General features: G+C 40.2%; 2 protein-coding genes across 2 annotated transcripts in view; one reads left to right on the top strand and one right to left on the bottom strand.

Moving 5' to 3' along the window:
• Nucleotides 1-2843, bottom strand: part of lipib (lipase, member Ib) — a gene marked incomplete at both ends in the record, with an annotated part of 10629 nt that extends 7786 nt beyond the window's left edge. The window contains one exon of the mRNA XM_079259901.1: nt 2792-2843. Within this exon, the coding sequence (XP_079116027.1) occupies nt 2792-2843 (52 nt within the window). The remainder of the gene's footprint in view (nt 1-2791) is intronic.
• Nucleotides 2844-45186: 42343 nt separating this feature from the next.
• cip2a (cellular inhibitor of PP2A) lies at nt 45187-99957 on the top strand (the record flags this gene model as incomplete). The annotated part of the gene is made up of 21 exons (XM_079259992.1): nt 45187-45288; nt 48367-48514; nt 49674-49786; nt 50984-51078; nt 51165-51261; nt 51698-51820; nt 53702-53847; nt 53928-54003; nt 91726-91965; nt 93631-93816; nt 93857-94020; nt 94176-94275; nt 95145-95263; nt 95387-95564; nt 96214-96288; nt 96519-96629; nt 98285-98481; nt 98766-98879; nt 98982-99064; nt 99317-99456; nt 99811-99957. 21 exons carry the CDS (start codon nt 45187-45189, stop codon nt 99955-99957), a joined length of 2754 nt encoding a protein of 917 aa, XP_079116118.1.
• Nucleotides 99958-144179: the final 44222 nt, after the last annotated feature.

The raw sequence follows: 144179 nt of genomic DNA, 5'->3' as shown, positions 1-144179 counted from the left end.
GCCTTTTTAGCCGACTAATAGATTAAGCTGAGAGTCTATTCAGCCTATTTAAAGTGTCCACACTGGCATACGCAGACTGGAAACAAGTTGGATTCTGGTAGCTTTAGGAACATCATCCTGATGTATCACAGTAATTCAGACAATATTCCCACCGTCCTCACGCTGAACCAAAGAGGAATGTCTTGAATCAGATCAAGAAGAAATATCAAAATGTGCTCATAGTAATGCTGTTGGGTTAATCTAGTTAGTGTGTTATGTCTTAGTTTTCAGGACTCTGGCTCGGATCTTAACCCAGATATAAAAACCAAAGTGTCTCGTTTGTTGACAACAAGTCATTTCTAGTTATTTAAGGACCTGCTGTCAACGAACAATATGAAAAATCCTCAATTCCTCTCATAATTTCTGACAGAAAGGATTAAATTAACTACTGATTCATAATGAGATTAGACGGTGCATAAATACTGTACAGTATGGCCTCATTTGTCTTCCTGTTATTATTTTTATGAAAGTTTGTAGATTAGAAACGGCTTATTAGTCAGTGGACTGCTCCTGTCTTACCAAAGGCCTGATCTAATCTATAAGACTACTATAAATGGAGTCAAAGTCTTCAGCAAAGTAGAAAATAGCAGTAAAGACTGAATTTCTTCACAGTCAGGCAAAGCAACTGAAGTCATGATTCATTGTCCTGGAACCACGCTGGGCATGAACTGGAATTAGTTCCTGTTTGTGAGGGAGGGAGGAGGAAGGATGCAAGGGAATAAAAGCAAACAAAACAAATAAACTGCCACTGCACTAACAGCATCAACCGGACTCACAATAATCTGAATATGACTTAAATATGACGCCCCTCCTGTCTGATTTCACTCTAAGTTGCCTCAGAGAAAATCCTCTGCTAAATGACTGCAGAATAAAATAAAAGAGATTCAAGTAGTTTTGAAGAAAGGAAATTGGATAAATAAATGTGCAAACAGATATTACAAGTTAAAAACATATTTAAGCCCAATCAGGGTTTAAATATGTCTTTGAAGCTACATTTTATCCACATTTGGTCACTTCTGGCTCCAAAAGGAACATGATGGACAAATGTCAATGGATGCATGAAACAGCTGCATAGAAACTAGTAAAAAATGTTTTTATTAGTTATAAAAATTATTGTTTAACCTTAAAAGTTCATCTCCTGTATGTTTTGTTTATTCTGTATATTTTAAACAGCTTTATTTGTTGTTTTTATTTCCTTCGTTCGTTCGTACGTTAAGCTTTAGTCTCCCTTTGTATACAGTGGTTCTTTTTTTCTTTCACCTATAAGACTTTCCTTTTTTATCAAATAACCACTAACACAAGCAAACATCCTGCTTTTAAATGGGAATAAGTTCAGTCAAAAGTCAGATTAATGGGAACACAACACCTGGAAGCTGTATGCACCTCTGTAACGTCTCACACCGATGAGACTGATCGGTTTTACTGATCAGTGGTCTATAAGCTGACAGTGAGTCAGCCTACAGACCACATTTAGCCCTGATGTGAAGGTTTGATGTCCACAGTCGATTAAAAAACAAAGAATTATTTTAATTATCTCTGATAAAACACAACCTGCAGAACTCGCTGTAACTTCCAGCTGGTGTCTGAACTGGTCCTGGATGCAACATATAACCCTCAGAGCACTGAAAATAAACATGCTACTACTGGCAATATTAAAAACTTGTTTTATCCTGTAAAACAGGGTTTAATCAAATGTTTTAAAATGTTGCTTAACCATTTAAAGTCCCATTAGAGGCCAAAGTTTGGTCCAGTTGGCTGGATTTTGGACTGATGCATCTTATAAAAGCAAACAAAGAAGCTTTTTTGGCTGAGAATAAACATGAAGAAACACAACTAGTGGAGGACAGGGACAACAACACATGAACAAGCAACAAAACATCCATGCAAACAAAAGATGATCTAGTCATAAACAAAATGAAACAACAACAAGGATAAATATTGTTAAATGAAGACGACAGTAACAAAGAGAGGAAGTTAAATTTATCCCAATAAGCCGTCCCCCCCAGGAAGTAACACTACCTTGAAATGTGGCAATAGCATAAAAAAAGAAACTTCTAAAAAACAAACAAGAAATTAAAAACCAACTTAACTAAACCAGAAGATCTAAACAAAATCTAACCCTGAAGCAGAAGGAATCCCAAAAGCTCTGCTCAGCACTCAAAGCAATAAAGAACATAACAAAACCTGTAGACTGTTACTAAATCAGTTCCTCTCAAAGCTCAGATTGTTGTGTTTTCATGTCTGTTCATCTACAGTCTAAACAAAAGTGGCACACAGTAACATTCAGCTTCAGCGCTGGCCGCCTGTGGCTCTACATGCACGCACACGAGTGCGACACTGCCCTCAATAGGATCAGACTACTATAAAAAAAACACCTCATCCCATCACCACCTGGCCAACCTTTAACATAAGAGGTGATTACAGCTGCCAGTCAGACAGGGAGGCCATGCTGAGCGGTGGGAAATGGGCTAAAACCCACCACAGATACTACAGATGAAAGATGAACAGACTGTGACCTGCAACCACCAGACACAAACACACCACAGCAGACTTAAAATAACCTGATCTGTCCACTCCTGGCTAAGCTGGTTCTGTTTCCACCCTGCCGTCATGTCAGGGTTGATTCATAGACCTCTACTTGTCTTTTAGTTTCTCGTCCCACATCAAAGACAAAAACTGAAGAGGAAGCAGACTTTGTCTCTCACACTGACCACAAACTGTTTTATGTTTTATGTGGTGGCAGTTTTCTTACCTTTGCAGAGCAGAAAAAGTGCAAGCAGAGCCAGGAGTCTGCGGGGCAGCATCCTTCCCACGGACACGGAGATCCAGAGGCAGCGATCAGCTTAAAGAGACTGGAGATCTGAATGCAGGGTGAAATAGGGACTGAGAGAACCAAAGAGGGATTTATGTGAAGGCGAGGAGAAGAAGGAGGAGGAGGATGAGGAGAGACGGGAGGTGGCGCCTTCACTGAAGGATCAGTTTCTAGAAGGGAAGAGATGGACGGAGAGGGAGGGAGGAAAACTGATTGTTGTAACAGCAATTAGCCAATGAGATAAAGTGAGAGTGTGTGAGGAAGTAGGACTGGGTTGTTAAACAAAGGTAGTTTATAATGTGAAAACTTGCATGTTTAAGAAGGTGATGGCACTCACCTGCAAACCCCAAGTCCCATGATATACTCTGATAGCCAAGGGAATAATAAAGGGCATAAATAGAGCATTAAATCTACTGTGATCTACTTTAAGTGACTGAAACTCAAATTAAGGCAACAAAAATTGTAAGTTTTATTGTCTAAAAATGAAAACATGAGCCAGAAAAAAGAATAAAATTTTCAATAAATGTCACATTTGTTAAACTTTCTGAGCTGGATTTGGTTTTTCTGACGAGAAGAATGAAACTTTATTCATTAAAACATGTGTTACAGTCTGTCCCAAAGAAAATCAAACACCAAAATTAGCTTGAACACAGGTTTGATTTGCTGTTCCTCCTCTTTACCCAGCTGGGTCCAAGATTTAGTGACATCTGGTGGTGAAATGTAAGATTGAAACTAAACAGAAACTCCCCCACTTCACCTCTCTTTAGAAAACAATATGGCCTTTCCCATACAAATGTATTTATTATTATTATTATTATTATTATTATTATTATTATTATTATTATTACTACTATTAGTGGTATTTTTATTATTATTATTATTATTATTATTATTATTATTATCCTCATTATTATTGTTCTTTTTTTATTATTAATAATGATAAATTAATGACTTAAGAATTAATTAAATTTATTTATTAATTTTAATTCTATTTTCACTAATTTCTTTTTTTATTTATTGAATTTTTTAAGTGCGTGCTACTTTTATCATCTCAAAGGGATCAATAAAGTTAAGTCTAAGTCTAAGCACAGGTGTATTTAGCAATTATGATTCAGGTGTTTTAAAAAATAAATAACAATATGAAAGACTTAAAATTTTGGCTTTCCCTGTCGGACTGGGAAGGTGCTCTCCGTTGCCTTTTCCCCTTTACTTCCACACCATCAACAGATGCCAACACAGATGAGTCACTGGCTTTCTTTCGCACTAAAAGGATAACCCACAACACCCCAACAGTGTTTCCTAAACCTGCAGGGACACTTAGATATTTCTCCTGATCTAATCAAACAGGCTCCTCTTTATTTCAACAAGTGACCGTGGTAATAATGTGTCCTGGACGTCTGACTACAGGAAAACAGTGGGATCAGAGGAACCGCCTGTTACTATCGTCCAAAACAAAGTGGAAGTGAGTTGTTTTGTCACAATAAAGCTACCAGGACCAACTATGTCTCCAGGCTAACAGTAGATGATCAACTGAAGGTCCAGATGGACCTCGGAGGTTCTGTATCAGGTCTTTGCAGGATTTTTACCTTCAGGTTCTGCTGAACAGATATGGTCTTCTTTTTACGCCTTTTGACTTCCACTTGTTCAGTTCAAAGGCCGCGGGGTGGCTGGGATGGTACTGAACACCTCTGATTGGACGCCCCAGGTGCTACCTTTGGTGACCATCAGGTCATTGGAGGAGAAGGAGTGAAACATCTTTTAAGACAAGCATGGATGCACCAGTGCAGGTCAGTATGAAAGTAATTCCTCACCCTTCACAAATACTGACATTCAGAACCTCAGATGTTGCTTCATCTATCAGGCAGTGTTCATATCATGGTAGGTTCGTCTCAACCGTCTCAATGAGAATATCAGCTTGCCTTGCTGATATCTCGGCATGGATGAAGGCTCGCCACCTTCAGCTCAATCTGTCCAAGACAGAGCTCATTGTCTGCCCAGCCAATCCTTCCATACCTCCGCAATTAAGTGTGAAGCTTGACTCTGTCACACTTGTTCCTACGCCTGCTGCCCGGAATCTTGGGGTCATGGTGGATGACCAGTTGACCTTTAAGGTCCATGTTGCCTCGGTTGCCCGTACCTGTCGATATGCTCTCTACAACATCAAGAGAATCAGACCGTACCTGACAGACCACACGACTCAGCTTCTGGTTCAGGCTCTGGTCATCTCACGCATCAATTACAGCAAGTCCCTACTGGCAGGTCTGTCTGCATGCTCTGTTAAACCTCTGCAGATGATCCAGAATGCAGCAGCGTGTCTGATTTTCAACCAACCGAAACAAGCTCATGTCACTCCGCTGCTAATCGCTCTTCACTGGCTTCCGGTTGCAGCATACATCAAATTCAAAGCCTTGCTTCTGGCTTACAAAACAATAACTCAAATGGCTCCTGTCTACCTTCACTCCCTAATCCAGGCCTACACTCCCTCTCGACAGCTACGTTCCACCAGTGAAAGACGCCTCGTGTTACCACCACAACGTGGGACTAAATCACCAGCCAGACTCTTTTCCTCTGTTGTGCCACAATGGTGGAATGATCTCCCAAACTCTGTCCGCTCTGCAAAGTCCGTGTCTACTTTTAAGAGCAAGCTGCAACAAACTTTATGATATTAATTCTTTGTATTGTAACATAGGTGACATTATATAGTGGGAAGGGAGTAAAAAAAAAAAAAAAAAAAAAAAAAGCCTGTAGCACTTCATGCAAGGATCTGCATCCAAGTGGACAGTCCACTAGCATCTTCCTACGATGTCCTCTACTGTTTAATTTTGTGCTTGTGTTGTTCTCACTCATATGTAAGTCGCTTTGGATAAAAGCGTTGCTAAATGACTGTAGAATAGAATAGAATAGAATAGGCTCAGTCTGGTTAAAGGAAATAGGACACATGTTGTATCTTGTTTAGGTGCTAAAGCAGGGGTGTCCAAAGTCGGTCCTCGAGGGCCGCTGTCCTGCAGGTTTCCCATGTATTCCTGTTCCAACACATCTAGCTTCCACTAAATGGATCAAACAGCTAATGACGTGCACAACTGATTAAGCTGTACTACTAATTAATTTGAATCAGGTGTGTCTGAGCAGGGATACATAGAAAACCTGCAGGATTCTGGCCCTCGAGGACCGGAGCTGGACACCTCTGTGCTAAAGAACCTTCAATCCAGGGAAACCATCAGCGGTTGATGGCAGCATGACACATGAATGACAGCAAAAATCTAACTTTTCTTTTCTTTTCTTTTTTTTACTTATCAGATTTTCATTTTACAAGATGCTCACCGACGTCAGGGTGGATAACAGCAGGAATCCCAACACCCAAAATCACTCACCTGTTTGTCATGAAGCCTTTGTATAAATTACAGATTAAACCATTCTACTGAATCTTCTCACATTACAAATTACACATAAATTACTATTTAAAATTCCGCAGAAATGACCTAAAAATTACCTACATACAAGGCTGGATTATCCAACGGCCATTACGAGCAGAGGCCCATGCCCACTTGGGGCCTATGTAAGGCATACACCAGCAGTTAAAGAACACAAATATATTTTCTAAGTTTTTAAATAATACGTTTCAGATATGGGAGCCGATAACTAATAAAAAGGGAAATTGTACATAAAAGCCAGATAGTTACACCACAGTGTCTCGTGTATTGCTATTGGCACCACTGGCTGAAAGATGTTAGAAATGTTATTTCACAGTGTATCATTCATAATTTTAAATGTTGTGTTGAGGAAGGGGGGCCCCTGGGACACTCTGGGCCCAGGGGCCTGTGGACTTTTAATCCGGCCCTGCCTGAGAGGCACTTTTAAAATAAAATGCATTATTGTTAGTACTTTTGAATGAAAACTGCCACATTATATGTTATAAACTCTGCGTGGTTTGTAATGAAAAAATAAAAAATGCACTATATCTATCTGAACAAAACAAACTAGTCAAAATCCCCATCCACTCTCCTTCTCTGACTCCTTGGTTTCAGCCTAACCGGGTGATTATTAAGCAACTCCCAGCAGCTTCAGTCCTCAGGCTCGCCTCACATGTGTGATCCATGAATCCACACCCAGCAAGACCTCAGAGAGAAGAGATGTTACTGATCTGTATCCCAAAACAAAATCACAAAAACAAAACTTCATCAAAAATAATGAACAACGTCACAAGACATGAAACATGTTCACCTTAGTGAGGGGGCCGTTTTCATTTATCTGTAGTGTGAACCACTTTATTTATTCCAGGATTCTCACCTTTATGGATGTAATGATGACAGCAGATGCTTAGAAGAAAAACTTCAGACACTCACCAGTACATGAGAGCACAAAAGACACACCTGCACTTCTGGAAGTTATTATCAGAACCATCTTTACACAAATACGTTGAAACTGAATCCTCCTGCACTTTCTAACAGCAGCAAATTCAGCATTCCTAAAAAAATAATTTACATTTACAGCAAAACAATGTTATTAATATTTCACATGTTATTGTTTCTACCAATTTTTTTCAGTACCGAGCTGAAGAGAGTTTATAAATGAGATAAGTTTAGTCTTGTAGGTGGTCGTGAACTGGTCCTCCTCCTTGATGTGTGCCATCAAAAGTCAGAGCCACGCCAGTCATGGGTATTAATAGCTGCACACAGACTCTGACCACACTGCACCCAACCCAACCCGCCCTGTACTCACTGAATTCAACAGAAACACATATCATTCACCGTCTACAGAGAGCTGAAGCCCTGAGATGATCTGCAGGGCCGAACTGGGGTTACAGTAATCTTAGAGTGAACATTAAAACCTGACAATCAGTGGTGGAAAACACACAGTAGGAGCCTAAAAGTCCCCCAGAGAGCAGCAGGAAAGCTACTTTTAGCCAGGCTGAGGTTATCAATTAAAGATCTTGTAACTTCAGTCCAACACAATCATCAAATGAAAAAAAAAAAAAGAATGTTTGTGCTTCATACATGCTAGCATACCATGTTACATTGATTTAAAGCTGCTAGCTGTAGGCATCCCATGATGTAAGGAGTTATTTTTCTTTATTAGAAAACTACAGAGTTAGGACTTTCACCTATTAAACTGGGATTTTAGTTCCAGCCTCATTTGACAGTTATTGGCCCCCACTGAGCTCTGTTTGGCCCAAACGACAACCTCCGGCGGTTAAAAGTGAAGCCTACACAGAAGTGCATAAAAATGCAGTTCCTTCTTCATCCACTAGGGGCTGCAAAACAGATCGAATCCCCATAGACTCCCATGTTAAAAAGACCAACTTGACAGCAGAAATAAACATGTTTACAGCCTGGTTCAAGAGTCCATTTTAGGTTTAATAGGTCAGGTTTACCTTCATGACAACTGTGGGGGGAGTGAATTTTTTTTATAACTCATCCATTTAAAAGTAATTTAATCTCGAAATTTAGCATAATTAGAGGCGTGTCCTTGTGATTGACAGGGATCTGATATCCTGCTGCAAGTAAGCAGAGTGTACAACTACAATATTTATCTGGCTAACAGCATAACCAAGCAACAACCTGCGGTGGTTAAAAGTGAAGCTTAAGCAGAAGTGCATAAAAATGCAGTTCCTCCTTCATCCACTAGGGGCTGAAAAACAGAGCAAATCCCCATAGACTCCCATGTTAAAAAGATCAACTTCACAGCAGAAATAAACATGTTCACAGCCTGGTTCCAAAATCCATTTTAGGTTTAATAAGTCAGGTTTACCTTCATGACAACTGTGTGGGGAGTTAATTTTTTTCTAACTCGCCCGTTTAAAAATAATTTAATCTCGAAGTTTGGCATATTTAGTGGTGTGTCCTTTTGATTGACAGGTACCCGATCTCCCGCTTTAAGTAAGAAGAACAAAACCAGTTGACAACATGACTTAGCTTTAGCCGGTTTACATCTGTTAGCTGGTTAGCTCTGTTTAGCTCTGGGTTAGCTCGGTTAGCTCTTAGCTGCAGAGAGCTTGGAGTTCGCTCGATGTCAATCATCCACCATGACGCTCACAGCCCCCCTTTCAGCTCCACCTCTTTGCCCATATGTGGAGTCTCCGGGCAAGACGACACGTATGATGCTACCAAGATGGCGATGGTAGGAACCGCCCACCAAGCTTCAAAGCTCTTCAGAAACCTATGGGTGACATCACAGAGGCTCCGCCCATCTTTTTACATACATGTTTGACCCCAGTGTGAATTTATTTAATTCTGAGTTCATGGACACATTATGTGTGGAAGTCTTCCTGAGTCCATGCAAAGATTTCCAGGAGGGAATCATGTCTGTTTTTAATGCAGCACTGCTTCAGGACCACAAGATCACCGCCATCCATCTTGACCTTTAACCTTTTCCCATACACACACAGATTCCTCCTAATTCTCTGAATATTTACAGGTTATTATACATGGTCGATGGTGGGATACTCAAAGGTTTTGTTACATTAAGTTACATTCCCTAACATTTTTTCATTAGATGCATTTTGTCTTTGATTGGAGAACCTCTGTTCATCTTTACATCAGAGAGACTCTGCTTCTGTGAAATGCTCCTTTAAATTCAATTCAATTCAATTCAGCTTTATTATATATAGCGCTACTTCACAACAATGATGTCACAGGGCACTTTACATACACATCATTTCAAGCCAGTTCATACATATCCTATAATAGAAACCAACTGATTACATCGAGTCATGACTTCGATCCAATCCCCCATTTTATAGACATGTTGCCAATTAACCTGATTAGTTGTTAATTGCTCCTCTAGTTGTTTTGAATGGTACCAATTATGTTTCCAGCCATTTATTGTCATCATTCAATCTCTTCAGAGATGTGTTGCTGCCATCACATTAAAAATAACTCACATTTTCCCGAAAATATGAAAAAAAATCTCCTTTTTAACATTTGGATTGTTGTTATTGTTCTGTTAGGGACTAAATATGGCTTTATGAGATCTGCAAAACAATATCTATCTGTTTTCTACCATTTTCTTAACCACTTAGTCCAATTCAAGGTCACAGGAAGCTTCAGCCTATTCCAGCGATCACTGGAGAGGCAGGTATACCATGACAGATTACCAGTTCATCACAGGGCCGCTAAATGATATAGTTTTTACATACTTTTACGATGAGGGACTGATGAAATCTCTGTATAAATATTGAACTAAAAATGAAATGTGCCTGGACATTGTACATATTTTGAGCCCACTTTTTCTAAATTGTGATTTCTACATGCCCTCTAACTGGGAAATTCCGAGTATGCACCTCTCCCTGGAAAACATCAACATCTTCCCCCGTGTATCTCACCTTTAACACACTAAATCATGTCATACAGACTCCTTTTGTCTAACATATGCAAACAAACAGGGGTTTTCTGCTCTCTAGTGGTTAAATGTGTCCCAGCAGCTTTTATTTGAATGCATCTCCTTTTATAAATTGACTTGAAAACTTTATAGTTTGATAATTGTATTAAAAATTCTGCTTTCTCTCAACAATCAGAAGCTTCTCCAAAAATATTTTATTTTCTTAACTTTTTGTGATGCATTTGCTTTAACTTACATCTGCTAGTTTACACATTTCTGAACTAAAAACCATCTACTCAGACAGAAGACACACAGAAACACAGTTAGCTGACATCAGTGTGAGACTGTGTGTGCTGTGGGGGTCTCTGGGACTAAACAGACCCTGAAGCCTGGTGAGCAGCCAGGTATAAAGGTCAGCGAAGGGCCACAATGTTCTGACTGCTTAAAGAGCTTAACGCCAGAGGCCACACCCTGTCAGTCACCTGATTTAGCTCCTACCAGAGGTCAGAGTGAATCAGCCAATCAGATCATAACTGATCTGGCTGGATTTGAGATTTTCTTGGCCTTAAGGGTCAATATTATACTCTGAACAGTTACAACAAATATCAATAATTCCTAAGCAGCCAGTTCTCAATTTGTTTGTTATATTCAGACTCTATTTCATAAGTATTCATAGATGTAAAAGAGAAAGGAGTAAAGTGCATTTGCTGTCTCCTGAAGCTGCTTTTTCTCCACTTAAAATGTTGAAACAGAGTTATGTTAAATAGCAGATTCTCCCCGTAGCTGAGTGCATATGCTCCAACTGAATTGGTTTCCTCTCACACATAAACCAACAGCGAGTGTGAATGTCAGCCATACAGTGTAGAGATTCCATAATTACACATCTTTTAGTCAAAATTAAGCAATATTTATATTTACACAGCAAACTATAAAGAAGAGATAATATTGCTTTAATAAGTGTAGGATTTATTCTATAAGCTCAACTTTGACTAATATGTTTTGTGGGTTAATGACTCAGAGGTCGTAGTTGTGAATGCAGCTTTGTCACCCTGAAATAAACTCCAACATGACGGTACATGAAGAAAAACAAGTCTGGTGGTGAACACCTAAAAGTGATTAAAGCAGTCTAGATCAGGGGAAGGCAACTCCGGTCCTCGCGTGCCACAGTCCTGCGAATGTTAGGAGTTTCCCTGCTGCAACACACCTGATTTAATTCAATGGCTAATCAGCAGACTTGTGCAGAGCTTGACATCAAGCTCTGCACAAGTCTGCTGATTGGGTCTGATGTGTGCCAGGTCTGTTGCAGCAGAGAAACTCATGCAGGACTGTGGCACGTGAGGACCGGAGTTGCCTTCCCCTGGCTTAGATGAATCAGTAAAATAAATAAAAAAATGAAAAAATGTCTTAAAAAATCCAATGTTAAATATAGTAACACCAAGTCAGTGCGCATCAGTCGAAGGCCACAGTCCTGCAGGTTTTCCAGGTATTCCTGCTCCAGCACACCTGATTTAAATGAATGAGTGATTATGCAAAACTGGATCCATTTAATGTGAGTCAAGTGTGTTGAAGGAGAAAAACATCAAAAACAGGATGCAGGATGGTGGCCTTCAAGGACCGACTCTAGACACCCCTGCTTTATCACCCAGTGACAGGCTGGTATCATCCTGCATCCCCATCAAGCCAGCTGCAGGAGGAGCTTTAGTTGCAGACATGGAGGCCTCTGTTGATGCTGACTGCAGTTACATGAACAACTGAAGTGATCTACTATTATAGCTCTTCAGTTTGATCACAGTTCTCGCTCTAATACACACGTACACAAATGTGTTCTTCACCGAAGTATGTTTATGTCTGTTTGTGAGATATAATAAAGTATCCTGCTGCTTTCTCTGTAAAAGATTAACTTACATGAAAGAATAGCTGAATCTTCTGCAGCTCTGCTGATTCTTACTATGAGTTATTCGTATGGTGATGTTGTCAGATGACACGGTGGGTTCAAAATAAAGACTTCATGGGACGATGCTTTTCAGACTCATTTTCTGACATCTGACAGAATCATGAGAGCCGAGTTGTTGGTTATGCTTTGCTCATATTACATAAAGATGCAAAAATGTGCAATTTTGGAATTTGTACAGGACGCTTGGGTCTGTTTGAGTCTGGGTTAGCAAAAACATGCAGGAGATATTTGATCCCTAACGGTATTATCTGAGTGTGATTTTAATGCTCTCATTGCTGTTATTTTGGCAGGATGAACGCATTTACATTTTATAACTCACTGTTACCATAACAGGGGCAAAGAAGTTAGAAAAATATTTTTTTTGCTGAAATAATTAGCAAAACTTGTCACATTTAGATTCATTCAAAAGAAAAGCAGCAAATAATCCCTTAATGTCATGTTTCTTTAAAAGAAGGACTCAAGCTGCAGAAAGTTCAAATGATAAAGTTTTAATCACAATATTTCTTCAGGGAAGGAACCAAGTACAATAGCTTGCCGAAAGCCTAGTGACTGCTGTAGTGGAGTGATCTGGTTTTATAATGGCAGTGATGAGGGTCAGGTGTGCTTCTCATTAAGTGCAGCTGCAGGTGGGGAGGGAGGAGAGACTGAGCGACAAAAGCAGGAAGGAATCGTCACATGACAAAATGACTGTTGTTTTAAACTATATATATATATATATATATATATATATATATATATATATATATATATATATATATATATGTATATATATATATATATATATATATATATGTATATATATATATATATATATATATATATGTATGTATATATATATATATATATATATAGTTTAAAACAACAGTCCTCAGGATTACATTAAAACAATGTTGTTGTTGTTTTAATATATATATATATATATATATATATATATATATATATATATATATATATATATATATATATATATATATATATATATATATATATATATATTTATTTATTTATTTATATATGTATATATATGTATATATATATATATATATTAAAACAACAACAAAAGAACCAGTGTGATTACAGTGACTATATATATATATATATATATGTATATATATATATATATATATATATATATATATATATATATATATATATATATATATATATATATATATATATATATATATATATATATATATATATATATTTATATATATATATATATATATATATATATATATGTATGTATGTATATATATATATATATATATATATATATATATATATATATTTATTTATATATGTATAATTATGTATATATATATATGTATTTATATACATATATGTATATAAATATATATATATATATATATATATATATATATATATATATATATATATATGTATATATATATATATATATATATATATATATTTATTTATTTATATATGTATAATTATGTATATATATATATATATTTATATACATATATGTATATAAATATATATATATATATATATATATATATATATATATATATATATATATATATATATATATATATATATATATATATATATATATATATATATATATATATATATATATATATATATATTAAAACAACAACAAAAGAACCAGTGTGATTACAGTGGGAATATATATATATATATATATGTATGTATGTATATATATATATATATATATATATATATATATATATATATATATATATATATATATATATATATATATATATATATATATATATATATGTATGTATGTATATATACTGTAATCACACTGTACCATGGTTTTAGGTTGTATTTCACTGGTTCTTTTGTTGTTGTTTTAATGCCTGTTTTTTATTGTACAATGTCCTTGGATGACCTGAGAGCAAGACCGGATTATCCAATCGGCATTATGGGCCCAGGGGCCCACACCCATTGGGGGCCCATGTGGGGCTCATGTAGCGCAAACACCAGCAGTTTTGACATGAAACAAAATGTATATAAAAGCCAGATAGTTACACCACAGTGTCTAGTCTATTGCTACTGGTACCACTGGCTGAGAGATTTTTTTTACAATGTTATGGTGTGGATCGGGGCCCCTGGAATCCGGCCCTGCCTGAGAGGCACCTTTGAAATAAAATACATTATTATTAGTATTTTTTAATGAAAACTTCCACATTATATGTGATAAACTCTGCATGGTTTGTACTTTGTACTTTAATGTAAGTACAATAAAAGCATATAAACACAATAAAAACCCTCATGGTGACAACATTTGGTTTTTTAGCTCATTTGCAAAGTTGTCAGTCAGAGGTTTGAAATAATGAGAGGCAGGTTACAGGTCAGGATGCCACCGGAGGCTGCATGTACTATTAAAAGTGTCTTCAGGTTAAGCTCTTGAGATTATCGCAACTAAACCTTTGACTGGAGCATAATTATGTGTGTGCAGTATTAGGTAATGATAATAGGATGTTCCAACATGTATCCGTCCTCACGGCACCATGAACGGCACCATAGGATCTCCACCTGCCTAATCTGACACAGAGGGTTTGTCTGCAGACGGACTGTGTCAGAGCAGCGGATCCTTGAGAAAAGTGGTTTAATGCAGTATGATCTGATGTAGAAAATGTCTCAGAAAACTACAACTCACAGCGTCATACTTTTTAAGATAACTCAAACATGTCCTCCTGCCTCTCACCAAGTAGCAGCTGGAGACTCCGTGCAGGAAGAGGTGCAAATAGAAAAGGATTGTAGAAGTTCATAAGCTCCGTGCACTTGTGTGCAGAAGTATTAAGTCTAAACTAACCACAAACTAATCAATGCAGAAAAGTCAAACGAGTACATTTTTCCTCTGAAATACAGCAGAGAAGAAGAGTAAAGACTAATTTCCCCACTCATCACCATTCAGGAACTAATTTTTTCACCTAATTTTTTCAATCCTAGTTATAGATAAATGAAGATGAGGTGGGGAGGAGGAGGTCAGAGGCCAAAGTAAACCCTCTGATGCATCGTGTCCACTACAGTGGACACCCATTTAATGGCTATTTTCTCGTATATTAATGGGTGAGGATGGTATATTTGCAATTTGGTCACTTCAGGAGACATTAGAAAGTCATCCAACACACTGCCACTCACTGAAAAATAAACAAATATAGTATAAATTTCATATATAAATACAATTACTAAGTTTACCTAAGGGATAAACAGGACAAGAAAATGCTACAAGCTATTTATTATGATATTTCTACATTACTTTATAAATATTACTATAGTGTAGATACAATAAATAAACTAAAAAAAATTTAATAAGATTAAAGACTAGGAAAAGTGTCTGTATATGTTTGCATTACTTAAATATATGTGAGAAAATGTCTCTTTTAATAATTCATGCAACAGAGCGTTAAAGTAGGAACAGCAATGATGAGCTCCAGCAGACAACGCCTGGATTAGTCACACAAGACACACAATCTGGTCGGACCAGCAGACCACATGCACATTTTACTATGTTTTGAATAAGATGCTGGTTTATGAAACTTCTACACATTATCCTAACTTCTTAGTGGAGTTGTAAATGTACCTTGACATTTACGGGATGCCTTGTTTTCTCTTAAACTTAATTTTTAATTCTGACATGTCTGTTTAAACTTGTTCAGTTTCAATAAGAGTCAAACTGCAGTGTTGCGCTTTGGGCCCAGTGGTAACTGTAGTTTTACTGGTTCACATCTGGCCTGGAGCTCCACGTAAAATCACATGTTGCAGATCTAGGTGTGACATTGAAGACAAACATTGGGAGACAATTTGTTTCAGATTGATTTTTTAAGTTGGGGATTTTATTTTTAGGAGAAATCCTTCGTAACGTTTCAGGACTGATTCATGCTGTTGTTACGTCCCCACTGGATTACTGTAATGGTGTACATTAGGTCTGAATCTCATGGCTGGAGTTGCTCCTGAGCAGGGATCCCCAACCCTGGTCCATTGTGTAACATCTACATCCGACTGACGTCGGAATCGTCGCTACAATTCTAACGCATGCACGTTCTGGCACCTCACTTTCTGAAAAACAGGCATAGTAACAACGGTAGCCACCGTGTATCTAAAAGCCTTGGCAACACCGATGAAAGAATGTCATCTGACCATGAATGTAGCGTTCACTCAGGGGAAGAGGTTTGTGGTTTTATAAATATTGCAAACTACATCCTTTGTAATCATTAGTGTGAATTTGTACTGGCCAAAAATTAATAAAAAGAAGTTAAAAAAAAACCCAACAACAACACATGTAGCAGCTACAATGTTCAAAACAGGTGCTGGAACAGACCTGACTCAGACTCAGACGAGCTCTGCACATATCTGCTAAACACACATTGGTTTGAATCAGGTGTGTTGCAGCAGGGACACTTGGAAAACCTGCAGGACACCGGTCCTTGAGGACCAGGATTGAGGATTCCGGCTCCAGAACACTGCAGCTCAGGAAGCTCGAACATGTCTCCTCTGTCCCTGTTTCCTTCATCACCTCCCATTCAGGCAGCTGACCTCCTGCTGCCTCCAGATCAATCTGTTGCAGATCTGTTCTCAGATGTTTGGAGGATGAGGCTGGTAAAGAGAGGAGATCAAGCCTTTTTCAGTGGTAGCTTATAAACTGTGAAACCAGCTCTTGTCCACAGTTTCCATGTTAACCCGCCCACATGGCCTGTCTTAATGTGCCCTGTGTGAACCCATGCCCACGTAGCCCACCTACACTTCTTATGGGGCTCATCTGGTCCACATATGGGGCCCATGTAACTACAACACCTGCAAATTTTGCCAAGTCGTAAGCTGATACCCACTCATTAGCCACATACCTCAAATTTAACCCCAGTGGACCCACATATGGCCGCAGCCACCCACGTTTTGTTTTTCTTTAGTTTTTTATGTGTTTACTTCTGAAGTACATCACTATGGTAAACGACTGTTTTTAGATGTGCTGCTCTACCAATAGATTTGATTAATTCTTTGCTTCCCAGCGTGTCTGAAACTTATATAAAACAACGTTGCCGACATGTGTGTGTGTGTGTGTGTGTGTGTGTGTGTGTGTGTGTGTGTGTGGAAGCATTGTGAGAACCAGCAGAACAAGAAGACTAAACACAGTCTTTATCATTTCTATTAACTCCTGCATGATGGGAACCAAACAACAGACAGAGCTGCTAAACAGTCTCATTCATTCATTCATTCATTTTCCGAACCGCTTATTCCAATTCAGGGTCGCGGGGAAGCTGGAGCCTATCCCAGCTGGCTTTGGGCGACAGGCAGGGTACACCCTGGACAGCTCGCCAGTCCATCGCAGGGCGCTAAACAGTCTCACTTATTGTAAATAAAGTGTGAAGAAAACATCCTGCAGAAGCTCAAACTGCAGTTTTATTCAAGTTTATGATATACAGCTGAAATAAATTTTATATTTACAATAACAACAAACATCTGAACAAGCTAATGGAAGTGTTGTGAGATCAGGTAGGTTTGATCCTTAATTTCTTTTCCTTTTACCTGATCAATCTTAGCGTAGCTTCTTCCCTGCAGAGATCTCCAGACTGTGATGCTGCTGAGCAGTTAACGCTGCTGGAAAACCAGCCTGTCCAGGAGGTCAATGTGGAGGGGGAAGACCACGACGGATGCACTGGTGTGGACAGAGGACAGGGACTGCAGGTACCTGCAGGATTTTATTTTGATTGTTTTAATTTGATTGATTTAATTTGATTGTTTTTAGATGTCTGAATTTTTTTTTTAAGTTGTCCGAATGTATGTTATTTATTCTGTTTCTTTTTAACCCCCCACAATGTAGCACTTTGGTCAACATTGTTGTTTTTGAAAGTGCCTTATAAATAAAGTTGTATTGTCTCGAAGTTGTTCCTGAGATGAAAAGCCACAGAGGAAAGTCCAGATGCTGCCGTCTGTAAAGCACAAGATGCATCCACTTCCCCTTCAGCCATAATCATCTAAACACAAAGAGAAAGTGAATTTTATAGCAGCCGCAGGTACAGATAAAACTGTAGGAGAGCAGAGAACATGAAGTTTAAAGCCTTTTTAAAACATATGAGCGCTGAACGGTGAAAGAATAAAAAGCACTAAAAATCTTTTATTGTTTAAACTTTTGTCATTAATTAACATCTTTATGAAGGGAGACTTTAATATGATCCAGATAGGAAAAGCTGGACGGCAGTAAAAGCAATTTAGTTATTTTTACATAACTTATTTATCTATAAACGATTGTTTATTCTTCATAAAAAACAAGTGCTTTCAGGGTGGTTACAGTGTCAGGTATCAACAAGGATTCAGGCGTTCTGACTTCTGATCAGCAGAAACGTGTTTGGCTTGTTGCTCATCAGTAGAACCAGAGCAATGACCATCTGACCTACATTAGAAAACAATCAATTAGATAATTTCATCTGAAGATAAGCCCATAAAAATAACTAATATTTTCAGTTTTAATGTGGAATGACTAATGTAATTGTAAAATTATTTTCAGATGTGGTTAAAAACAGCTAAAACATACATAATCAGAAAGACATTTTAATATTAAATATTGTTCTATAATAAGGAAACAACTGTTTGTTGTTGCAGGAGATTATAACTCTGACTTTAATATATCAAATTTCAGTTTTATGCCTTTAATAGGGAAGTTACCTCTGCCTTCGCAGTAGTATTGACCTGTTTTCCACATGTAGTCCCAGTTTTGACAACTCACACTGGAATTTCTGTACAAAGCTTCCCAGCTCTCCTTGGTTTAAAGTCTTCTCTCTATTTTTTTTTTTTAAATTATATTTTGTCATAGTTTAAAAGCCCGTCACATAACTTTCTGACCTTAAAACTCTGCATTTCGGACTTGATCGATGACACAGTGACATCTATCACATGCGTTTCTACAGCTGCTGCTACTCAGCAGCGTCCAGAGGCTGAGAAACCGACGCTACACAACTTCCAGTATGATCACTGATGTTTTTTCTACAAGCTGATGACCAGAATGCTGTGAAATACATGTATTAAAAACAAAACAACAAAATGCTCAGAAATGAATGATAAAAAGGAATTTTATAAACATATTGGAAAAAAAAGGTCAGGATGTGGAACATTTGAAAATGTTTTATCAAACATGATGTACTGAAAGAGCAGGAGACAGATTATTAATAAAAATAGATCACATTGCCATCAACGGCCTGACTACCTGCTTTAACCCCTTACTGACTAAAGCCTCACACTCAACAGAGGAGACAGAACCAAGCGGACCCTTCCAACTCCACCACCGGACACACAGGACTCGGCTTAACGTGTGATTAAATGAAACAGATGGCAGGAGCTCAGACAGAGAAAAACACAAGACAGACGGGACCATCTGATGGACAGATCGTCTTCGTCAGACTCGAATGTCTCTTGTTGACAACTTGACTTCCTTTTGGATGCAGAATCGCCAGATATCATTACATGATAGGATGAAGAGTTTACAGTTCCATTAACTTGACATGAGATCACATTTAAGGCAGGTGAGAGCAGCTTTTTACTGTGTGAACTTAATGCTGAGCGACCTGAATCCTCTGATGGTGCTGAGATACTTTTAAAGCAAAAGTACTTAGTTCCGCTTTTGGCAGAACTTGTCATTGAATGACACTGACAGGGTAAAGTTATTTACAGACACATCTGTGTTAAGTTTTAATGACTCATTTCTCACTTTTTTCTGGGACACTGCATGTATGACCTTGCAGCTGAATTTCAAACCAAATCAAACTTTATTTGTTCAGCACTTTTCATACAAAAGCATATTAAAATGCTTAACAACGTAAAAATAAAAAACAGTTTCACACTTTTGTTGCACACTTGAACACAAACGACTCCTGAGCGTGCATGAGTGAAGAAACGTGACATCCACTTTATTTCTGTAACACAAAAACACGCATTTCAAACGATGGTTGTACGTAATGAACTCCGTAGCTTACAGAGCACTTCCTTGTTTCAGTCTCAAGGACCCCCTAAGCCACCCGTGATGCCTGTGTAAGTTGCTCATATTAACGTGACCTCCCAGAACATCTGTAGTAATTATAAGTGTATCTTCTGTATATCTGAAACTACTGAACAAATAGAGTTAAACACACATTAGAAAGAAAAATAACAATTAAGCATGTTTTCTGCAAAAAAAGGAATGGGGGGGGTTAAATGTTCTTAGCCCAGCTGTCTGTCCTGTATCCCTGTGGGTCTCCACACCTTACCCACGCACACACTACCCACACAGGCACACAACCCCACCCTTCCGCTGAACATTTACGCCAAAATAAAAACTAATAACTTCAGTGTTCTGTCTCTACATCTTTCTCTGTATCTGGCTTGACACCGCTGCCAGGAAACGACATCTGAGGAATCCGTCCATGTCAGGAGCCGCAGGAATGCCCTACAGAGACAAAGCCACAGGGAACGTTCAGGCTGGGGTCCACACCACAGCCATATGGCTGCAGTGCAGAACCCCTACCAACACCCCTGGCAGGGTGACCCCCGCCACAACGGCCCTGCCGGTCAAACGGAGGGTCCCCATGAGGAAGAAGAAACACATTAAACACGTAACAAGCGGATATAAGACAAGATTCAGCATCAGACTGATACTGGAGAGAGTTCTTTTTTTTATACTTTTTTGTACTGTTTCATATTTTATATTTTTACTTGTATTTTATTTTATTGCTGTCTTATTAGTAAGTTTTACTGTCTTAACCTAAGTTTTATTTATCTATTTTTTTTTATCATACTTGTAATCATTTTATCTGTATTTTCTGTTTTGTGAGGCACTTTGGTCAGCAGGGGCTGTTTTAAATATGCTATATAAATACATTTTGAGTTGAGCTGATAGCTCATAGTACAGGTAAGATGGATGCTGAATTAGCTGTTAGCGCAGCTCACTGAGACAATCTGCAAAGAAAATGCTCACATAGATCAGGAGAATATGACCATGTAAAGAAACCTGGAAACCATTATGTAATTGTGGGAATGTTACTGGAAGAAAAGTCTTCTGAGCAACAGTTTTAGACTACTACATACATTTCTTCTGTACAGAAATATTAAAACAAGTGCATTTTTAGTGATAATTAAAGTTTTATTTCTGCAGATAAAGTTCAAACCGTGGCATGATCATGCTCAAACAGTATTAATTTAACATTTTTACACTTTTATGTGCAGGCAACCTAAAGTGAAACTTCCAGGAGAAATTACTGTGGAACTCTCAATATTATTGATAAGGACTCTATGAATATACATTGGTTTGACTCTTTCTGAAGTGTTGGAACGTGGCTGTGAGTTGGTAACATGTGGGTACTTTTGCCCTGGCCGTGCTAACAGCCTCCGCCTCTGAGGCCATGCAGCGCTGCAGGCTGAACGGAAGCATCAGATCTCTGAGCTACACCTGAACTCCACACAGTCTGCATGCTGCGTACAGCTCATCCTGTAGAATATAACACATAAAACTGGTTCCATACAGCTTCTGCATCAGACATAACCAGGCAAGATGCACAACACCAACGTATAATCTTAATATCAACCATAAACCGGATAAGAAAGTTGAACGGAGCCTTCGGCGGTAAAAAGTGAAGCCTATGTGGAAGTGCATAAAACTGCAGTTCCCCCTTCATCCACTAGGGGCTGCAAAACAGAGCAAATCCCCATAGACTCCCATTTTAAAAAGACCAACTTCACAGCAGAAATAAACATGTTTACAGCCTGGTTCAAAAATCCATTTTAGGTTTAATAGGTCAGGTTTACCTTCATGACAACTGTGGCGGGAGTGAATTTTTTTTTTTAACTCACCCGTTTAAAAGTAATTTAATCTCAAAATTCAGCATATTTAGGGGCGTGTCCTTTCGATTGACAGGTACCCGATCTTCCGCTTCAAGTAAGAAGAACGTAGAACAACCGCGGTTTTTAACCGCTTACCTCTGTTAGCTGGTTAGCGCCCGTTATCTCTGTGTTTGCTCGGTTAGCTCTTACCTCGGAGTTCGCTCGATGTCAATCATCCACCATGACGGTCACAGCCCCCCTTTCAGCTCCACCTCTTTGCCCATATGTGGAGTCTCCGGGCAAGACGACACATATGATGCTACCAAGATGGCGATGGTAGGAACTGCCCACCAAGCTTCAAAGCTCTTCAGAAACCTATGGGTGACATCACAGAGGCTCCGCCCATCTTTTTACATACATGTTTGGCCCCCCTCTCAGCTCCACCTCTTTGCCCTTATATGTATCTTCCGGGTGAGACGACGCGCATGCCCCTAACAAGATGGCGATGGTAGGAACCGCCCCACCGAGCTTCAATTTAGCTCTTCAGAAACCTATGGGTGACGTCACGGAGGCTCCGCCCATCTCTTTATACAGTCTATGATATCAACCCGCTGATATGTGAATCTTTGTTTAAACAGCCAGCTGAACCCGGACACATCATGGAAACTTAAAATTGTTCCCAACAACCTTTTTATGCAGAAGGAACAGAAGATATGACATAAAACATCCAAATGTTAAACTTAAATGACTGACTCCACCCATATCTAGTGTGATTATGGGTAATTTAACTCATTAATAATAAAATATTTTATTTTTAACAATGTTGTATCCTTATGAAGCTTCAGTCTAAAAGATAAACAGCTTTCAGACCAACACAGTATCTTCTGATTTGAGTTGGTTTGTTTGGGTCTGAGTTGCTTCCAGCTGTTTCCTGATGTTTGTACAGTATATTACCACACTAACCTTATCCAGGTTTATCATGTAAATCTGTCACCAACTCAGCATCTTAAGCTCTGATGAAAACCGCGTCTCTTTGCCACCCTCCTCCATTCTCTTAGTGATGCTCGGCCTCTGAGTTACCACATCTGTTAGAGTGTGTGTGCCCAGCATGGCTCTCAGGGAAGTCTGGGCCAGTAAGTGGGTGGCTGGTAAAACACAACAGCACCAACCTTAAACGGGACCCTGTCTGCAGTCAGGACCTGAGGATTAGGAGGAAAAACAAGGAAATACACATTTAAAATGTAGATAATTAGCTTTGCCGAGTAAAAAACTGATGGAAAATACCGAAAAGCATTATTTACTGATGCAGCTTTCCTTCTTTAATCCCAGAAGGTTACAGTTTGTCACGTGATGCATGATGAGGCTTTGCTTTCCAGAAACAGAACATGATTATAACAAGAAAGTGTTGCATCCTCATGTTTTCCTCATCAGCTCATCAGAAAGGACATGAAGTTCTGATGGTTCAGTAGAGCAATGAAAAGTGTCAACAAGTTTCATTTTTGCGTCACTTACAGAAAAACAGATGACAATAGATTAAAAAAAAAAAAAAAAAAAAAATCTTTACTGCTTGGCATGTGAGAATTATTGTAGCGCATTATTGTATGAACCGGAAAAAAAGTATCAGATAGTGTGACGTTTTTACCATAAAGTGATGCAAACAGATTCAGAAACTATGCATCAAGCATGACACACAGCATCATTAAGTGTCATTATTATTGTCAGCTAATTGGTCAAACTATTTACTGAATGCTGATGATGGTGCATTGTTTTCTCAAGCTTGAAGTCAACAGTTATTTAATTATTTTCAAGCTAATACTTTGACTCTTTGTTCATGTTTTTGTTGATTTAGAAAAGAGTTTTTGTCGTAGTTAATCTGTTTGTTAATCAACAGTTAATGTTGGATTATATCTTTGGGTTTTTTGCTTATGAACAAATATGGAGTGTTAATATAACATCTAAAAGGGTTTCATCATAGATTCATTCATAGATCTTTTTTTTTTTACCTTAATATATTTATATTTATGTACAAAGTTTGAATGAATCTTTAAAATGTTCCTAGAAAATAAAACTCAGTTGCACAAAGTGAGATAAAAACTAATAACCAGAGAAAAGAACATGTTGAAACACATGCATGTTCTTTACTAACATTTAAATTACAAGTTCACTTGTACTATGTACAACTATGTACTAAAGTACATAGTTCTAGTATAAGTTATGATAAAACATTCAATGTAAGGACGTCATCTTGGTTCTTATGCTGCCTAAATCAATGTGACACGACTGTAAACTTTTAAAGCAATCTTGTATAAAAATGTTCCGGTCTACATGTGATCTCTTTTTGCGCGGTTGTACAAAAGAAGCTGAAATTCTGAGGCGAGTTGTTCAGGACGGAGCAGACGCTGGCCTCTTGTGGCTGGATGTTGAAGGAGACGGTCCTCATGTCAACCTTCTTGACAACGTCCAACCAGGGGATGAACCAGAGCAGACCTGCAAAGAAACACCTGAAACATCCCGAGGCTATTTAATTTACAAGTTTTTTTCCTTCTTTTTTCTTTTTTTTTTTGGGTGATCAGACAGAGTTTTTTTGCTTATTAGCAGTACTGAAACTCAGCTTTAAAGCTGACTATACCTGCAAAATAAAGCTGGTTTAACATCATGTGTAATTGTCTACATTGTAAGTAAACTTATGCACTTTTCTCTTCGGCAGGCCTGTTTTTTACATAAATGTTTTAAAATGTGGATCACAGACCATATTTGTGATGTTTGTGATGTAGTAAATCCTCACAATAAGTTCATTTTCATTCTTCAATATGACCCAGTCTGAAGATGATGGCTCTTTTGTACTCCTGGACCACCTGCATGACATAAACCACAGCGTGTCAGGTAAAACAATAATCCTGAGAAAAGTTCCCATCCATCAGGTGATCCTTATGTTCTGATCAGCGAAAACTCTGGCCGTAAAATATTTTTCCTCACCTCAAACTTTCTGGAAACTTTCTTTTGCTACGTTTCACCACCATGTTACTGTGTTAGTGAAGGGAGAAGATTTCAGGTGTTCAGCATAAAGAGAGGGAGGAAGGAGATTAAACTCCTTATCTTAAAAAAACCTATATTCAGTTAAGAGACAGAAATGAGGGAGTCATGTTTGTGCAGAATGTGTGCTTGAACTGTGTGTGTGATTGTGAGTGTGTGTGTGATTGTGAGTGAAAGAAGCTAGGAGTGTGTTTTTAAATTGGTGTTTTATATCTTGTGGTGTGTGAAAGCTTGTTTTGTTAATATGCATGCATGGATTTTATTGTAGAAAGCTGTTAGCTCTGAAAAGTTGCATGAAAAGTGCTTCACAAATAAAGTATGATTTGATTTAACCCTTTAAAGTTCCCATTAAGAAAAAGCCCAGAGAAGTTTCTTTGCATTTTTCTATTTGTTTTAGACAAAAATGATCAGAATAAGTTTTATTTAATTTTTTGAATTTTTATTTTTATTTTTATAGCAAATGGAGAGATAATAACAACATTTGAAACAGTAGTGTTATAACACTTAGTTTAGCTTTTACATACCCAAATTAATGGTAGCCCAAGACCTTAAAGGGTTGAACTGGCTGTAATGTGCAAGTTGCTACAGGTCACTGACTCCTAGGTTATGCAGTAGCAGTTTGGGGAACTAAAATCTCCAGTTTCCTTGGAGATGCCCTGGACACTTTGCTCTGAAGCTGAGGAAATGTAAATACAGAAGTATTCCAACACAACCTCTTGACATCTATAAGTCATTTACAAGGTGAAGTTGTTGCTGCCAAATTAGAGAAAACAAGCAACGTCTCAAAAAGCTTTTTCCACTGTTGATGAAGTGCTTTCTCAGTCAGCAAACTCCTGTTCAGGACACAAGTTAGATGAGTAAATTTTCTCCCATTATAAACTTTGGTTCATTTTAAGCGTTCTTCTCATTTACATCACCTTTATTGATACCACTTCTAAGCTATGGTCATTTGAATGGCTTAAATAAAAATTTAACATTTTCTTTGAACAATTCTGACATCTAAAGGAATAAAACAAAACATCTGAAATCATCCAAATATTGTCCTCCTTATCAATCTTAAAAGATTAACTAATTATCAAACCTCTTCTTGTGTTTTTTAATTAAATAAAATTACTGCTCTAAAAACAAGAGTTTAGTGAGACTCTTAAAAGCATCTTTGCTTGTGGTAAATATATATTGCAGGTAATGATACATGTTTTATGGTGTGTATGAAGTCTTACGGGTGGAAAGAATAGAGTGTTGCATCGTGTTGACGTCACCTCTGCACACATCCAGGCTGTGAAGGGGAAGGTGAGGAGGATGAAGGCTACAGACAATAGAGTCAGAACAGTCCCTAAAACATACAGCACTCCACCGTGTCTCCGTCCTCCATCTGCCCAAAGAAGCGGTCGGAAGAGGGCGAATTAAACAGAATTTAATTCAATTCAACTTTATTTATATAGCGTCAAATCACAGCAATGCCATCTCAAGACGCTTTACAGACAGAGGGGAAAACATAATGAAAGCCAATTCATAACAGCCTATATAAGGAAACCAACAGATTGAGTTGAGTCCAACTCAATCTCCCATCCTGAGCAAGCACACTGGAGACAGTGGGAAGGAAAAAACTCCCCTTTAACAGGAAGGAAACCTCCGGCAGAACCTGGCTCAAGGACAGGCAGCCATCTGCCTCTGCTGTGTGGGGGGAAGAGGATAGAAAGACAACAGACAACAGGAACTGCTACTCCCAGCCAGGGAGACCTGCTGAGACAGGAGACATACATGTTGTTGATGCAATAAGAGGGAATAAGAGAGAGAGATAAAGGGTGAGAGAGAGAAGCTCAGTGTATCAGGAAATGTCCCTCAACAGTCTAAACCTAAAGCAGCATAATTAAGGGATGCTCACGATCCCTAACAGGACTTATCAAAAAGAAATAGAGACAAAAGTGTGAGTGAGTGTGTGTGACGCGATCCTACTGCTAAGTCATCACAGAAATACCACTAGCTTACTTAACCGACCTGTTTCAACATAGATAGCATTTTCAGCATAAAATCTATCCGCACGTAAAACTCCAACTTTATTATTGCCGAGCATTATCCAAGCAAAACGTATGTCTTTCCAATAATAGTTTTACTTAACAATGACAGAACACATTTTCTAATCACAAGACTGGCAACAAGGACACGCCCATCAAAAAATAAAGCCCGCTGCAAAAAGTAAAGTGCTATAAATCTTTAAATCTCTTCGATTATTGAGAATTTCTTTGCCTATATATAAAAAAATTTCATGTACCGCAACAATTATTAAAAGAATGATCACATTTGAATAAAGAGTTGACACCTCCAATCAAGGCCAGATTATCCAATGGACATTATAGGTGCGGGCCGAGGGGCCCACACCTACTTGGGGCCCATGTAGGGCAAACACCAGCATTTTGGACGTGAAATAAAATGTACATAAAAGTCAGATAGTTACACCACAGTGTCTAGTGTATTACTACTGGTACCATTAGCTTTCACAGTGTATCATTCCCACTTTTCATAATGTTGCGGGGGGAAGGGGGGGCCCCTGGAACATTCTTGGCCCAGGGGCCTGTGCACTTTTAATCCGGCCCTGCCTCCAATGTAAAATACTGAGCTGTGCATAATGTTGTAAACCTCAATAACTAAAGCAGGTTTTCTAGTAACAGTGGAGCAGAATGCTTCTTCAGCAGTGTGAGAGACCACATCATGTAGAAAACAGTCTCTTCGCTGATAAATGTGGTTCTTCAACCTTCCAGCCATGTAGGAATCTGCGACTCTACTATCTCAGTTATATTCATTTCAAAAAGTATGTAAAATATACATAAATATATCATTATGTATGAAAATCAGACTTAACACCACTGTCATTATCAACTCTCTGCATTATCTTGTCGTGATTAGCAGTTGATCCGGCCTTGGAGGCTTTGCTGGCTCATGGATCAAGCTCTTGCCTTACATACCCGTTGGCCAGCATCATATGCATGGGAGAATGACGTGAAGGGACATGTGCATCCCATGTGAAACGTAAATGTAAGCACCATTACATCAATTGCCAAGCACTTTAGACAGCATTAGTTGTAGGAAATGTGTTATATGAATAAATCTGACATTGATCTTGATCTGAAAGCTCCCAGAGATCATTGCCAAACAGGATGAGACCTGCTGAAATAACTTGTATTTCCTACACTGCGTAGTATTTCAAATCATGCAGGTCAGCAGATTAAAGTAGTTAAATAAGGAAAAATAAATACACAGTACTATTAATGTGGGTGGACACAGCTGCGAGGGGTTACTTTCAGTTATTATATTAATAAACTTTCCCGACGTTAAGTACACAATCTGTAACAGACATTGTCTGTATTATTAAGTCTCACATACTTTGGTAAAGTTAGATTAAACTGATAGATTCCTACATGACTGCATCTAGCATGATGGGGAGAAAATCAAAGCTCAACTTGAAAGTTGCTGCAACAACGAGCAACGAGTTGCTGCAACAACGAGCTGTGGGACAGAGTTTCACAAAACATGACACATGACTGTGCTGAAGGAGACCATGAATGCAGCATTGTAGACTGGATTTTAGACAAGTAAACCAGCTCTTACAATGCAAACACTGACGGGTTGTTTCATACCTGGATTCTTGCTGGTATGAAGAAGGAACAAACTGAAAATGAAACAAGGCCACGAAAGCAAAACAAAGAACCAAGACAAACAAAAGCTAGTACAGATACTGAACTAGTAAGAGGCAGAAGTGTCACAAACTCCTTGTTGTGTTCAATGACAGCATCAAGGTTAAATCAGCAGCACATATTTTATAACTTATGTTGTGACCTTGCATGGAAATACAGAGAAGCAACGCTTCAAGTGACAGAAAAAGTCAAGGCATAATGTAGCTGGACTGCAGTGCATCAGCCTCTGAACAGACAGAAAGTTATGCATTTAACCTCAGAGATGCAAAAACCATAATCTGCATTTAACTGAGATGTAAAGATAAGAAGTATAAAAATGTTCCATGCATGAATGTGAGTCATCTACCTATAGCACAGGCTCAAATCCTCGACTTCTACGGCCCTGAGAACAGGTTCTGTTGTGCTGTGAGATGTATTTTGCAAGCATATTAAGTAGGACTGATAACAAACAACCCTTATATTGAGAGAAGTGGTCTCTTCCAGGATGCCTCCATCTGCAGACCACAGGGTCACAGAAAAATGTGCAGAGGCAATGTGAATCACACGCTGCAGCTTTCACAGTCACCGCATCCCAGCCAGTTCGTGATAAACTGTGGACCAGTAGGTCAGAGAGCATCGGCTCCCTTTAAGTGAAGTTTAACTATTAGTTTTGATCCTTTCACACTTCTACAACAAATAATACAAGATAACACATCCAGTAGGCAAAGAGGATCTTTCAGTTTGAACTGTATCTCTCTCTCTCTCTGTGTTTTTAAAATCTTCTTTCTCACATCAGCACACACACTTCCTGTGAAACTGTCAAAGACAACGTAGTGGTTTTTTTTATCTGCCGCGTCAACGTCGAACACCTTCACGCTGCGTGCGCTGACCTCTCTGTCATTTTATGCACCACTATTATCTCTGAGTGGAAACTGAGCTAGAAACAGAAAGCAGAAGTCGGTATACGCTGAGGTAGATGCCTGTCTGCTGGCCAGCAGTCACAGCTCAACATGGCAGGACCTCTGCTGGAGTGCTACCATGGTCCCATCACCAAGACGGAGTGTGAGGAACTGCTGGGGAAGAAGAACAAGGATGGAGCTTATCTGCTCCGAGACAGTGAGACCATCCAGGGAGCCATGTGCCTTTGTGTTTAGTGAGTACTGCCCTCAAACGTCAGCTTTTCTCTGCTAAAATCTGTCTTTTCCTAGAATAACTCAGAAAATATATGAATGGATCTTAATGAATGGAATCAGGAAGAAGTGATTAGATTTTGGGGAGGATTACGGATCACCGTCTGGATCTAAAAATTAGCTTCTAACTCAAAAATAAAGCCCACAATCACTGGGAAGGAAAATAAAATACAATGTTTTGGTGGATGTCGGCACTCTCACAGTCCTTCCAGTTATCAAAAGTTTCTAGAACCTTTTTTGGTAATTTAGCAGCAAATGACTTTTGTCTTTATAAAAAAACTCTTGCTGTAAAAATGAGTTTAATTTAGTTTCTGTTTGTGAGACAGAACTGAAACAAAGTGATGCTTCCAGTCGTGAAGAATGAAGTCAAATTCAGTGTTCAATCTTAAAAACATTTCAGGGGTTATTATCGGTATAAGTCCTGTTTTGGCTCATAGTTCTAAGAGATTAGGAACATTTCTGTGCATTAGACTGAGCAGGGTTTGTGGTATGTGGTTTCCTTACAGGCTGATGTATTGTTGTATGTAAAGTTGTAAAATGTAAAGTTTTCCACCACACCAAAACATGTTGTGGAATAAAAAAAGAAAGCAAATTAATATAATAGTTCAAGTACCAATAATGAAATGTTGAGAGTGATGATTTTATATTTCTGTGTTGTAGATGTATAAATAGAAGTATTATGATAAAAAACGAGAAATTTCTTTGTTCAAGTTGAGGGAAGACATAAGTAAACAGAATTAAAGAAGCACGTCTTCACTTACAGTTTCTCTGCTGTTTCATGTCTAATTCGTCACATATGTTGTGTCATAAAACACTAAATGTGTTTTTAAAGTGACAAGTCTGGACTGCATGCAGGTTAGTTCAGCAGCTGCACTATTTTACTACAGCAGCATGTTGCTGTTGTTGTGGAATATTTTATGCTACTTTGATGCTACAGAGAGGACGATGGAAAAGGGGATACATTTACTGCACAGACTAACACAGCTTCAGTTTGGGACAAGGGAGGCCTCTCTTCAGAAGAAGCCCTCTGCTTATATTGGCTCATCTCTGCAGTAATACTTCTTTCCATGGGAAGACATGTCACAAGTTGCTAATTATACACTGTCCAAGCTGACTGCTGGTGTTGTTGTAGTTGTTGATAGAGTTATGTTACTTCAACAGATATTATTGTTTACTAGGTGCAGAAGTTGACCTTGGATCAAATCTAACTTTCACACTGTCATATGAGCAGAAAGGGATTTTTCTCTGTAACCAACCTGTACAAGTTGCCCATGTTATATCTAACATGCTTCCTTATCATGAAACACGCTTCCCTCTGAATCAGCCGTTTTCTTTTAGCAAAGAGAAACTGAATAAAAATGTTTCTATGATCAGATCTCAGGAGACTTTATAATTCTTATCAATTTATATTAAAGGAGCTTAAAGAAAGAGAAGGTAGCTGTATTTGTATTGTAGAGTTTTGATTAACTTTATGCACTGTGTGTGTTTTTTTTAAGTGTTCCTGAGCCGAAATGTACGGTGGCACCGTGTGCACGTTCTGTATAGAGCGATTTCAAACACAGAATCGTGTCTGTTTTTAATGCAGGCAGACTTTAGATCAGTGAGATTCAACACAGGTTTTCATCATGTGTGTCTGTATTTTTAGTAATTTATGTAGTCTGGATTATTAAACCCATCATCGCTTCAGTTCACGTTCAAGACATGTTCATTTTTATTACAGTCTTCTATCACAGTGATGAAACGCTCCACATCTGATATAATCAGCAACTGGTCAAATTATGCCCAAAAAATCCATTTTTATTTAATTTACTTCATGTATCCGGCCGTGCATTTATTTATTTATGTATTCATTTGTGATCCATTCATGACATTCTCATTATGCGTGTAAAATCAAATGAAGACAGAATAACCTCTTGCTGTAAATAGTTATGTCAGTGATTATTTTTATGTGTTTTAATTTAATTTAATTTAATTTAATTTAATTTAATTTAATTTAATTTAATTTAATTTAATTTCTAATTTAATGAAACAACAGAGTAGTGTTCTCAGGTGCACATTATTACCACAAAGCTGTGAAGAGTTACAAATGTGAAAATGTTGACCTCTCGCATATGTAGGACTGTCCCATCATGAAGAACAGAATGATGTATAATTCTGTTTTTTTTTTTATCAATCATGAGAAGTTACAAGCATGTCCTGCATGTATTTGGCACCAAACTACTGCTAACAGCTAATTTCATCATGTGAAATTTTGTGACTGGAGGGAGGACATCAACCTCCACCCCTGTTGACAGATACAGCTGAAAGAAACCTGCTCTGCCCTCACCAAGGGAAGAGCGCTATCATCATCCAGTTTGGGATGAGAACTGTCGGGCAAAAGTCATAAAAAAAAAATCAAAGGAAGCACGTGTGTGTAGCGAGTTGCATACACACTTCTTAAAAAAAGACCAGAAGGCTTGGTTAAAGCTGCCACTGATTCAGGAGGCCAGGAGGGGAAAGGGAGTGTTCCTGAAGGAAGGCTAGGCTTTGATCCACAACCGACGTGACTTTATTCTGATACTGGTTCACAACAGGTACCCTGGTTTAGTTTTACAGTTTTATGAATGTTAAAATATCTTAAGACTTGTTGCAACAAATTATAATGTTGAATTTTGTTTTGGACATCAGCTACTCATTCCTGTGCTTCATTTTCCTTGCAGACGCTTCTCAGCATTATCTTTCTTTTCTTTGAATACCAGGGGATCAAAGAACAATGTAAATAAGACAACATTTTCTAGAAGGAGCAGAGGAGAAATATTTTTCTGCAGGAGACTCAGTGCAGGCAGAAACAAAAGCAGTCAATCAATCAATCAATCAATCAATCAATCAATCAATCAATCAATCAATCAATCAAACAATCAAAAGGTTATTGATATAGCACTTTTCATACAAAGAGTAGTGCAAAATGCTTTGTGTAACAGAAATAAAAACTAAATATCAACATAAAACAGAAGTAAAAACAACCAAAACAATTTACGCACTTCAAATCATGGCCATAAAACACACATCCAGTCATTTTCTCTTGCGCACATACATAGAAAAACCATAAAACACTCCCATCTATCCAGTCCCAAGTCTTAAACCCCGCAGACAAACTCCAGTTCCCAATATCTGGCTTCATGTGACGATGAGGAAGCGGTCTTGGGGACATGTCTACACTGGGACACCAATCATGTCTACAGAGATCACCACTGCAAGACGCACCTACCACAACCCTTAGCTCAGTGGAGGACGCCACCAACTTCCCCAGGCTAGGGTGATCTCTGCAGTGGGGAACCAACAGACCGAGCAGGCCAAGGTCCTGGTACGGAGGATCCCAGTAAAAAAAAGCACTGGAAAACACTGAGAGATTCCATTTAAAAAGAGAACAAAAGAACCCTGCGATGGACTGGCGAGCTGTCCAGGATGTACCCTGCCTTTCACCCAAAGACTGCTGGGATGAATGAATTTATTCATTCATTAGGAAAATGAATGAATGACCACTGATCATTCATTCATGATGATCATTTGATCATGAATGAATGAAGAAAAAGTAAGATAAGATAAGATAAGATAAGATAAGATAAGATAAGGTAAGGTAAGGTAAGGTAAGGTAAGGTAAGGTAAGGTAAGGTAAGATAAGATAAGATAAGATAAGATAAGATAAGATAAGATAAGATTAGATAAGAACTTCATTTATCCCACAGGAAATTGTTGTGCCAGGGTTGCAATACAATAAAAACAATAAAATATACAAATATAGAAGAAGAAGTAATCAGAAAACTAAAAACAAAAAAAGATAAAAATAAAGTATAAAAAAATGTACATGAAATATGGATACAAGGTCAAGAAGAAGCAGGTAAGAAAACCAAATAGCAGCAAAACAGCAACTGTTAAGAAAAACAAAGAAAAACATTTCATTCACAGAATAAATTTACATGTATGTCATAGAAGTTATGTGTTTTCCCCGTATAAGATGCTTTGCAGAAGCGCACAAACGCTTAACTTCCTTAACTTGACATCCGTTCCTCTTTGCTGTGGCTTAGCATTTAAACAACCTTTATCAGATTTCATGGTTTAGTCACAGACTTTCACAAAAACATGTTTGTTTTTCTTTCACAAATCTGGAGATGAAATTATGTTAAAATGTCCAAACCACTGATAACGGTCTTACCCCGGCTCAGCGCCCCAAACCTCTCATCCTGGCCCCTGTAAACTTCTCCCGATACTCTAAATTCTTCTTTACTTTTACTTTGCTATTTTTTTGCTCCTCTTCATGTCAAACTTAACGAACTGATGTCTTTCACTCCTCATCTCATCTGTTATAATGTGGCGTGTTTTTCTGTCTTATTTCTTATTTATCATTTTAAACCCCCAATGTTAAATTTCTGCACTTTGTTTATCATTATCCTCTTTGAGAGTTTGTAAAAGAAAAAGAAAAAGAAAAAGAAAAAGAAAAAGAAAAAGAAAAAGAAAAAGAAAAAGAAAAAGAAAAAGAATAGTTTATCATTTATAGATAGTTTTTTTTTCTGCACAGCAATCACTGAATCAAAACAGGTTCAGTGCAATATTTTAGAGCAATTTTGAGCCATTTTTGTGAAAAGAAATTAAACCTTTAAATTTTTGTTGTCATCATTTTTGTTTTTTGTTTTTTTTTATTATGTTAAAAACAATGCCAAATAATCAAATATAAGAAGGTCTAAAGAAAATGATGCAAAGAGAGAAGCGACAGCTGTGTGTTACAGTGAGGGTCCAGATTTGACTGGAAGATGCCGGCGCTATCAGGTCGGGTTCTGGTGGGTTCTGGTGGGTGAAACTGGACCTGATGAAGGCGTTACAGACAAGATGAGTTTCAAGGACGACTTGAATAATGGAGACAAGCAAAACAGGACTGTGGAGAATACAACATTATTTTGGGTTTCGATGGTAAAAGGTTTAAATTGTGCTTCTGAACCTGAACCTCTACAAACTGGGTGTCAGAAGCGTTGTGGTCGTGTAAAATGTGACCGTCTGGACCAAGTTCTGCACAACCGTCTGAGCAACCCTGCAAATAATGTCTTCCAAAACATTGAACTCTGTTGCGTTGCCATGTCTCCTGGTTGCCTGTCTGATTTATGCTTTTAATTGTATTTTAGATATTAACGCTTGTTTAAACACGAGACATTGTGGATGACAGGAAACTTTGCAGCTTAGTCATAGTTACAACCTATAAGTATTAGTATGAGTCATGAGGACAAAACACACATTTTAGTCATCAGTCCTGAAGCACGCAGAGCAGAGCTGTTTTTAAAACCAAAATTATTTTCTTTTAATCCATGTAAACACATTAAAGAAGCTCAGAGTTGGTTTTTTATTCTAATCTTTTTTTTTTTTTTTATATATATATATCTTGCTTTGATCTCAGGGGCATTTGCAGAGTGTGACAGCCTCTCCCAGCCCGTTGCAGAGACACTGTTTCTCTTCTGGTCTTCTCGAAAACATAATAAAACCACAATAGCTTCTGCAGAATTCAGCTGCTTGTTTATCGACAAAGGCCAGAAAAAAGTCAGATTAGACCAGTTGGAGAATCTGGCTTCTTGTGTGCTTTCATTTTGATTGATTTTTAAAACACTTTTATTGGCTTTTAAAGCTCTAGAAGGTTTTAGTCTTTGTCAGGTTTAAGTATTTATCAGGCTAGCTTTTAGCTCACGACCTTCCCACGGCTCTCAGGTCTCCTGTTTGTCCCATTTTAGGGGCCAAAACACGGAGAAGTGTCTTCAGCGTTGATGGTCCTCGCCTGTGGAGCCTTCCAGAAGACCTGAGAGCAGCTGTGGGAATGGATATTTTTTTTAAGAAACAGATGAAGACTTAACTTTTTAGTAAAGCTTTTCATTAATTACGGATTCATTTTCATTCATTTTGGACTATATTTGTATTTTTTAATCCTATTTACTATATCTTTTTTATGTGTTGTGTTTTTATTCCATTTCATTTCACAGTAACATCTTTTATTTTTCCAGTGCCTTAGTGAGGGTCAGGACAGCGCTGCTACAGACATAATGTCATGGAGGCTACATGTGTGTGTTGTATGTTGTGTGTGTGTGGGATTTGTGGATGCTTAATATTCATGGTTGTTCATGTTTTTCATGTAAAGCACTCTGAGTTGCATTTCAGTGTATGAAGAGGTGCTTTCTATAGAAAGTTTTATTGATTGAGTTGGAAGTTCTGATAATCAGGTAGAGAACTTCTGCACAACATTTTTGACCCAAACTTGAACTTCGAACCCCACATCAGTCACTTTGGAGGACTGCCATGTCCTCCTCACTGGGAAAAAATGTGTTTTTTTCAGAATAGATGTTGGCATCAGGTCAAATTCAGCTAACTTTAACTCATTTCGGGTTCATCCCTGCATGTTGATCCTTCTTGTCAAATTTGGGCCAAATTTACAGTTTTGCTTAAATATGTATGAAACTACTTACATATGCTTTTAATGGGAACTTTTTTTTTGTTTGTTGTTGTGACTCCAACTTTGGGCTAAATATCCAATATCTAAATATGTCAATTTGATTTATGGTCTTTTTTTTATCTTTTAATTATATGAGATGTTTTTTTCTATAAGTATTATAATAACATTTCTTATGTTTTTCAGCTGGGATGGGACAAGGGGATGTGGGGTGGGATGAAACTGGCTGCACCGTCTTTGATGCTTATTTTATTTTATTTTATTATTTTTTTTATTTCATTTAATTTTTTTAAAATTTCATTTCTTTTTATTTTTTAATTTCATCTCTTTTTATTTTATTTTATTTTATTCTTTTTGGTTATTGCATTTGGGCTGATACACACACATACACACACACATACACACACACACACACACACACACACACACACACACAGTGCACCCTTAACTGCAAATGACAAGCCTCAACACAAACTCGGATTACATGAACTTAATTAATTATAATTATGACCGAGTTATTCTTCCAGCAGTAACGCTACATGAAACTTTTGTGAATCAACAATTAAAGTCTGATCATTTATTCCTATAAAGTTGTTCTGTTTATGGTTATGTTTTTTTTAGCGTGTTGAAACATGTAAAAATATATTTTGTGATAAGAAGAAGAACATTTGTGTGTCTTTTGTTTCTTTTTAAAGATTATGTTGGTCTTTATCATCCAGTTACCAACAGAAACAGGGTTTTAAACTGCGCAGGCTGTGTTAAAGGAGCTGTAGAATCTGCACACGAGGTGGTGACCGCTGAACCCATAACTCTTGTACCAAATGCAACCAGCAGCTGTAATTACATGAGAGCTGCTGTGGTTGTTCTTCCTGTTAGTTTCATGACTTCTGTCGTTTTACTTGAGATGAAATTCTTAATTGTATTCAAAAACTTTCTGCAACACATTTTCTGCACCTTTCCCACTTCTTGTTTTATCTTTTGAGCTGCTAACCCTGAAAAACTAAAGTTATGCAGATGGTTATGTAACTTCACGGCCTAAATGCTTCTTCTTCTTCCTTTTCAGCAAACAGAAGGTGGTTTATACCTACAGAGTGCTTCAGACACACAATGGAAACTACACTCTTTTGGTAAACTTACAAACACACACGTTATTAGTCTCCATAAAAGCCATCACATGTCGATGTGCATCGTCTAAAATCAATTTTATCAGCCTGCAAAATCAACGTGTTTCTAGCTGTGTAGAGCAAAACATTAGAGCATCACTGCTCACAGAGACAGAAAAAAACACCAACAGGTGGTAATTCTGGTTTTGCAACAGACTGGAGAAATGTACACAAGTACAAAATAAATAAATACACAGATGAAAATGATAGAAACAGTAAAGTAGACTAAATTGTGCTATGGATTCATGACTCGCCTTGTTTAGTCACGGAAGCTACATGGATACAAATATTTAGCCGTAAACTTGTTCATTTTACGTCCCTGAACTCCAGTTTCACAGTTTCATCTCCACATCACGACTTTCTATCAGCTGATCTGGTGTTCAATATAAATATTAATAATTCAGCCCCAAATTAAATATATTTGCTTCTAAAATAAAGATTCTGATCTCAGGTTAGCTGGCACTTTGCTGTTTCTGATGGTTCATCGTGACACTAACCAGCTCAGACGTGGGAAGTCATTCAGCTCTCTGGAGGCTGAAGTTTAATGTGTTTTTGTGTCAGTGATGACATGTTTTGATGGAAGGATGGAAAAAGTCATCTTCCTTCTTAGTAAAAGGTCACTCCACCAGTCTGTGGCCTTGGTTTTAGACACCAGACAGAGGAGTTTCCAGTGGTATGGGGGTGAAATAAAAACTGAGTTTCCATTTTGAGGGTGTTATGTTTCTCCTGTGATGTCTGATGATGAAGAGTTTGGGGTTTATTAGAATATTGCAAACAGACAAAGAGAAAAACAGCAAAAGCTGGGAGATGAATGTATTAAAGCCTTTTTTAATAAAGTGGTGGGCTCCACTCTTCATCATGCAACGTCTTTTACTGTTTTCTTTTACCTTGTCAGCTTATATTTTGTAATTATTCATTTATAGCACACTGCAAAAACTCAGCCTTAAAAACAAGGAAAAAAATCTATAAAAATTAGGTAAATGTTGCTTAAAATAAGATAAATTATCTGCCAACAGAACAAGAATTTTTGACTTGTCAAGACTTCCCAAAACAAGTAAAAATACTCTGAAAACAAGAGGACACTAAGAATTATCTTACCTTTAAAAAAAAAGCAAATGTGCACTCAGTTTAAATTTTTAATCTTACTTAGATTTCGGTTTTTGCAGCGTAGTCATCATCAGAGGCGTCTTTTTTCTCCAACATTTTGTGTTTTTGTGCTTTTCTGATTACTGGAATGATTAGAAACAAAACATTTTAAGGTCTCATCTGAGAAGAGCTTTTACATTTGACGGAGAAAACACTCAGTTTGTCCAATAACGACTAGAAATGTCGGATTTGACTGAAATGTGTCTTAAATTAGTGAGGAAAAAAAAACACCATGACAACTAAATCAAGTGATTTCTGTCTTCCTTCTTCTTACTTAATGCCATTATTCCTTCAGACTGCAGGAGGCTTGGAGGAGACATATTTTAAAAGTCTGGAGGATTTGATTTGTAACTATAAGAGGAAGAACCAGGGTCTGGCCATTCATCTGCGCCGTGCCATCAAAAGGAAGACGGCAATGTTGATCCAGCCCCGAAGAGCATCTGGAAGCTCTCCCAGGAACCAGGCTGGAGGATCAGCTAGACCATCAGCGACGCTACCATCTGGAGGACCAGCTGGAGGATCAGCTAGACCATCAGCGACGCTACCATCTGGAGGACCAGCTGGAGGATCAGCTAGACCATCAGCGACGCTACCATCTGGAGGACCAGCTGGAGGATCAGCTAGACCATCAGCGACGCTACCATCTGGAAGACCAGCTGGAGGATCAGCTAGACCATCAGCGACGCTACCATCTGGAGGACCAGCTGCAGGATCAGCTAGACCATCAGCGACGCTACCATCTGGAGGACCAGCTGGAGGATCAGCTAGACCATCAGCGACGCTACCATCTGGAGGACCAGCTGGAGGATCAGCTAGACCATCAGCGACGCTACCATCTGGAGGACCAGCTGCAGGATCAGCTAGACCATCAGCGACGCTACCATCTGGAGGACCAGCTGGAGGATCAGCTAGACCATCAGCGACGCTACCATCTGGAGGACCAGCTGCAGGATCAGCTAGACCATCAGCGACGCTACCATCTGGAGGACCAGCTGGAGGATCAGCTAGACCATCAGCGACGCTACCATCTGGAGGACCAGCTGGAGGATCAGCTAGACCATCAGCGACGCTACCATCTGGAGGACCAGCTGGAGGATCAGCTAGACCATCAGCGACGCTACCAGCTGCAGGATCAGCTGCAGGACCAGCTGCAGGATCAGCCAGACTTTCAGCCGAAAGACCAGCTAGACATGTATCATGGAATGACAACTATCCCTTACCTGAAGAGGAACATGACTATGAGAGTATGTCATAATCAGCTTCTCAAAGTATCTTCCTAAATGAACGTTGTATTTGAGCTTTCCTGTTTTTTTTTTTTCCTTTAGATGATCCCTCTTCTGAATATGTTGAGGTTCTTCCTGATCAACTCTGAGAGCTGGAGTCCAACCCACGAAAAGCGGGCAAAGAGGATGAAAGGAAACGAACTAAATATGAATAATGATTAATACACTAACAGAGTGTATTCACATTTCTCCACACGCAAGTTTTTTTTAAAAGTTTTATCTAATTTCATTTGTTTGAAAGATTAATACATCTTTGATCCAGAATGATCAATGATCAGAACTTTTCTTTGTGGAGTCAGCATGAAGTTGTGTTTTCTGTTTATTCTCTTGGATACATGTGTTATGGTGGGTTGATGCTGTTCTCCTCAGCGATCAGATTCCCAGTTTGAGCCTTCCCCATGTGACTCTGCAGATATAGATGGATGTCTTACCTTCTTGCAGATAAATATTCAGATGTCATGAAAACTCACATTTAAGTCCACTCTTTGATCAGCTGATCAGATATTTAGCTTCATGGTCTGAGTTTGGGGCTGCACGTTTGCACAGTGGTTAGCCCTGCAGCCTCACAGCAAGATCACAGGTTCAAGCCTCGGCTGGGAGGAGGTTTGAACGGTGGCCTTTCTGTGTGGAGTTTGCATGTTCTCCCTGTGTGGGTTCTCTCCAGGTACTCTGGCTTCCTCCCACCATCCAAAAGCTGTTAGTTGGTTACTATAAATTGTCCCTAAGCGTGAATGGTCTGTCTGCGTTGGTCCTGTGATGAACTGGCCACCTGTCCAAGGTGCACCCTGCCTCTCACCCAGTGATCGCTGGGATAGGCTCCACCTTAATTGGACTAAGCAGTTAAGAAAATGGATGGTCTAAATAAGTCCAAAACACCAGCAAACACCCATCATGTAGTGAGCCTGTGATGGTCTACATCACTGTTTCTCAAATGAGGGTACGCGTACGCCTGTGGGTACTTCAAGGCATTCTGGGGGGTACGTGAAATTTTTTGAAAACATATATCATTTTATGTTTTCTCTAAAACATCCTTAAATAGAAAATATAAATGTAATATTGTATAGATATTTAATATATTTCAATAAATGTAAGTGTACAATTATAGATTTACACCATTTCATTCCTCACAAAATTCCACATTCTGACGCGAACATACATGTAACAAGCCAAATCATGTCCGCCAGTCCATGTCTCCTTGACAACGCAGACAACGGAGTCCTGGTTGAAGCGCAGTAGAGATGTGCAAAGTAATTGCCATTGTTTTGCATGGTTAAAGTTTAATAAAACAAATGGCAAAGCGCTGTATTTCATGTTTTTTCTGAACCAGAAATAGTTTGCAGTGGTTCAGGGGGTGCTTGGCTGAAAAAATATTACACAAGTGGTACTGTGTTGCAAAAAGGTTGAGAACTGCTGGTCTAAATAACAGTCTGTGGGTTTAACTGCTCGGCTGCTGGTTAGGGTCAGAGATTAGACTTCACTGTGTTTCCATGGATGCTGTTTCTGCCTCAGGGTTGCAGGAGGAGCATGGAGACTGTTCACTGAGATGATGACAGAGGATTTTATGTGAGCTAAACGCAGCCCAGAAGAGACTACAAATGAATATAAAAGTAGGCGCTATAAAAGTGTGTTGGCTCTATAAAATTTGCGGGTTTGCGGGTGTGAAATCGCCACACAGTGCAACAAGTTGTGCTCTCGCTGTGCAGCAGGAAACTTGTCACCCAACCACCAAGCTGAAAAGTATTTCTGCGAGCACGTTATTTACCATCGCTTACACTCATACGAAGCAATAAAGCATTTTAGCAATTTAAATTATTACTCCAAAAATTGTGACAGGAACAGAGTAACAACCGTTTTAATAAATCCAGGCATTAATCATGAATCATTGTCTTTGGCTTCTAGTTGCAAGCCTCACTCCCACAGCTCTGCAGTGTACTGGTCTGTACTGAGGAGTATTTCAGGCACCAGTATGCCAGTGTGTTTGTGATGTCATGCAAATGTTGCCATGCAGGAGAAGAAAAATGAGATAAAATCGAAGGTAAATGTTGAAAATCAGTTTGATAGTTAATTTTAATAATTTTAAAACAAACAAATTTGGTTGTTTGTTGTAACCATTATTTGTTTTTTTTTTTTTAAGTCTTTTTTTTTTTTTTTTTTTTAGTTTGAAATAAATTGTAAAATAGTTTAAAACCAATTTAAAAGATATCCCAGTCATTGTTTTCTGTTTGTTTCACTCCGTCTCCACACAGGGAAACATTTAAAAGATGATGTTTTGTCATTTTATTTCTACCATGTGGATCTTATGATGCTCATCTTACAGTGGGTGAAATGTAGACGGCGTGTTTATGTGTTTATGTGTGCAGGACAATTCAAAGTGCTTTACAAGCATTTAAAGCATTACAGCCGGAAGGCAGGAGAAGGGTTAAAAAGTGCTTCAGAAAAAACTTTTTAAAGAAGCCATTTTTAACAACTTACACCACCTGAGAGTTTCAGCAGACCTGCAGATTACTGGGACTTTGTTCCACATGTGAGGAGCATAAAAACTGAACGCTGCCTCCATGTTTAGTTCGGACTCTGGGAACAGAAAGACTTGACTCTGATGAGCTGACAGATCTGATAGTAACATTATTAATCTTAATATCCTGAATGTATTTTGGTGCTAAACCATTCAGTGCTTTACAAACTAGCAGCACGATTTTGGAGTCAGTTCTCTGAACAACAGGAAACCAGTGTAAAGACCCGAGGACTGGAGTTCTATGATCCACTTTCTTGGTCTTAGTGAGGACTCCAGCGTTGTGGACAAACTGCAGCTGTCTGATGGACTTAGGGAGACCTGTAAGGATGGTGTCTACTAAAGATAAATGAACAAGTTTCTCCATTTTTTTACATCATGCAAAACATTTTTAAGAAATACATTCACCTGATCTGCGATGTGGGAAAATGATGCTCTTGGCTTAGTTTTTAGTTGATTGGGATTTTTTTTGTTTGGTTTTCAGCATCACATTTATTCCGTTTAATTCAGCCTGGTTTGTACAGAAACAATTCAATGCAAAGTCATATAAAGGCATGATGGCTTCTTAAACTGTTTATTTCTCCCTGCTGTGTCCTGTTATTTGTAAATAAAGTGTTGTAATAACAAGAAATCTGAACATGTCATGAATTTTCTTTCCATTTCATAGTTTACAGTATTTAAATGAAATATTTCCTTTCAGACTTGGAAAGTCCTTCATTTTGACCACAATGACACTTGTTTAAGGTTAGTTTTCTTTTAATCAGCAAAAAAATTCAAATTAAAAAAAAAAATAAATAAATAAAAAAAATTAAAAACTGTCCAATACTTTGACATATTCATACCAAGACTTTTCTTTGTGTTGCCACTGGTACCGAAAAGGGTAAAGCTGCATATGCTAACGTGCTCAGCACAATGACACAGTGGCTCATAAAAGGTAAAGTAGCATGTTTTAATAAATGCACTTAATTCGCCCTCACCTGCAAGACTTGCAGAGAGGGCTTGGTTGTTCCGCTATGAACATGTTTACTTTTGACAATGATTTTATTTGGAAGAACAGAAGTATTTTATATTAAAGTGTATATTATTTCTATATATTTCCTTATATATTAAGGAAAAATCCTTTGCAAGCAAAATTATCTTATTTACGCAATTATCTAATGATAAGGGACTCTTTCTTGCTGTTAAAAAAAACAAAACAAGAAAAAATTACGAAAAAGTTACGAATGCAGACATCAGGTTATTTTCCAAAATGAGCCTTTCTGCACCATAATGTTCTGTATTTACACCCTGTGGACATTGGGGTGTGATATTTTGGTGGAATAAGGGTGGGAAATGATAATCTATCTATCTATCTATCTATCTATCTATCTATCTATCTATCTATCTATCTATCTATCTATCTATCTATCTATCTATCTATCTATCTATCTATCTATTTGTGCAGTGATGTCTGGAGTCCTGTGCTATTTAGATTTCTACAATATTTCTACAGCAGAGCGGGTTATGGATATATATCTATCTATCTATCTATATCTATATCTATATATCTATATCTATATATCTATATATCTATATATCTATATATATATATATATATATATATATATATATATATATATATATATATATATATATATATAATATACATATATTATTCTTGTTTTTTTTTTTTTTTTTAACATAGAGCATGTTATGAAAGCAGCTGGAGCAGCACAGTAAGATGGACTGGATGATGCTGCAGTACAGTGACAGAAGGAGACTCCTTATCCTGATGGCACTCCTTTGGGAAGAGTATGCATTGCATAAAGAATAATAATTATTATCATAATTATAAAATGATAATATTTTAAAAATCATATCAAAGAGATGTTTAGTTTGTTTTATGACACATCTTCAGACACTTCCACACTTTGTGATGCCTTGAACAATCTAAAAATGAACGTTAGTTTTACTTCACCTTGTACTTCAACAATGTCATTTGGTTTCAGCAAAAACTATAGGAATAATTGCAAAGAATATCTTATCATTAACCTAATAATTGTTTAAGCAGTCCAAACCATATTTTATAAGTTAAAAAAATGAAACTACACAACACATAAAATCTACTCCCATCCAAAACTGTTTTCAGCCGTCAGTGTAATAATATAAATGACTTGTTTGGCTTTTTATAAACATATTCCCCATTATGTTACTTTGAAACTCTTATATTTTGAGTTTCATTTTCACTTCACTTGAACAACATCGCTTGCCCTGGTGTTGTTATCCGGATTTTCAATAAAGATTAATTGAAAAAAAAAAATCCCAACGGCCAAGGGGGTCAGGGTATTTCAATTCACTGTATACATTAAAAAATTATGCATTTAAATAATTTTTTGAGGGAAGTTATTATTATTATTTGAGAATATATTTAAGAAGGTAAGGTTCTTTTTCAGAGTTAACTTAAAATCAATCACTGTACTTAAGATTTGATTTTTCGTCCCCCCCCCTTTTCGGACATGGTACGTTCCGCGTCGTTTGAAGCTCAAAGCGGGAGGAAGTTGTGTTTCTGCCGGTTGTTGTTCACGTCTGACACAACAAATAACTCAGGTACACTGTTATAAACAAGCACATGGCATTTATTTTACGCAATCATTTGAAATACAAAACTAAAAATCTATAGCTTGTCCATTCTAATTAGTTTAATTATGTTGTTATGAAACAGTAAGCTAAACGTGCTAACATTTGTTAGCAACTTGGATAATAATGTCCGTTTGCCCAAAGTTTAGTTTGTGAACTAATATAGTGTGTCATAAAAACAACAAGTCTTTATTTATCTACAGAATGGACACAACGACGTGTTTGAAGTCTTTGCTGTTGGCTATCCAGCAGTACAGAGACAGCAGGACAACACAACACGCCGCGCAGCTCCAGAAACATGTGGAGGTAAGAGATGTTAGCTCACAGTCTGCATGTTCATTCCTTTATTACAGTCTATGGTTCATCCCTTTATATACAGTCTACATGTTCATCCCTTTATGTACAGTGTATGTTCATCCCTTTATAGACAGTCTACATGTTCATCTCTTTATTTACAGTCTGCATGTTCATCCCTTTATGTACAGTCTATGGTTCATCAACATGGAAACTTTAACATTGTTGGCAGCTTACAAGCAGAGGGTTGCTTACAGAGTCAACAAATGTGTCAAAGTGGACAATCTAGAGGCTTGATGGTAAATGGTTAAAGTAGAAAACTGGGAAAATGATTATTGAACAGCAAGGATCGATGTAATAATAATGTTTAGATCGTTATTCAGCTAAAAAAAAAAACAAAACATGCACATGCCTAATTTTTCTTTACTTATAATATGAGTTATTAATTGATCAGGATTATACTGTGGGAAAGTTAAAATTCTTTGTCTTATGTCTTTCATTAGCATTGCAAAGAGCTGTATTGTATATGATGGCTGAGAAAAATGGCTGAGAAAGTGGAAGATAAATAATAGTAAAACAGGAGAAACTACAACAGGTTTGATGTAATAAAATGTAGCAGCAAGTTTAAAAAGATGTGAGAATTCCTGGAGACCACCTGAGATCCAAATTGGGGATAGACAATATTTAGAAAACTAACATTGGGATTTTTTTCAACCCTATATTGCAATTTGAAGCAATACTTCAAGTAATGCTGTACTCCTGCCATCTTGTTGTCAAAGATGCTGCACTGACCTTACTTCTTTTTGTGACTGTTGCTATCTTTTATTTCTTGCATTTATTCTGCGAGGTCCTGAGTCAATGTCTTGTCATATCATATTCTGTTTATGACTGCCTGCTTTGGAGTATTTAGTAATGAAATAGACAGGCTTCGCATCCATGTCTGCAGGTCATAGATGGACAGATGGACAGATGCAGAACCTGCAGTGTGACAAGCCCACTCACACACTTGATGTTTCCTGCCAGATACAGTTATGCTCATATGTATTCATCCCCTTTCATTAAAGAAAAAACAGAATTTACAACAGTCACTCAAATAGCTGGAGACTTAAAAAAGGAACAAGAACTAAAAATTTGCAAAAAATATACTTCAGTAACATGAGACACTGTTTTTTCATTTAATTGAGTTGAAAAAAAGAAAAAACAAACAAACAAACAAATTGGTCCTGGAAAGCACTTTTCTGTTGAACAGTGGGACAAAATACCTGTCAACAGGTGCAGAAGTCTGACTGAGAGCAACAGAAAACACCTGACTGTAGCGGAAACATTGAAGGATTGTTCAACTAAATATTAGTTTATGACTGATGTAATATGTAATAAATTATCTTATTTGTTTGCTTTTAAAAAAATTTCAATTCAATTCAATTCAACTTTATTTATATAGCGTCAAATCACGGTAATGCCATCTCAAGACGCTTTACAGACAGAGGGGAAAACATAATGAAGGCCAATTCATAACAGCCTATATAAGGAAACCAACAGATTGAGTTGAGTCCAACTCAATCTCCCATCCTGAGCAAGCACACTGGCAACAGTGGGAAGGAAAAAACTCCCTTTTAACAGGAAGGAAACCTCCGGCAGAACCCGGCTCAGGACAGGCAGCCATCTGCCTCTGCTGTGTGGGGGGAAGAGGACAGAAAGACAACAGACAACAGGAACTGCTACTCCCGGCCAGGGAGACCTGCTGAGACAGGAGACATACATGTTAATGATGCAACACTGTTATGGGGGGGGGTAAAAGAAAGAGATAAAGAGAAAAAGAAAGAAGCTCAGTGTATCAGGAAATGTCCCTCAGCAGTCTAAACCTATAGCAGCATAACTAAGGGATGCTAACCATCCCTAGCTATAGGACTTATCAAAAAGATAAGTCTTCAGCCTAGTCTTAAAGGTGGGGAGGGTGTCTGCTTCCCTAACACTAACTGGGAGCTTATTCCATAAGAGAGGGGCCTGATAACCAAAGGCTCTGCCTCCTGCTCGGCTCTTTGAGACTCTAGGAACCACAAGTAAGCCTGCAGTCTATGAACGAAGTACTCTACTTGGTATATAAGGAACAATGAGGTCTTTGATATATAGTGGTGCCTGGTTGTGGAGGGCTTTATATGTAAGGAGAAGGATTTTAAATTATATTCTAGATTCAACAGGCAGCCAATGAAGAGAGGCTAAAACTGGAGAAATATGATCTCTCATGCTGGTTCTGGTCAGGACTCTGGCGGCAGAATTCTGGATCAGCTGAAGGCTTTTCAGGGCATATTTAGGACAGCCCAGTAATAGAGAGTGACAGTAATCTAGTCTCGAAGTAACAAAAGCGTGAACCAGTTTTTCTGCATCACTCTGAGACAGAATGTCCCTAATTTTGGCTATATTACGTAAATGAAAGAAGGCTGTTTTAGTAACCTGCTTAATATGTGAGCCAAAGGACAGGTCAGGGTCAAATATTACTCCAAGGTTTCTCACTGTAGCAATGGAAGCTAAAGTAATGCCATCCAGGTTCATTAAAAAAATCTTTCTATTGAACCAGAATTAGAAAATAATGTAAGGATTTTCATAAAATTTTAATTTATTATTACTTTAGTCAATTTCATCTTATTTTACAGGCAGCTGTTTTTTCCTTCTTTAATGAAAGGGTATGAAAAAATATGAGCACAATAGATACACATTTGACATAAACCCTTGATTGGTACTGTGTTTGGCAATAACTTTTACATCTTTTACATTGCAGTCTGCAGTGAAAACAAAGTTTTGGCTTTATTATTTGTCATGCAGAAAGTAGCTCATGCACACTAAAATAGTCTAAATTGCAACAATACACGAACTTATTGACCCAGTAGGGTTTGCTTTTCATATAGGGGATCACTACATCAGTGCCACGCTGAGTTCTTCACCCATAAACAGACTTCTATAGAGAATAATTCTGTTTCAGGCTTGTGATTATGAGTCAGAATCTTTCTTTGGAGATGTGCATGATATTGCTTGAAGAATCTGTATTAAGGACCTGCAGTCCTTGCATCTTACATCCATGTTGTGTGTTTGTAGGAGGTTTCATGCATGAAATGTGAGAAGCTGCTGTCCTCGGGCCAGGTTTTGCCCAGCGAGTGTGTGAGTGGGCTAGTGGAGCTGGCTGGAAACCCAAACACCAGTCCTGGCCTGACTAGCTCCATCATCTCCCTGCTGGCTCAGTTAGGTAGAGTAAATGCTTTTTTCACACCACAGCTGCAATATAACCTCAAAACTCTGACTGTTTTTGTTGTGTTAGCATTGTGTGTCAGTGTTTTTATTTTTCTTGTCAGTTTACAGGTATTTATTTGGGATTGTCTTATTTACACAACAACTTCTCAGTTGATGATCACATAACTTTGCTTTATGTGTAAATTTGAGGATTAATGTTAAAATTATTGCACTGTAGCAGTTATGATGTGACAATATGCTTTTTGTCCTGATTTGACTCGATTCCGATTTTTTTGAGTGCCGATTCGATTTAAATTGCAATTCTCACAATCCTTTTGTCTTGCAAAATTTTGTAGAGTAAAAACAAAATAAATGTATAAAACTTTTGTTTTGCTCATCATTTTTCTTCATTTTAATTAGGAAAAAACAACACAATAAGCCAGACCATCATTCTGCTACTATAATGCCCAAGAAGAAAGTGCCCAAGAATTGATTATTTTTATTTATTTGAAAAGAAAATCTATTTTTTAATTAAAAAAAAAAAAAAAAAAATCAGTTTTAAAATTGTGAAGCAAAAAAATCCAGATTTTTTATTTTTCGATTCAATTTTCCCTCCCCTAATAGCAGTTCAGAAGGTCAAGCTATACTTAAAGGCAGAGTATGTAAGATTTCAATGCGATTCTTTCCATCAGGTGGCAAACACCAGGTCGTGAACAAAACCACAAAACTGCTACCTCCACAAACGACCACAGGTTGGCAGTAATGAGCAAAACTCACCCCTCCTCTTTGCCAGCTCCAATGAGGGCAGGAATGGCTTGTGAGCTGTAGCTCAGAGCCGCTCTGCAATAAATGGGCTTATACTCCCCCTACTGGTGGAAAAGAAGTACTTTTTTTTTTACTGGTCAGAAAACATTCAAGAAGGGTCTTTGTCATTAATTAAACTTTTAATTTAATAACGCATCAAATATGGACAGACTGAAACCTACATGTTTAAAAAACTATCTAATTATGTAGTATTATTGTCGTTCTTTTTTTAGTTCATTTATTTTGAAAATATTGAAAATCTTACATACTCTACCTTTAAGTCATAGTATTTGTGTAATTATTGAAGCAGAAAAAGGCACTTTCTGCACTTTTTGGGTCAGAATCTCTTCATTTTTAATTTTCCTCTACAGCATGCGACGACTCCAGTCGGGAGATTCTTCACAGCAGCTACAACGTCACCAGCACACTGGCTGCAGTCATCCACTGCCACAGCAACACACCAGGAGAGCCTCTGGTGCTGCAGGTTGAGTATTTTCTGCAATATATTTCTTCATTTCTGTCTCAGTTATCATCCAATAAGTATCAACAGTGGCTAGTAGAATATTTAAACATTAAGTTTTAACGCAACAATAGTTTTTACATTTGAAAACAATATTTAAACGCATTCATTTGCTGAGAAGACGCTAAAATACGTCTGAATACACTGTCTAACAACTTCAACTGGTTTGCAAACTTGCTGAGCTTCATTGTTGTTTTTCTTGAGGAAACCAAAGAGTGCAGGTGTGAACTGCGACACCCTGAGACCCTTGTAAAGTTGTGTAGTGGCGACATTTCCTGTACTACTGTGAGGTACAAGAGCTGCACAGTAGCAGACAAGCAGGTGCTGCAGTGGGTGGTATGCACACCTGAAAAATGAACTCTAGTTACCCACCATGACCACAGGCTGAGTTAAACTGCACTGAGCATATTTAATGGTTGTATCTTTCATCTTTTTATTTTTTTACTTCTATCTTTTATATGCATCAGTTTCCACCATGAATTCAATATTTTGTGTAAAATGTGATATTGATACAGGATCTCTGTGTTCTTGTAAGACAGCATCTACAGTTGTGCTCATATTTATTCATACTCTTTCATTAAAGAAGGAAAAAAAACACCTGCCTGTAAAATAAGATGAAATTGACTAAAGTAATAATAAATTAAAATTTTATGAAAATCATTATCTTATTTTCTAGTTCTGGTTTAATAGAAATATTCTTTTCAAAAAGCAAACAAATAAGATAATTTATTACATATTACATCAGTCATAAACTAATATTTAGTTGAACAATCCTTTCATGTTTCCGCTCCAGTCAGGTGTTTTCTGTTCCTCTCCGTCAGACTTCTGCACCTGTTGACAGGTATTTTGTCCCACTGTTCAACAGAAAAGTGCTCCAATTTGTCCAGGACACATTTGTTTGTTTGTTTGTTTTTTTCTTTCTTCAACTCAATTAAATGAAAAAACAGTGTTTGAAATGACTAAATTATATTTTTGCAAATTTTTAGTTCTTGTTCCTTTTTTTAAGTCTCCAGTTATTTGAGTGACTGTTGTAAATTCAGCCTTTTCTTTAATGAAAGGGGATGAATACATATGAGCACAACTGTAGTTTGGATGAATCCCAGACCTCTTTGCAGCAACTTGCTGATTGATCGTACATTCGCTGATTTATTTATATTTCAGTGCCTGCAAGTGCTGCAGAAGCTGACATACAACACTCGCATCTTCCAATCCACAAGCTACATCCATGAGCTCATAACGTTTCTCATGACCAACATGTGAGAACCCCGTCTCGCATTCAGATATAAACAACTTACATGTGTTTAACTTCCCTTTAACCATTCTGTCGTCTGTCTCTCACCAGTCAATCTCATCATGAAGACACGGTCATGTCCTGCCTCGGCCTCATGGCTAATCTTTGTCGGGACAACCCCTCAGTGCAGAGTCACATCAAGTCTCTGGTAGGCCGCTGATGCAGAAGATGTTTGTTCATGTTAGGTTTGTGTTGCACATTAGTGAAACAGTGAAGTGTGCAGCTGAAATATTTCTTTTATAAGGAAATTAACTATTAATAAATTAAAGGTTTTTGACTTTAAAAATGTCCATTTAGATTCATGTAAAAAAATGTTTGACCGATCATCAAATCCAGAATTTTAATGTATCTGGAAACTTTATTTTTTAAGTCCATCTGAGAGAGGAGAACTTGCATGTTTTTGCAAATGTTTTACCATATCGATCACATAGCAAAACCTCAAGTGTGCAACGTGTGTGTAGTTTATTTATCTATATGTGTTGGAATAATGTCACCACTTGTTAAAGATGTCAGATAAGCAGCAACAACGGCACAAAAACAAACAGCTTGAGGTTAGTTTTTGATGCTGATATTCGTGCGTGTAGGACAATGTGAAGCCGTTCTACCGAACACTGATCAACTTCCTGGCTCACAACAGTCTGACTGTGGTGGTCTTCACCCTGTCCATCCTGGCCAGCTTAACTCTGAATGAGAAGGTCGGTGAGAAGGTAGGTGCAAATTTCTTTATTGGGTTTTACATATAAGACCAAGTTACAAACAAAAACAGCACAAACTTTTTTTTTTTTTTTTTAATTCATTGTTTGAATTTATTTTAAAGCAACTCTCCTTAACTTTGTTCATTTGTCCCACATTGGCGCCTCTAAATTAAGGCTACTTGGCATCTGTTTTGCATCCTGTCTTTGAGCTCTTTCCAACCAGTAAAAGTCAGATGTTGACTCTATCTAGGATGGATTAGACATTTATCTCTTATTCTGTCACTTATTTCTCTTTCTTCCCTCGCTTCCTCTCATAATGTCACTTATTTCTCTTTCTTCCCTCGCTTCCTCTCATAATGTCACTTATTTCTCTTTCTTCCCTCGCTTCATCTCATAATGTCCTCTTTCTTTGCTGAATCTGTAACAGTGTGCTTTTAAAATGGTCATTGTGTTAATGTCCAGTTGGCCCATGTGATCCGGTGCTGTACAGTGAAATTCAGCTGTAAAATGATGCTCCAGGCTGGAAAAATCCTTTTTGAAGTCTGGTTTCTCAGCTTTGGGATTCTGCAGGACAAAAACAGCTCCAACTATGTACACATGTGGAAAAAATTGTTGATTGGTAAACATTAGTTCAAAATTGTGAGTATTTTTTTTTTTATATATATAATTCTGTTGCCGCATGGTTAAAAAGCAATTTCTGACTTTTATTGGTGAAATTTACTAGAATTTTATTTATTTATTTATTTATTATTACTTTTGTCAGATTTAAGTTATTTCTGTGAGTTTTTCTTTCATTGACTGAAGGGCACCAACAATTTTGTCCACATATGTAGATAATAAGAGACACTGTCCACCAAAACATGTCAATCAACAGTTTTAAAGTAGGAAAGTTACACAGTGTTGTTTTAACGTCTATATATTTATTTATTTTTGGCGTCATTTGCCTTTAAAATTTCAGAAAATATTGCTCGGGTTATGTTTTGGAGTCGGAGTCAAAAATACTAAAATTTAAATGTTGAGTTCCTGTACCTGTAAAGTAGCTTAAAATATAGATTACTCTTGCTGAGGTGCATCTTGGGATTAAACCTTTAAGGCAGACACACTTTTACGAGAATGACCTTTTATAAATGTTGCTGATTTTACCCTGCGATGTATAAGTAAGGAAGAATAAGACCATTTCTGCAGCCTTGGGGTGTTGGATCACTTATCCATTTATTGTTACTCCACAGCTGCCAAGTCCCTCCTGGGCGGACCAACCTGTCTGCTCGGCAGCACCTCCTAAATATACCAGGAGCCCCCCCCCCCCCCCCCCCCCCCCCTCAGTTCAAACCCATCACAACACATTTCTGAACAGAATTATTAACAAGATATTATCAGAATGAATCACATTCAATAATCCAGCACATTGATAATTCACACAGCTTCATGTTAACATTTGTCCTGTCCTCAGTGTTTATCGTTATACGCCTTCGTTAGACCCACCCATGCATACACTGCGGAAGAACTGATGGCTTCTCAGTGAGGAAGAATCATCCCAGATGAGACATTTTGGAGGGGAATAATTGACATTACTGAAAGTATAAATATACATAATCAGGATGATTGGTAAACATAAGTTGAAAAACAACTTCACAAAACTTCACAAAACTTGAGCTAGTGCTTCTTAAAATACCCTAAAAGTTCCCAGATGCTTTTTCAGTTTGTGGTGGTTTTACAGGTTTCCTTTTGTATAATTTAAGTTTTTTATATCATTATGCAAATGCATATAAATATATATATATAATATATATATAGCTGTAAGTTCCTCTTTTTAATTTAAAGTGTTATGGGAAAGTAAACGGTTTCTAGTTGTTGAACTTGAATCACTTAACTTCATGTTTGTGCTGTTTTCAGCTGTTTGATGCGAAGAACATCCATCAGACTTTTCAGCTTGTCTTCAACATCGTAGTGAACGGCGACGGCACTCTGACACGAAAGTACTCTGTTGACCTTCTGGTCGACCTGTTAAAAAACCCCAAAATAGCAGATTACCTCACCAGGTACACTCACCAACACACTTACTGGTTACTGTCTGTTGTTGCTTTTAGTCCAGCTCTGAAAACCAGTTTTCAATGTCCAGGTATCAGCACTTCTCAGCGTGTGTGTCTCAGGTTTTAGGACTGCTGCATTCAAAAGACCCAGACTCAGCATCTAAGGTGAGATGAACATTATTAGGCCCGAGCACCTTGGCGGTGCGAAGGCCTATTGTAATTGCAGTGTTTATTATTAGGCCCGAGCACCTTGGCGGTGCGAAGGCCTATTGTAATTGCAGCGTTTATTATTATTATTATTATTATTATTATTAGGCCCGAGCACCTTGGCGGTGCGAAGGCCTATTGTAATTGCAGTGTTTATTAGGCCCGAGCACCTTGGCAGTGCGAAGGCCTATTGTAATTGCAGTGTTTATTATTATTATTATTATTATTATTATTTTTATTCGGACACTTCGCGTGCTTTTTTGGAGGCCTGAACGTGCTCGAAAACTCACCAAATTTTGCGTACCCCCCCAAGGGAATACGAAAAATTTGATATTTTTAGGTGCTCCAGAATGTTTGGGCGAAACTGAATGAGAGCGCCACCTATTTTAGGTGCCCCGCCACTGCATGTCGTTAATCTTTATGAAAATTCATACACATGATCTACATGCAAAGGCGAACAAATAATCCTCTTAATGTCATGGTGAAATGTCGACAGGAAGGCGGCCATTTTAGGTCAAAGTCAATATTTTGGCGTTTTAGCACCTCGCATTTTAACGAACTCGTCCTAGAGCTTTTATCCCACTGAGCCACAAATTGCTCAGGATGTTCAGGAGACATGTGTGATTAAATGTTGTGTTATTTCTTCTAATAGGAGACTTAGTTTACGAGGGGCGGGGCCTCAAAGTTTGATGTCTCGCCATGAAAAATTAAACGGATATAACTCCCACATAAAGCAACATTTCTACACCAAATTTGCTAGATATGATGGCAGTCCTCTCCTACAGAGTTCTATTTGTCAATATTTTGAATATGAAATAGCCACGCCCCCTGGAGGTCAAAAGTGTTGTTTTTTGCTCACACACCCATAACTCCTGCTTGGTGGACACCACATGGCCCAAATTCACTCAGGCATCACAAAACATGTTGGTGAAGAGATCTGGTAAAGGACGTTGCTCTACGCTGCACGGCGTGCCCGTGACGCCATGGCGAAGTTCCATGCGGCGGCGTGACATTATAAATCACTATAAAATTCTCAATTTTGATCTGATCACCCTAAAACTTATAGGGATTAATAAGTGATCAGTCCTGAACAGATTAATGTGACCATTGCTGGTCTAGACCTAAGCTCCGCCCACTTACAACAGGAAGTGGTTTTTTCCACGTTTGAGGGTCATGCTTCTAAGCAAATGGTCCCAAACACTTGAGCCTCCTCCAAAACATGTCAAACCCATTCATGATGCCACAATAAAAACCTCAAGTCGCTACGCTAAACGGGACATGGCGAATGGCGGTCCAACGCCATGAAACAGGAAGTACCTGTGACCAAGCCATGGAACCTTGGACCGCCATCAAACTTGCCATGACTGATGACAGTCAGGTCCTGAACTAAGCCCCATTGAAACATTATGGAATAAATGCAGCATGTCTCGATAGCGCCCCCTACAAAATTTCAATCAATCAGCCCCGCCCACTACATTGACCCACATGGATAAAATTCAGCACAGTTGGAGAACCTTCCAGTACCTTCAAAAAAGTCTCTTGGACATATGGGCTAAATTCAACAGGAAGTCGGGCATTTTGAAAAAGGTGCCATTTTTGGGGTCATTTCTTTGCCATGCATTTTAAACAACTCCTCCTAGGGATATTGTCCAACTGACACCCAACTTGCACATGATGCTCAGGAGGCATGTGTGATTTAAAGTTGTGTTATTTCTTCTAATAGAAGATTTAGTTTAGGAGGGGCGGGCCCTCAAAGTTTTATGTCTCATTAACAAAGACTTATTGCTAATACTCCCACATAAAACAACATATCAGCACAGGAATCGGCACATTTGATGCCGGTTCCATGATGAACAAAATATCCAATGCAATAATATGACTATGAATTAGCCCCACCCCTTGGCAACAACAAGTGTCTGATATCGTGAACCAGGAAGTACCTGTAACAAAGCCATGAAATTGTTGATCTTCATCATACTTTTCATGAGTCATGACAGTTATGTCCTTAATAAAATAAAATTACCATATAATGGAAAAGATAGTAAATGGCTACATAGCGCCCCCTACAAAATTTCAATCAATCAGCCCCGCCCACTACATTGACTGACATGGATATGATTCGGGACACTTGTAGACCCTCCCAGTACCTTGAAAAACGTCTCTTGGACATATGGCCTAAATCCAACAGGAAGTCGGCCATTTTGAAAAGGGTGCCATTTTTGGGGTCATTTCTGTCATTTTCTTTGCCATGCATTTTGAGGAACTTCTCCTAAGAATTTTGTCCAACTTTAACCCAAATGAGTCAGGATGCTCAAGAGGCATGTGTGATTAAAAGTTGTGCTATTTTCTTTAATAGGGGATATCATTTAGGAGAGGCGGGGCAGCAAAGCAGATGTGATGCAATGAAAAGGAAAACTGACATAACTCCCACAAAAAACAACCAACCTGCACCAAATTCACTACAGATGATGCCAGTCATATTCTTCACATTTGTGCATGTCAATAATTAGATGATAAGTTAGCCCCGCCCCTTGGTGACAGGAAGTGACCCTTCATAAGGCCTAAATGGCCTGAAGTGCAGTCTGGATGCACTTTAGGTTGAGAGAGGCATGGGAAGGATGTTGCCAAGGGAGGCGGTGGCATGATGCCGAGCGGCGCCATGGTGCGAGGGCCTATATCACCGCCTGCGGTTTTAATTATTATTATTATTTTTATTCGGACACTTCGCGTGCTTTTTTGGAGGCCTGAACGTGCTCGAAAACTCACCAAATTTTGCGTACCCCCCCAAGGGAATACGAAAAATTTGATATTTTGAGGTGCTCCAGAATGTTTGGGCGAAACTGAACGAGAGCGCCACCTATTTTAGGTGCCCCGCCACTGCACGTCGTTAATCTTTATAAAAATTCATACACATGATCTACATGACAGGACAAACAAAAAATCCTCTTAATGTCATGGTGAAATGTCGACAGGAAGGCGGCCATTTTAGGTCAAAGTCAATATTTTGGCGTTTTAGCACCTCGCATTTTAACGAACTCGTCCTAGAGCTTTTATCCCACTGAGCCACAAATTGCTCAGGATGTTCAGGAGGCATGTGTGATTAAATGTTGTGTTATTTCTTCTAATAGGAGACTTAGTTTACGAGGGGTGGGGCCTCAAAGTTTGATGTCTCGCCAGGAAAAATTAAACGGATATAACTCCCACATAAAGCAACATTTCTGCACCAAATTTGCTAGATATGATGGCAGTCCCCTCCTACAGAGTTCTATATGTCAATATTTTGATTATGAAATAGCCACGCCCCCTGGAGGTCAAAAGTGTTGTTTTTTGCTCACACACCCATAACTCTGGCTTGGTGGACACCACATGGCCCAAATTCACTCAGGCATCACAAAACATGTTGGTGAAGAGATCTGGTAAAGGACGTTGCTCTACGCTGCACGGCGTGCCCGTGACTCCATGGCGAAGTTCCATGCGGCGGCGTGACATCATAAATCACTATAAAATTCTCAATTTTGATCTGATCACCCTAAAACTTATAGGGATTAATAAGGGATCAGTCCTGAACAGATTAATGTGACCATTGCTGGTGTAGACCTCAGCCCCGCCCACTTACAACAGGAAGTGGTTTTTTTCCACGTTTGAGGATCATGCTTCTAAGCAAATGATCCCAAACACTTGAGACTCCTCCAAAACATGTCAAACCCTTTCATGATGCCACAATAAAAACCTCAAGTCGCTACGCTAAACGGGACATGGCGAATGGCGGTCCAACGCCATGAAACAGGAAGTACCTGTGACCAAGCCATGGAACCTTGGACCGCCATCAAACTTGCCATGACTGATGACAGTAAGGCCCTGAACTAAGCCCCATTGAAACATTATGGAATAAATGGAGCATGTCTCCATAGCGCCCCCTACAAAATTTCAATCAATCAGCCCCGCCCACTACATGGACCGACATGGATAAAATTCAGCACAGTTGGAGAACCTGCCAGTACCTTCAAAAAAGTCTCTTGGACATGTGGGCTAAATTCAACAGGAAGTCGGCCATTTTGAAAAAGGTGTCATTTTTGGGGTCATTTCTTTGCCATGCATTTTAAACAACTCCTCCTAGGGATATTGTCCAACTGACACCCAACTTGCACAGGATGCTCAGGAGGCATGTGTGATTTAAAGTTGTGTTATTTCTTCTAATAGAAGATTTAGTTTAGGAGGGGCGGGCCCTCAAAGTTTGATGTCTCATTAACAAAGACTTATTGCTAAAACTCCCACATAAAACAACATATCAGCACAGGAATCGACACATTTGATGCCAGTCCCATGATGAACAAAATCTACAATGCAATAATATGACTCTGAACTAGCCCCACCCCTTGGCAACAACAAGTGTCTGACATCATGAACCAGGAAGTACCTGTAACAAAGCCATGAAATTGTTGATCTTCACCATACTTGCCATGAGTCATGACAGTTATGTCCTTAATAGAGTAAAATTACAATATAGTGGAGAAGATAGTAAATGGCTCCATAGCGCCCCCTACAATATTTCAATCAATCAGCCCCGCCCACTACATTAACTGACATGGATATGATTCGGCACAGTTTTAGAACCTTCCAGTACCTTCAAAAAAGTCTCTTGGACATATGGGCTAAATCAAACAGGAAGTCAGCCATTTTGAAAAAGGTGACATATTTGGGGTAATTTCTGTCATTTTCTTTGCCATGCATTTTGAGCAACTCCTCCGAAGAATTTTATCCAACTTTAACCCAAATGAGTCAGGATGCTCAAGAGACATGTGTGATTAAAAGTTGTGCTATTTCTTTTAATAGGGGATATCATTTAGGAGAGGCGGGGTAGCAAAGCAGATGTGATGCAACGAAAAGGAAAACAGACATAACTCCCACAAAAAACAACCAACCTGCACCAAATTTGCTACAGATGATGCCAGTCATATCCTTCACATTTGTGCATGTCAATAATTAGATGATAAGTTAGCCCCGCCCCTTGGTGACAGGAAGTGACTCTTCATAAGGTCTAAATGGCCTGAAGTGCAGTCTGGCTGCACTTTAGGTTGAAAAAGGCATGGGAAGGATGTTGGCAGGGGAGGCGGTGGCATTATGCCGAGCGGCGCCATGGTGCGAGGGCCTATATCACCGCTTGCGGTTTTAATTATTATTATTATTATTATTTTTATTCGGACACTTCGCGTGCTTTTTTGGAGGCCTGAACGTGCTTGAAAACTCACCAAATTTTGCGTACCCCCCCAAGGGAATACGAAAAATTTGATATTTTGAGGTGCTCCAGAATGTTTGGGCGAAACTGAAGGAGAGCGCCACCTATTTTAGGTGCCCCGCCACTGCATGTCGTTAGGCTTTATGAAAATTCATACACATGATCTACATGCTAGGGCGAACAAAAAATCCTCTTAATGTCATGGTGAAATGTCGACAGGAAGGCGGCCAATTTAGGTCAAAGTCAATATTTTGGCGTTTTAGCACCTCGCATTTTAACGAACTCGTCCTAGAGCTTTTATCCCACTGAGCCACAAATTGCTCAGGATGTTCAGGAGGCAAGTGTGATTAAATGTTGTGTTATTTCTTCTAATAGGAGACTTAGTTTACGAAGGGTGGGGCCTCAAAGTTTGATGTCTCGCCATGAAAAATTAAACGGATATAACTCCCACATAAAGCAACATTTCTGCACCAAATTTGCTAGATATGATGGCAGTCCCCTCCTACAGAGTTCTATATGTCAATATTTTGATTATGAAATAGCCACGCCCCCTGGAGGTCAAAAGTGTTGTTTTTTGCTCACACACCCATAACTCTGGCTTGGTGGACACCACATGGCCCAAATTCACTCAGGCATCACAAAACATGTCGGTGAAGAGATCTGGTAAAGGACGTTGCTCTACGCTGCAAGGCGTGCCCGTCACGCCATGGCGAAGTTCCATGCGGCGGCGTGACATCATAAATCACTATAAAATTGTCAATTTTGATCTGATCACCCTAAAACTTATAGGGATTAATAAGGGAACAGTCCTGAACAGATTAATGTGACCATTGCTGGTGTAGACCTAAGCCCCGCCCACTTATAACAGGAAGTGGTTTTTACCACGTTTGAGGATCATGCTTCTAAGCAAATGATCCCAAACACTTGAGACTCCTCCAAAACATGTCAAACCCTTTCATGATGCCACAATAAAAACCTCAAGTCGCTACGCTAAACGGGACATGGCGAATGGCGGTCCAACGCCATGAAACAGGAAGTACCTGTGACCAAGCCATGGAACCTTGGACCGCCACCAAACTTGCCATGACTGATGACAGTAAGGCCCTGAACTAAGCCCCATTGAGACATTATGGAATAAATGGAGCATGTCTCCATAGCGCCCCCTACAAAATTTCAATCAATCAGCCCCGCCCACTACATGGACCGACATGGATAAAATTCAGCACAGTTGGAGGACCTTCCAGTACCTTCAAAAAAGTCTCTTGGACATATGGGCCAAAACCAACAGGAAGTCGGCCATTTTGAAAAAGGTGCCATTTTTGGGGTCATTTCTTTGCCGTGCATTTTAAACAACTCCTCCTAGGGATATTGTCCAACTGACACCCAACTTGCACAGGATGCTCAGGAGGCATGTGTGATTTAAAGTTGTGTTATTTCTTCTAATAGAAGATTTAGTTTAGGAGGGGCGGGCCCTCAAAGTTTTATGTCTCATTAACAAAGACTTATTGCTAAAACTCCCACATAAAACAACATATCAGCACAGGAATCGCCACATTTGATGCCAGTCCCATGATGAACAAAATCTGCAATGCAATAATGGGACTATGAATTAGCCCCACCCCTTGGCAACAACAAGTGTCTGATATCATGAACCAGGAAGTACCTGTAACAAAGCCATGAAACCTTTGATCTTCACCATACTTGCCATGAGTCATGAAAGTTATGCCCTTAATAGAATAAAATTAAAATATAGTGGAGAAGATAGTAAATGGCTCTATAGCGCCCCCTCCAATATTTCAATCAATCAGCCCCGCCCACTATATTGACTGACATGGATCAAATTCAGCAGACTTGTAGACCCTTCCAGTACCTTCAAATAAGTCTCTTGGACATATGGGCTATATCCAACAGGAAGTCGGCCATTTTGAAAAGGGTGCCATTCTTGGGGTCATTTCTGTCATTTTCTTTGCCATGCATTTGGAGGAACTTGTCCTAAGAATTTTGTCCAACTTTAACCCAAATGAGTCAGGATGCTCAAGAGGCATGTGTGATTAAAAGTTGTGCTATTTCTTTTAATAGGAGATATCATTTAGGAGAGGCGGGGCAGCAAAGCAGATGTGATGCAATGAAAAGGAAAACTAACATAACTCCCCCAAAAAACAACCAACCTGCACCAAATTTGCTACAGATGATGCCAGTGATATCCTTCACATTTCTGTATGTCAATAATTAGATTATAAGTTAGCCCCGCCCCTTGGTGACAGGAAGTGACCGTTCATAAGGTCTAAATGGCCTGAAGTGCAGTCTGGCTGCACTTTAGAGAGAGAGGCATGGGAAGGATGTTGCCAGGGGAGGCGGTGGCATTATGCCGAGCGGCGCCATGGTGCGAGGGCCTATATCACCGCTTGCGGTTTTAATTATTATTATTATTCTCCTAATAAATGAATTGCTTTTTTGGAGGCCTGAACATGCTCAAAAACTCACCAAATTTTGCGTACCCCCCCAAGGGAATGCGAAAAATTTGATATTTTGAGGTGCTCCAGAATGTTTGGGCGAAACTGAATGAGAGCGCCACCTATTTTAGGTGCCCCGCCACTGCATGTCATTAATCTTTATGAAAATTCATACACATGATCTACATGCTAGGGCGAACAAAAAATCCTCTTAATGTCATGGTGAAATGTCGACAGGAAGGCGGCCATTTTAGGTCAAAGTCAATATTTTGGCGTTTTAGCACCTCGCATTTTAACGAACTCGTCCTAGAGCTTTTATCCCACTGAGCCACAAATTGCTCAGGATGTTCAGGAGGCATGTGTGATTAAATGTTGTGTTATTTCTTCTAATAGGAGACTTAGTTTACGAGGGGCGGGGCCTCAAAGTTTGATGTCTCGCCAGGAAAAATTAAACGGATATAACTCCCACATAAAGCAACATTTCTGCACCAAATTTGCTAGATATGATGGCAGTCCCCTCCTACAGAGTTCTATATGTCAATATTTTGATTATGAAATAGCCACGCCCCCTGGAGGTCAAAAGTGTTGTTTTTTGCTCACACACCCATAACTCTGGCTTGGTGGACACCACATGGCCCAAATTCACTCAGGCATCACAAAACATGTTGGTGAAGAGATCTTATAAAGGACGTTGCTCTACGCTGCACGGCGTGCCCGTGACGCCATGGCGAAGTTCCATGCGGCGGCGTGACATCATAAATCACTATAAAATTGTCAATTTTGATCTGATCACCCTAAAACTTATAGGGATTAATAAGGGATCAGTCCTGAACAGATTAATGTGACCATTGCTGGTGTAGACCTCAGCCCCGCCCACTTACAACAGGAAGTGGTTTTTTCCACGTTTGAGGATCATGCTTCTAAGCAAATGATCCCAAACACTTGAGCCTCCTCCAAAACATGTCAAACCCTTTCATGATGCCACAATAAAAACCTCAAGTCGCTACGCTAAACGGGACATGGCGAATGGCGGTCCAACGCCATGAAACAGGAAGTACCTGTGACCAAGCCATGGAACCTTGGACCGCAACCATACTTGCCATGACTGATGACAGTAAGGCCCTGAACTAAGCCCCATTGAAACATAATGGAATACATGGAGCATGTCTCTATAGCGCCCCCTACAAAATTTCAATCAATCAGCCCCGCCCACTACATGGACCGACATGGATAAAATTCAGCACAGTTGGAGAACCTTCCAGTACCTTCAAAAAAGTCTCTTGGACATATGGGCTAAATTCAACAGGAAGTCGGCCATTTTGAAAAAGGTGCCATTTTTGGGGTCATTTCTTTGCCATGCATTTTAAACAACTCCTCCTAGGGATATTGTCCAACTGACACCCAACTTGCACAGGATGCTCAGTAGGCATGTGTGATTTAAAGTTGTGTTATTTCTTCTAATAGAAGATTTAGTTTAGGAGGGGCGGGCCCTCAAAGTTTGATGTCTTATTAACAAAGACTTATTGCTAAACCTCCCACATAAAACAACATATCAGCACAGGAATCGCCACATTTGATGCCAGTCCCATGATGAACAAAATCTACAATGCAATAATGGGACTATGAATTAGCCCCACCCCTTGGCAACAACAAGTGTCTGATATCGTGAACCAGGAAGTACCTGTAACAAAGCCATGAAACCTTTGATCTTCACCATACTTGCCATGACTTATGACAGTAAAGTCCTTAATAGAGTAAAATTACAATATAGTGGAGAAGATAGTAAATGGCTCCATAGCGCCCCCTACAATATTTTAATTAATTAGCCCCGCCCACTACATTGACTGACATGGTTATGATTCGGGAAACTTGTAGACGCTCCCAGTACCTTCAAAAAAGTCTCTTGGACATATGGGCTAAATCAAACAGGGAGTCGGCCATTTTGAAAAAGGTGCCATTTTTGGGGTCATTTCTGTCATTTTCTTTGCCATGCATTTTGAGGAACTTCTCCTAAGAATTTTGTCCAACTTTAACCCAAATGAGTCAGGATGCTCAAGAGGCATGTGTGATTAGAAGCTGTGCTATTTCTTTTAATAGGGGATATCATTTAGGAGAGGCGGGGCAGCAAAGCAGATGTGATGCAACAAAAAGAAAAACTGACATAAATCCCCCAAAAAACAACCAACCTGCACCAAATTTGCTACAGATGATGCCAGTCATATCCTTCACATTTGTGCATGTCAATAATTAGATGATAAGTTAGCCCCGCCCCTTGGTGACAGGAAGTGACCCTTCATAAAACCTAAATGGTCTGAAGTGCAGTCTGGCTGCACTTTAGGTTGAGAGAGGCATGGGAAGGATGTTGCCAGGGGAGGCGGTGGCATGATGCCGAGCGGCGCCATGGTGCGAGGGCCTATATCACCGCCTGCGGTTTTAATTATTATTATTATTTTTATTCGGACACTTCGCGTGCTTTTTTGGAGGCCTGAACGTGCTCAAAAACTCACCAAATTTTGCGTACCCCCCCAAGGGAATACGAAAAATTTGATATTTTGAGGTGCTCCAGAATGTTTGGGCGAAACTGAATGAGAGCGCCACCTATTTTAGGTGCCCCGCCACTGCATGTTGTTAATCTTTATGAAAATTCATACACATGATCTACATGCTAGGGTGAACAAAAAATCCTCTAAATGTCATGGTGAAATGTCGACAGGAAGGCGGCCATTTTAGGTCAAAGTCAATATTTTGGCGTTTTAGCACCTCGCATTTTAACGAACTCGTCCTAGAGCTTTTATCCCACTGAGCCACAAATTGCTCAGGATGTTCAGGAGGCATGTGTGATTAAATGTTGTGTTATTTCTTCTAATAGGAGACTTAGTTTACGAGGGGCGGGGCCTCAAAGTTTGATGTCTCGCCATGAAAAATTAAACGGATATAACTCCCACATAAAGCAACATTTCTGCACCAAATTTGCTAGATATGATGGCAGTCCCCTCCTACAGAGTTCTATATGTCAATATTTTGATTATGAAATAGCCACGCCCCCTGGAGGTCAAAAGTGTTGTTTTTTGCTCACACACCCATAACTCTGGCTTGGTGGACACCACATGGCCCAAATTCACTCAGGCATCACAAAACATGTTGGTGAAGAGATCTGGTAAAGGACGTTGCTCTACGCTGCACGGCGTGCCCGTGACGCCATGGCGAAGTTCCATGCGGCGGCATGACATCATAAATCACTATAAAATTGTCAATTTTGATCTGATCACCCTAAAACTTATAGGGATTAATAAGGGATCAGTCCTGAACAGATTAATGTGACCATTGCTGGTGTAGACCTAAGCCCCGCCCACTTACAACAGGAAGTGGTTTTTTCCACGTTTGAGGGTCATGCTTCTAAGCAAATGGTCCCAAACACTTGAGACTCCTCCAAAACATGTCAAACCCTTTCATGATGCCACAATAAAAACCTCAAGTCGCTACGCTAAACGGGACATGGCGAATGGCGGTCCAACGCCATGAAACAGGAAGTACCTGTGACCAAGCCATGGAACCTTGGACCGCCACCAAACTTGCCATGACTGATGACAGTAAGGCCCTGAACTAAGCCCCATTGAAACATAATGGAATAAATGGAGCATGTCTCCATAGCGCCCCCTACAAAATTTCAATCAATCAGCCCCGCCCACTACATGGACCGACATGGATAAAATTCAGCACAGTTGGAGAACCTTCCAGTACCTTCAAAAAAGTCTCTTGGACATATGGGCTAAATTCAACAGGAAGTCGGCCATTTTGAAAAAGGTGCCATTTTTGGGGTCATTTCTTTGACATGCATTTTAAACAACTCCTCCTAGGGATATTGTCCAACTGACACCCAACTTGCACAGGATGCTCAGGAGGCATGTGTGATTTAAAGTTGTGTTATTTCTTCTAATAGAAGATTTAGTTTAGGAGGGGCGGGCCCTCAAAGTTTGATGTCTGATAAACAAAGACTTATTGCTAAAACTCCCACATAAAACAACATATCAGCACAGGAATCGACACATTTGATGCCAGTCCCATGATGAACAAAATATACAATGCAATAATGGGACTATGAATTAGACCCACCCCTTGGAGACAACATGTGTCTGATATCATGAACCAGGAAGTACCTGTAACAAAGCCATGAAACCTTTCATCTTCACCATACTTGCCATGAGTCATGACAGTTATGTCCTTAATAGAGTAAAATTACAATATAGTGGAAAAGATAGTAAATGGCTCCATAGCGCCCCCTACAATATTTCAATCAATCAGCCCCGCCCACTACATTGACTGACATGGATAAAATTCAGCACACTTATAGTCCATTCCAGTACCTTCAAAAAAGTCTCTTGGACATATGAGCTAAATCAAACAGGAAGTCGGCCATGTTGAAAAAAGGTGCCTTTTTCGGGGTCATTTCTGTCATTTTCTTTGCCATGCATTTTGAGGAAGTCCTGCTAAGATTTTTATCTAACTTTAACCCAAATGAGTCAGGATGCTCAAGAGGCATGTGTGATTAAAAGTTGTGCTATTTCTTTTAATAGGGGATATCATTTAGGAGAGGCAGGGCAGCAAAGCAGATGTGATGCAATGAAAAGGAAAACTGACATAACTCCCACAAAAAACAACCAACCTGCACCAAATTTGCTACAGATGATGCCAGTCATATCCTTCACATTTCTGCATGTCAATAATTAGATTATAAATTAGCCCCGCCCCTTGGTGACAGGAAGTGACCGTTCATAAGGCCTAAATGGCCTGAAGTGCAGTCTGGCTGCACTTTAGGTTGAGAGAGGCATGGGAAGGATGTTGCCAGGGGAGGCGGTGGCATTATGCCGAACGGCGCCATGGTGCGAGGGCCTATATCACCGCCTGCAGTTTTAATTAGGCCCGAGCACCTTGGCGGTGCGAAGGCCTATCGTAATTGCAGCGTTTATTATTATTATTATTAGGCCCGAGCACCTTGGCGGTGCGAAGGCCTATTGTAATTGCAGCGTTTATTATTATTAGGCCCGAGCACCTTGGCGGTGCGAAGGCCTATTGTAATTGCAGCGTTTATTATTATTATTATTATTATCATTAGGCCCGAGCACCTTGGCGGTGCGAAGGCCTATTGTAATTGCAGCGTTTATTATTAGGCCCGAGCACCTTGGCGGTGCGAAGGCCTATTGTAATTGCAGTGTTTATTATTATTATTAGGCCCGAGCACCTTGGCGGTGCGAAGGCCTATTGTAATTGCAGTGTTTATTATTAGGCCCGAGCACCTTGGCGGTGCGAAGGCCTATTGTAATTGCAGTGTTTATTATTATTAGGCCCGAGCACCTTGGCGGTGCGAAGGCCTATTGTAATTGCAGTGTTTATTATTATTATTATTTTTATTCGGACACTTCGCGTGCTTTTTTGGAGGCCTGAACGTGCTCGAAAACTCACCAAATTTTGCGTACCCCCCCAAGGGAATACGAAAAATTTGATATTTTGAGGTGCTCCAGAATGTTTGGGTGAAACTGAACGAGAGCGCCACCTATTTTAGGTGCCCTGCCACTGCATGTCGTTAATCTTTATGAAAATTCATACACATGATCTACATGCAAGGGCGAACAAAAAATCCTCTTAATGTCATGGTGAAATGTCGACAGGAAGGCGGCCATTTTAGGTCAAAGTCAATATTTTGGCGTTTTAGCACCTCGCATTTTAACGAACTCGTCCTAGAGCTTTTATCCCACTGAGCCACAAATTGCTGAGGATGTTCAGGAGACATGTGTGATTAAATGTTGTGTTATTTCTTCTAATAGGAGACTTAGTTTACGAGGGGCGGGGCCTCAAAGTTTGATGTCTCGCCAGGAAAAATTAAACGGATATAACTCCCACATAAAGCAACATTTCTTCACCAAATTTGCTAGATATGATGGCAGTCCCCTCCTACAGAGTTCTATATGTCAATATTTTGATTATGAAATAGCCACGCCCCCTGGAGGTCAAAAGTGTTGTTTTTTGCTCACACACCCATAACTCTGGCTTGGTGGACACCACATGGCCCAAATTCACTCAGGCATCACAAAACATGTTGGTGAAGAGATCTGGTAAAGGACGTTGCTCTGCGCTGCACGGCGTGCCCGTGACGCCATGGCGAAGTTCCATGCGGTGGCGTGACATCATAAATCACTATAAAATTGTCAATTTTGATCTGATCACCCTAAAACTTATAGGGATTAATAAGGGATCAGTCCTGAACAGATTAATGTGACCATTGCTGGTGTAGACCTAAGCCCCGCCCACTTACAACAGGAAGTGGTTTTTTCCACGTTTGAGGGTCATGCTTCTAAGCAAATGGTCCCAAACACTTGAGACTCCTCCAAAACATGTCAAACCCTTTCATGATGCCACAATAAATACCTCAAGTCGCTACGCTAAACGGGACATGGCGAATGGCGGTCCAACGCCATGAAACAGGAAGTACCTGTGACCAAGCCATGGAACCTTGGACTGCCACCATACTTGCCATGACTGATGACAGTAAGGCCCTGAACTAAGCCCCATTGAAACATTATGGAATACATGGAGCATGTCTCCATAGCGCCCCCTACAAAATTTCAATCAATCAGCCCCGCCCACTACATGGACTGACATAGATGAAATTCAGCACAGTTGGAGAACCTTCCAGTACCTTCAAAAAAGTCTCTTGGACATATGGGCTAAATCCAACAGAAAGTCGGCCATTTTGAAAAAGGTGCCATTTTTGGGGTCATTTCTTTGCCATGCATTTTAAACAACTCCTCCTAGGGATATTGTCCAACTGACACCCAACTTGCACAGGATGCTCAGGAGGCATGTGTGATTTAAAGTTGTGTTATTTCTTCTAATAGAAGATTTAGTTTAGGAGGGGCGGGCCCTCAAAGTTTTATGTCTCATTAACAAAGACTTATTGATAAAACTCCCACATAAAACAACATATCACCACAGGAATCGACACATTTGATGGCAGTCCCATGATGAACAAAATATACAATGCAATAATGGGACTATGAATTAGCCCCACCCCTTGGCAACAACAAGTGTCTGATATCATGAACCAGGAAGTACCTGTAACAAAGCCATGAAACCTTTGATCTTCACCATACTTGCCATGAGTCATGACAGTTATGTCCTTAATAGAGTAAAATTACAATATAGTGGAAAAGATAGTAAATGGCTCCATAGCGCCCCCTCCAATATTTCAATCAATCAGCCCCGCCCACTACATTGATCGACATGGATCAAATTCAGCACACTTGTAGCCCCTTCCCGTACCTTCAAAAAAGTCTCTTGGACATATGGGCTAAATCAAACAGGAAGTCGGCCATGTTGAAAAAGGTGCCATTTTTGGGGTCATTTCTGTCATTTTCTTTGCCATGCATTTTGAGAAGGTCCTCCAAAGAATTTTCTCCAACTGTAACCCAAATGAGTCAGGATGCTCAAGCTGCATATCTGATTAAAAGTTGTGTTATTTCTTTTAATAGGGGATATCGTTTAGGAGAGGCGGGGCAGCGAAGCAGATGTGATGCAATGAAAAGGAAAACTGACATAACTCCCACAAAAAACAACCAACCATATTTATAGACATGTATGTACAGATGAACATGCAGGTCCATCTGAAGGAATTATTAATTATGTGAATCAGTTTCATATGTGTTTTATTGTTTAGAAGCAGACTGATTGCTCTTTGATTTATAGACATTTGTTCAGATTCTTGGATAGAGTGGTATTGGATCAGCTCTGTTGATGGATTGATTAAAACATCCAGTGCGGCTAATACTTACAACAATAAGTTACTGAAAACTATATTTATGTAAATGATGTTAACAGTTTTTAACAAATGTCACAGGCATGTTAATAAGCATAATGAATTAAAACTAAACTTGAAGCATTTATGTATTATTCCTCCCTGTTGCTCATTGTCTGTACTGTGGGGGATTACATGAAAAAGAAAAAATCTGAGGCTTTGGTTCTGAGAATGAGCAGCTAATTCTTGTTTTGAATAAAGTAAAAATAATGTAACATCCATTTATGGAAAACTGGTGGGATTTTTTTTTTTCAATTTCATTAAACACTGTGGCATATTTGATCCACTTTTAGATTATTTTTTTCAATTTATTGAAGCCAGAGTATGTAAGATTTCAAAGCGATTCTTTCCAACACTAGGTGGCAAACACCATGTAGTGAGCAAAACCACACAACTGCTACCTCTACAAACCACCACAGGGCGGAAGTAGTGAGCTAAACATGCTCCTCACCCCTCCCATCCTCTAAATACAGCGGAACCGTCACCGTCCACAAGACTCAAAGTTTATTTCCATCCAGTATTTCAGCTCCACATGAACCGGTAAGTAACTGTTAACACAACAGGCTCTTCGTCATGCTGAAAATGATACTCTCTTATGGTGTTTTTTTTGCAAAGTAGTACGTAAAAATGACAATATCGCGTATGGAATAAACGGTGGTACTAAGAGGCTAAGCTACGTGCTAAGCTAGCTATAGTTGTTAGGCTAATTCTAACTTTATTAATATTTCTGCATATATTCAGCTGATGTTAGACTGAATCAGCCTAACACAGGCAGTCAGACACTGACATAATGCAGAATTTACATGTTTGAATGTTGTTACAGCGATGATCCGTGTACACACTTGTTTTCAGTGATGAATATGACATGTTAAGGTTGCCAGGAAGGCCGAGGCAGGGCTGGTGGACGGTCCGAGGACAAGCGGGTCAGTCTGAGGAAGACGACCTGCAGCTTCCAGAGATGTGACTGGCTAGCTGTAGTACAGGTAAAATGCACTTTCATGTTCACTGTTTTGTCTCAAGATATTACTGATAAAAAACATTTATTACAGGAATTCCACAGTATTCCAATAACCAACAATGGTAAACGAGGCTGAAGTTAGCTTCCGATTCGCAATATGTGTAAAGGGCAATTCCACTGAATTTTTCGGAAACACCACATTAGACCAGGTCCTGACAAAAAACTACAACACTTGGACTCTTAAAACCTGGGTTAAAATATTCCACATACTATGCAGATTCAATAAAACATAGTGTCTGATTTGTGAAATCTTTATTCTATTTGTGAAAATGCAAATAAGGGTCATTTCATGACTTTTTTGGCATCTGGACCACATTACATCAGGTCCTGACAAAAAACTAAAACACTTAGACTCTTCAAATGTGGGCTAAAATATTCCACATACTATACCAGTTTTTTGTCAGTACCTGGTCTAATGTGGTGGTGTTTCCAAAAAATTCAGTGTAATTGCCCTTTACACATATTGCAGCCATAAGCAGCGGATCGGAAGCTAACTTCAGCCTCGTCAATGGTAACTGTTTTATGTATTATTTGTTGTTGTAACATAAATCTAATTTTATATTTGAGCTTGTTACCTACTGCTCTGTCTTCCATATGTTACTTGTTGCTTTGGCATCCAGACATTAGTTTTAGATATTACAGTAATATATTAACTTAGTCTCTGAACAAAGTTGGTAGACACAGACCTTCACTAAAAAATCTGATCTTTCACTTTTCACTTTGTTTTCCATCAGTTAGTAAAATGTGGCTCTATTTATCTAACCAATCTTTTGTATAGTTTTCCAGAGACGTCTTGATGACATAAATGTGAAGGACCTAAGAAGACTCACATCCCAGCTCCTCAGAAGGAAACAAGGCTTGATTCCCAGTTGCTGTGTGGCTACTGAAGAGCAGTTTCCTGATCTGCACAGACACAACATTGGTTTTATTTTTGGTGTTTGATTCTTTTTTTTTTTTCTAGTAAACCACAATTTAATAGCATTTCTGTGGAATCTATTGTTTACATGTTCGTTGATTGTATTGTTTCTTACTTATAACTTTGTGTTACTAATTAAGTAATTTGAGCTACTTTGTACACTTTGAAGCGTTTTTAAAATAAAGAAATTTAAATGCTTTTCCCCATTTATTCAATCCATTCAAGTCATCTAAATAACTGCAGTAGGATGTGATCATACAGGAACAAGATAAAAGTTTATTACAATTTATGACTGTAATAAATACAGATCTAACAGTGTATAAACACAGCACAAATCCCACAGAGAAAAGTCTATGATCCACAAACAGAAGACACAACTATATACAAAAGATGTGAAGTTTAGATTCCACAATAGAAGGTCAATAATTCCTGTTCATGTTTTATGTGTTGCACCCTCGCTGCTGACTTCATACACATTTGTAAACTTTGTTGTTCATTACACTTATGGAAATAATTATAAGATGCAGTGGCCCAAATTCACTCAGGCATCACAAAACATGTTGGTGAAGAGATCTGGTAAAGGACGTTGCTCTACGCTGCACGGCGTGCCCGTGACGCCATGGCAAAGTTCCATGCGGCGGCGTGACATCATAAATCACTATAAAATTGTCAATTTTGATCTGATCACCCTAAAACTTATAGGGATTAATAAGGGATCAGTCCTGAACAGATTAATGTGACCATTGCTGGTCTAGACCTAAGCCCCGCCCACTTACAACAGGAAGTGGTTTTTTCCACGTTTGAGGGTCATGCTTCTAAGCAAATGGTCCCAAACACTTGAGACTCCTCCAAAACATGTCAAACCCTTTCATGATGCCACAATAAAAACCTCAAGTCGCTACGCTAAACGGGACATGGCGAATAGCGGTCCAACGCCATGAAACAGGAAGTACCTGTGACCAAGCCATGGAACCTTGGACCACCACCAAACTTGTCATGACTGATGACAGTAAGGCCCTGAACTAAGCCCCATTGAAACATTATGGAATAATTGGAGCATGTCTCCATAGCGCCCCCTACAAAATTTCAATCAATCAGCCCCGCCCACTACATTGACTGACATGGATATGATTCGGGAAACTTGTAGACCCTCCCAGTACCTTCAAAAAAGTCTCTTGGACATATGGGCTAAATCAAACAGGAAGTCGGCCATTTTGAAAAAGGTGTCATTTTTGGGGCAATTTCTGTCATTTTCTTTGTCATGCATTTCTAGAAGTTCCTTCTAAGAATTTTGTCCAACTTTAACCCAAATGAGTCAGGATGCTCAAGAGACATGTGTGATTAAAAGTTGTGCTATTTCTTTTAATAGGGGATATCGTTTAGGAGAGGCGGGGCAGCAAAGCAGATCGTGATGCAATGAAAAAGAAAACTGACATAACTCCCACAAAAAACCACCAACCTGCACCAAATTTGCTACAGATGATGCCAGTCATATCCTTCACATTTCTGTATGTCAATAATTAGATTATAAATTAGCCCCGCCCCTTGGTGACAGGAAGTGACCGTTCATAAGGCCTAAATGGCCTGAAGAGCAGTCTGGCTGCACTTTAGGTTGAGAGAGGCATGGGAAGGATGTTGCCAGGGGAGGCGGTGGCATTATGCCGAGCGGCGCCATGGTGCGAGGGCCTATATCACCGCTTGCGGTTTTAATTAGGCCCGAGCACCTTGGCAGTGCGAAGGCCTATTGTAATTGCAGTGTTTATTAGGCCCGAGCACCTTGGCAGTGCGAAGGCCTATTGTAATTGCAGCGTTTATTATTATTAGGCCCGAGCACCTTGGCAGTGCGAAGGCCTATTGTAATTGCAGTGTTTATTAGGCCCGAGCACCTTGGCGGTGCGAAGGCCTATTGTATTTGCAGCGTTTATTATTATTATTATTATTATTATTATTATTATTATTCTCCTAATAAATGAATTGCTTTTTTGGAGGCCTGAACATGCTCAAAAACTCACCAAATTTTGCGTACCCCCCCAAGGGAATGCGAAAAATTTGATATTTTGAGGTCCTCCAGAATGTTTGGGCGAAACTGAATGAGAGCGCCACCTATTTTAGGTGCCCCGCCAATGCATGTCATTAATCTTTATGAAAATTCATACACATGATCTTCATGCTAGGGCGAACAAAAAATCTTCTTAATGTCATGGTGAAATGTCGACAGGAAGGCGGCCATTTTAGGTCAAAGTCAATATTTTGGCGTTTTAGCACCTCGCATTTTAACGAACTCGTCCTAGAGCTTTTATCCCACTGAGCCACAAATTGCTCAGGATGTTCAGGAGGCATGTGTGATTAAATGTTGTGTTATTTCTTCTAATAGGAGACTTAGTTTACGAGGGGCGGGGCCTCAAAGTTTGATGTCTCGCCAGGAAAAATTAAACGGATATAACTCCCACATAAAGCAACATTTCTGCACCAAATTTGCTAGATATGATGGCAGTCCCCTCCTACAGAGTTCTATATGTCAATATTTTGATTATGAAATAGCCACGCCCCCTGGAGGTCAAAAGTGTTGTTTTTTGCTCACACACCCATAACTCTGGCTTGGTGGACACCACATGGCCCAAATTCACTCAGGCATCACAAAACATGTTGGTGAAGAGATCTTTTAAAGGACGTTGCTCTACGCTGCACGGCGTGCCCGTGACGCCATGGCGAAGTTCCATGCGGCGGCGTGACATCATAAATCACTATAAAATTGTCAATTTTGATCTGATCACCCTAAAACTTATAGGGATTAATAAGGGATCAGTCCTGAACAGATTACTGTGGCCATTGCTGGTGTAGACCTAAGCCCCGCCCACTTACAACAGGAAGTGTTTTTTTGCACGTTTGAGGGTCATGCGTCTAAGCAAATGGTCCAAAACACTTGAGCCTCCTCCAAAACATGTCAAACCCTTTCATGATGCCACAATAAAAACCTCAAGTCGCTACGCTAAACGGGACATGGCGAATGGCGGTCCAACGCCATGAAACAGGAAGTACCTGTGACCAAGCCATGGAACCTTGGACCGCAACCATACTTGCCATGACTGATGACAGTAAGGCCCTGAACTAAGCCCCATTGAAACATAATGGAATACATGGAGCATGTCTCTATAGCGCCCCCTACAAAATTTCAATCAATCAGCCCCGCCCACTACATGGACCGACATGGATAAAATTCAGCACAGTTGGAGAACCTTCCAGTACCTTCAAAAAAGTCTCTTGGACATATGGGCTAAATTCAACAGGAAGTCGGCCATTTTGAAAAAGGTGCCATTTTTGGGGTCATTTCTTTGCCATGCATTTTAAACAACTCCTCCTAGGGATATTGTCCAACTGACACCCAACTTGCACAGGATGCTCAGGAGGCATGTGTGATTTAAAGTTGTGTTATTTCTTCTAATAGAAGATTTAGTTTAGGAGGGGCGGGCCCTCAAAGTTTGATGTCTTATTAACAAAGACTTATTGCTAAACCTCCCACATAAAACAACATATCAGCACAGGAATTGCCACATTTGATGCCAGTCCCATGATGAACAAAATCTACAATGCAATAATGGGACTATGAATTAGCCCCACCCCTTGGCAACAAGAAGTGTCTGATATCATGAACCAGGAAGTACCTGTAACAAAGCCATGAAACCTTTGATCTTCACCATACTTGCCATGACTTATGACAGTAAAGTCCTTAATAGAGTAAAATTACAATATAGTGGAGAAGATAGTAAATGGCTCCATAGCGCCCCCTACAATATTTTAATTAATTAGCCCCGCCCACTACATTGACTGACATGGTTATGATTCGGGAAACTTGTAGATCCTTCCAGCACCTTCAAAAAAGCTTCTTGGACATATGGGCTAAATCAAACAGGAAGTCGGCCATTTTGAAAAAGGTGCCAATTTTGGGGTCATTTCTGTCATTATCTTTGTCATGCATTTTGAGGAACTCTTCTCCTGAGAATTTTGTCCAACTTTAACCCAAATGAGTCAGGATGCTCAAGAGGCATGTGTGATTAAAAGTTGTGTTAGTTCTTTTAATAGGGGATATCATTTAGGAGAGGCGGGGCAGCAAAGCAGATGTGATGCAACGAAAAGGACAACTGACATAAATCCCCCAAAAAACAACCAACCTGCACCAAATTTGCTACAGATGATGCCAGTCATATCCTTCACATTTGTGCATGTCAATAATTAGATGATAAGTTAGCCCCGCCCCTTGGTGACAGGAAGTGACCCTTCATAAGGCCTAAATGGCCTGAAGTGCAGTCTGGCTGCACTTTAGGTTGAGAGAGGCATGGGAAGGATGTTGCCAGGGGAGGCGGTGGCATTATGCCGAGCGGCGCCATGGTGCGAGGGCCTATATCACCGCTTGCGGTTTTAATTAGGCCCGAGCACCTTGGCGGTGCGAAGGCCTATTGTAATTGCAGTGTTTATTATTATTATTATTATTTTTATTCGGACACTTCGCGTGCTTTTTTGGAGGCCTGAACGTGCTCGAAAACTCACCAAATTTTGCGTACCCCCCCAAGGGAATACGAAAAATTTGATATTTTGAGGTGCTCCAGAATGTTTGGGCGAAACTGAAGGAGAGCGCCACCTATTTTAGGTGCCCCGCCACTGCATGTCGTTAATCTTTATGAAAATTCATACACATGATCTACATGCTAGGGCGAACAAAAAATCCTTTTAATGTCATGGTGAAATGTCGACAGGAAGGCGGCCATTTTAGGTCAAAGTCAATATTTTGGCGTTTTAGCACCTCGCATTTTAACGAACTCGTCCTAGAGCTTTTAACCCACTGAGCCACAAATTGTTCAGGATGTTCAGGAGGCATGTGTGATTAAATGTTGTGTTATTTCTTCTAATAGGAGACTTAGTTTACGAGGGGCGGGGCCTCAAAGTTTGATGTCTCGCCAGGAAAAATTAAACGGATATAACTCCCACATAAAGCAACATTTCTGCACCACATTTGCTAGATATGATGGCAGTCCGCTCCTACAGAGTTCTATATGCCAATATTTTGATTATGAAATAGCCACGCCCCCTGGAGGTCAAAAGTGTTGTTTTTTGCTCACACACCCATAACTCTGGCTTGGTGGACACCACATGGCCCAAATTCTCTCAGGCATCACAAAACATGTTGGTGAAGAGATCTGGTAAAGGACGTTGCTCTACGCTGCACGGCGTGCCCGTGACGCCATGGCAAAGTTCCATGCGGCGGCGTGACATCATAAATCACTATAAAATTGTCAATTTTGATCTGATCACCCTAAAACTTATAGGGATTAATAAGGGAACGGTCCTGAACAGATTAATGTGACCATTGCTGGTGTAGACCTAAGCTCCGCCCACTTACAACAGGAAGTGGTTTTTTCCACGTTTGAGGGTCATGCTTCTAAGCAAATGGTCCCAAATACTTGAGCCTCCTCCAAAACATGTCAAACCCTTTCATGATGCCACAATAAAAACCTCAAGTCGCTACGCTAAACAGGACATGGCGAATGGCGGTCCAACGCCATGAAACAGGAAGTACCTGTGACCAAGCCATGGAACCTTGGACCGCCACCAAACTTGCCATGATTGATGACAGTAAGGCCCTGAACTAAGCCCCATTGAAACATTATGGAATAAATGGAGCATGTCTCCATAGCGCCCCCTACAATATTTCATTCAATCAGCCCCGCCCACTACATGGACCGACATGGATAAAATTCAGCACAGTTGTAGAAGCTTCCAGTACCTTCAAAAAAGTCTCTTGGACATATGGGCTAAATTCAACAGGAAGTCGGGCATTTAGAAAAAGGTGCCATTTTTGGGGTCATTTCTTTGCCATGCATTTTAAACAACTCCTCCTAGGGATATTGTCCAACTGACACCCAACTTGCACAGGATGCTCAGGAGGCATGTGTGATTTAAAGTTGTGTTATTTCTTCTAATAGAAGATTTAGTTTAGGAGGGGCGGGCCCTCAAATTTTATGTCTCATTAACAAAGACTTATTGCTAAAACTCCCACATAAAACAACATATCAGCACAGGAATCGACCCATTTGATGCCAGTCCCATGATGAACAAAATATACAATGCAATAATATGACTCTGAACTAGCCCCACCCCTTGGGAACAACAAGTGTCTGATATCATGAACCAGGAAGTACCTGTGACAAAGCCGTGAAATTGTTGATCTTCACCATACTTGCCATGAGTCATGACAGTTATGTCCTTAATAGAGTAAAATTACAATATAGTGGAGAAGATCGTAAATGGCTCCATAGCGCCCTCTACAATATTTCAATCAATCAGCCCCGCCCACTACATTGACTGACATGGATATGATTCAGAAAACTTGTAGACCCTCCCAGTACCTTCAAAAAAGTCTCTTGGACATATGGGCTAAATCCAACAGGAAGTCGGCCATTTTGAAAAGAGTGCCATTTTTGGGGTCATTTCTGTCATTTTCTTTGCCATGCATTTTGAGGAACTTCTCCTAAGAATTTTGTCCAACTTTAACCCAAATGAGTCAGGATGCTCAAGAGACATGTGTGATTAAAAGTTGTGCTATTTCTTTTAATAGGGGATATCGTTTAGGAGAGGCGGGGCAGCAAAGCTGATGTGATGCAATGAAAAGGAAAACTGACATAACTCCCACAAAAAACAACCGACCTGCACCAAATTCACTACAGATGATGCCAGTCATATCCTTCACATTTGTGCATGTCAATAATTAGATTATAAGTTAGCCCCGCCCCTTGGTGACAGGAAGTGTCCCTTCATAAGGCCTAAATGGCCTGAAGTGCAGTCTGGCTGCACTTTAGGTTGAGAGAGGCATGGGAAGGATGTTGGCAGGGGAGGCGGTGGCATTATGCCGAGCGGCGCCATGGTGCGAGGGCCTATATCACCGCTTGCGGTTTTAATTATTATTATTATTTTTATTCGGACACTTCGCGTGCTTTTTTGGAGGCCTGAATGTGCTCGAAAACTCACCAAATTTTGCGTACCCCCCCAAGGGAATACGAAAAATTTGATATTTTGAGGTGCTCCAGAATGTTTGGGCGAAACTGAACGAGAGCGCCACCTATTTTAGGTGCCCCGCCACTGCATGTCGTTAATTTTGATAAAAATTCATACACATGATCTACATGACAGGACAAACAAAAAATCCTCTTAATGTCATGGTGAAATGTCGACAGGAAGGCGGCCATTTAAGGTCAAAGTCAATATTTTGGCGTTTTAGCACCTCGCATTTTAACAAACTCGTCCTTGGGCTTTTATCCCACTGAGCCACAAATTGCTCAGGATGTTCAGGAGGCATGTGTGATTCAATGTTGTGTTATTTCTTCTAATAGGAGACTTAGTTTACGAGGGGCGGGGCCTCAAAGTTTGATGTCTCGCCATGAAAAATTAAACGGATATAACTCCCACATAAAGCAACATTTCTGCACCAAATTTGCTAGATATGATGGCAGTCCCCTCCTACAGAGTTCTATATGTCAATATTTTGATTATGAAATAGTCACACCCCCTGGAGGTCAAAAGTGTTGTTTTTTGCTCACACACCCATAACTCTGGCTTGGTGGACACCACATGGCCCAAATTCACTCAGGCATCACAAAACATGTTGGTGAAGAGATCTGGTAAAGGACGTTGCTCTACGCTGCACGGCGTGCCCGTGACGCCATGGCGAAGTTCCATGCGGCGGCGTGACATCATAAATCACTATAAAATTCTCAATTTTGATCTGATCACCCTAAAACTTATAGGGATTAATAAGGGATCAGTCCTGAACAGATTACTGTGACCATTTCTGGTGTAGACCTAAGCCCCGCCCACTTACAACAGGAAGTGGTTTTTTCCACGTTTGAGGGTCATGCTTCTAAGCAAATGGTCCAAAACACTTGAGCCTCCTCCAAAACATGTCAAACCCATTCATGATGCCGCAATAAAAACCTCAAGTCGCTACGCTAAACGGGACATGGCGAATGGCGGTCCAACGCCATGAAACAGGAAGTACCTGTGACCAAGCCATGGAACCTTGGACCGCCACCAAACTTGCCATGACTGATGACAGTAAGGCCCTGAACTAAGCCCCATTGAAACATTATGGAATAAATGGAGCATGTCTCCATAGCGCCCCCTACAAAATTTCAATCAATCAGCCCCGCCCACTACATGGATCGACATGGATAAAATTCAGCACAGTTGGAGAACCTTCCAGTACCTTCAAGAAAGTCTCTTGGACATATGGGCTAAATTCAACAGGAAGTCGGCCATTTTGAAAAAGGTGCCATTTTTGGGGTCATTTCTTTGCCATGCATTTTAAACAACTCCTCCTAGGGATATTGTCCAACTGACACCCAACTTGCACAGGATGCTCAGGAGGCATGTGTGATGTAAAGTTGTGTTATTTCTTCTAATAGAAGATTTAGTTTAGGAGGGGCGGGCCCTCAAAGTTTTATGTCTCATTAACAATGACTTATTGCTAAAACTCCCACATAAAACAACATATCAGCACAGGAATCGACACATTTGATGCCAGTCCCATAATGAACAAGATATACAATGCAATAATATGACTCTGAACTAGCCCCACCCCTTGGCAACAACAAGTGTCTGATATCATGAACCAGGAAGTACCTGTGACAAAGCCGTGAAATTGTTGATCTTCACCATACTTGCCATGAGTCATGACAGTTATGTCCTTAATAGAGTAAAATTACAATATAATGGAGAAGATCGTAAATGGCTCCATAGCGCCCCCTACAATATTTCAATCAATCAGCCCCGCCCACTACATTGACTGACATGGATATGATTCGGCACAGTTTTAGAACCTTCCAGTACCTTCAAAAAAGTCTCTTGGACATATGGGCTAAATCAAACAGGAAGTCAGCCATTTTGAAAAAGGTGACATATTTGGGGTAATTTCTGTCATTTTCTTTGCCATGCATTTTGAGCAACTCCTCCTAAGAATTTTCTCCAACTGTAACCCAAATGAGTCAGGATGCTCAAGAGACATGTGTGATTAAAAGTTGTGCTATTTCTTTTAATAGGGGATATCGTTTAGGAGAGGCGGGGCAGCAAAGCAGATGTGATGCAACGAAAAGGAAAACTGACATAACTCCCACAAAAAACAACCAACCTGCACCAAATTTGCTACAGATGATGCCAGTCATATCCTTCACATTTGTGCATGGCAATAAATAGATTATAAGTTACCCCCGCCCCTTGGTGACAGGAAGTGACCCTTCATAAGACCTAAATGGTCTGAAGTGCAGTCTGGCTGCACTTTAGGTTGAGAGAGGCATGGGAAGGATGTTGCCAGGGGAGGCGGTGGCATTATGCCGAGCGGCGCCATGGTGCGAGGGCCTATATCACCGCTTGCGGTTTTAATTATTATTATTATTATTATTTTTATTCGGACACTTCGCGTGCTTTTTTGGAGGCCTGAACGTGCTCGAAAACTCACCAAATTTTGCGTACCCCCCCAAGGGAATACGAAAAATTTGATATTTTGATGTGCTCCAGAATGTTTGGGTGAAACTGAACGAGAGCGCCACCTATTTTAGGTGCCCCGCCACTGCATGTCGTTAATCTTTATGAAAATTCATACACATGATCTACATGACAGGGCGAACAAAAAATCCTCTTAATGTCATGGTGAAATGTCGACAGGAAGGCGGCCATTTTAGGTCAAAGTCAATATTTTGGCGTTTTAGCACCTCGCATTTTAACGAACTCGTCCTAGAGCTTTTATCCCACTGAGCCACAAATTGCTGAGGATGTTCAGGAGGCATGTGTGATTAAATGTTGTGTTATTTCTTCTAATAGGAGACTTAGTTTACGAGGGGCGGGGCCTCAAAGTTTGATGTCTCGCCAGGAAAAATTAAACAGATATAACTCCCACATAAAGCAACATTTCTGCACCAAATTTGCTAGATATGATGGCAGTCCCCTCCTACAGAGTTCTATATGTCAATATTTTGATTATGAAATAGCCACGCCCCCTGGAGGTCAAAAGTGTTGTTTTTTGCTCACACACCCAGAACTCTGGCTTGGTGGACACCACATGGCCCAAATTCACTCAGGCATCACAAAACACGTTGGTGAAGAGATCTGATAAAGGACGTTGCTCTACACCGCACGGCGTGCCCGTGACGCCATGGCGAAGTTCCATGCGGCGGCGTGACATCATAAATCACTATAAAATTCTCAATTTTGATCTGATCACCCTAAAACTTATAGGGATTAATAAGGGATCAGTCCTGAACAGATTACTGTGACCATTGCTGGTCTAGACCTAAGCCCCGCCCACTTACAACAGGAAGTGGTTTTTTCCACATTTGAGGGTCATCCTTCTAAGGAAATGATCCCAAACACTTGAGACTCCTCCAAAACATGTCAAACCCTTTCATGATGCCACAATAAAAACCTCAAGTTGCTACGCTAAACGGTACATGGCGAATGGCGGTCCAACGCCATGAAACAGGAAGTACCTGTGACCAAGCCATGGAACCTTGGACTGCCACCAAACTTGCCATGACTGATGACAGTAAGGCTCTGAACTAAGCCCCATTGAAACATAATGGAATAAATGGAGCATGTCTCCATAGCGCCCCCTACAAAATTTCAATCAATCAGCCCCGCCCACTACATGGACCGACATGGATAAAATTCAGCACAGTTGGAGAACCTGCCAGTACCTTCAAAAAAGTCTCTTAGACATATGGGCTAAATTCAACAGGAAGTCGGCCATTTTGAAAAAGGTGCCATTTTTGGGGTCATTTCTTTGCCATGCATTTTAAACAACTCCTCCTAGGGATATTGTCCAACTGACACCCAACTTGCAGAGGATGCTCAGGAGGCATGTGTGATTTAAAGTTGTGTTATTTCTTCTAATAGAAGATTTAGTTTAGGAGGGGCGGGCCCTCAAAGTTTGATGTCTCATTAACAAAGACTTATTGCTAAAACTCCCACATAAAACAACATATCAGCACAGGAATCGCCACATTTGATGCCAGTTCCATGATGAACAAAATATACAATGCAATAATATGACTATGAATTAGCCCCACCCCTTGGCAACAACAAGTGTCTGATATCATGAACCAGGAAATACCTGTAACAAAGCCATGAAATTGTTGATCTTCACCATACTTGCCATGAGTCATGACAGTTATGTCCTTAATAGAATAAAATTAAATATAGTGGAAAAGATAGTAAATGGCTCCATAGCGCCCCCTACAATATTTCAATCAATCAGCCCCGCCCACTACATTGACTGACATGGATATGATTCGGGAAACTTGTAGACCATCCCAGTACCTTCAAAAAAGTCTCTTGGACATATGGGCTAAATCCAACAGGAAGTCGGCCATTTTGAAAAGGGTACCATTTTTGGGGTCATTTCTGTCATTTTCTTTGCCATGCATTTTGAGGAACTTCTCCTAAGAATTTTGTCCAACTTTAACCCAAATGAGTCAGGATGCTCAAGAGACATGTGTGATTAAAAGTTGTGCTATTTCTTTTAATAGGGGACATCGTTTAGGAGAGGCGGGGCAGCAAAGCAGATGTGATGCAGTGAAAAGGAAAACTGACATAACTCCCACAAAAAACAACCAACCTGCACCAAATTTGCTACAGATGATGCCAGTCATATCCTTCACATTTGTGCATATCAATAATTAGATGATAAGTTAGCCCCGCCCCTTGGTGACAGGAAGTGACCGTTCATAAGGCCTAAATGGCCTGAAGTGCAGTCTGGCTGTACTTTAGATTGAGAGAGGCATGGGAAGGATGTTGGCAGGGGAGGCGGTTGCATTATGCCGAGCGGCGCCATGGTGCGAGGGCCTATATCACCGCTTGCGGTTTTAATTATTATTATTATTTTTATTCGGACACTTCGCGTGCTTTTTTGGAGGCCTGAACGTGCTCGAAAACTCACCAAATTTTGCGTACCCCCCCAAGGGAATACGAAAAATTTGATATTTTGAGGTGCTCCAGAATGTTTGGGCGAAACTGAATGAGAGCGCCACCTATTTTAGGTGCCCCGCCACTGCATGTCGTTAATCTTTATGAAAATTCATACACATGATCTACATGCTAGGGCGAACAAAAAATCCTCTTAATGTCATGGTGAAATGTCGACAGGAAGGCGGCCATTTTAGGTCAAAGTCAATATTTTGGCGTTTTAGCACCTCGCATTTTAACGAACTCGTCCTAGGGCTTTTATCCCACTGAGCCACAAATTGCTCAGGATGTTCAGGAGGCATGTGTGATTAAATGTTGTGTTATTTCTTCTAATAGGAGACTTAGTTTACGAGGGGCGGGGCCTCAAAGTTTGATGTCTCGCCATGAAAAATTAAACGGATATAACTCCCACATAAAGCAACATTTCTGGACCAAATTTGCTAGATATGATGGCAGTCCCCTCCTACAGAGTTCTATATGTCAATATTTTGATTATGAAATAGCCACGCCCCCTGGAGGTCAAAAGTGTTTTTTTTTGCTCACACACCCAGAACTCTGGCTTGGTGGACACCACATGGCCCAAATTAACTCAGGCATCACAAAACATGTCGGTGAAGAGATCTGGTAAAGGACGTTGCTCTACGCTGCACGGCGTGCCCGTGACGCCATGGCGAAGTTCCATGCGGCGGCGTGACATCATAAATCACTATAAAATTGTCAATTTTGATCTGATCACCCTAAAACTTATAGGGATTAATAAGGGATCGGTCCTGAACAGATTAATGTGACCATTGCTGGTGTAGACCTCAGCCCCGCCCACTTACAACAGGAAGTGGTTTTTTCCACGTTTGAGGATAATGCTTCTAAGCAAATGATCCCAAACACTTGAGACTCCTCCAAAACATGTCAAACCCTTTCATGATGCCACAATAAAAACCTCAAGTCGCTACGCTAAACGGGACATGGCGAATGGCGGTCCAACGCCATGAAACAGGAAGTACCTGTGACCAAGCCATGGAACCTTGGACCGCCATCAAACTTGCCATGACTGATGACAGTAAGGCCCTGAACTAAGCCCCATTGAAACATTATGGAATAAATGGAGCATGTCTCCATAGCGCCCCCTACAAAATTTCAATCAATCAGCCCCGCCCACTACATGGACCGACATGGATAAAATTCAGCACAGTTGGAGAACCTGCCAGTACCTTCAAAAAAGTCTCTTGGACATATGGGCTAAATTCAACAGGAAGTCGGCCATTTTGAAAAAGGTGTCATTTTTGGGGTCATTTCTTTGCCATGCATTTTAAACAACTCCTCCTAGGGATATTGTCCAACTGACACCCAACTTGCACAGGATGCTCAGGAGGCATGTGTGATTTAAAGTTGTGTTATTTCTTCTAATAGAAGATTTAGTTTAGGAGGGGCGGGCCCTCAAAGTTTTATGTCTTATTAACAAAGACTTATTGCTAAAACTCCCACATAAAACAACATATCAGCACAGGAATCGACCCATTTGATGCCAGTCCTATGATGAACAAAATCTACAATGCAATAATATGACTCTGAACTAGCCCCACCCCTTGGCAACAACAAGTGTCTGATATCATGAACCAGGAAGTACCTGTGACAAAGCCATGAAATTGTTGATCTTCACCATACTTGCCATGAGTCATGACAGTTATGTCCTTAATAGAGTAAAATTACAATATAGTGGAGAAGATAGTAAATGGCTCCATAGCGCCCCCTACAATATTTCAATCAATCAGCCCCGCCCACTACACTGACTGACATGGATGTGTTTCGGCACAGTTTTAGAACCTTCCAGTACCTTCAAAAAAGTCTCTTGGACATATGGGCTAAATCAAACAGGAAGTCAGCCATTTTGAAAAAGGTGACATATTTGGGGTAATTTCTGTCATTTTCTTTGCCATGCATTTTGAGCAACTCCTCCCAAGAATTTTATCCAACTTTAACCCAAATGAGTCAGGATGCTCAAGAGACATGTATGATTAAAAGTTGTGCTATTTCTTTTAATAGGGGATATCATTTAGGAGAGGCGGGGCAGCAAAGCAGATGTGATGCAACGAAAAGGAAAACTGACATAACTCCCACAAAAAACAACCAACCTGCACCAAATTTGCTACAGATGATGCCAGTCATATCCTTCACATTTCTGTATGTCAATAATTAGATGATAAGTTAGCCCCGCCCCTTGGTGACAGGAAGTGACCGTTCATAAGGCCTAAATGGCCTGAAGTGCAGTCTGGCTGCACTTTAGGTTGAGAGAGGCATGGGAAGGATGTTGCCACAGGAGGCGGTGGCATTATGCCGAGCGGCGCCATGGTGCGAGGGCCTATATCACCGCTTGCGGTTTTAATTATTATTATTATTATTATTATTATTTTTATTCGGACACTTCGCGTGCTTTTTTGGAGGCCTGAACGTGCTCGAAAACTCACCAAATTTTGCGTACCCCCCCAAGGGAATACGAAAAATTTGATATTTTGAGGTGCTCCAGAATGTTTGGGCGAAACTGAATGAGAGCGCCACCTATTTTAGGTGCCCCGCCACTGCATGTCATTAATCTTTATGAACATTCATACACATGATCTACATGCTAGGGCGAACAAAAAATCCTCTTAATGTCATGGTGAAATGTCGACAGGAAGGCGGCCATTTTAGGTCAAAGTCAATATTTTGGCGTTTTAGCACCTCGCATTTTAACGAACTCGTCCTAGAGCTTTTATCCCACTGAGCCACAAATTGCTCAGGATGTTCAGGAGGCATGTGTGATTAAATGTTGTGTTATTTCTTCTAATAGGAGACTTAGTTTACGAGGGGCGGGGCCTCAAAGTTTGATGTCTCGCCAGGAAAAATTAAACGGATATAACTCCCACATAAAGCAACATTTCTGCACCAAATTTGCTAGATATGATGGCAGTCCCCTCCTACAGAGTTCTATATGTCAATATTTTGATTATGAAATAGCCACGCCCCCTGGTGGTCAAAAGTGTTGTTTTTTGCTCACACACCCATAACTCTGGCTTGGTGGACACCACATGGCCCAAATTCACTCAGGCATCACAAAACATGTTGGTGAAGAGATCTTATAAAGGACGTTGCTCTACGCTGCACGGCGTGCCCGTGACGCCATGGCGAAGTTCCACGCGGCGGCTTGACATCATAAATCACTATAAAATTGTCAATTTTGATCTGATCACCCTAAAACTTATAGGGATTAATAAGGGATCAGTCCTGAACAGATTAGTGTGACCATTGCTGGTGTAGACCTAAACTCCGCCCACTTACAACAGGAAGTGTTTTTTTGCACGTTTGAGGGTCATGCTTCTAAGCAAATGGTCCAAAACACTTGAGCCTCCTCCAAAACATGTCAAACCCTTTCATGATGCCACAATAAAAACCTCAAGTCGCTACGCTAAACGGGACATGGCGAATGGCGGTCCAACGCCATGAAACAGGAAGTACCTGTGACCAAGCCATGGAACCTTGGACCGCAACCATACTTGCCATGACTGATGACAGTAAGGCCCTGAACTAAGCCCCATTGAAACATAATGGAATACATGGAGCATGTCTCCATAGCGCCCCCTACAAAATTTCAATCAATCAGCCCCGCCCACTACATGGACCGACATGGATAAAATTCAGCACAGTTGGAGAACCTTCCAGTACCTTCAAAAAAGTCTCTTGGACATATGGGCTAAATTCAACAGGAAGTCGGCCATTTTGAAAAAGGTGCCATTTTTGGGGTCATTTCTTTGCCATGCATTTTAAACAACTCCTCCTAGGGATATTGTCCAACTGACACCCAACTTTCACAGGATGCTCAGGAGGCATGTGTGATGTAAAGTTGTGTTATTTCTTCTAATAGAAGATTTAGTTTAGGAGGGGCGGGCCCTCAAAGTTTTATGTCTCATTAACAATGACTTATTGCTAAAACTCCCACATAAAACAACATATCAGCACAGGAATCGACACATTTGATGCCAGTCCCATGATGAACAAAATCTGCAATGCAATAATGGGACTATGAATTAGCCCCGCCCCTTGGCAACAACAAGTGTCTGATATCATGAACCAGGAAGTACCTGTAACAAAGCCATGAAACCTTTGATCTTCACCATACTTGCCATGAGTCATGAAAGTTATGCCCTTAATAGAGTAAAATTAAAATATAGTGGAGAAGATAGTAAATGGCTCCATAGCGCCCCCTACAATATTTTAATTAATCAGCCCCGCCCACTACATTGACTGACATGGATATGATTCGGGAAACTTGTAGACCCTCCCAGTACCTTCAAAAAAGTCTCTTGGACATATGGGCTAAATCCAACAGGAAGTCGGCCATTTTGAAAAGGGTGCCATTTTTGGGGTCATTTCTGTCATTTTCTTTGTCATGCATTTGGAGGAACTTGTCCTAAGAATTTTGTCCAACTTTAACCCAAATGAGTCAGGATGCTCAAGAGGCATGTGTGATTAAAAGTTGTACTATTTCTTTTAATAGGGGATATCATTTAGGAGAGGCGGGGCAGCAAAGCAGATGTGATGCAATGAAAAGGAAAACTGACATAACTCCCACAAAAAACAACCAACCTGCACCAAATTTGCTACAGATGATGCCAGTCATATCCTTCACATTTCTGTATGTCAATAATTAGATTATAAATTAGCCCCGCCCCTTGGTGACAGGAAGTGACCGTTCATAAGGTCTAAATGGCCTGAAGTGCAGTCTGGCTGCACTTTAGGTTGAGAGAGGCATGGGAAGGATGTTGCCAGGGGAGGCGGTGGCATTATGCCGAGTGGCGCCATGGTGCGAGGGCCTAAATCACCGCTTGCGGTTTTAATTATTATTATTATTATTTTTATTCGGACACTTCGCGTGCTTTTTTGGAGGCCTGAACGTGCTCGAAAACTCACCAAATTTTGCGTACCCCCCCAAGGGAATACGAAAAATTTGATATTTTGAGGTGCTCCAGAATGTTTGGGCGAAACTGAACGAGAGCGCCACCTATTTTAGGTGCCCCGCCACTGCATGTCGTTAATCTTTATGAAAATTCATACACATGATCTACATGCTAGGGCAAACAAAAAATCCTCTTAATGTCATGGTGAAATGTCGACAGGAAGGCGGCCATTTTAGGTCAAAGTCAATATTTTGGCGTTTTAGCACCTCGCATTTTAACGAACTCGTCCTAGGGCTTTTATCCCACTGAGCCACAAATTGCTCAGGATGTTCAGGAGGCATGTGTGATTAAATGTTGTGTTATTTCTTCTAATAGGAGACTTAGTTTACGAGGGGCGGGGCCTCAAAGTTTGATGTCTTGCCATGAAAACTTAAACGGATATAACTCCCACATAAAGCAACATTTCTGCACCAAATTTGCTAGATATGATGGCAGTCCCCTCCTACAGAGTTCTATATGTCAATATTTTGATTATGAAATAGCCACGCCCCCTGGAGGTCGAAAGTGTTGTTTTTTGCTCACACACCCATAACTCTGGCTTGGTGGACACCACATGGCCCAAATTCACTCAGGCATCACAAAACATGTTGGTGAAGAGATCTGGTAAAGGACGTTGCTCTACGCTGCACGGCGTGCCCGTGACGCCATGGCGAAGTTCCATGCGGCGGCGTGACATCATAAATCACTATAAAATTGTCAATTTTGATCTGATCACCCTAAAACATATAGGGATTAATAAGGGATCAGTCCTGAACAGATTAATGTGACCATTGCTGGTGTAGACCTAAGCCCCGCCCACTTACAACAGGAAGTGGTTTTTTCCACGTTTGAGGGTCATGCTTCTAAGCAAATGGTCCCAAACACTTGAGCCTCCTCCAAAACATGTCAAACCCTTTCATGATGCCACAATAAAAACCTCAAGTCGCTACGCTAAACGGAACATGGCGAATGGCGGTCCAACGCCATGAAACAGGAAGTACCTGTGACCAAGCCATGGAACCTTGGACCACCACCAAACTTGCCATGACTGATGACAGTCAGGTCCTGAACTAAGCCCCATTGAAACATAATGGAATAAATGCAGAATGTCTCCATAGCGCCCCCTACAAAATTTCAATCAATCAGCCCCGCCCACTACATTGACCGACATGGATAAAATTCAGCACAGTTGGAGAACCTTCCAGTACCTTCAAAAAAGTCTCTTGGACATATGGGCTAAATTCAACAGGAAGTCGGCCATTTTGAAAAAGGTGCCATTTTTGGGGTCATTTCTTTGCCATGCATTTTAAACAACTCCTCCTAGGGATATTGTCCAACTGACACCCAACTTGCAAAGGATGCTCAGGAGGCATGTGTGATTTAAAGTTGTGTTATTTCTTCTAATAGAACATTTAGTTTAGGAGGGGCGGGCCCTCAAAGTTTTATGTCTCATTAACAAAGACTTATTGCTAATACTCCCACATAAAACAACATATCAGCACAGGAATCGACACATTTGATGCCAGTCCCATGATGAACAAAATATACAATGCAATAATATGACTCTGAACTAGCCCCAGCCCATGGCAACAACAAGTGTCTGATATCATGAACCAGGAAGTAACTGTAACAAAGCCATGAAACCTTTGATCTTCACCATACTTGCCATGAGTCATGAAAGTTATGCCCTTAATAGAGTAAAATTAAAATATAGTGGAGAAGATAGTAAATGGCTCCATAGCGCCCCCTACAATATTTTAATCAACCAGCCCCGCCCACTGCATGGACCGACATGGATAAAATTCAGCACAGTTGGAGAACCTTCCAGCACCTTCAAAAAAGTCTCTTGGACATATGGGCTAAATCAAACAGGAAGTCGGCCATTTTGAAAAGGGTGCCATTTTCGGGGTCATTTCTGTCATTTGCTTTGCCATGCATTTTGAGGAACGTCTCCTAAGAATTTTGTCCAACTTTAACCCAAATGAGTCAGGATGCTCAAGAGTCATGTGTGATTAAAAGTTGTGCAATTTCTTTTAATAGGGGATATCATTTAGGAGAGGCGGGGCAGCAAAGCAGATGTGATGCAATGAAAAGGAAAACTGACATAACTCCCACAAAAAACAACCAACCTGCACCAAATTTGCTACAGATGATGCCAGTCATATCCTTCACATTTCTGTATGCCAATAATTAGATGATAAGTTAGCCCCGCCCCTTGGTGACAGGAAGTGACCGTTCACAATGCCTAAATTGCCTGAAGTGCAGTCTGGCTGCACTTTAGGTTGAGAGAGGCATGGGAAGGATGTTGCCAGGGGAGGCGGTGGCATTATGCCGAGCGGCGCCATGGTGCGAGGGCCTATATCACCGCTTGCGGTTTTAATTCTGTCTTGTCACTGAAAGCATGTTGGTATTAAAATGTGTTATTACAATGTTATGACACAACATTGTGAGATAGACATTTCTTTTAATGCAAAACATTTTACTTGTTGATACTTTATGCTTTTATTTCTGTATTCGGTGTGAGAGAAATGACAGGAAATAGTGATTTAAATGAAGTACTGGGTAATAGAAAAGGCATCTGCATTCTCAACGTTATTCTTGCGACATGTTCTGTTGTCAGATGATTTACAGAAGTGGCACTGTAAGTAATCACGGTCACATATATGCTTTGGTTTCACATATAACAGGCCAAAAGCCCTTTTTACAGTGTGTTTGGAAGGTTTTTTATACTCATAGTATCAGGAAGTGGATTCACTTTACCTGATGTTTTATTGATCTACACACAACATCCCTTTATGTCAAAGTCAAAAGGAGGTTTTTAAGTCTTTTATCAAAAAGATTAAAAGCCAAAATGACACTTTGTTACAACATTTATACCGGAATCCTTCATCTATGAATTAACATTGCAACAAAGAAAACATACCAGATAGATTTATTGTGTTGAGATTTATTGTGTTGAGAGAATGTCAGTAAAACTTTGGAAATCGATGCTGCCGAAGGATGGAGAGTTGTACAAGAAAATGTCTGCTGCTTTTAATGTCTCCAAGAGCACATTAGTTAAAATAACGAAGGATGTTTAGACTTTGACTAGACTTTATTGATCCCTTTGGGATGACTCCCTCAGAGAAATTAAAATTAAAAGTAGCATGCACATGAAAAACATAAATAATAAAGAGTAAAAAAAAAAAAAAAAGACAGTTTAGCGCTACTAACAGACCGTTTCGTCTCTTCTGTGCAGGTATTAGAGCTTCTCTTGGCCATGTGCAGCGTCTCAGGTCTGCGCTCGCAGCTCTGTGATGTAGTTTTCAGACCTGCAGGTCCTAAACTCAGAGCTGCACAACGCAAGCAGGGCGTTGGGCTGGATGTTGGGCGAAAGACGGAGGCTGGGCTGGCTCTGGTGCAATGGTTGAGCTCGCCGGTGGAAGGAGCTGAGTCCTGCTCGCTGCAGGCTCTGCAGCTGTTGAACGAGCTGCTCGAGGTATCTCTTCATTTATTTCATTCACTTTAAGTAAAGATCTGTCTTATTGCTCATATGGTAATAAACTGTATCTGTTGCCATATTTCTGCTGAGGGGAAATTTTAGTTTCTTAAAGCAAAACTACTGAACTTTGACCTTTTTTATGCTGCGGCGCCCCTAATGACGGCCAATTCAGCATCTGTCTTGCATCCTGTCTCTTCTCTGGGCTCTTTGCAGCCAGTAAAAGTCGGTCTGATGTTGACTCATGTCCTATCTTGTTTAGTCTCTATCTCTCTGCCTTCTTTGCTTTATCGCATGTTTTCTTGCATTGCTTTGCTGAATCAGTCATGGTGCGTGTTCAAAATAACCCTTGTGCTGATATGTGGTTGCTGGTGGGACATTGTGCTCTAAAGTAAAAGCAACTGGAATATGGTGCTCCGTTCTGAAAAAAGGCTGCTAAGTGGAGTTTCTCTACAGCAGAATGACAGCCAATGTGCATTAGGAACAAGTTTGCCATTAAAACAAGTCAGAAGCATGAAGTTAAAGGTCGTAAGGCTGTGCTTTAACAAGTCTTAAACCCTGGAGAGTAAAAGAAAACAAAAGAATTACACATGCAAACAGAGTAGATGCTAAACTGAGCATGAAAGCACTTCCCCATAAAGATCAGATAATGCAAATGAGCCTTCTAGCTAACTGCTGTGAAGCGTTGCTGAGATGTGGATGCAACATTCAGAAAATATCATTTTAGCTCCGATTGTTCACAACGTTCTCACAGTCAGCACTTCTCATAACCACTTCAACCATTACACCTCACATCTTTCTATCACCAACCGACTGAGCCAGGCGTGGATGGATGTTGTGTTACCATGGGAACAAGACCATTTAACTTTCAGCACATGTTGAAGTAAACAGAGTTCATAATCTGGGATGGTGATTGTAGTCCAGTTGCAAAGAAGACAAGTCCTTTAAGTTAAAATGCAACCTGTATAAATAAGCATCTGTCTCCTAGGGTTGTAACTGGATTTTACCAGGACGTTCACTTGTTTTAAACATGGTTGATGTTAAAACAGAAACCTGATTTTTCTTAACATGTGAAAAATGTGGACAGTTTTTAATGGCAGAAATGGGTTTATTAGATGATCGCAGACTTACCTGTCTGCTCTTCTTCCTGTTTTCCCTTCATTGCTTTTGTATGAATATCTTTCTAAAAATGACCTCAAATCTTCATTTAATATAGAGAAAACAGCATATCCCAGCGTTATGTGATGGCTTAAACTCTGTGCTTCCACATGATGAAGATAATCCAGATCATTTAGTTCAGAGGTGTCCAGCTCCGGTCCTCGAGGGCCAGAATCCTGCAGGTTTTCTATGTATCCCTGCTCAGACACACCTGATTCAAATTAATTAGTAGTAGAGCTTAATCAGTTGTGCACGTCATTGGCTGTTTGATCCATTTAGTGGAAGCTAGATGTGTTGGAACAGGAATACATGGGAAACCTGCAGGACAGCGGCCCTCGAGGACCGACTTTGGACACCCCTGATTTAATTGTTTCACTCTCACAGAAGGTGTGTTTGTGTTCAGTTTTTTCCCCCCATTAAACACAGCTTGTATTCTTGTAGATGCAGTGAAGAAGTATCAGCGTCTTCTTCCTTTCACTTCCTGATCTGTTTTATTTCCTCTTCCAGGAGTCGCTGGGAGCAGAGAGCATGAATGAATTCACGCTGAGCTTCGTGGAAATGTTGCTTCCTGTCCTGTTGGGGCTCCTGAAGGGCCTCGATCTTGCACAGGGAGACGCTCACGTCAGGACACACTGCCGTCGCATCACGCACGTCACCAGCCTGCTACTTAATATCCTCCACACGACTCTACCCGCCTGCAGCCGTCTGTGTTGATGCTTCTGTCTGCTTTGAGGCCTTAACTCTTCCACTCCTGTGTGCCGAGGACGCCACCAGATCTTTGGTTTCCCGTCAGGTGCACGCTCAGCTCTGCCTCTCTCAGGTAGAAACCCTCCTGTCCTGTTGTCATAGCAACAGCCCCCTCACACACCTACCGCCTGGTTCTGATAATGATCTCAGGTGAGTGAAAGGAAGCCTCGATAACCTTCAGCTTTTGAGTTTTACATTTTAAGGCGCCTGCAGATCAAATCCTGCGACCGTCTTATAATTTACTAAGACGTGTGTTTTCCTTGATGCGGCCGCGGTCCGTGGACTCAAACTGCTGTGTGTTTCAGTCAGGTGTGTGCAGACGCTCTGCTGAAGACTCTGGAGTTAATGAGCAAGCTGAGGCAGCAGGTGAAAGACATGGAGACGAGCTTCTACAGGATGCTACAGGTACTCGCATCAACTCAACAGTCCTTCTACTTCTTCTGCTTCATACTTAACTTTTTTATTGGGTTCTTTGTGTGGCAGAGTGGTAAGGCCTCACTAAAAATAACTGAACAACAAAAGGTAAAAAGAGATCAAGTTAACTTTTATTTAACACTGATGCCAGACAACGCCACCTGGGGCATAAGGCTCCAGGAAATAAATGCAGGGTCGCTCCTGTTGAATAAGAAGAGACGTGTGAGGCAGTTTAAACTATTTAATACAGTTGTTATAGACTGAGATTAGTTGGTGATAAAACCACCTATTTAAAAACTAAGTAACCAATTAACTATATAAACTAAAGAAACCAGGCCAGCTGGGACCACCAGTGGAGAGCAGCCTACAGGGAAGGAGTGCCCCGGTGTGTTGCCACCTCTCACCTTATAAACACAAACGCACTTCACTGCAAACTATAACCCCTCATATGCCCAGTGCATCAAGACAAACCAAACGTGAGGGTCCCCTACCAAGACTGCCTAGCCCATCCACCTCATGGTTCCCAGCTGCCTAAAGAAAACAATTCAAAGAAAAGGAAACAAAGTCAACTTACAAACTTAACTAAAGCAAAAGAAGCAAACAGAACTGATTAACAAAAGAAACGCTACGATAAAATTAAGCCAAGAAAAACAGCAGCAGGTGGATCACCCCGAGTGTAAAACCGAGCCAGGAGGAGTAGAGAGGGCAGCCACCGTCTCCAGCACCAACGCAGAATCAGCCCGCAGACAAAAGAAGATCAGCAGGTGTCTTTTATAGCAACCTGGGGCCAACCTGAGCCACATGACACTCATGTGTCCTCACCCCCACGTTTGTTTTTCTCTGTGACCGGTTCCCCTCAGGACCAGAGGATAGTGACCCCCCTCTCTCTGGCCCTGACATCCCACCACAGAGAGCAGGTGCAGACCGGACTCGTCCTCTTATTTGAAGCTACGCCCCTCCCAGACTTCCCATCGCTCGTGTGAGTCCGCTTAACTCACTGAATCGCTGTAATTTATCCTGCTGCTGAGATGAATGATTAAATATGAATATTTCTTGTGAGTTGGGAACATAAAGTTTTGCTGTGACCTCCATGTTTCTCCAGTCTGGGGGAGAGCATGGCTGCCAACAACGCTTATCGTCAGAGGGAGGCTGAGCTGTCCATCAAACGCGTTGCGGTGCAGGAAGTCCCGCCTCCCAGGACCAACGCCAGCGTTCTGGATTCCTCCAGTGCTTCCAGGAGCGTAAGCAGTCTGGTTGAGAAGATACAGACTGGTTTGGAGGTACAGCATCGCAGTGTGTTTCATCTCAAGCGACATGATTATAAACTGACTTTACAGCCTTGATTGATGGGAGTTTTTTTATTGATGTTAAACTTTTAACTCAGAAGCGGCAGCTTGTCAAACTGATCTAGACTTTACTCTATATATTAGAACAATACTGCATTTAGTTTACTTCCTTGCTTTGATTCAGATGCTCCAACATATCCCAGCCACTATGTAGAAGATGAACACATAATTTTATTTATGCTAATTTAGGTCTAAATCATTTGACCTTAAACATATTGAATAGATTCTCCTGTAATAGTTAAAAAACACTGAACAGCTCGATACTGTTTGTAATAAGGGTGAAAAACAGACAGAATTTAGTTTTTTAAGGGTTTTAAACCGAGGATATTGGAGACATCTGATGTTGCTGCTCAAACCAGTTTCCTCTCTGAACTCCATCCTGTCATTTTACAAACTGTTGTTAGTTTTTAGATATCTTGGAGGGTAAAATTATAAGTCTTTAAACGGGCCTCCATCCTCTGTATGTCAGTATTAATATCTCATACAGCAAAAAAAAAAAGGTGTTAGAAACTGAAATGAAATATTTAAATGAAGTAGATTTCTGCTTGTTCTCTTTAACTTAGTGTGTCTTTATGATGTGTAGCTGCAGGAGCAGATGAAGGACTCTCATGTGTCTGAAATCATTGATGTTTATGAGCAGAAACTGGCTGCATTTGCGGTGAGTAGACCTGATGGATGAAACAGCTTTCAGTGAAACTTGCTGCTGGATTTTGGTTTAGTGTTTGATCTGATTTTACTTGACAAGACAAGTTCTACCTGCAGGATGTTTCTTCACTTGCTGCTCCTAAATGTCCACATGGACATGACTGGATTCCAGCTCTAATGATAACTGATGAGCCTTTAATAATGTCAGAGTTGTCTCATGTTTCTGTGTTATTGCCCCGTCAGTCTAAGGAGAGCCGTCTGCAGGACTTGTTGGAAGCGAAAGCTCTGGCTCTTTCTCAAGCTGACCGTCTCATCGCTCAGTACCGAGTCCAGCGAGCTCAAGCCGAGGCCGAGGTGACTTAAACACACACTGTTAGAGAACTTTACATGGTATCAGACCTCAGCAGTCTCATTTTAAGCCTTAATGCCTTTATTCATCTGAAACAAACTAAAATACATTTCCTGTCAAAACTCTCAAAGGGATTTGCATAATTTTATATATATATTTATTATTTTATTTTATTATATATTTATTTTATATGTGTGTGTGTGTGTGTGTATATATATATATATATATATATATATATATATATATATATATATATATATATATATATATATATATATATTTATATTTCACTATTTAAATAATTATTTCATGGTCCTGTAGTTCATCATGAATTTATTTCATCTGTCAACCTGACCCATCAAAGTCAGTGGGCGGGACTCAGGGGAACCTAGCCTGATCCTTTGCTTGGTTTGCAGGAAATATCTCATAGAGAAACAATGGAGGATGTTGATATTTGCAGAGAATTGGTTAGAGAAAGAGCGATAGAGACAATGAGCTTGAGGAGACGGAGTTCTGTTTGTCGATCAGATTTGCTGCTTCTCGGAGCTCCGGACAGGTTTTCAACATTTTCTCAACCTCAACGCTGCCTGATTTTTGGCAGCTGCAAATATGATCGTTCTGTTGTTTTGTTTGAATACCCAAGCCAAGGTAGAAGTGAAAAGCGCCACCCAGTGTGTAGAAATGTTTCTACTTTGACCGATTACGTGGAATCGATTTGTCTTCACCAAGTGTGCTGGGAAACCAATCAGGCGGGAAAATCCACCCAATGACTTTGATGGGTCAGGTTGACAGATAAAATAAATTCATGATGCACTCCGACAAAGGACCATGAAATAATGATTTAAATAGTGATATATACATATATATATATATATATATATATATATATATATATATATATATATATATATATATATATATATATATAATGAAATTATTTCACTAGTACATGCAATGAATTGTATTTTATTGAATTACTGATATATTTAATTATATATTTATGCATTTATTTCTTATTTTAAATATTTATTGACATATCTAATTAATTAATTAATTAATTGTACATTTCATGTTTTAATAAATTGATGACCCATTTATTTAATTAATGAATTATGTATTTATTTAATTATATTTGATTTACTCCTCCATAATAACATGAGTTATTACCTAATTAATTTATTTCCATGGTTAATAAAACGGGGACAGATGCATAATACATTGCCAAATAAATCATATACCGCAACATGCATGCAGACATGTTTGCAACCCCTGTCCCTGTTAGTCTTCCTGAATAAAGAATAAATAAAACAATACTGAATGGAAAACACGGCGACCATTAAAATATATCCAACAATAAGATCAGAGTTTACAGGAAAATGTAAATGATAAAAATCAGGAAGCAACAGAAGAAAAAAGATGTCATGACAAACATCTGACAACATTGGATATTAATTTAAGCACTTTTTCATCAGTTTTCTTCCATAAAGAATATTAAATGGTGCATAATGGGATGAAGTGCACCTCATGAGGGATTTAAACTGAAACGTGATCATTTCCATAAAACACATGAACAGCCCAAAGTTGGTGAAATCAGCAGCTTCACCGTCCATGATTACAAGTAGCCACTAATATCTGCTTTCCTCTGTGCGTCTGCCTGCAGGCCCGGAAGCTGGCCTCCCTGCTGAAGGATGCCGAGCGTCGGAGGGAGGAGCTGCAGGGCGAGCTGAGCAGCCAGGTGTTGGAGGTGGAGCGATCCAAGGCCGATATGGAGGAGCTGCTGCAGCATAACAGCCGGCTGCAGAAGGACTCTGAGGAGCACCAGGCCCTCAAAGGAGCCTACAACGTCCTACTCAACAGGTCAGACAAGGACACCTGAACACACTTTATGAACTAAATGAATCAAAACAACAGTTGTTAACAGGAAATGAACCAGAATATTTTAGTTGCTACTTAAAAGATGTGATAAAGGGTTGTAACAAAAAACTAACCTAAAGTCACATAACCTAAACCTAATAAGTCACATTGTCCTAAACCTAAACTAACCCACTTGTCTCAGGGTGAACGATCGCAGTGTTTAGCTTCGTATGCGGCCATCCTGAATGGGCTGTAGTCTTTAGGTAACAGGTTGTTCTTGTGGGCAGGTTTAATGAAGGCGAGCGGCTGCTGAAGGAGCTGCAGATGGCTCACATCTCTCTTACCAAACACAACGACACTCTGAGGAAGAACCACGAAACACTCAGAGAGCAACATGAGAAGTAACTCACACACATTCACACCTCTTCATGCTCACACGGACATGCATGTTGGCTGAAACTAACGATGTCTGCATGGACACCGTGTCTGTCTCTCTGCTTCAGGATGGCATCAGTGTTGGAAGAGAGAGAAGAAGAGATCAGATCGTTTCACTCAGAGCTGCAACAGAAAAACAGCGACATCACAGGTCGGTGTGAAAACAAGCTGCTAAAATCTACATGCAGGATAAAATGCAGCTGTTTCTTCATCATTTTATTCTTTTACAGACAATAAAAAGTATTTTATTGATGTTTAAAAGTTCTGATCAAGTTTAACTGCTGCTAAGTTTGATCTGCTTGGGAACAGAAGCAGGAAATTAACCACGATTTGCTGTTAAATGGTGTCATATTTACTCGTCTGGATTTCCTCACTCTGTTAAGCTGTAATACTTTTCTGGCAGGTCTGCGGGCTGAACTTAAAGCAGAGGAGGAGAAGCTGAAGGAGAAGGACAGAGAAAGAGGAGAACTGGAGGGGACGGTGGATGTGTTGAGGAAGGAACTGAACAAAACCGAGCAGGCCAGGAAGGACGCCAGCATCAAGGTGGAAGCTGCTTCCAGAGGCTCGTTCTGTGTAGAAACCACTCAGTTGGGAACTAAATATGTTTTTATCCCGTTTTTTAGTTCCTTAAGGGTTGAAAACCTGCATAGCAGATGAGAATGAACTTCTAGTGGAGCCTAAATTGATTTTTAAAGAGTCGATGTTTAAAGTTGGATGTTTGAACTTTGCCACAAAGAGGAAAAAAAACTAATTAAAGCAAATCATGGATGAGCAACACATGACAAAGAAAGAGAAAGATCCACATAAGAATGACGACACATCTCATGAAAGCTGTCTTACACACTGCACAACCAGCAGAGGAGAAATCTTTACATGTCAACATCTCCTCTGTTGTAGGCTTCTTCTCTGGAGCTGCAGAAGAGTCAGCTGGAGACGAAGCTGAAGCTGAAGGAAGACGAGCTGAACAAACACTCAGCCATGATCGCCATGATCCACAGCCTCAGCAGCGGGAAGATGAAGAACGACGTCAACCTGTCGCTCTGAGGAACAAACAGTCGTTCAGATGAGCGACAGAAGAGAAAAATCATCCTACAAACTGTCCAATGAACTTGATGAACTCAAAGCTGGAATTTCATATTTTAACCTTTTTCAGGCTTCATAAAACACTCTATTAATTATATTAATGTAAACTTGTACTTTTAATGTCATTCTAATGTTGAATTTTTGTGTCGTCTGTTTTTTTTTAATGTTGGATAAATAAATGATGGATCTGGTTTTGTGCCGGATTCTTAAATCCAGATGAAATGACCGTCTTGGATGTCTGAAAACTGGAGCTTGAAATCCTTGAAAACATGCACCAGTCCCCAAAAAGTAGAAACTATGTCCCCATTTTTCTGCCAAAACAGCCCTGACCTGAATGAGAAAGAAAAAACAGATCTTAAAAACTGTTCAGTGAACTTGTAGATTTAAAGATGACATTTTCTATTTGAACCTTTTTCATGTCTTAATAAAACACTGTGTTCATGTTAACTTTTATTTTTAACAATGTGTGCATGTCGGAGGATAACTGTGTGATAAAATGTAATTCATCAGAACAGACCAGTCCTTCCACAGCTGTGGAATCCAGTTCTAATGGTCACACTGGTACAGCAGCTTTCAGTGGTGAACACTGGTCTGTGTGGCCACTCACACCAGTCTGGCTACACAGGCTCTTTCATCAGAATCAGTGAAGTTTCTTTTTAACTACAGTAGCTGATCTGCAGGAGCAGCGAGTCTTTTGTAGATTTGACTGGTTTTTCTTCTGTGGGATGTTAAGCAGACCCAGATCACTGCAGACCAACATCAATCACCTCAATCATCCCCGCCGAAGAAAGAACAAGCCAGTGATGGATTCATATTTTTCTGTTCATTTCCACTTCTGGATCTGTCTTGATATGTCAGACAAATATTGAAAAAGGCAAAGCATTGGAAGAACATTAATCTGTGTTATTTGATTCTTCAGTTCAAGAACAGAACAATATTCCAACAATATTCAGTTAACTCTGCTTCCCACCTCCACTTGTACAAATTCTTCATTTCTGATGGAAGTTTATAGTTACTTGTTGTACAAACTGTGTTTTCTGAAGTGATCAGGAAAACTTCCTGGATCAGAGGATCCTTCACACTCCCTCCATCAGTCCTTCCAGCTTCTGCCGCCCTCAACCCTTCATAGTAACCAACCATAGCAAATCGAACGGCCACCACCACGTACGCTTTTATCTTATTTTAACCACGTTTACATTTTGTTTATCTTGTAAAGTTTTGTAGTGTAAATTTGTTTTTATTATTGTATTTACAAAAGATGCATCAAAAGCCAAATGGAGCACACTCCTCCACCTTGTCGAGCTGGGAACAGGGAAGCGGGAGCGAAACAATGTGTTTGTCCAGCTGCTTTAGACGGGGTGCAACATGCTGTACAGATCCAGCAAGACCAAAAGATCCTTTTATTCTCAGCACTGTCATATAAAATGTCACCAGGATGAGGAGGAGTAACTTCACTGTGTTTGTACCTATATTTCTCCAGATGATCATCTCCATCAGAGCAGGTGAGTTTTAACGTTACCAGCTGTTACAGATGATGTAAGCTGCATAAGCTTCATAATATGATAAATACTAACTATTGATCCTCATTTTATTAACACTAGATCATTGTAATGTCTGCAGGGCGTGCTGTAGTCCTCGCTGTGTAAGGGGAGGGTGCAAGCCACCACCCACTGATGCAAATTCTCCAAGATGTCCCTAAAAAAATAATCATATTTATTAAGAACAGTTAAATATTTCCATTGCAACATCATCACAGAGTATTTCAAAGCAACTAAATGTTCTTTAGGGCTTGAGCCCTGGCTGAGCAGTGGGTACAGGTTCATGAGCAGCTTCTAAAATACCTCTGAAGTACATACCAAGTCCTCTGGATAGCTGCGGTTTGGGAAAAGCATGCCTGTGTAAGTATAGAAATATTAAGATGGACAAACTCGAGACGACTATTCAGATATTTTTAACTAAACTGTGATGCGTTTCATCTCTTGAGCAGACCTCAGTCACTGTCTTAACAAACTAAACTTTGATGAGTGCTTCTGTTTCCCTGATGTTTCAGACCCTGAGATCTCCTGCGCTGTCATGACAAAGTGCATCTTACCGTGCAGTTTCCCGTGTGGGATGGAAATGATCGTCCACTGGATCGATGTGACAGCAGGACACCTTCATGTCCAATCCTTCTGCCACAACCAAGACGTCTTGGGACTTCAGGATCTGGGCTTCAGAGGCAGAACTCCGCTGTTCAGGGATCAGATCAGCAGAGGAAAGGCTTCACTGCAGCTGACAGGGGTGAAGATCCAGGATGAGGACACATACAGATGCTACAGCAGCACAGTCACTGAAAACAAAGAATCGTTCATCAAGCTTACAGTGGACGGTATGTTATAAAAACACACAGTTAAAGGTGGAGTATGTAAGATTTTCAATATTTTCAAAATAAATTAACTAATAAAATAACTACAATCATAATTAGATAGTTTTTTGAACATGTAGGTTCCAGTCTGTCCATATTTGATGCGTTATTAAAATACATGTAGGCAGGTAAGTGACGGGGGAGGACGCAGGTAAGTGACGTAATGCTGTAGGCAAGTAGTGAGGTTGAGACGGTGGAGTCCCACTAGGCAAACGTAAACTATTCATTCATTCATTTATTAATGTGTGCGTTTTGCCAAATTAATCTGAAATTAATTTGAACATTCTCCTAAGTAGGTAAATAGTGTCTCTTTAAGGTGCATTCTGGAGCACAACGAGGAGGATTTGGCCAGCCTGACGGACTTCATAGATCAGTGTTTCGACAGAGTTGTCATGGGGAAGCCAAAGCAAACATCGACCCCAGCCGCATCATCTCAGGCTAAAAGACAGCGGAACGAGGATTCATCCGGAGCCATTTCGTCGCCGGGGAACGACACGACCGATGTTCTTATTTCTATCGATAAAAAGCTCAGTAGTTTCGATGCGCGCCTGAGCCTGGTGGAGATTCTCCACAAAGAGTTTCAGGCCTTGCGGGAATCACTGGAATTCAGCCAGAAGCAAGTGGAAACACTGGCCACAGAAAACGCGGTCCTCAGAGAGTCGGTTAAATCCCTCACCGAGGGATTGACCAGAGTCTCCGAGGAGAACAAGAAGATGAAGGAAGCGGTGCTGGATCTGCAAGCCAGAAGCATGAGGGACAACTTGGTGTTTGCAGGGATTCCAGAACAAGCAGATGAAGACCCCGAGACCACAGTTAAAAACTTCATCCAGACTCATCTAAAGCTCCCGGAAGAAACAGTGGGGAACATCGCCTTTCACCGAGTTCACCGTCTGGGCGGAAGGAAACCCGGAGCCGGCCGGCCACGGCCCATCGTAGCCAAGTTTGTTAACTACAAACAAAAGGAGCAGGTGAAGAGTCAGGGTCGTGAACTTCGGGGCCTTCATTATGCAGTTAATGACCAGTTTCCAAGAGAGATCCTGGATCGGCGGAGAGTTTTGTTCCCTATCAGGAGAAAATCCATCGCCGAAGGAGCTCGCGCTGTCATCGCATGGATAAATTATTTATCAATGGACAGTTGTACCGCTACCCAAACATCACTCCGTGGCTCTACTGACTTGCTGGTATGTTCCTTAATAATCTTAAATCTTAAATAAGTTATGCCATATTTGTAATACTGTGGTTTCAAAATAATTATCAGTATTTTCTCCACCCGTCTCTGCTACACCGTTCTCGTCACGGATGTTTCTTTTACATTATTTTCTTTCTTTGGCACGGTCACTTTTTTCTCTTTTCACTTTTCTTTGTTTGAACCCTTTCACTTTTATCAGTAATGTCACCTACTTCTATATTGATATGTTTCATGGCGCACGCACAAGATTAAACATCGGACACAACGTTATGCATGATTCACACATACACTCACAGTTAAGTATGAGGAAAGCACACATAGAGACACTTAACGCGCAGATCCAGGTACCGCACACAGCTGACAGGCGCACAAGCAGCGGGTTACACACAGACACACGCTGTAGTAATATGCACATAACCTCCATCTCTGCTGGTTTATGGATACACTGAGGTTTGTAATATGCAGATAGTCTTCGTTTTTGTTGGTTTATGGATACGCTGAGGTTTGTCACTTGGAATGTGCGTGGAGCTGGAACAAGAGAAAAGAGGTTAAAAATTCTTAATCGGATGCGTGAAATGAAGGCAGACATCGTTCTCCTGCAGGAGACTCATTTATCTAATTCAACAATAAATCTTTCAACGGACCAGTTTCCGCATGTTTACTCAGCTTGCTATAATTCCAGACAAAGAGGAGTAGCCACTCTTATTAATAAAAGGTTAAAATTTGACATTGATCAAACAATCACAGATCCAGAAGGCAGATTTTTAATAGTTACATTATCTATTCAAAATGTTAAGTTAACTATTGCAAATGTTTATGGCCCAAATGTTGATGACTCCTCCTTTTTTTCACTCCCTCTTTATTTCGCTCTATGATCACTTAGATAATACAATCATTGTAGCAGGGGACTTAAATGTTATTCTTGACAAATACAGTTCATCAGGGAAGTATCGAGGTTGGAAATCAGCTGAAACGGTTAAACAGTACATGAAGGATTTTGGTCTTTGCGATGCATGGCGTTCTCATCACCCAACACTGAGAGAATACACTTTCTTCTTTTCAGTTCACCATACCTATTCTAGACTAGACTACTTCCTAATCAGCAGTTCACTCATGAGTGACATATCAGAGATAAAGATCCATCCCATAATCATCAGTGATCATGCACCTGTATCATTAACCCTTAGAAATAAAAACTGTAAGCCAGCCACTAGAAACTGGAGATTTAATACATCATTACTTACAGATTCTGAGTTTATCAGTTACTTTAAAAGAGAATGGTCCTCATATCTAGAAAACAATAACAGACCAGAAACTTCAGCGTGTGTCCTTTGGGAAGCAGGAAAAGCAGTAATTAGAGGGAAAATAATATCCTTCTCTTCCCATAAGAAAAAGAAGGAAACTTTGAGAACATCAGAATTAGAACTCAGAATTAAATCACTAGAGGAAGCTTACCATGTCTCCCCAGAAGAACACACACTGAATGATATTAGGAAAGCCAAATTAGAACTTAATGAAATAATACATAAAAGAACACAATTCATGGTGCAAAGACTTCGATTGGACAATTTTGAACATGGTAACAAATCTGGAAAGTTCCTGGCTAACCAACTAAAGGCAAATAAGGAGAAAACAACAATTTCCTCTATAAAAGATTCAGAAGGAAATATCAGCCATGATCCTGACATGATAAACAATACTTTCAAAGAATTTTACAAAGCATTATATTCATCACAAATAAATCCAACAGATGAGAATATTAACCAATTTCTTAACAGCATCAATCTTCCTAAAATAAATCAGGAAAATAAAATGGCTCTAGATTCACCTATTTCAGTTCATGAGCTCCATGAAGCTCTCCACCGTATGCCAAATAATAAAGCACCAGGTCCAGATGGTTATCCAGCTGAATTCTACAAAGAATTCTGGACCACACTGGCTCCAACCTACAGCATGGTATTAGAAGTAAAGGAAAAGCAAAAAATACCCTCCAATATGAACTTGGTGAATATTTCAGTCCTATTAAAACTAGGAAAGGACCCTACACTCCCATCCAGTTATCGTCCAATTTCATTAATAAACGTAGATCTCAAAATAATCAGCAAAGCTCTAGCCAGAAGGATAGAAAAAATAACCCCTTCCATTATTCACGCTGATCAAACAGGCTTTATAAAAGGTAGACATTCCTACACTAACATGCGCAGATTAATTAACATAATAGATTATTCAGCTCTACATAATCTGAAGTCCACAGTTATAGCTTTAGATGCAGAAAAAGCATTTGACCGTGTAAACTGGAAACTTTCATTTGTAACTTTAAAAGAATTTGGGTTTGGGTCATCATTTATTGACTGGATAAAAATATTATACAATAACCCAAATGCATGTGTGAAGACTAATGACAAAACTTCTCCAAACTTCTGCTTACAGAGAGGCACCAGACAGGGCTGCCCACTTTCTCCATCACTCTTTGCCATTTTTAACGAACCCCTGGCAGCTGCCATAAGACAAAACCCAGAAATCTAAGGAATTCAAGCTAAAAATATTGAACATCAAATTAGTCTTTACGCAGATGACATTTTACTTTTCCTTCACAACTCACAAACAACACTTTCTCAAACAATCACACTAATTAATAAATTCTCTTCAATATCAGACTATTCTATTAACTGGTTAAAGACTACAGCAATGCCCATTAACTGTGACTTTAAAAACATATCTAACACCACTATACAGTCAGGAAATATTAGTTATTTAGGTATAATAATCTCTCCCAGACTAACCGAATTAATAAAGTTAAATCATGATCAGCTAATAAAAACAGTAGAGGATGACCTCTCAAGGTGGAACTGCTTGCCCATATCACTTATGGGGAGGGTTTCCACTGTTAAAATGATGGTTTTACCAAAAGTTAATTACCTTTTCTCAATGGTTCCCATCAGACCATCCTCCACTTGGTTTAAATCACTAGACTCCCACATATTCAGATTTCTCTGGAAAAACAAGCCATTAGTCTAAAAACTTTACAACAGACCAAAGACAGAGGTGGGTTGGACCTGCCAAATTTTAATCAATATTTCTTATGTAATAGGCTGCAATGCATCTCCAAGTGGCTTAATCCAAGTTCTTTGGATGAGCCATGGCTGGATGTTGAGCAAGCATTGTGTGAGGATTTAGTCATCTCTGATTTACCATTCATCAGCTCAACTGTCAAGTCATATAAGTGTTTCAAAAGCATTAACATCAGCTCCAGTTTAACGGCTTGGTGGGAATTCCTGAAAGTAACCAAGTCTGTGCTTATTCCATGTAAGCTCACACCCATCTGGAACAATCCTGACTTCCTGCAAAACAAAAAGATGATAAACTTCCCTCAGTGGAAGAATAAAGGAGTAAAGCAGTTAGAACATATAATAGAAAATGGAAACTTTCTGCCATTTGATGCAATTTCTTCACGGTATGAATTCAGCAGTACCAAATTCTTAGAATACCACCAACTTAAATCTATTATAAGTAAGAAATACACCACTGATCAACTAAACTCACAGTTACCTATCAGGGTTGCAGAATTCTTAAATCTTAAGGCCCCAAAGCTTAAAAATATACAGATTACTATTGAAGCTAGAAGATTCCATCTCTCTCCCAACTTCTAAATGGGAAGCAGACTTATCCAGTAACTTCAATCAAAATGAATGGTCACAAATCTGCTCAAACACATTCAAAATGACTAAGAATTTAAGCATGCAATTAATACAATTCAAAATTCTACACAGAACTCATTATACAGGACACAGGATGTTCAAGATGGGTCTGTTACACTCACATATCTGTTCACACTGTACTGACAACATGATTGACAGCTACTACCATGCTTTATGGTCTTGTCCACCTGTCCAGAGATTCTGGCTCCAGGTATGTAAAGATCTGTCAGACTGGTTTAAATGTAATATCCCTACAAACCCCAAATTGTGCCTATTGAGTCACTTAGGTGAAAATAACATAGGGTTTAATTTAGCAAAACCAATCCTCAGTAGCCTGTGCATCGCAAAGAAAACTATCCTTGTGAACTGGAAAAGCAAACAGAATCTGTGTATCCAGCAGTTTAGAAATCTGTTATTAGATTACATCAGCATGGAAATGATGTCTGCCTCCTCAAAGGATCAGTCAGTTGAATTTCACTCTCTCTGGTCTCCTGTGATCAGCTCCATCACTTAGTGTAGGGGGGAGAGTGTGACCTCATCCCGCTCGGGGCTGGGGACTGGCTGGGTGGCTCAGGTGGCTATGGGTCTGGGGTGGACCCCTGGACGGGGATCTTGGCTGCTTCATTACTGGGGGAGCTAGGTTTCCAGACCTGGCGGGAGGCCTTGGGTTGATCAATGGTTGGAGTTGCCTTGTGGCGGTGGGGCGAGGTCGCTGGCGGAGGCTGGATCGGCGGGTATTGGCTCCGTGACGGGTGGCCGTGCCGCTGCGGGGTGGGCTGGGTGCGGGTCCTGGGCTCCGGTGCCCGGGGCTGTCCCCTGCTTCTCGGGGATGGGGGGTCGGCCCTGCCGTGGGGTGGGGGGGTGGGCTGACCTGGACCTGCCACTGCAGTGGGGGCGGGTCCATGCCCTGGTGCCCGGCAGAGGGACCCGGGCCCAAGATAGTTGAGGATGGGGGGTGCCTGTGTATGTATGGGGTGTGTAAGGAGGAGTGTAGTGGTACATGAATGTATGGGGGGTAGGGGTGCGTGTATGTGGGAGTGTGTTGAGGCATGTATGTGTAGGGGTGTAGGGGTGGGGGTTTAGGGGAGTCCGAAAGTACATGAGTGTACTCTCCCCCCCCCCCCCCCCCCCCCCCCCTCCCCCTGCAGGTGGCTCATCTTCTTGAGGGAGGCGCGCTTCTCTCGGGACCTAAATCCCCGGACCCCCCTCCCCTTCCCTTCTTCCACCACACACAGGCAGGGCGTTGGGAGGTGGACACGTTGATCTGGATGGTGAGAGAGGCCATCAAGGTGGTCTCGATTGCTGCACCCAGCATCGGTTCACCTCCCAGTTTTAATTACACTTAGTCAACATAACACAAATAACACACACTGACAACACATGGACATATTTTGGGGGGCAGGCCATGCAGTGTGCGGTGGGCGGGGCTGCTTTGGTGGTCCCGCTCCCAACATGATGTGGTTACTTCTTCCCAATTTTAATTGCAAACAACACACACTTCACAATCATTCATAAGCTGGGAGGGAGGGGGGTGACAATGGGGTCCTGCCACGCCCCTATTTCCGGGGCTGTGCCGGAGGAGTTTGGGCGGGGGAGTTCAGGGGGCCTGGGTCTGGGCTGGCCTGGCAGGGGTGGGACTGCTGCTGGCCCTGGGTGGTGCTGGATCGGCTGCATGTGTGAAGTGGTGGGGGGGCGTTGACAGGGGTGGGGGGTAGTTGTGGGGCCCTGATCAGGGCCCTCCTATCCCCTGCTCCCCCGGGGGTATCTCACAGGGGACACGTTGGGAAAGAAAGATGAGGTCGTGCATGAGCCAATGGATGAAGTGGTGAATGAATGTTAGGGTAGAGAGGGGGGGGGGGGGGGGGGGGGGGGGGATCAGGGTAAAATAATTTAAGAAAGTGGGTGGCCGCTGGGATAGGAGGAAGGGGGGGGGATGTATGCAGATGGGTGGGGGTGTGTATGTGGGGTTATGTTGGTGATACTGGGGAGTGATGGGGTGGGTGTACAATGAGTGTCAATGTGGATAGAGGGGTGTAGGGAGGTATGTGTGTGTGTAGAGTGGGATATGCGTGTATGGAAGAATGGGTGATTATAGAGGGAGCAGGGATGTGTGTGTGAGAGGGTGTGTGAGTATAAAGAACGGGGGTAGGAGAGTGTGAGTTTGAGCGTGTGTCAGAGAATGGGTGGATAGGGTGTGTTTAAGGAGGAAGTGTGGATGCGTGTGGGTGGGGGTAGGTGGGTGGGTGCATGTGTGTGTATGTGTGTGTGAGCGCGTGTGGGTGCGTGCGTGGGTGCGTGGAGGGTCTTGGTGGTCTTGGTGGCGGGGGGTGGGGGTTGCTTCTGGGCTCTTGGGGCCGTGGGGCCCGCGCTCTGTCTGCCCTGGGTGGCCGGTGCCCGGCGGGGCCGGTTCCTCGCTGGTCCGGGCCTGCTGGGGCCTGTTCCCCCTGACTGCGGGGGACTCTGGCTGGGACCCCCCTCTGCCTCCTCCTGGGTCAGTGCATGGATGGCTCCGGGGTGGGGCGGTTGGGGTCTGCGCCTGGGGGTGGCTGCCGATGGCCCGGGTCTCGGGGGTACTCCTGGCGTGCCTCTTGCCTTTGTGTGGGAGGGGTCACACTGGCATGATCACCTTTTCCGGAACACGTTCCACTCTGCATGTTCTGCATGTGACACAGTCACCGAGTCGTCGCGCAGTTTTATTCACTAACAGCAGCTAGTTTTCTCATTTCTGTTTGTTTCTCATTTATATTTAACTTTTTAGATTCATAGTTTAGTTACTATGATCTAAAGTTGGCTTGTATGTGTATGTATGTGTGTTAATACTGGCAAGTGCGTATATGTTTGTATGTATGTATGTGTGTGTATGTGTGTGCATAGAGGTGTGGTGTATATGTATGTATGTGTATATGTATATGTGTACATATGTATATATATGTGTGTATACATGTGGGTGTATATGCATGTGTATGTATGCGTGTGTATGTGTGTGTATATGTATGTGTGTGTACGTATACATCTGTAGGTTGTTTTCTTTCTTTTTGTTTTTGGGTTATTTTTTAGTTTTTTTTTCTCTCCCTTTTCTCTCCCTTTATCTCTTTCACTTTTCTTATGAGGTGTTTCTTCTCCTTTCTCTTTCTGTCTTTCGTCTGTCCTCTCTGGTCCAGCTTTACAAACTCTACAATTCAAACAACAATACAAAATAAATATAGAAATAAAATAAAAATTCAGAAAGTCAAGGGGATCATTATATCTATAAAGCTTCCCTTGGCAGATAAAATTTGCTCAGCAGAACACAGCATCCAGACCATCATTCTGCTTGCCTAAATGCTGGACAAGACAAAAAAAAACCAACAAAAAAAAAATACATGTAGGAGCCGATTTCTTTAACTGTGTTCTAATTGGTGCTGTTAGGGGGCGCTGTATTGTTACCTGGGCAGGTGACGCATATAGGAGGAACACGTCACTAGTTGGGTAGATGTTTGGCCCAGAAGGCAAATGGTTTTTGACCGCAGGGCGCAACGTGTAACTGGCACAAGAATTTTGGAGATGCAATAAAAGATGGATGAACCAGAAACTAAGGAATCAGAGTGAAATCAATCACGGTAACGCGGCGCGTCAAAACATTCTCGGGCCAAGATGTCTCAGTGGCTTTGATTGAGACTTAGCTCCTTCAATACAAGTTTAATTAATGACAAATGACAAAAAGAACTTTTTTTTACTGGTAGGCAAACATTTAAGAAGGGTCTTTGTCATTAATTAAACTTGTAATTTAATAACACATCAAATATGGACAGACTGGAACCTACATGTTCAAAAACCTATCTAATTATGATTGTAGTTATTTTATTCGTTAATTTATTTTGAAAATATTGAAAATCTTACATACTAGAGTCCTTTATTGTTATTACATTGTCAACAATTCAATGAGAAGTCCCAGATGTCCATAAAAGATCTGTTACCTTTAACCCCACATAAGTAGATCTAAGTAAAAATTAAACATACATTTTCATGCTTCTTAAGCTGGAGTCATAAAGTTAAAAATATTTCCTGCATATAAAAGTGAAATTCTTTATAAAAGCTTGTTAGAGAATAAATTATGTAGTGTTATTACTATTATTATGACAGTTGTGGGGTGGTGTTTCTCTGTCTTTGTTATGTCAGTGGACATTTTTTTCCTGATACCCTATTTGTTGACCTAATCTCCTGTCTTATTATCATGTGAGATCATTCACACTGTTGTTGTACCACCTGCAGCTTTTATAATGTTTGTCATGTGCAGAGGGAGGAGGGGGGATTATTGCTGTATCAATGCTAAGATCTCATTGGTTGTGTTTGTTTGTCCTTCAGCTTGTGTCTAATAGCATGCAACTATCTCGGTTCATGGTTACACCAAGTATCCACACAAATGTGGCAAACATAATCCAACTTTAGAAGTCTCATCATCCTGTCAGTAGGACCTCATGTTACAAGGAAGGCATTATGACAGCTGCTTACAGAGCTGCCTTGGCAAAGCCTGGGTGGGCTGATATCAACATATAATCACAGTTTCTTCCATGAATCAGTGAGAAGTTGCTCTGTTATGACCAATCAATATTTCATAGGACAGCCTATAACCATTCCTAAATATGGCAGATGAATTGTTAAAGCAATAGATTAAAGGCTAAATTACAGTAAACTCCTCTTATATTGCAGCACCAGTTATTAAAGTCAACATTGATCAGGTAGAAAACAGGATCATGTGCAGCTCAGAGGGGATCTACCCTGAACCTGAACTCACCTGGTCCACCAGACCTCCATCCAGCATGAACCTCCAGAGCACCACCAGCATCCAGCAGACTGAACAGCAGCTGTACAACATCAGCAGCTCTCTGATGCTTTCAGACAGTGATGCTGATGTGATCTACAGCTGCTCCATCAGCACTCGCAGAAACAAGAGGAGAGTAAGTCTGAGACACCTGGGTGAATATACTGTCTGATTTCTTACAGAAATGTTATAAATTAGGTTTCTGTTTTCATTTAACTTCATTTTTAAAATGATCCAAACTCTCATAAAACAATAAGCTTTATCAACCGGTTATCAGCTTGATGAAATATAATTTTCTTTGTTGTTTAACCTAATTAACCTAATTATGTTAATGACAATACAGTAAATTTATACAACACAATCTATTTAACCAGTTTTAGTAAATCTCAAACTTACAGTAGAATCTAAATAGATAGGTTTGCTAATTCTTTACCTTACTGGTGTTTTTTGTAAGGTGTAATACTGAACTTGTAGCATTTTTTTCTACCACAAAATAAAAAATAAGTCAGTTTACAAACAGTGAATTCAATATAAGACATGATACATAAACGTAAAAAATGCTCATAATAAATCAATCTGGATCGAGTTTTCTGAGAGAAGAAAATGAATTAGATCTTAAAAATGAGAAATGTGTGAAAATCTGTGTTGTCTTGATATTTTAGGTTCTCTGAGCAGTTCTAGTAGATACACAACTATCTCCTGTTCGGCTTTAAACACCTCCGTAACAACTCTCATCTGGAGATTCAACCATTGTGAAGAAAACTGGCGTTGTTACCTACACGGTATCGGAGGGGTGGAGGCAGCATGTGAAGTATGTATCAGAGTCAGGCAGCATCACACTGCAGGACTTATCTTCACATCAGGACGGAGTTTATACATGGGAACTCATTGAGGCGCAGAGGTGACATATGTGACAAACACACTCCTGAAGACAGAGAGACTTCAATGTAATTCATCAAGTTTGTTTTACAAGATGTCAACATGTGAAAATTGTCATGTAGTAACCATGGATACTTCAGCTAACTGACTGCTTTTATCTTCTGCAGGCATAAAATACAGATGGCTTGTTTATCTTTCTGTTGGAGGAGCAGCAGCAGCCCTCGTTTTATGGATCTGCACAAACAGAAAAGGTAAGACTGGTCAAGCCTTTTAACTTCTTGTCAGCTGTTTGTGCTGAAGATTGGGATTTTTTTTTCTCAGGTCAACATGAAAGAAGCCATGAAAAGTCCAGAAACTGTAGGCCTCCTGTACTTTTGTTTTTTCTGAACTACAGTCTACATGTAAATTATAACTCTAGCAGGATGGTTCAGTCCATTTCTGATCAACACATCAGATTTATTTGTCTCCCCAAATGTTTTTGACATACATGTGTATTGTTGTTTTTTTAGAATAACACTTATTAGTCTGTAAAAGATTAAATAAATCTGTAGTTAAATTCCCGTATGGTTACAATCCCTATGAGCGTTATGTATTTGGACTTTATGTGTAGTTTAGCTCCATACAGGCTGCAATACAAGAATATTTCTAAAATTAATCAATCAGGCAAGATCCATCAAAGAGAGAAAAGCAAATTCAACCATTAGCCTCTACTGAAAGACATCCAGAAAAAAAAGGCAGCAGCCTAAGCAAAGGGCCCAGACTTCCTTCTCCCAGCCACATTTGCCAAATCTGCGACATTTGCCAAATTCCTCTGAGATGGCTCTGAGATGGCTGCAGCGTACGTCCTAATGGTGCTGAAGGCCAGATTCCTCTCTATCAACATCAGGGGGAAGGAGAGGACGCAGGGCAGCATGCACACTGTGGGATTTATTTCTCTTTCCAGACACCAGCGGTGGAAAGTTGACCACTTGGGCGTGTCCAGACTGAGTCGCTCTGTACTGAATATATAGAGCGCTCCAGTCTGGCGTGCCAGGCTATAAAAAAATTGCTGCAAAAACATTTTTTATTTTATAGCATCAAAGATTTCCTGCTTAGGACCACCTTGAAAGACTACAGTCTGGCTCACTGGAAGCAAAATATCCAGAAATATACATATATTTTGCAATTTTATTATGAGTAATATGTATACATTATAATATATTGTACATTAAAATACCCATATTTGAGTGTTGGATTTGTCTGTGTCCATCTTACTTACTTACTCTATGCCGCCGCTGATGTGCTGGTGTTAGAAATTTTTGAGGTTTTTTGAAGTTCTAGGATGACAAATGCTGTTTTCCAAAGTGGATGATGGTCGTTTCTTTGATGATTCTTGAACTGGCGTTTCAGAGACCTCCTTTGGTTCTGGAAGCCATTCTATATCATTGTTATGTTCCAGCTCAGTGCAACATTCTGATCCTAAACATGTGTAGGCTGTTGGAAAGTTATGAAAATACGTAATAAAGTGCGTCCTGTATTGGTTCAATCTGGGACGCAACGTTTGTCTGTCAATTAAAGGACAATTGCGTGTTTTATGGGACGGGTGGCAACACGTGGCCGCAGATGTGCTGGTGTTACTGATTTTTAAAAAAGCCTCAACATTGAAGGCTTCCCTGGAATGGATTTCCTTTACTCAAAATAAAAGACTTCAGTAAAATACAGTTCCACGTCCGAAATCACTGATCCTTCAGAGAACTCTGCCAAACTGTCTGTTGGAAGATCTTCGGTACGAAACGAGGAATATGAGTAAGAGCCGGATTTTTCGTCGTCCATCTCACTTTTATACTGGCGCCGATGTGCTGGTGTTATGAATTTTTTGAAACGCCTCCATGCTGAAGGCTTCTCTGGAATGGATTTCCATCGCGGTTCACAAAAATCTGCAGCATAATATATTTTCTCTTCCGAAACCATTGATCCTTCAGAGAACTCTGCCAAACTGTCTGTTGGAAGATCTTCGGTACAAAACGAGGAGTATGAGTAAGAGCCGGATTTTTCGTCGTCCATCTCACTTTTATACTGCCGCCGATGTGCTGGCGTTATGAATTTTTTGAAACGCCTCCACGCTGAAGGCTTCTCTGGAATGGATTTCCATCCCTTTTTATAGAAGTCCTCAGCAAAATAAACATGTTTTTCTGGGAGAAATTCTGGTTTCTCAAGTTCAGATTGAATGCTGCTTTTTGAAATTTTGTCTTCTGGTGGTTCAGAAACCTCTTGTGGTTCGGAAACCTCTTGGGGTTCTGAGACCATTTCTATCTGGTTTTCTACTGACACTTCAAAGACTGCATCTGGTTCTTGTTCAATACCCTGCTCAGCCAAGTTTCCTGTAAAAGTTGATTTTTCTGAAGGACTGCTTTCGTGAAGTACAGGGAGTTCCATGTTCTGTGGAAGGTCGTCTTTGCCTTCTGTAAGTGCTTGAATGTTGTTATCCACAATGGTCTCGAGTCTCCTCTCATGTTCACTCGGTTGTCTCCTATATATATCTTGCAATGGCGTTTCTGGGACCTCCTTGGGCTCTGGGACCGATTCCATCTCATTCTTGTCCATTACTTGTCTGAGACTTTCTGGTTCTGTCTCTCCAAGCGATGAAATAAGGTTTTCTGCACCAAGCAAGTTCTCCAAAAAGGTATCCTTAGCGGATGATGTTCGCTTCTTTCTTTTGCGCCTCCGTTTTTTTGATGTTTTTTGTACTGGCGTTTCAGAGACCTCCTTGGGTTCTGGAACCCATTTTATATCATTGTTATGTTCCAGCTCAGTGCAACATTCTGATCCTAAATCTTCGCTTTGTAATAAACAATTCTCTGAAACATGCAAGATGTCAAAGAAGCTGTCCTTACCTTCTGCAATGTCTTGGATTTCCTCAGCTATGTTTTCCACAGTGGATTCTGGTGTTTCAGAGACCTGTTTTGGTGCTGAGGCCAATTCTGTTTTATTGTCGTCCACTAATTGAGAGAGATTTTCAGGGACTGACTCTCTGCTTTGTGAAAACCTGTTCTGTGAAACAAACTCATTTTGCAGAAGTTCGTCGTTGCCTTCTGCGAGCGCTGGAGCATTTTTTTCTACACTGTTTTTGGGTCTCTTCCTATTTCTGCGGCGTCGTCTTTTTGACGGTTCTTGTGCTGGCGTTTCAGAGACCTCCTTGGGTTCTGGAACCCATTTTATATCATTGTTATGTTCCAGCTCAGTGCAACATTCTGATCCTAAGTCTTCGCTTTGTAATAAACAATTCTCTGAAACATGCAAGATGTCAAAGAAGCTGTCCTTACCTTCTGCAATGTCTTGGATTTCCTCAGCTATGTTTTCCACAGTGGATTCTGGTGTTTCAGAGACCTGTTTTGGTGCTGAGGCCAATTCTGTTTTATTGTCGTCCACTAATTGAGAGAGATTTTCAGGGACTGACTCTCTGCTTTGTGAAAACCTGTTCTGTGAAACAAACTCATTTTGCAGAAGTTCGTCGTTGCCTTCTGCGAGCGCTGGAGCATTTTTTTCTACACTGTTTTTGGGTCTCTTCCTATTTCTGCGGCGTCGTCTTTTTGACGGTTCTTGTGCTGGCGTTTCAGAGACCTCCTTGGGTTCTGGAACCCATTTTATATCATTGTTATGTTCCAGCTCAGTGCAACATTCTGATCCTAAGTCTTCGCTTTGTAATAAACAATTCTCTGAAACATGCAAGATGTCAAAGAAGCTGTCCTTACCTTCTGCAATGTCTTGGATTTCCTCAGCTATGTTTTCCCCAGTGGATTCTGGTGTTTCAGAGACCTGTTTTGGTGCTGAGGCCAATTCTGTTTTATTGTCGTCCACTAATTGAGAGAGATTTTCAGGGACTGACTCTCTGCTTTGTGAAAACCTGTTCTGTGAAACAAACTCATTTAGCAGAAGTTCGTCATTGCCTTCTGTGAGCGCTGGAGCATTTTTTTCTACACTGTTTTTGGGTCTCTTCCTATTTCTGCGGCGTCGTCTTTTTGACGGTTCTTGTGCTGGTGTTTCTGAGACCTCCTTGGATTCTGGGACTGATTCCATTTCAATTTTGTCTGTGAGACTTTCTGGTTCTGTCTCTCCAAGTGTTGAAATAATTTTTTCTAAACCAAGCAAGTTCTCAGAAAAGGTATTCCTAAGTTTTACAAGTTCTAGCATTACTTTAGGTTTCTTGTTTTCCAAAACGGATGATGTTCTCTTCTCATATTTGCACGGTTGTCTCTTCGATGTTACTTGCACTGGTGTTTCCGAGACCTCCTTGGGTTCTGGGACTGATTCCATTTCATTATTGTCCATTAAGTCTGTGAGACTTACTGGTTCTGTCTCTTCAAGTGATAAAATAGTCTTTTCTAAACCAAGCAAGTTCTCCGAAAAGGCATCCTTAAGTTTCACAAGTTGTAGGATTACTTTGGGAATCTTGTTTTCCAAAGCGGGTGATGCTCTCTTCTCATATCTGTGCTGTTGTCTCCTATATCTATCTTGCACTGGTATTTCTGAGACCTCCTTGGGCTCAGGGACAGATTCCATTTCATCATTGTCCATTAATTCTGTGAGACTTACTGGTTCTGTCTCTCCAAGTGAGGAAATAATCTTTTCTAAGCCAAGCATGTTCTCAGAAAAGGCATCCTTAAGTTGTACAAGTTCTCGGATTATTTTGGGTACCCTGTTTTCCAAAGCTGATGATCGTCGCTCCTTTATTGGGGGTCGTTGTCCAAGTGATGTTTCTTGCACTGGCAACTCCAAAACCACTTTTGGTCTTGTAACCAATTCGATTTCTTTCTCATTATTTGATTCAGCAGAAGTTTTGGATTCTATGTCCCCACTTTGTAAAAACTCCCTTGAAACATTAATGTTCTCAGATGGTCGCTTCCTTTTTCGTCGTTTCCTTGATATTTCTTCTACTGGTGTTTCAGAGAGCTCCTGTTCTTCTGGGACCAATGGGACGTCATGGTAAGGGGAGATTATCCCTTCACAGATATCACTCATGTTTTCTTGTTCTACGATGTTGCTGCAAAGTTGAGCTGAAGAGGTTCTAATTTGACTCATTTTGCTGTTTGGTCTTTAAGTGCTGGTCAAAATTTGCTATTAACTAAGATTTCTGTATCACAATGTGAAAATAATTAGTGCTGTCTTGCTAAAATGCTTATGATGTGCTTGCAACAAACTCTACGTAAACTCCGATCCGGAGATGAGAACTGATAAAAGCAAAACTTTCAGTTCTGGCCTTTATTATATCTGAGGACTCCTTTATGACATCATTGCTTTGATCTTAAGCCCCTCCCACCCATAGAAAAGAACATGCACAGATCGCCATAGCAACGAATTACACAACATGCCATTGTGTTTTCTTTTAAATCACGCTTGTTCTGTTCAGGAATTGTGTGACTTTTTAAATGACTATTTTTCCCCCAAAGGAAAAATGATAATACCTTGGTATTTATCTGTCTAATTTTGGATCATTTATGAAAAAAAAAAGTCCCTCTGGGTTTCTATGATTATCTGCTTCCCTTGCAACATATAACATACAGTCTAGTAACTCATACAAATTTTCAGGGCACATTCGCTTCTGAAATGTTTTCTTAATGTGGGTTTTGTCTTCTTTTTTGCTAAATACTAGCACAGCGCCACCTTCAGTGAGAATGGGGATATATTTTAATGAAATGAAAAATAGGTTTTTAATCCTGTTGAACCTTTGAAGGAAATGTAACTGCAAAACAATTCCCTCTCGAGTTCCTCTTTGATCTTTTCTTCGATCGGTGAGACTCCGGTCAAGGGGTTTATCTTTTAATATTTTTTATAACCAGTGAGAATCTGGTTATGAGGTTCTCATTTAATATTTTGTATAACCAGTGAGATACTGGTTATTTAATTTCTCATTTTATATTTTTTATAACCAGAATTTGGTTATGAGGTTCGAACTCTCTAGAACAGGGGTCACCAACCTTTTTGAAACCAAGAGCTACTTCTTGGGTACTGTTTAATGCGAAGGGCTACCAGTTTGATACACACTTAAATAAATTGCCAGAAATAGCCAATTTGCTCAATTTACCTTTAACTCTATGTTATTATTAATAATTAATGATATTTGTCTTTTTGGAAACACTGATCATCTTAATGATTTCTCACAATAAATATATATAGAAACGGATAAATATCAATATGCAACACTTTATTTTTAGATTTGAACATTTTCAAATGATCACTTCTAAGACAGTATTGTGAAATCACAATATCCCATTTTAAGTAGCTAGCCACTAACATTTTTTAAGCAATCATGACTTACTTTGCACCATGTTTGTACAAATAATAGCTCATGTAAAATACAAAAGTCAACTCTCAAATTTTTAAATAAATCATGTCACACTTTGAACTGGACACCAAATCTGTTATCTGTTTCTTTGTCAGTTAGTGGGAAGCCTGGCATTGTATGCTGTTAACTAGTGTGTTGTACTCTGGTGTGTAAGTTGACACTGCAACTCTGAGCGAGTCTTGCAGATGTGCATCAGTGAGGCTCATTCTGTGTTTGTTCTTGATAAAGTTCATGTCAGAAAAGGCTGATTCACAAAGATAAGTTGAACCAAACAGGCTTGCAACCTTCATAGCTGCTGCGCATACACCACTGTACTTTTCTGTGTCAACAAGGCACCAAAAGTTTGGTGCAGCCTGGTGGGCTTTGAGGTGGAGGTCATTTTGCAGTGTTACAATTTCAATCTGTTCAGCATCCAGGCTGAATGTTGCACTTAACTGCTCAGCAATGATTAGAAATGAACGACACGCATGTCTCAAGCCGATCCAGGTCACAAAACCTGTTCTCAAACTCTTGCCCAACTCTGTTTATGACCTGAAAGTACTTTTCTGCAACTTTGTCAAAAGCCTCAGAAGCATAAGCTTTGTCTTTCAGCACCATCTGCACAGAGGGAAAGTGCAGCATTTTTTTTCTCTGTAAATGCACAGAGAAAAGGTTCATCTTAGCTTTAAATGCATTTAAAGCACTTATCATATCGGCGACAGTTTTACCTTTGCCTTGCAGCTCACAGTTCAAACTGTTCAGTTTTCCAGTAATGTCCGTTAAAAATGCAAGGTCAAGTATCCACTCAGTGTCCCCCAGCAGCACGGTGTCCTCACCTCTGGACTGCATGAACTCTTTGATTTCACCCAAAAGTAACAAAAAACGTTGCAAAATTCATCCCCTGCTGAGCATCGGATTTCTGTGTGTAGTAGCAGGTCACCATATTCAGCTGACAGCTCCTCCAAAAGTACCTTGAATGTTCTGTGCTGTTTAGCTCTGGAGTGGATGCTGTTTATGATCTTTACGACGGGAGTCATTACGTGCTCAAAGCAGATCACTTTTGCACATAAGGCCTGCTGGTGTATGATGCAGTGGTACTGCAGAAAGTTTGGGAACTCTGGGTCAGCTTTACAGTGAGCAACACATCCTGTGTGTCGGCCGATCATAGCAGGAGCCCCATCCGTAGTCACTGATACCAGTTTTTCCAGCGGCATCACCAAAAACTCCATCACTGCGTTATAAATGTCAACTCCCCTCGTAGTTGTCTTCAGGGGCAGTAGTGTCAAAAGTTCTTCTTTTGTGGAGAAATCATCAAACACCATCCGGATAAAGACCATCAGCTGCGCCGTACTGCTGCTGTCTACCGACTCGTCACACTGGATGCTGAACCACCGGCACCTCACCAGATCACGGTCCAGCTGGTCGGTCAAGTTCCCAAACATCGCCGACACTCTTCTTACCATTGTAGTGCCCCGAGTTAAACATCGGAAAGACTGGAGAGTACATTCGGTTCCATACTTCTCGTCTTCAAGCACAGTTTTAGCAATTATCATCATTGCTTCTTTGACAACCTCCCCGTCTGTAAATGCCTTCTTTTTCTTCATCAACAATTGCGTAACTCTAAACGAGGCTTTGGTTGCTTTTTGGGAGTTTTTTGGGAATTCCTAGAACTATCCCTAGGACTAGTTCTTTGAATTCTTTTTAATATCCAATAAGAAACCATTGCTGACGTTCGTTTCCCACTAGTTATTTTATATAATATAATTCGATTCTAATGAGAAACTGTTACTAAAGCTAATTTTGCACTAGAGTTATTTTCATAAAACCCCTTCAGAGAATATTGCCGAAGCCTATCTCTTTCTCGTTAGGGGGTGGGGGGGCAGACTCTCACCCTGACCCCCCGGGGATAGTCTCTCACACTGATCTCCTACAAAAGGTCCCAACTATTAGCCTAACTAAACGGTTCTTTGTACCCTCCGAGCTGAGTCTAGTTTTTTGCTGCCAGGGGTCGGAAGGTTTTAAGAACAGCATAATAGTTCAAGACCTTCTGCTTCTGCTGGCATCTGGGTAAAGGGGCTTACCTGAAGAGTTTGAGGACTCCTTCCCGCTTTCTTGTCCTTAAACTGGAAGAATGAAGAAGCTAACTTTTTGTTGGGAGGTTAAGGTTATAACTTAACTCTTACCCCTTTTATTGAAGTTTTTTCAGATTATAACAATGAGATTAATACAAACAAAGAATAATAAAGAAAATTCCCCTTAGGGTTTAACCCACACTAAATTTTGTTCAATTTACCTGTAAGGAAAGATCTTCCTCATTCAGAGAAAGAAGCTAAAATGTTATATTTCTTTTTTCAGAATAGTCTCCATAGAGTCACAAAGCAAGTGTAGGATATGAGTAGGGGTGGGGCCCGCGCTCTGTCTGCCCTGGGTGGCCGGTGCCCGGCGGGGCCGGTTCCTCGCTGGTCCGGGCCTGCTGGGGCCTGTTCCCCCTGACTTGGGGGGACTCTGGCTGGGACCCCCCTCTGCCTCCTCCTGGGTCGGTGCATGGCTGGCTCCGGGGTGGGGCGGTTGGGGTCTGCGCCTGGGGGTGGCTGCCGATGGCCCGGGTCTCGGGGGTACTCCTGGCGTGCCTCTTGCCTTTGTGTGGGAGGGGTCACACTGGCATGATCACCTTTTCCGGAACACGTTCCACTCTGCATGTTCTGCATGTGACACAGTCACCGAGTCGTCACGCAGTTTTATTCACTAACAGCAGCTAGTTTTCTCATTTCTGTTTGTTTCTCATTTATATTTAACTTTTTAGATTCATAGTTTAGTTACTATGATCTAAAGTTGGCTTGTATGTGTATGTATGTGTGTTAATACTGGCAAGTGCGTATATGTTTGTATGTATGTATGTGTGTGTATGTGTGTGCATAGAGGTGTGGTGTATATGCATGTGTATATGTATATGTGTACATATGTATATATATGTGTATATATATATGTGTGTATACATGTGGGTGTATATGCATGTGTATGTATGCGTGTGTATGTGTGTGTATATGTATGTGTGTGTACGTATACATCTGTAGGTTGTTTTCTTTCTTTTTGTTTTTGGGTTATTTTTTAGTTTTTTTTTCTCTCCCTTTTCTCTCCCTTTATCTCTTTCACTTTTCTTATGAGGTGTTTCTTCTCCTTTCTCTTTCTGTCTTTCGTCTGTCCTCTCTGGTCCAGCTTTACAAACTCTACAATTCAAACAACAATACAAAATAAATATAGAAATAAAATAAAAATTCAGAAAGTCAAGGGGATCATTATATCTATAAAGCTTCCCTTGGCAGATAAAATTTGCTCAGCAGAACACAGCATCCAGACCATCATTCTGCTTGCCTAAATGCTGGACAAGACAAAAAAAAACCAACAAAAAAAAAATACATGTAGGAGCCGATTTCTTTAACTGTGTTCTAATTGGTGCTGTTAGGGGGCGCTGTATTGTTACCTGGGCAGGTGACGCATATAGGAGGAACACGTCACTAGTTGGGTAGATGTTTGGCCCAGAAGGCAAATGGTTTTTGACCGCAGGGCGCAACGTGTAACTGGCACAAGAATTTTGGAGATGCAATAAAAGATGGATGAACCAGAAACTAAGGAATCAGAGTGAAATCAATCACGGTAACGCGGCGCGTCAAAACATTCTCGGGCCAAGATGTCTCAGTGGCTTTGATTGAGACTTAGCTCCTTCAATACAAGTTTAATTAATGACAAATGACAAAAAGAACTTTTTTTTACTGGTAGGCAAACATTTAAGAAGGGTCTTTGTCATTAATTAAACTTGTAATTTAATAACACATCAAATATGGACAGACTGGAACCTACATGTTCAAAAACCTATCTAATTATGATTGTAGTTATTTTATTCGTTAATTTATTTTGAAAATATTGAAAATCTTACATACTAGAGTCCTTTATTGTTATTACATTGTCAACAATTCAATGAGAAGTCCCAGATGTCCATAAAAGATCTGTTACCTTTAACCCCACATAAGTAGATCTAAGTAAAAATTAAACATACATTTTCATGCTTCTTAAGCTGGAGTCATAAAGTTAAAAATATTTCCTGCATATAAAAGTGAAATTCTTTATAAAAGCTTGTTAGAGAATAAATTATGTAGTGTTATTACTATTATTATGACAGTTGTGGGGTGGTGTTTCTCTGTCTTTGTTATGTCAGTGGACATTTTTTTCCTGATACCCTATTTGTTGACCTAATCTCCTGTCTTATTATCATGTGAGATCATTCACACTGTTGTTGTACCACCTGCAGCTTTTATAATGTTTGTCATGTGCAGAGGGAGGAGGGGGGATTATTGCTGTATCAATGCTAAGATCTCATTGGTTGTGTTTGTTTGTCCTTCAGCTTGTGTCTAATAGCATGCAACTATCTCGGTTCATGGTTACACCAAGTATCCACACAAATGTGGCAAACATAATCCAACTTTAGAAGTCTCATCATCCTGTCAGTAGGACCTCATGTTACAAGGAAGGCATTATGACAGCTGCTTACAGAGCTGCCTTGGCAAAGCCTGGGTGGGCTGATATCAACATATAATCACAGTTTCTTCCATGAATCAGTGAGAAGTTGCTCTGTTATGACCAATCAATATTTCATAGGACAGCCTATAACCATTCCTAAATATGGCAGATGAATTGTTAAAGCAATAGATTAAAGGCTAAATTACAGTAAACTCCTCTTATATTGCAGCACCAGTTATTAAAGTCAACATTGATCAGGTAGAAAACAGGATCATGTGCAGCTCAGAGGGGATCTACCCTGAACCTGAGCTCACCTGGTCCACCAGACCTCCATCCAGCATGAACCTCCAGAGCACCACCAGCATCCAGCAGACTGAACAGCAGCTGTACAACATCAGCAGCTCTCTGATGCTTTCAGACAGTGATGCTGATGTGATCTACAGCTGCTCCATCAGCACTCGCAGAAACAAGAGGAGAGTAAGTCTGAGACACCTGGGTGAATATACTGTCTGATTTCTTACAGAAATGTTATAAATTAGGTTTCTGTTTTCATTTAACTTCATTTTTAAAATGATCCAAACTCTCATAAAACAATAAGCTTTATCAACCGGTTATCAGCTTGATGAAATATAATTTTCTTTGTTGTTTAACCTAATTAACCTAATTATGTTAATGACAATACAGTAAATTTATACAACACAATCTATTTAACCAGTTTTAGTAAATCTCAAACTTACAGTAGAATCTAAATAGATAGGTTTGCTAATTCTTTACCTTACTGGTGTTTTTTGTAAGGTGTAATACTGAACTTGTAGCATTTTTTTCTACCACAAAATAAAAAATAAGTCAGTTTACAAACAGTGAATTCAATATAAGACATGATACATAAACGTAAAAAATGCTCATAATAAATCAATCTGGATCGAGTTTTCTGAGAGAAGAAAATGAATTAGATCTTAAAAATGAGAAATGTGTGAAAATCTGTGTTGTCTTGATATTTTAGGTTCTCTGAGCAGTTCTAGTAGATACACAACTATCTCCTGTTCGGCTTTAAACACCTCCGTAACAACTCTCATCTGGAGATTCAACCATTGTGAAGAAAACTGGCGTTGTTACCTACACGGTATCGGAGGGGTGGAGGCAGCATGTGAAGTATGTATCAGAGTCAGGCAGCATCACACTGCAGGACTTATCTTCACATCAGGACGGAGTTTATACATGGGAACTCATTGAGGCGCAGAGGTGACATATGTGACAAACACACTCCTGAAGACAGAGAGACTTCAATGTAATTCATCAAGTTTGTTTTACAAGATGTCAACATGTGAAAATTGTCATGTAGTAACCATGGATACTTCAGCTAACTGACTGCTTTTATCTTCTGCAGGCATAAAATACAGATGGCTTGTTTATCTTTCTGTTGGAGGAGCAGCAGCAGCCCTCGTTTTATGGATCTGCACAAACAGAAAAGGTAAGACTGGTCAAGACTTTTAACTTCTTGTCAGCTGTTTGTGCTGAAGATTGGGATTTTTTTTTCTCAGGTCAACATGAAAGAAGCCATGAAAAGTCCAGAAACTGTAGGCCTCCTGTACTTTTGTTTTTTCTGAACTACAGTCTACATGTAAATTATAACTCTAGCAGGATGGTTCAGTCCATTTCTGATCAACACATCAGATTTATTTGTCTCCCCAAATGTTTTTGACATACATGTGTATTGTTGTTTTTTTAGAATAACACTTATTAGTCTGTAAAAGATTAAATAAATCTGTAGTTAAATTCCCGTATGGTTACAATCCCTATGAGCGTTATGTATTTGGACTTTATGTGTAGTTTAGCTCCATACAGGCTGCAATACAAGAATATTTCTAAAATTAATCAATCAGGCAAGATCCATCAAAGAGAGAAAAGCAAATTCAACCATTAGCCTCTACTGAAAGACATCCAGAAAAAAAAGGCAGCAGCCTAAGCAAAGGGCCCAGACTTCCTTCTCCCAGCCACATTTGCCAAATCTGCGACATTTGCCAAATTCCTCTGAGATGGCTCTGAGATGGCTGCAGCGTACGTCCTAATGGTGCTGAAGGCCAGATTCCTCTCTATCAACATCAGGGGGAAGGAGAGGACGCAGGGCAGCATGCACACTGTGGGATTTATTTCTCTTTCCAGACACCAGCGGTGGAAAGTTGACCACTTGGGCGTGTCCAGACTGAGTCGCTCTGTACTGAATATATAGAGCGCTCCAGTCTGGCGTGCCAGGCTATAAAAAAATTGCTGCAAAAACATTTTTTATTTTATAGCATCAAAGATTTCCTGCTTAGGACCACCTTGAAAGACTACAGTCTGGCTCACTGGAAGCAAAATATCCAGAAATATACATATATTTTGCAATTTTATTATGAGTAATATGTATACATTATAATATATTGTACATTAAAATACCCATATTTGAGTGTTGGATTTGTCTGTGTCCATCTTACTTACTTACTCTATGCCGCCGCTGATGTGCTGGTGTTAGAAATTTTTGAGGTTTTTTGAAGTTCTAGGATGACAAATGCTGTTTTCCAAAGTGGATGATGGTCGTTTCTTTGATGATTCTTGAACTGGCGTTTCAGAGACCTCCTTTGGTTCTGGAAGCCATTCTATATCATTGTTATGTTCCAGCTCAGTGCAACATTCTGATCCTAAACATGTGTAGGCTGTTGGAAAGTTATGAAAATACGTAATAAAGTGCGTCCTGTATTGGTTCAATCTGGGACGCAACGTTTGTCTGTCAATTAAAGGACAATTGCGTGTTTTATGGGACGGGTGGCAACACGTGGCCGCAGATGTGCTGGTGTTACTGATTTTTAAAAAAGCCTCAACATTGAAGGCTTCCCTGGAATGGATTTCCTTTACTCAAAATAAAAGACTTCAGTAAAATACAGTTCCACGTCCGAAATCACTGATCCTTCAGAGAACTCTGCCAAACTGTCTGTTGGAAGATCTTCGGTACGAAACGAGGAATATGAGTAAGAGCCGGATTTTTCGTCGTCCATCTCACTTTTATACTGGCGCCGATGTGCTGGTGTTATGAATTTTTTGAAACGCCTCCATGCTGAAGGCTTCTCTGGAATGGATTTCCATCGCGGTTCACAAAAATCTGCAGCATAATATATTTTCTCTTCCGAAACCATTGATCCTTCAGAGAACTCTGCCAAACTGTCTGTTGGAAGATCTTCGGTACAAAACGAGGAGTATGAGTAAGAGCCGGATTTTTCGTCGTCCATCTCACTTTTATACTGCCGCCGATGTGCTGGCGTTATGAATTTTTTGAAACGCCTCCACGCTGAAGGCTTCTCTGGAATGGATTTCCATCCCTTTTTATAGAAGTCCTCAGCAAAATAAACATGTTTTTCTGGGAGAAATTCTGGTTTCTCAAGTTCAGATTGAATGCTGCTTTTTGAAATTTTGTCTTCTGGTGGTTCAGAAACCTCTTGTGGTTCGGAAACCTCTTGGGGTTCTGAGACCATTTCTATCTGGTTTTCTACTGACACTTCAAAGACTGCATCTGGTTCTTGTTCAATACCCTGCTCAGCCAAGTTTCCTGTAAAAGTTGATTTTTCTGAAGGACTGCTTTCGTGAAGTACAGGGAGTTCCATGTTCTGTGGAAGGTCGTCTTTGCCTTCTGTGAGCGCTTGAATGTTGTTATCCACAATGGTCTCGAGTCTCCTCTCATGTTCACTCGGTTGTCTCCTATATATATCTTGCAATGGCGTTTCTGGGACCTCCTTGGGCTCTGGGACCGATTCCATCTCATTCTTGTCCATTACTTGTCTGAGACTTTCTGGTTCTGTCTCTCCAAGCGATGAAATAAGGTTTTCTGCACCAAGCAAGTTCTCCAAAAAGGTATCCTTAGCGGATGATGTTCGCTTCTTTCTTTTGCGCCTCCGTTTTTTTGATGTTTTTTGTACTGGCGTTTCAGAGACCTCCTTTGGTTCTGGAACCCATTTTATATCATTGTTATGTTCCAGCTCAGTGCAACATTCTGATCCTAAATCTTCGCTTTGTAATAAACAATTCTCTGAAACATGCAAGATGTCAAAGAAGCTGTCCTTACCTTCTGCAATGTCTTGTATTTCCTCAGCTATGTTTTCCACAGTGGATTCTGGTGTTTCAGAGACCTGTTTTGGTGCTGAGGCCAATTCTGTTTTATTGTCGTCCACTAATTGAGAGAGATTTTCAGGGACTGACTCTCTGCTTTGTGAAAACCTGTTCTGTGAAACAAACTCATTTTGCAGAAGTTCGTCGTTGCCTTCTGCGAGTGCTGGAGCATTTTTTTCTACACTGTTTTTGGGTCTCTTCCTATTTCTGCGGCGTCGTCTTTTTGACGGTTCTTGCACTGGCGTTTCAGAGACCTCCTTTGGTTCTGGAACCCATTTTATATCATTGTTATGTTCCAGCTCAGTGCAACATTCTGATCCTAAGTCTTCGCTTTGTAATAAACAATTCTCTGAAACATGCAAGATGTCAAAGAAGCTGTCCTTACCTTCTGCAATGTCTTGGATTTCCTCAGCTATGTTTTCCACAGTGGATTCTGGTGTTTCAGAGACCTGTTTTGGTGCTGAGGCCAATTCTGTTTTATTGTCGTCCACTAATTGAGAGAGATTTTCAGGGACTGACTCTCTGCTTTGTGAAAACCTGTTCTGTGAAACAAACTCATTTTGCAGAAGTTCGTCGTTGCCTTCTGCGAGCGCTGGAGCATTTTTTTCTACACTGTTTTTGGGTCTCTTCCTATTTCTGCGGCGTCGTCTTTTTGACGGTTCTTGTGCTGGCGTTTCAGAGACCTCCTTGGGTTCTGGAACCCATTTTATATCATTGTTATGTTCCAGCTCAGTGCAACATTCTGATCCTAAGTCTTCGCTTTGTAATAAACAATTCTCTGAAACATGCAAGATGTCAAAGAAGCTGTCCTTACCTTCTGCAATGTCTTGGATTTCCTCAGCTATGTTTTCCACAGTGGATTCTGGTGTTTCAGAGACCTGTTTTGGTGCTGAGGCCAATTCTGTTTTATTGTCGTCCACTAATTGAGAGAGATTTTCAGGGACTGACTCTCTGCTTTGTGAAAACCTGTTCTGTGAAACAAACTCATTTTGCAGAAGTTCGTCGTTGCCTTCTGCGAGCGCTGGAGCATTTTTTTCTACACTGTTTTTGGGTCTCTTCCTATTTCTGCGGCGTCGTCTTTTTGACGGTTCTTGTGCTGGTGTTTCTGAGACCTCCTTGGATTCTGGGACTGATTCCATTTCAATTTTGTCTGTGAGACTTTCTGGTTCTGTCTCTCCAAGTGTTGAAATAATTTTTTCTAAACCAAGCAAGTTCTCAGAAAAGGTATTCCTAAGTTTTACAAGTTCTAGCATTACTTTCGGTTTCTTGTTTTCCAAAACGGATGATGTTCTCTTCTCATATTTGCACAGTTGTCTCTTCGATGTTACTTGCACTGGTGTTTCCGAGACCTCCTTGGGTTCTGGGACTGATTCCATTTCATTATTGTCCATTAAGTCTGTGAGACTTACTGGTTCTGTCTCTTCAAGTGATAAAATAGTCTTTTCTAAACCAAGCAAGTTCTCCGAAAAGGCATCCTTAAGTTTCACAAGTTGTAGGATTACTTTGGGAATCTTGTTTTCCAAAGCGGGTGATGCTCTCTTCTCATATCTGTGCTGTTGTCTCCTATATCTATCTTGCACTGGTATTTCTGAGACCTCCTTGGGCTCAGGGACAGATTCCATTTCATCATTGTCCATTAATTCTGTGAGACTTACTGGTTCTGTCTCTCCAAGTGAGGAAATAATCTTTTCTAAGCCAAGCATGTTCTCAGAAAAGGCATCCTTAAGTTGTACAAGTTCTCGGATTATTTTGGGTACCCTGTTTTCCAAAGCTGATGATCGTCGCTCCTTTATTGGGGGTCGTTGTCCAAGTGATGTTTCTTGCACTGGCAACTCCAAGACCACTTTTGGTCTTGTAACCAATTCGATTTCTTTCTCATTATTTGATTCAGCAGAAGTTTTGGATTCTATGTCCCCACTTTGTAAAAACTCCCTTGAAACATTAATGTTCTCAGATGGTCGCTTCCTTTTTCGTCGTTTCCTTGATATTTCTTCTACTGGTGTTTCAGAGAGCTCCTGTTCTTCTGGGACCAATGGGACGTCATGGTAAGGGGAGATTATCCCTTCACAGATATCACTCATGTTTTCTTGTTCTACGATGTTGCTGCAAAGTTGAGCTGAAGAGGTTCTAATTTGACTCATTTTGCTGTTTGGTCTTTAAGTGCTGGTCAAAATTTGCTATTAACTAAGATTTCTGTATCACAATGTGAAAATAATTAGTGCTGTCTTGCTAAAATGCTTATGATGTGCTTGCAACAAACTCTACGTAAACTCCGATCCGGAGATGAGAACTGATAAAAGCAAAACTTTCAGTTCTGGCCTTTATTATATCTGAGGACTCCTTTATGACATCATTGCTTTGATCTTAAGCCCCTCCCACCCATAGAAAAGAACATGCACAGATCGCCATAGCAACGAATTACACAACATGCCATTGTGTTTTCTTTTAAATCACGCTTTTTCTGTTCAGGAATTGTGTGACTTTTTAAATGACTATTTTTCCCCCAAAGGAAAAATGATAATACCTTGGTATTTATCTGTCTAATTTTGGATCATTTATGAAAAAAAAAAAGTCCCTCTGGGTTTCTATGATTATCTGCTTCCCTTGCAACATATAACATACAGTCTAGTAACTCATACAAATTTTCAGGGCACATTCGCTTCTGAAATGTTTTCTTAATGTGGGTTTTGTCTTCTTTTTTGCTAAATACTAGCACAGCGCCACCTTCAGTGAGAATGGGGATATATTTTAATGAAATGAAAAATAGGTTTTTAATCCTGTTGAACCTTTGAAGGAAATGTAACTGCAAAACAATTCCCTCTCGAGTTCCTCTTTGATCTTTTCTTCGATCGGTGAGACTCCGGTCAAGGGGTTTATCTTTTAATATTTTTTATAACCAGTGAGAATCTGGTTATGAGGTTCTCATTTAATATTTTGTATAACCAGTGAGATACTGGTTATTTAATTTCTCATTTTATATTTTTTATAACCAGAATTTGGTTATGAGGTTCGAACTCTCTAGAACAGGGGTCACCAACCTTTTTGAAACCAAGAGCTACTTCTTGGGTACTGTTTAATGCGAAGGGCTACCAGTTTGATACACACTTAAATAAATTGCCAGAAATAGCCAATTTGCTCAATTTACCTTTAACTCTATGTTATTATTAATAATTAATGATATTTGTCTTTTTGGAAACACTGATCATCTTAATGATTTCTCACAATAAATATATATAGAAACGGATAAATATCAATATGCAACACTTTATTTTTAGATTTGAACATTTTCAAATGATCACTTCTAAGACAGTATTGTGAAATCACAATATCCCATTTTAAGTAGCTAGCCACTAACATTTTTTAAGCAATCATGACTTACTTTGCACCATGTTTGTACAAATAATAGCTCATGTAAAATACAAAAGTCAACTCTCAAATTTTTAAATAAATCATGTCACACTTTGAACTGGACACCAAATCTGTTATCTGTTTCTTTGTCAGTTAGTGGGAAGCCTGGCATTGTATGCTGTTAACTAGTGTGTTGTACTCTGGTGTGTAAGTTGACACTGCAACTCTGAGCGAGTCTTGCAGATGTGCATCAGTGAGGCTCATTCTGTGTTTGTTCTTGATAAAGTTCATGTCAGAAAAGGCTGATTCACAAAGATAAGTTGAACCAAACAGGCTTGCAACCTTCATAGCGGCTGCGCATACACCACTGTACTTTTCTGTGTCAACAAGGCACCAAAAGTTTGGTGCAGCCTGGTGGGCTTTGAGGTGGAGGTCATTTTGCAGTGTTACAATTTCAATCTGTTCAGCATCCAGGCTGAATGTTGCACTTAACTGCTCAGCAATGATTAGAAATGAACGACACGCATGTCTCAAGCCGATCCAGGTCACAAAACCTGTTCTCAAACTCTTGCCCAACTCTGTTTATGACCTGAAAGTACTTTTCTGCAACTTTGTCAAAAGCCTCAGAAGCATAAGCTTTGTCTTTCAGCACCATCTGCACAGAGGGAAAGTGCAGCATTTTTTTTCTCTGTAAATGCACAGAGAAAAGGTTCATCTTAGCTTTAAATGCATTTAAAGCACTTATCATATCGGCGACAGTTTTACCTTTGCCTTGCAGCTCACAGTTCAAACTGTTCAGTTTTCCAGTAATGTCCGTTAAAAATGCATGGTCAAGTATCCACTCAGTGTCCCCCAGCAGCACGGTGTCCTCACCTCTGGACTGCATGAACTCTTTGATTTCACCCAAAAGTAACTAAAAACGTTGCAAAATTCATCCCCTGCTGAGCATCGGATTTCTGTGTGTAGTAGCAGGTCACCATATTCAGCTGACAGCTCCTCCAAAAGTACCTTGAATGTTCTGTGCTGTTTAGCTCTGGAGTGGATTCTGTTTATGATCTTTACGACGGGAGTCATTACGTGCTCAAAGCAGATCACTTTTGCACATAAGGCCTGCTGGTGTATGATGCAGTGGTACTGCAGAAAGTTTGGGAACTCTGGGTCAGCTTTACAGTGAGCAACACATCCTGTGTGTCGGCCGATCATAGCAGGAGCCCCATCCGTAGTCACTGATACCAGTTTTTCCAGCGGCATCACCAAAAACTCCATCACTGCGTTATAAATGTCAACTCCCCTCGTAGTTGTCTTCAGGGGCAGTAGTGTCAAAAGTTCTTCTTTTGTGGAGAAATCATCAAACACCATCCGGATAAAGACTATCAGCTGCGCCGTACTGCTGCTGTCTACCGACTCGTCACACTGGATGCTGAACCACCGGCACCTCACCAGATCACGGTCCAGCTGGTCGGTCAAGTTCCCAAACATCGCCGACACTCTTCTTACCATTGTAGTGCCCCGAGTTGAACATCGGAGAGACTGGAGAGTACATTCGGTTCCATACTTCTCGTCTTCAAGCACAGTTTTAGCAATTATCATCATTGCTTCTTTGACAACCTCCCCGTCTGTAAATGCCTTCTTTTTCTTAATCAACAATTGCGTAACTCTAAACGAGGCTTTGGTTGCTTTTTGGGAGTTTTTTGGGAATTCCTAGAACTATCCCTAGGACTAGTTCTTTGAATTCTTTTTAATATCCAATAAGAAACCATTGCTGACGTTCGTTTCCCACTAGTTATTTTATATAATATAATTCGACTCTAATGAGAAACTGTTACTAAAGCTAATTTTGCACTAGAGTTATTTTCATAAAACCCCTTCAGAGAATATTGCCGAAGCCTATCTCTTTCTCGTTAGGGGGTGGGGGGGCAGACTCTCACCCTGACCCCCCGGGGATAGTCTCTCACACTGATCTCCTACAAAAGGTCCCAACTATTAGCCTAACTAAACGGTTCTTTGTACCCTCCGAGCTGAGTCTAGTTTTTTGCTGCCAGGGGTCGGAAGGTTTTAAGAACAGCATAATAGTTCAAGACCTTCTGCTTCTGCTGGCGTCTGGGTAAAGGGGCTTACCTGAAGAGTTTGAGGACTCCTTCCCGCTTTCTTGTCCTTAAACTGGAAGAATGAAGAAGCTAACTTTTTGTTGGGAGGTTAAGGTTATAACTTAACTCTTACCCCTTTTATTGAAGTTTTTCCAGATTATAACAATGACATTAATACAAACAAAGAATAATAAAGAAAATTCCCGTTAGGGTTTAACCCACACTAAATTTTGTTCAATTTACCTGTAAGGAAAGATCTTCCTCATTCAGAGAAAGAAGCTAAAATGTTATATTTCTTTTTTCAGAATAGTCTCCATAGAGTCACAAAGCAAGTGTAGGATATGAGTAGGGGTGGGGCCCGCGCTCTGTCTGCCCTGGGTGGCCGGTGAAAATGAAATGAAAAATACTTTATTAATCCCCAAAGGGAAATTCAATATTGTAGTAGATAATAATTAATTAGAGGAAGTCTTGTTCCGGAAGCTGATGGCTGCTGGCAGGAATGATCTTCTGTATCTTTCAGTCTTGCATCGGACCTGAAGGAGCCTCTCACTGAACACACTTTGTTGTTTCATCACTGTGTTGTGGAGAGGGTGTGAAGAATCCTCCATCATCTTCATCAGCTTGTGCAGCATTCTTCTTTGGACAATCAGCTCCAGCGGCTCCAGAGTTACTCCAAGCACAGAACAAGCTTTCTTGATCAGTTTGTTGATTCTCTTCAAGTCTTTGGTTCTGATGCTACTACCCCAGCAGATGCTGCAAAGCTGACTGCACTCTCCACAACAGACTTATAGAAGATATGCAACATCTTGGTGCAGACGTTAAACCATCTCAGCTTCCTTAAGAAGTACAGTCTGCTCTGACCTTTCTTGTAGATGTATTCAGTGTTGCATTTCCAGTCCAGTTTGTTGTCCAGCTGAACTCCAAGATACTTGTATTCCTCCACCACCTCCACCTCCTCTCCCAGGATGGAAACAGTGCTTTGTTTATTCTTGTTCCTCCTGAAGTCAATAATCATCTCTTTTGTTTTGCTGCTATTTAATATGAGATGATTGTCACCGCACCATTTAACAAACTGACTGACCAGTTCTCTGTACTCTGCTTCTTGTCCATCCCTGATACACCCCACAACTGCAGAGTTATCAGAGTATTTCTGCAGATGACAGGACTCAGAGTTGTACTGGAAGTCTGAGGTGTACAGAGTGAAGAGAAATGACCAGAGTACAGTTCCTTGTGGTGCACCAGTGCTGCTGACCTCCATCTCAGACACACAACCTTTCAGTCTCTCAAACTGTGGTCTGTTTGTGAAGTAGTCATAGATCTAGGTTGTTGTGGAGGTATCCACAACAAATTTATAGAGCTTCTCGCATAACAAAGCAGGCTGAATGGTATTAAAAGCACTTGAGAAATCAAAGAACATGACCCCTCAGAGTGCTGCCTGAATGGTCCAGATGACAGTGTGCTCTCTGGAGCAGGTATATGATGGCATCTTCAACCCCAAGTCCATTACGATATGCAAACTGTAATGGGTCCTGAAAGGTGTTTACTTGCTTGTTGAGGTGAGCCAGTAAGAGTCTCACCAGGACTTTCATGATGTGAGATGTCAGAGCAACTGGTCTGTAGTCACTTGGTTCAGCTGGTTGTGTTTTTTAAGCACTGGAACAAGGCAGGAGGTTTTCCACAGCACTGGGACTCTGCTTTGTCTCAGACTGGTGTTGAAAAGGTGCTGGAGAATCGGACATAGTTGTTCTGAGCAGGTCTTGAGAACTCTGGGACTGACACCATCTGGACCTGCAGCCTTATTCTGGTTCAGTTTCTCAAGTTGCTTCTTAACCTGATTGCAGGAGACAAACAAGGTGGAGGTCTCAGGATGTCCTGATGTGGAGGGAGATGAAGCTGTGTTCTGGTCCATGACTGAGCTGCAGGGTGACAGATTGGAGGCGTGACAGGAAAGCAGTGGGCTTATGGAGGGTGTGTGGTCTGTTGGGCTGGAGGTAGGGGGTGAACTGAACCTGTTGAAGAATATGTTCAGCTCATTAGCTCTGTCCAGACCTCCATCAGGCTGGTCCTCCTTTAACTTGAAGCCGGTGATCTTCTTCATTCCAGACCAGACATCCCTCACGTCATTCTGCTGGAGCTGACTTTCTAACTTCTTCCTGTAGTCCTCCTTGCACTTCTTAGTCTGTGTTTTAAGTTGTTTTTGTGTTGCCCTCTATAACTCCCTGTCTCCATCCCTGAAGGCTTTCTTTTGGATGTTCAGCAGCTTTTTCAGGTCACTGGTGATCCAGGGTTTGTTATTGGGGAAGCACCTCACTGTTTTTGTTGGGACGATGCTGTCCACACAGAAGTTTATGTAATCTGTCACACACTCAGTCATGGCGTTGATGTCGTTTCCATGAGGTTCACAGAGGACGTTCCAGTCTGTAGCCTCAAAGCCTCCTCTCAGAGCATCTTCAGCTTCAGCAGACCAGATTTTGATCGTCTTTGTGATGACTGGTTGCTGCTGAACAATAATAACGAACAGTCCAGTAACTCATACAAATTTTCAGGGCACATTCACTTCTGAAATGTTTTTTCTTCATGCAGGTTTTGTCCTCTCCTTTGCTAAATACTAGCACAGCGCCACCTTCAGTGGATATATTTTAATGGTTGGCTCATTTTGACCCAAGTGCAATGTCAATGTGATCTTGGTCCACAAGGACACAGGTCATTTTAACTGAGCAGAGTGCCCAGTCGGACCAAGTCTAGTGGACAGTCCTAATGTGAGTGCATCCTGAAACTCCCTTAAAGGCACACTGGTAAGGTTCAATATCAAAGCTTCATCTAGAGCTTGGTTTTTCAGTGGTTATGTCAAGTAGAAAAGATTGTGTTCAATCACAGTCCGCATTTCAAACATCGATTCCACTGATGCACACTTTAGAGGACAGCTAACATTTTGTTGCTAAGTTTGAAACTTTGATGTTCTATTTAGAGAGTTTGCTTCAACTTGTCTATAGCTGCATTTCCGTTACATTTTCTCACAAAATAAAACCAACATTTGTGTTTCAACAAACAAAAATTGCGATTTGCAAGGGTTTCCATTGAACAATGTTTAGCCCATTCGCCTCAAGTCCTGTAAAATATTGTTACTCTCCTGAGATTTTATGAAAATTGCAGCTTATGCAAAGTAGCCACATTGCATTACTTTGGGGTTTTCCACTTGCTGCAGAGAATTTGCTTCGTATTTTCAAAGCTATTCTTCCACGTTTTGTTTTCTCAAACTCTGAAATTCGCTGTTTGCTCTGCACTGCCCGATCATTATTGAAAATGAACTGGTCATGACCCCACCATGTCACGTCCAGGGACACATAAATGCAAAGAAAGTGTTTCCATGACACTTTTGCGATATGTTTATTTCGAAACATCTGAAAAACCACCTTGAGAGTGTAAAACCCTTTTAGAGATATGACACTGTTCTAAATGAAGGTGTTTCCAGGAGCATTTTTTTATTGTGATATTTGGTTTTTGCGCAATTCCAGGTGTGATGAAAACGCACCTTCTGATCATTGCCGTATGCAGAAGTGGGTTATTCTGTTTTGTTTTAAGGCAGTGTGTGTTTACCTCTATCATACACAGCAGTAACCAATCCTCTAGGAATCCAGACCTGAATCCAGTTCCTTTAACTACCAAACAGATTCAATTTGTTTTGGAAATTGTTCTAGTAAGTAAACTAAGTAAATGTTTATTTTTATAGCACCTATCAAGATACAAATCACAACATACTTTATAATAAAACACAAAACCAGAAAACAGAAAACATAACTAAATAAAAGCAAGTTTTAAAAAAAGATGTGTTTTTAGCTGCATTTTAAAAGAGATCAAAGAGTCCATCTTTGGCTGAGAGGAAGGGAGTTCTCACCCTCCATGAAGTTGTAATCTACATTCTTCTGCGCTTCTCAGCAAGTCAGCAGAGCAAACAAGCTTCAATTGGCTCTCATCAGGACAAATCCCACCACTATAACTCTGAAAAAGAGAATTCATGACACAACTGAACCATGAGTAAAGGCTTATGATTTAATAGTTCATTTGTTTTGACTCTTTGCTGTGATCATGTGACTATGTTGTAATCCTGTAACGTCGTCTATGAAGTGGCGCTATACAAATAAAGTTGAACTGAATTGACTTAATTCACAAGATGATCCTAAAGCGATTGATCGAGTGGATAATTGACAAAGTAAGAGTCACAGGGAAGCTGGAGTCAACCTCAACAATCATTGGGTGAGAGGCCTGGTATACCCTGGACAGGTCACCAGTCCATCACAGGACCAACAGAGAGACAAACAACCATTCACTCAGTCCTAGTGATGATTGGGAGAAACCAATTAACCTAACATACGTTAATAAAATTCAGACGATTAGACAAATTAAAATCAGTTTTGCGACTCATAAATTTTATTCACCGTCATTCAAGTTATTTAGAAAAAGTGAACAAAAACAGCATACACACAGTTAGATGGAGCACAAGGTCTCAGAAAAAAAAAATCCTTACACAAGACTTAAGCATTTATTTATTTATTTTTTTAATATGCTTGAATTTATTACATGTGGCGAGCGAGGGGTGTGTAATCTTAACGGACCGACAGCGCCACTTTGGGAATTGCACCCAAGGAAATAATCTGAGGCCCCAAAACACTAAGGCACTCAGGTTCGATTCACTTTGAGACAAAGTTAAAATGTTTATTAAAAAAAGAATAAAATAAAAATCACAAGCTTTGGTGCTGGCAAGCTTACCGGCGGGGAGGCTGGCAGGACAGGAGCAGCATCACCAATATAAAGCACACGTGAGTCACTCATGCGCACACCCAAAAAGGAACAACCCACGCCCAAAAGTGCAGGGTTAACACTGCATACAGACAAAGGGGGATGCCACTGGCAACAGAGCCCAGCAACCACCGCCCAACTTCTCCAGCACCTAAAGAAATAAATTAAAATAAAATGGTTCTTTTAAAGTAAAGTTTCTGCAATAAAAAATTAAAATTCCAATTTAGAAAATAGCTCCTTGCAAGCCCCAGTCCTGCTTGGGGCTACTCTGCAGCAATCAATGCAAATGCAGCGATTTAAAAAAAACACAGACAAAGCAGCAGAAGAGTTTGAGGCCTTAGCCTGGCTCTTGACAGACTAGGCCACGGTGGTAGCAGCAAGCTACTTGGGATAACAGGGAGAGACTGAGGCCCAGGCAACCCAGGAGGCAGAAAGGTCATGAAATAGGTGCCACACAGAAAAGCAGGCATACATACCAGTCCAGCAATGTCAATGATGTCCAGGCAGAGATAACCAGCTTGGGGCTCTTTCTCCAGCTAAGCTCTTCCTAGAAGCATTTGCCACATGACTACTGGCAGCTTATGGTAAGTTACCATCACAGTAAACATACATACCAGCAGTAAGGCCTTCACTGGGGGATATGTATGGCACAAATGGCTGCAGCACAACGGAGATAAAACCAGGAAGTGGGTGGAGACTTTGTCTGAACTTGCAGCTGCAATCCCCTTTTATAGGGCTGGCCATCTCACACTATTAAAGTGACAGGACCTATAGTGAAGCATGAAAACGAGATGAAAGAGCCTGTGTAGCCACAGACTGGTGTGAGTGGCCACACAGACCAGTGTTCACCACTGAAAGCTGCTGTACCAGTGTGACCATTAGAACTGGATTCAACAGCTGTGGAAGGACTGGTCTGTTCCGATGAATTACATTTTATTACATAGTTATCCTCCGACATGCACACACTGTTAAAAATAAAAGTTTACATTAATATCAACAGTCTGATATAAAGAAATCTAAAAAGCAGCTTCCAGAGCAGTTCTCCCAGTGCAGGATTATCAGCAGGACCAGCCATGTTCTTAGTGTTCATGATATTTCCCATGGTGATCAAAGTCTCCACATCAGGTGAGTCTCATATTACTAACTACTGCTCATAAAATGAAGAGAAAATGATTTTTTCTTTACTCTGTGGCAAAATGTTTCCTTCATAGCAAGATGGTTGTGAATGAACAAGACATTTCAGAGTCCAGGAGGAGAAGGTGGATCTTTGTCTAAACTAGCTGAAAAATGTTCCTCTTACTTTACATGATCTGATCAGTTTCTGGTTTCTTCTGTAGATTATCATACAGCTTCTGAATCTAAATGTTATTGTTTTAAATACTAATAAATATCATCCAGATTAAATCTGTTGATGATGAAATCTTTTTTAAAGCACAATATCTTTCATTCTCATACACTTGAAAAAAATCTATCATATACATTTCAGCACAGTAATAATTTCCTTTAGCTTGATCTTTAAATGAATGTTCGCCCTGCGATGGACTGGGAATGTGTCCAGTATGACGCTGCCTCTCGCATGCTAAGTGCTGGGATAGACTGCAGCCTGACATGAACTATACTAAGTGATATAGAAAGTGAATGTATGGATTGTTTTTTTTTTTTACTTTTAACCAAAGTGAACAAAACCTCTAACAGTATAAACAACACCGATGACTGTGTTGACTGATTTCTCGGTTTATTATATTGATTAACTTACAGATCAGGACAGATTTCAATGTTTCTTTACTTGTGTAACTTCTGGAAGTTTCCAAACAATAGATTAAAAATCATAAAATTTATACATGAATCATCTCAACTCTTTTAACTTTTTTTTTGGGTTTTTTTTTTTCTTTCCAAATTTGATATTTTTACTGTCGATGTTTAATATAATCATTGCTTTTATACAACACATAAACCAGTCTGATCCACTGTGTGAAGGTCTGATTGTAGCTTATTAACACTGTTTCTACCTGATCTTTCAGATACAGAAGTGTCCTGTGTTTATATGGAGAGCTGCATCTTGCCATGTAGTGTCCAGCATGGAGATGAAATAGTTATTCACTGGTTTAAGACACAAGAAAACCTTCATGTTCACTATTTCTACCAAAACAAAGAGCAGCTGGGACACCAAGACCAGCGTTACAGAGGCAGAACATCACTGTTCCAGGATCAGATCTCTGAGGGAAATGTCTCTCTGCTGCTGAACAGGGTGACGGTTCAGGATCAGGGCAGATACAGATGCTACAGCAGCACCATTAGGAGAAATCAGGAGACATTTGTCAACCTCAAAGTAGTCGGTTTGTAAAACAGTTCAACACCCACAAATCTGTAGAGACAAAAACATGAATCTGTTCTAAAAAGTTATTTTTTGAAGATGGTTGTGTGATTTCACATCCCTAGCACGGCCTGAAATGTCAGCTGTTGTCATTGGAAAATTAAGATAAATCTTATTCCAAACATGAAACATGAAGCTGTTCTTTTAGATTTTCAGCTTTCCAGGAGACTTTCATTCAACAATCAGCTTGCAAACAAGCAGCCTCTTGTAGTTAAATATGGGATTTCAATAAACAGAAAATCATCTAATTCAGTTTATGATGCATGTGTGAATTATTAACACATTAACAGGTAACAGTATTGTGTCATTTCTTTTATACAAATGATAACATAAAAGAAATGTTAAAACAAAATAATTTCTTTTTCAGCTCCAGTGAACAAAGTCAACATTAATCAGTCAGACAACAGGATCACCTGCAGCTCAGAGGGGATCTACCCTGAACCTGAACTCACCTGGTCCACCAGACCTCCATCCAGCATGAACCTCCAGAGCACCACCAGCATCCAGCAGACTGAACAGCAGCTGTACAACATCAGCAGCTCTCTGATGCTTTCAGACAGTGATGCTGATGTGATCTACAGCTGCTCCATCAGCACTCGAGCCAACAGGAGGAGATCTTCTCTGAAACCACTCTGTGAGTTCACAACTAATCTGGTAACTGAACCACTAAAACTGATTAGTGATGTTTAACATTGTGTAGCATCAGTGGCGGCTGGTGCAGTTTTCTCCAGGCGTGGCTACACCGAACTCCAGAATACACATGTATGAAAAAGCAAATAATGTACTAAAGTATCACATCAGTGTATTTCATAAATGAAAACAGGGGAACATTATGACATATAGTGTGTTACTTTTTGTACATAATTTTTGCCCTTTTATCCTTCAAAGAAGCAAATTTGTCATTGACTCTGGTTAAAATCAGGAAGGTTTTCTCCTGGAATCTGTCTGCTTTTAGCAGTAAAGCACTGATCAGATGCTTGGTGGATGACTACCTAAAACATGAATGCAGCCATTTAAATGGAGCATGGAGATGGATACAAGTTAGCTTTACAATATCTATTTGTAAAATAATGATAATATATCAAAACTAATTATTTTATCAATTATATGTTCATTTAATTGAAGGGACAATGCAAATTATTACAGTACTTCTATAAAAGTACATTATGTCATACGTGGCCTATTTTAAGGTGTGTTAAATCAAATTAAAGACACCTTATTCATCCCCGTGGGGATATTCAAGGTTCAAGCCAGCTAGTCCAAGGTTTGACATTCAGACATTTAACATTTATGACAAGTTTATAGAACCGAACTGAAGCTTAGGCCTCGTAGCCAGTTTTACCAACACTGCCTTATAACAGATAAGAACAGGGATACATCAGGATCATAGGAGGTCAAGGGAAAAAGAAACATTTTGCTCCAGACTATGTATTTGATGCAAAGGTTTCAGGAAGAAGATGAAAGTATCAGGTGCCGGTAGCAGTTGGGGTGGAAATTATATACATAGCATAGTTTTAATGTGTTACTCTTTTATTATGCATAAAACCGAATCTTCTGTTCAAGGCCTGTTTCAGCTTTGACTGTTATCTTCAAGCTGGCAGTTGTTTTGACTGCAGCTGCCAGGCAAAGGTCAGAGTTACTCTGACTGCATATGCATTTCTAAATCGAGAGAAACAATGATCTCATCTTGAATACAAACAAAAAACAGATGGTTTATCTCAGAAGGAACAAGAGTAAACAAAACACAGTTTATATCCTGTGAGAAAAGGTGAAGATGGTGGAGGAATACAGGTACCATGGACCTTGGAGTTCAGCTGGATGACGGACTAGACTGAAAATACAACACAGAAGCATCTTCAGGAAGGGAGAAAACAAAGAGTACCTCTAATGGAAGCTAAGTTCAGTGTCTTCACTAAGATGTAGCATATCTTTAAGTCTGTTGTGGGAACTGCAACCGCTTGGTTTCATTCACGGGACCTGGAAAATGTGTGAAATTCAGAAGATGGGCAGGAAGTGTTTTCTCCGCTTCAAAACAGTGCAATAGATGGCAGCGAGTACACTTAGGGATTAAATGGACTTGTGTAAATGCAATATGGGGAAAAAAAAGAGATGTAAATTTAGGATAAGATCCATATTGTCATACAGGAAGATAAGAGGAGCCAAAAGCAAACTACAAATCTGGTGACAGTTTATTGGGGGACTGAGAAATTGATAAGCAGCAGGGCAGATTGGGAGGCGAGCAGGCAGGAGGCAACTGGGATACGGGAGCAGCAGGTCGGCAGGAGGAATTCTGGACAGACAGAAACAAAGAGGTTAAGATACAAACAAAAGGGAAAAATGCTGTTATAACAGAAGTGAAAGCAATGGTCTGCAGACATCAGAGTAAAGGCACATTCACATCAGCTTCTTGAGTGGAAAGTCTGCTTCGTTTGGGTGTTATGTGAACGTGCAAACAAATTCTGATTTCGACCGATTAAGCGGACTTGATCTGCCTCCAAACACAGGTCTCAGTACGTTTCAACCAGACCAAACACAGGATGTGGACTACAAAACAAAGTGCAGTGTGAGTTCATCAAACATACACACATGTGGGATAATAGACAGCTCTGGATGGGAAAAATAGCTCACGGGGAAGAATTTGGTCAAAGTTCTATTAGAAATGTGAACAAGCAGCCCTCTAGGATCTGATACAGTATGTTTTCTTGTCTCTGTTGGAGCCTGAAACACATATTTTAAAAAGTCCAATTCATTTGAGAAGTAGAGAGAGTCTCGGTCCAGAATAAAGTTGTCCCCCTCCAACTGAACCGAGTCCCCAATCGGACCAAGTCTATCCTGATGTAAAAACAAATATACCGAGGCAGCAATTAGATGATTGTTGTTAGAAGCTCCATCTGCGAATGGAGGCCCATACAAACACACACACTACTGCCAGGAATAGCATAGCCATGACACAAATAAATTAGATCAAATCATCAATATTTGAATATAATCTGGTAGATTTACCCTGCATTGATGCAACGGACAAACATTATTCTGCAGACCTCATATTATACTGCAAGCTGAATGAAAGCTTGCAAAATCCTAGAAACCTACAATTATCTTAGTTTAGGTTGAGGCAACCATTTGTGATCCAAAGAAGCTTTCAATGTCAGTTTCCCTGTTTTTACTGATCAATCATTTTAATTAATTAGCTTATAATAATAGAAATAATAATGCTAATGGTAACAAGAGAACCATTGTTATTTTTATGTGATTAGATCTACTTGTAAATCTTTTATTTAGCCTCTATGAATCCAAATTCCTGATAGATTTGTATATATAAAAAGATAAGCCATATTGCATCTTGCTATTGCAGAAACTTTACCTTCCTTACCTGTAAGGAAGGTGGTCGCTGCAAACTCTCCTCCTGTTTTCTGGAAGTTTTTTTTTTTTTTAATTAACTCTCCTGTGACACAACTTTTGGAACATGACAAAAAGGTAAATCTTTCTCCCGATTAGAGAGATTTAGGCATTTTGACACTGAGTCAGCAGAGGGAAATGAAGTTCTGTGCAGCTGCATTTACTTCCTGACCCCGTCTGCATTTTGTGACGTTGATGTTATGTCAAATGAAACCCAGAAATCAGCTTTACAGCATTTATTGGAGCATCACAAA

The sequence above is a fragment of the Telmatherina bonti genome (assembly GCF_933228915.1).
Source record: "Telmatherina bonti genome assembly, chromosome: 20".
Classification (NCBI taxonomy): Eukaryota; Metazoa; Chordata; class Actinopteri; order Atheriniformes; family Telmatherinidae; genus Telmatherina; species Telmatherina bonti.
Note: the sequence above shows the minus strand (reverse complement) of the source record. Positions and strands in the feature narration are given on the sequence as shown.